Genomic DNA, 127,283 nt, shown 5'->3' on the forward strand with positions numbered 1-127,283 from the left:
CACCAAAGGAAGGACAAAAAGGAATCAGCTTAAACTGAAGTAAAGAAGATTTAGGCTGGGCAATAGAGAAAACTTCATAACGACAGGAGCCATGTGGCAGTGGGAGACATAACCAAGGGAGGGTTTTTTTCAACTTTTCAAAGAGAAGATTAAGCAAACACCTAGCACGGATGGTTCAGAAATGTTCAACCCTGTCTCAGTGCATGAGGCAGTGCAGGTTGGGAGGGTGTCCCTCCCAGCGGTGAATTCCTGTGACTCAATGTGCTAATCTAACACAGCGAGAGGCTTTGCTAGTAGCCTAGTGCTGCTGAGGGATTCATAGAAGAGTAAATAAGTCCTTCAGATATTTTGCCCTCTTAAGCATCCTAAATTTCCTCCTGTTGGACCTCTTTTGTAACAAGTACTTCCCTGCATGCATGCAATTATTTGTCCAGGATATTGTAGATCTGGGTGCCATATAACCTCTGGTGAGTGCCACCTAACCTCTGGTGGGGCAACAGAGGAAGCAGACTCAGGTGCCTGAACAGCGGGCTCCACTGCCCTTGGGATGTCCCAGGATACCTGAGCCATCCATATGGGGCTTTGTGTCACCTCTACCAGCCTTCTGGGGATGACTCAGATATTGTAGGGTGTTTCACGTGGGCCTGGGTGCCTCTGTTTAGACAACAGAATCATAGCCCTGAGAGATCCAGCTTGTCTTTACAGCTGGGAGTCTCGCCCTCACCTCTGCATAGCTCCTGTTTGAAAGCATGCTACAAATGCCTGAACTATCTCCTTCCCCAAATGGAAAACTGCTGAGCTGGAAATGATTTTTAAAAAGTGGGTTGGGTTGTTTTTCCAAATATTGTCATAGTTACTCAAACCTCTTGTAAATAATCTGCAGCAAAATAGCACAAATGTTGCACCCCAAAGGATTCTCTCAGCTGGGAGAAGAATCATGGCCAGAACAACTGTGCTCCAAATGAAATGATGCCACTTCCCCTTTCCAGGACCTTGAGTTGATCTGATCTGATCCGAAGGGCAGGGCTTTCTGTACCCAGCTCTTGCTGGCAGCTTGGCCCTGCAGACAACTTCTTGCTTTAAATTACCGGTGCCACCATAGAAATCTTCGCCTTGGCTGACCAAGTACTGAAAATGTGGAAAACTGCGGTCAGTGATAGCAGAGGACTGAACGTGACATGGTTTTTTTTGGTAATGGGCTGACACCAGGCTTTGCGTGACTTGTCACTTGATGTGCAGGCTGCAAAGTTGTGATTAATGTTATATAAAAACCACCTCCCCTCACCTTCATGTTCTCACTTAAGAGAGAAACTTGACAAAAATTGGAAAATGTGATTGTACAGCTATACAAATTAGCAGAGGGATCCCAGGATCTGTTAGTTCCTGAATTTATTTAGAATTATTTTTTTTAACTGCCTAATTTCAGCTTGATGGGCCCCGTTGAGAACTAAGCAGGTCATGTAGCTAAACTAGGCAAGAGCTTGTCTTCTTTATGAACTGCTTGTGAGTCATGTTTATACTCAAAGGGAATAGTGTCATGCATTAATTGAGTCTCACTGGTTTAATTTTCGATTGACAACTAAATAGGTCTGGTTCTTAAAAAATTATGCAACAGAAAAATCTCTCAGTAATACTCTGATGACAAATCTTCCCAGGTACATTTTTTGTTTTGTTTTGTTTTGTTTTCAGATCAGTACAAATTGCAAATGCAGTTGAGGTTACATCATTCTGTTTCAATAGATGTTATTATAGTTCATTGTATTAATCTGATTATACTGAATTTTGGCTCTTAGTTACAGTTAAATTATTTTTACTTATTTAATACAGCTGCATGTTTAACACTTAATAAATTGCTAATCGTTTTAGTGAATCTGATTTTGTCCCAAAGCAAAATCAGAACAGTTTCAGTTGGAAGGGACCTACAAAGATCACAGAGTTCAGAATCATGGAAATCTTCCAAACTGCTGGATCCAGAAAAAGGCAATAGGGACATAGCTTAAGGCTCAGTCCTTCCCAGCTGTTTACAGATGTAAAAGAGACTCTTTATCTATAACCAGGGAACAAGAAAGCAGGAGTGCTTGCTTTCCTGATTATAAAGATTAGCCTTTTTTTTTTTTGCCAGTTTTGAGATCATGCTAGGGTGAAGAAACCCTGGTGGGAAGACTGGAGGTAAAGGGAGATTGTGTTTGGGGTTGTCTGTGTATTGATGTCGACCCATCACCCAAACCGTGTGATGCCCATGATGCTTCTGCCTCAGATACTTGCTTCCGATTAGGAGACTTCCCAGCAGAGGAGAAATGTGTGAGATGGAAATAGCCTGAAAACAGAATTTTGTTAGAAGCCTGGGAGGAAGGGAACTTAAGGAACAAGGATATGTGCAGAGGGAAGGGCACCTCTGTTGGGGTGTTAGCTCTGGAGGTCTGCGTGCTGAGAGAGGAAGACTCCTTCCATCTCCACCGCCCCATCCCCTGCCCACCACAGCTGAGAGAAGACCAATGGACAGTGGTGGACATATCCGCAGCTGGAACACTGAAGGCTCTGCCCAAATAAACCCCTTGCTAGCAAGCATGGGGTCCTATCTGTGTGTATACCCACCTGGCTGTTACTTGATTTCTATATGACATGGCATCTAGGAAAAAGACTGCTTAATTAATTCTGAATTTATATGTGAGCATGGGAGTCTCACTGACTCTTATCAATTCCCTGTTTGAATAAAATGGGAAGTGGCAATGGTTACAGTGCACAGATCACTGCTTCTTGACATTTGCCTGTCCAGCTGGAGACAGCTGATGAAGAGGGAAGCTTTGGAGGGATTTAGCAGTCACCTTTGCACATCTACAGGGAGGTCACTGAGATGAGAGAGACAGGCTCTTCACAGGGGCGTACAGCAGGATGGCGAGAGCCAGCAGATATATGTTGGGACAAGAGAGGTTCAGGGCGGACATAAGGAGGAACTTCTTCCCCACAAGGACAAGCCAGGAGCAGAGCAGGTTGCACAGAAATTTTGGGCAGGCTCTGTTCATGGAGGTTTTCCAACTACTGACTGTAGCCATGAGCAACTTGGGTTGATCTCAGAGCTGATCCTGCACTGAGCACTGCGGAGCACTGCACTGACTCAGAGCACTGCACTGACTACAGACCTCCCTAGGCCCTTTCCACCTTGAGTTACCCTGTGGTCCTATGTTTATTTAAACACCCTCTGCTGGCAAAGGATCTCCCACAAGTGGGATCTCTGCCCCTGAGCCCCCCTCTCTGCTGCCTGTTCTCCACTGGCTAGGTCACTTCTAAGGGTCCCTGGTGTTGTGTCTCTGTGGGTTGCTGTTGCAAGGTTGCAAGAAAAAGATAGGGTTCTCAAACAAGATATGGGACAAGATATGAAAGGGGGAAAACCTAGGACAGGCTAAATCTGAGCCTTCAGAATTCAACACTGTAATTTCCCCCTTCAGTAAAACACACAAATCTGCTTCTTCTTGTGTGTTATGTGCCACATTATGGGGCACATTTTGCAGGTCATCTGTGGAGGTAATTCCCTCGTGTCAGTGGAGTCACACTACTGAATATATAGCAGAACTGCTTCTGCAGAAATAGGAGAACTGATTATTAGCAAAAATAGCCTTTGATTAGGATTAGTGTTTTATTTCAGAGTAGCAATGGGAGTCTTGATGCCGTTTAGGAGTACATAATATTTATCTCCAATTGACTGTGTTTTCACACCTCGTTTTTCTTGAACAGCAGATGATCAAAAAAAAAAGAATCCTTTCCTAGAAGGTACACATTTCTAAAATATTTTGTTTCACACAGAGCATGCATTTTTATCATTTTAATTTACTAAACTTTATGGATTGTTTTCTTGAAATTCTTCAAAACTGTCCAGTATCTGGGATGACCATAGTATGTGATGGGTACCAAGAACTCCAAATGTTTACATTTTTAAATTATGACTATGATGAGGCAGGCACAGAATATAATTAATATGTTCCTACTTTATTAAAGAAGTCAGTTTCAGCCATCTAAACATGTCCTAAATGAAAATGTCTTTGAAAGATGGCCTCTCTCCTCTTTTCTTCAAAACAAGCAGAAATAAAAGTAAGGTTGAGACAATCTTCTGCTACATCTCAAAGTCCGTTTCATGTTGTCTGTCCTGCTAGCATCAGTCAGAAATGGTCCTGTATTTTCCCGGTGCCCATGTAGTGATAGTACATTTACCCAGAGACTGCGTCCTTGGCCAGAAAAAAATACTCCACCTAGTCCAGAATCTATATTGCCTCTTGAATAAGAAGGGGCCCTCTAAATAATAGTCTGTATACCCATGGCTAAGGCCTGCTTTGCTGAGCAGAGGGAGTTGGATCACAACTACAGAGGAGGTCTTAATTCTGGCTTTCCATATCTTAATTCTGATATATATATATATTTAAATCCCTTATTCACATTAATATGCCAAGGAATTGTATAACATGATGAGTGGATTTGCGTCGCTTTTTTGTGACCTAGAAAAGAGGTAGGGGTAGCGAGATTTGAAGGTGACACGAAGTTATTTAGGTTAGGTAGAACCAGTGAAGAGAAAATGCCCAAGCACTCTCTCCTGCCCAAGTGTGTAGGCAGTGGGGTGATAAAGCTGTGCTGGTGCTCACAAAAGCAAATTATGTTCAGCAGATGAAAAAGCCTGAAGCACTCGGCACAGTGTTTGGTCCTGAACTGCCACCACCAAAGTCAAGGCAAGACTGTGATGTTCACTTGGAAGCTCAGTGTAAACCAAGTCACATCACCAACAAGATGCTGGGGTACATAAGGAATGGGATGGAAAATATACACAAAATTATGATATCACAGTGCCGTTGCAATGCAGTGATACACCTGGAATGTTGCATTTGTTTGGGGTCAGCGTAACACTGCAAAGATGTATTCAGAAAGGCTGGTTTAGTTTAAGGAGCTTACCCTTCCTAAGATCCCTCTGCAGAAATGAGCGGGCCTGGGGCTCTCCTCAGAGGCATTTCAAGCATCTAGCAAGTGGCTAGTGTTCTCCATACTTCAGAATAATCTCGTTTTCTCCATTAAATCTGAGGCCAACGTTAGCCCTTTCTCTATCAAGACACACAGAAATGCAAAGCGCAGTTAATGAAAATCATTAGGGAAGCTGAGAAAAAAAAATAAGTTTGAGGAAGTTGTTTGATTTACATAGGGATCAGAAGAGTACAAGTTAAGGAAGTCAAGAGCAGGTAGATCTGGCACTTCTGACTTTTTTATAACGTGACAGCAAAACCCATTGGTGACATTGAGAAAAAAGTTGAGGAAGTCTGCTCCACCCAGCGTGGGGATGAAACTTCATTCCCTGAGAGCTTTGCAGGATTAAAAAAAAATGTCACGCACCCTGCAAGGGATGAGAACACGAACAATTATGCTAGAAGGGGTTAAAATGCAAGCAGCCTCAGCACTTGTGTAGCTGTGCTTCAGATTACTACTTCATGAAAAGCTGGATTCTCATATTTGCACTTTGTCCAGCGATGAGGAGTTTGTTCACCGTTTGCCCGCTCATAATAGTTTTGCTTTTCTCCGTGAGGTGTCTGGCACAGCTGTCCTGGAGACGAAGCGTCCCACCAGCCGGATCAGCCTCGTGATCTCCCAAGCCATTTCCGAGTGAGCGCACCGTGGCAAGGAGCCAGGAGCCAGACTGCTGTGAGTGAAAGCCCACCCATTCCCTCACCTTTCCAGCGGGGCTCCTGCCGGGCAGATTGCAGATAAGCATCAGAATATCCTGAAAAACGGTGGTGAAATGAGACTGCTCAAATGCATTTACAACATCTCACCAACCCAGGGGTGGATAAGCTAGACCCAAGCCGTACCTAGCAGGAATCTGTCTAACATGTTGTTACAAGCTCTGGAATATGAGGACGCTCTGCTCAGCAGGGGTGTGCCATCCTTCTCCTTCACCATTCTTGCCACTAGAACATTTTTCTAATGTAACTGGATTGCTTCTTGCATTGTCTTATCCACTATGGCCATAAAACAAAACAAAACAAAAAACAAACATAGCTCCAGACAGGTACTATGAGCCTTGGGCTTTTTTATGTGTAGCCTTTTCCCCACATTTGGTGATCTCCTTCAGTCAATGCCTCAAGCGTCTGGGACGCACAAACACAGAGAGATGCTGTCAGCCCTGGGAAGGTTTGGCTTCTTCCAAAAGCAAGGTTTTCGGAGTCTTCTCCTTGGCCACATCTTTTCCTGCCATTCAGCTCAGAAGCCAGGGATGCTCAAAGCTACACAGCAAATGGCTGCACCAGCCAGCAAGTGCTCCCTGTGTCCTCCCATCCTTGCCACGCATCCTCTTCTTAAAATGCACCACAACTCCCCTCAGATGCAAAAGCACTGCAAGAGTGCACCCACCACTCACATCTCTCCTGTCTCCTTTCAGACCTGCTGCTCACTTTTTACAGCTCTTATGGACAATGCAATCTTGTGGCTAGGCGGCTGCATAAGCACCAGTAGCAGGAACCAGAGGGGATCTCACATTTTGCCTCCAAGTGCATTTGTGGTAGGTCTTTCCAGCCCCCCACTCACGCCTAGCACATACACACACCCCACTGCCCCGTGTATGGCCCATATTGTTTCTCTTACACCTGCAACACTGATTTCCTTGTCATAAAAGGAAATTTGGTGGATTTGCTAAATGGCAAATCACACCAAGCCGTATCTCGCTTTATGGAGTTATAAATCACCCGACTATTTGTTTTAGTTCTTTCTCAGGAATTAAGGAGATGGTGATTATTTCTAATTCCCTGCCTCCACAATTCCCTGCCCCTACTTTTAACAGTGTGTTTGTTCTAGTCTTCTTCAGAAAAGGCACCAGGCTCTCTGAGCTTCTCAGCATCATCTGCCAATTTCCCTATCCATGGGTTAATTCTTCCCTCAGTTTCCCTTTTCATTACTATCACAAATACTCTTAAAATGTCATATTAGTATAAAAATAGGCAAAGTATTTTATTTTGTGCCTTAGACTTCCTGATTTTGTCCCTGTATGCTTGTGCTGAGGTTTTTTTATTTTTTAACATTCATTTTCAGATATTTGACCTAGTTTCTGTGTTCTGCACACTCCCTTCTTGCACTTGAGATCATTGAAGAGCTTGTGACTTCACAGAAACTTCTTATTGCATTTTCTACCCTTTCTATATGCTGGGATATTTTGTAATTTTGCTCCTAGTGACTTTATTTTTTTATTTTTATTTTTTAACCAACCATCAACTCTTTCTGGAGCTCTTTTCTTCCACAGAATAGATTCCCAGAGAGTTTACCTGCTAGTATCCTCTGTTCATGAAAGCCTGCTGTCTTCAAGTCCTTCGCCTTCAGGTGTATGTTTTCCTTCCTTTACTCCCTGAGGCTTACAAACCCTGTAACTCTTTCCCCAGCGCTGTCCTCCACCTCCACACTCCCCAGCAGTTCATCTCTCTTGGCTGGAGCTGACAGTAGAAATGCCACTGGGAAGCTGCATTCTCTACTGCTACATGAGAAAATGCTGGTGCCACACTCGCCAAGCACGCTGTGCCCTGGTTATTCACTTTCTTCAAAACTGCTGGAGTAGCTAAAGACCCCCCAAACCAATCAGCCCTGTTTTTTAAAATCATTCTGCTAGCTGCTCACAAAAGAGCATCATCTGTCTGAGTTTCTTAGTTAGGGGAAAGGAGATGAGTGTAATGGATGTAATTTTTTACTGTATTATTTCCTGGTGCTATTTAGCGATCAGGTCTATCTTGTTCTACGTTCTGTGTCTGAAAGAAATGCATGTATCTGTTTTTCCCTTGCTAGTTCATATTTCTCCAGCTCATTTCTTCCCATTTCTTCCTCCTGTGCATAGTCTCGTGTAGGCAATGCAGAGCGTCCTAATGGGAGGGGAGGGAGAGAGGTGCTCTTCGCAGGCAAGACCTCTAAGGGAGACTCCTTCAGCCTTCCAAAAAGTCAAGATATATAAATTAGGCAGTAAGATTTTGCACAGCCCAGCAGCCATCATTTAACTACCAAGACTGCTTTATTCCTGATGTCTTTAATAGGCAGCTCTTCTTCTTAATCTAGACAACTTAAAATTTGGCACTGAGACCATATTGGATCACTACGTTTAGTCTGATGGTTTGATCTTGTCATCTTCGTCACGAACTGACTCAATAATCTGAAGCAGAAACATTATAGCTACATCAAATATCAATAAAATTACATGCAATACAAAGATTAACTCATTCCAACTTAACTTTTCACTGCATGATCCCGTTCTCCTCATCGAAATAAAAATTATTCAGCCGCAAAAGGCCCTTGAGCATAACATGACATTTACAGCATCTATGAGTATTTCTTGTTTATTTCTCATAAATTTCCTTTGGTAACAACTTAGTCACCCGGCAAGGCTCTACAGTATACACATATATTACATGATTATCTCATATTTTATACAACACATGTTAAAGTAATTAATTTTCCCAGGCAAATGTCATACCATTTAGTTCATCGTTACGAGCCAAATATTTGTGCAACCATTTGTTACAAATATATGCATAACCACAGAACACTTCAGCTCCATCATATTTAATAAGTGTAATTTAAGGGGACACTGTCAAGGCTGTTAGCCTCAACTTTCACATTAATTTTTGTTCCACTTGCAATTCCTTCAAGGATCCAACCTCAACCCATTTGTTTACTTGCAAGTATCCTTGTTAAAATATTTAACACTACAAAAATAACTACAGTCTTACTGTGGTGTGGAACATGCTAGTGACCAGAAAATTTCCTGCCTGAGGGTGACAGAAAGGTTTCATCTTTATTTGGACATTCTTCATCCTTTCTATCAACAAGATCTGGAGTTTGACCCAGCTTCAAGGTAGAACCATAGCAAAAAATGATAGGTTCCTTCTTCACAAAAAGAACTGAGTTGAATCAGAAATTCAACCGAACTTAAATTTATTTCTCTGCAAATACAGGTTACCTCCAATCAAACAAAAAGATGAAGCCCCTCCAGGACAGCAGCTTTAATTTCAACACATGGAAGACAAGTTAGCCATGCAGCATCAGCACCAGTTGCCTTGAAAAATGCATTTGAAGGCCATGAAACCACTTCTGACAGACAGTGAAGTCTGCTTCTCCCATGCCCTAAATTAGGCCTTCCCCATACTCCGCACACACTGATACAGAAGTCCAAACAGCAGCAATGGAGCTGGGCAGTAAGAAATTGTGCTCAGGGACTTGATAGGCTGAACCAGACAGCTCCATTCAAGCTAACAACACAATAAATCCTATTCCCTGCAGACCGCTTGTTCTTCAGCACATTTGATCAACAAGTGCGGAAAGGGGGCCCTGACACTTTTCTCACTTATTTTGGCCTTCGATGAGAAAAGCAGCTGTGAAGAAAAGAAGCAGAACCAAAAGCAGTAAAAGTGGAAATGAGAAGTTGTAGGAGGAAGTGCAAAACCAAGAAAACAGAAAGGGAGAAGGAAATACAGAGAAGATACAGAAGAGGTAAGAGTGAATAGAGCTGTACTGCACCTCGGTGAGACTTCTCTTATATCGCTGTGAATAGTCACCTTTATTCAAGACAGATGCACTCAGACTGGAACAGGCAGAGAGAAAAGCATACCAGGTTGTGCAGAAGAAAGATGAACTATCATGCAAACGGCGTGCCAAAAAGTCTGGTTTGCTAAACTTAGCAAAAAGCTGAAAGGAAATGTGATTGCAATCTATAATTACATAAGGATCAGGCATCAAATGGCAAAAAAAAGAGACACGGTATTTAAAGAACAATGTCAAAACAAGGATGAAAAGGATAAGTTTCCCAGGAATACATTTAAGCTGGAAGTTAGAATAGAGTCTTGATCAGTGAAGGAATTAAATTTGGGGCAAAGCTCAATTCCTAACTTATTCATAATTGACAAATTTCAGTCAGTTTTGAGAAGCTGGTATTGACCAAGACTTTTGATCCATACGGATGACCTCAGTATCATTAAGACAGAGCTTGATTAGTTTAAGAAACAATTTCTGGTATGATTCCAGTAATTGCCAATGTATTGGGCTCTGGGACCGAGGGGATTACTATCACCCCTGTTCCGCTGTTATTCTGGCAGACTTCACCAGTTTTGAGACCACTGCTTGGAAACCCAAAATGTACTTCTCCCTTTGGTATCTTGCGCTGCCTTAATATTTCTATGGACAATGTGCTATTATATTAGAAGCAGAACGGATGAGTCCTCAAAGCAGCTTTGATCTGTACTAGATCCTCAAAGCAGCCTGCAAGGATGGCTTGAAAGCTTTTTATTTAAAATAAGTGGCATTTTCTCCCTCTCTTTTTAATTGAAATACATGCTGAATGTAGGGCAAATTGTAACGTAAGCTAGATTGCAGAAAGCAAGTATACTTCTGAAACAACCTGGATCAATAGCAGTTTCTTGTAGTTGACTGTAAAATATCTATTTATTGCTATGAGAATTAAAAAAAAAAGAAAAGTTTTTTTTGTTTGTTTATTTTTTGTTTTATCCATCAGCTGAAAAGGTTAAGCTGGAAAATGGAGAACGGGAGGAGAGGGAGGAATTGATCAGTCATGCAGCCTCAACTGATGGCGTATCCCCAAGGCAACTTGCAAGACTTGGAGAAATGCCGACGCAATTTTCCTAGGCAGAAGGAAGCAGACTGGCAAGTCTTGCTGAACGGAGCCAGTGCTGCCGCTTGTGAGTGTCTTGCAGTGCCTCCTTGGCTAGATGTGAGAGCTTTTACAATAGATACCGATATTCAGGCCACAGGCAAGTTAGGCCACTGGTACAAGTACGAAATGTGTATTGACGCTCCTACTGAGCCAAACCCCTCGTTTTTGTCAGCAAGACAGTGTGAATGCAAAAAGAGGAAAGCCAGGAAACGTTTGTGCTGCAAACAGCTCCAGTCCCACTCACATCACAAGCAGGTCAGGAATTAAAGGAAGGAAACCCAAAGAAAGTCTGAAGGGAAATAGATGCATCTCTTCCTTATTGTGGCCGTGAGTGTGGCCCTCCATTCTGCAGTGTCTGATACCATCATTAGGTTTCTGGATGCCACATGTGAACATTTCCCTGACTCTTGCGGGACTGTCTAGGGATGTCTGCCACTTCAGGCTGCTCATGTTAGAGCCATGCTGCCACAGGGACTTTGCATTTCCAGGGGATTTGTCCTCGCTCTGAGATAGCTGTTATCTAGACGGAGGAACGTGTGCTTTGCTCTTTGTGCAGGTGACAACGTAACTTGGAGGCCTTGGCTGCATTTTGATGAGGGGCTGTGTTGCTGCTGAGTGCTGCATTCGTACTTTCCTCCCGCTGGTTTGGTCGGTCTCTCACATAACATCGCGCTTTCCTACGTGTCCCAGCGACGGCTGCGTGCCGCACTAAACGTGTGCCCGTGGTTTAATTGCCAAAATCTGCATTCCACTCCTGAATTTAATTAGAGGCTTTTCTGTCAGGTTTGTTTTACTAGCGTGGCTGCATCTCAAATCAGCCCACATAATGAGGGTGCAGAGGAACCGAAGAGCTGCTCTCCATGGCAGGTCTCACTGAATATATGCAGCAGGGGCAACTCAGACTTTTAATGCAAAGGCTCGGAGTGTTTCTTCTACTGCTGTTTTCAGAAGTGTGGGGTACTGAGAAAGGTCTCCCCGACTTCAATGAGACGGAAGTCAGGCCGATAGCAAACGTCCCAGAAAAGTTCACACCTTATGTAAAAGAGCTGGGTATCTGATGACTAGGAACTTCAAAATGCTTTTAACAGGCATGACAAAGAGAAACACGCCAGTCAAGCTTAATCTGTGAGGCGGTAAACTATTTCCATCAAGTTTTCAGAGGTGGAAGAATTTGCAAGATGATGTGATGGGGAGGAAAGCCAGCCGGATGCACAGCCTCTAGCAGGGGGCTAGACTGTGCGGGGAGTACCAAGGGAGTCCTGCAGTTCCCGCTCTTCTTCTCTGCCCTATGCTTTGCTTCCCCAAAGGGCATTGCAGATCTGAACAAAGTCACTCGTGCAAATGTGCCTTATTAGGGAATGCTGAATTGGAGCAATTAGCCACAGAAAGGTCATGCCAGATAATGAGACCTTCCAGTGAGACCACTGGATGTAACCTTTTCTGCTCTCCTATTCCCCACAGCATGGCCAGGAGAAAGAGGTTATGGGCCATGAGCTGTGGAAATTCATGCTTAATACCTTGTCTTGTTGGGGCTGTAGGCAGCTGCAGCAATACTGTGCTAAGTGACCAGGTGGTACATGGTCAGCACAGACCAGTGGCCACAGAAATGACAGATTTTTTCCTCTGTGGGTTGTCTGGAGCACTCCACAGCTGCAGCCAAAGATTATAATCAGAACATTGTTTTCCAGCCACTGAAGAGGTATTTTCAAGTGCTACATGTTCATTGACTGGTGAAAACAGAATGAACGAGGGCATAAAAGACATGAGAAAACATAAGGAATCAATATTTCTAAGGATCTGTCACTGATTGTGATAGTGCTGTTGAAGGAAGGATGGTATCAGTTGACCCATATTGCACTACAGTGCACAGCCACTTCAGAATTTGCCCTTTTTTTCCCCAAAGTTAACCAGCTACAGGTAAGGCTGCAGTTCTCTGTGAGTATGTGTGCTTAATTCCTCTGTTTGTATCCTCTATGTGATTTCTGTGGTGACTGTAACAGCGTTTTATATTTTTCTTAGACAGACCTAAAGAAGTAGGTACTAACAGGCAATAATTCTCCATGGTTAATTTCTGTGCATGTTAGAGTTTTAGTTATGTACAGGTCTTAGCGTGCTTGCATGATGATCCACATAGTGCCATAATTCACTTTAAACTAGGCAATCTGGGAACAATCTAATTTTGGACAACCCAATCCTAACATGGCCTGTAAAACCACTCCCAGAAACAGGATGAAGAAATATGTATGACTGAAGCACAGACTTGTCTTTACAGTGAAGTGGCATTAAGTTATGCCAATTTCAGTCACACTTTCCTGGTAAATTTTGAACCGACACAACTTCAACTAAGGCAAGGCTTCCCCCTCACACTGCCGAGTGATGTCTATCTGCTTCCTCTTGTGAGCACAGATGGCTTTTTGTTCTGATCTGAAGACAGAACAAACCAGGAGTCAGGTTCTGAACTATGATGTGATCCCAGCTGGAAAACAAAGTGCTCAATACATGACTGGAAGCAAAATTTCAGTTCTCCAAAGATTTTGCAAAAGAGAGAAAGAGAGAGGGATGAAGTGCATAGGTTGGACGTGGTCCTCCACTCAGACAAATGGACCCTGGAGCCAACGCCATTTGGTCAGACTCAAAGCAATATAAAAAAACCAAGGCCGTTTCTGGAAAGTTTGCTGAGATTACAGTTTGAATACCCTTACTGATTTCAAGTTTGCTAGTAAAACAATCCCAATAAAAAGAGATTAGCATCTATGTCTTTTTAACTCCAAAATATTTTCTGTGCTTTCCCCAGCTTTAGCTTCCCTCGTTTTCTTCCTCCTTTGAACTGTACAACTAATGCAGTCTTATGTACATCCACCACGATTATCTTTAGAGTACTGTCAGAATATAGTTAATTTACTACTGCCTACTGCTTGCCTTTGTTGTCATTAGCAATCTTCATTTAATAAAAAGCTTTTATCAAAAATGGTTTTCCTGTAGTACTTTTATTTTTCCCAGAAAAGGCATTAAAATTAATTTGTTTTCACTTGGTCTGTATTCCTGAGTGAATACAGCAAGGAACAAAAAAAGATAAACATGTGAGAGAAACCCCAAAGAAAAGGTAATGTAGAAAGAAAGAACTCTGTTCTAAGTAGAACATACTCTTTTTATATTTCCACATTTGAAAGAAAAAAAAAAAGTGATTTAAGACTGGCAGAACACATCATATTGCAACCATGCTTCTGGTGTACTGGGCAGATGCTTCCTTTTCTTCTCCACAGCTCCCTGCGGCTTCTTTATGGGATGAGGCAGAAGGTAATAATCCTAAGCAGAAAGACTTGACCCAAAGGTCAGGGAGGATTCATCGGATTTTCTGTTGGAAATGGATTGTAGTCTCCATCCACTTCACTAACCTTCCTAAGTAAGTGCTGTTGCTGTTTCCCTTGCACGTTTTTCACATGTAGCCTCTGCCTGTACTGCCTGAAACCTTGGAGCACCAGTTTATTATTGACACTGAGAGAGTACTAAAACATTCCAACTGCCCCGTTCTGCAATGAGCCACAAAAACCGAAGAGAAGATACCAGAGGAAAAATGCAGTGAAAAGAGACCCTAATTCTTCACTATTGTGCTTTCACAATGGCTGCTATTCCAAATAACAAGTTGTGCCACCAGTTGCATGGGGCTCACGGGAATTCGGTACAAAGCACCAGCAGCTACGCTGGCTCAGTAATTTTGGAAAGGCATATTGGCACGTAGAAATGCTTTGGATCCACTTTCTGAAGATCCTCACTAATGAAAGCTGTGAAAACCTAAAGGTACGTTTTACGATTACACTGCTGTCTCCTGTGCAATGTTTGTCACATACACAAATATAGAGGGAACAACAAGTGATGCTGAAGAGCTGAAGTACAGCAAAGTCTTGCATGCCTGGCAATAAACTTCCAGAATTTGCACAGCTTTCTTTCCCTCCTTCCCTTCCCCATTTCAAACTTCTGGAAACAATTAAAAATGAAGGATTTTTGTTGAAATTAAGAGTTTTTGAAACCAGAACGTTTTGACAAAATAAAACTGACAGCAAATGCCGCAAGAGCGTTCTACGGGAGCTGTGCGGGGAATGCCTCCTGGTCTCATTTAGACCGAAAACATCACCCATGCTGCTCCACGAGCCTGTTTCAGGGAGGAGAAACAATGTGCTGTGGGAATTTCATGGTCTGATGCATCACGGAGTATGAAATATGGCAGGGGAGATCCACTCCATCCACGAGAATAAGGACGTTAAGCAGCTGAAGTACAGCTCCTCTGAGACAGCACGAGAGCCGTGACAGAATTTAAATATTTGGGTTTCGGCTAACTACTTTATCCATTTATTTATTTTATTAGAAACAGTTCCAATTAAAAAAAAAAAAAAAAAACGCTCGTGAAGAGCTCTGTACAAAATGGAGGAGCACCACGTAGGATGCTGGGCTCCGGAGGCGACCTGGGAGGCATCCTGCCTTGTTAACCAGGAAGATGTTAGCTGCATTAATGAAAGGAACAACCCTTCCTAGTAAGCTCTCCGTGAGAAACTATCACTGCATTTGCTGTTTGAAATTTAAATCGTGGCGTTAACGCCACCCACTACATGAAATGAGTGCGAGTGAAATGAGGTCTCCTTTTATTTTCCAATTAAAATATCTTTGAAATGTTTACCACGCCGCAGCGAGGTGTGTAACCAAACACTAGGTCACTAGTTTCACGATCCCGCTGGGTTAGCATGAAAAAAAACACACAAAAAGATGTAAAACCTCCCCAAACACGCTTCCCCCAAGCCCACCTGGGCCCCCAAGTCAGACATGATGTGGAAGAAGTTGCCTCCCCCATTCCCTGAGGCCCTGCTGTACTCGGCTCTTTCCGTCATCGCTCGGCTCTTTCCGGAGCCGCTCGGCCCTTGGCAGCGCCGCTCGGCTCTTTCCGGAACTCCTGTCAGCGCCGCTCGGCTCTTTCCGGAGCCGCTCGGCCCTTCCCGGCGCCGCTCGGCCCCACGTGACGCCCCCGGCCGGTCTCCAGGCAACGGCGCCCGCCGCGGAGGGGCCCGGCGGGCCGGGCCATGGCGCCGCCGCCGCAGCCACTGCCGCCGGGGCTGTCCCTCGGCCGCACCGTGAGTGAGGGGGCCCCGCTGTAACTATTAAATTAAAAGCGGGGATGCCTCGCCAGCAGGCCGGGAGGAGGGACCTGGCAGCCGCCCTAGGGCGGGTTGGGTCTCTCGCAGGGCGAAATGGGGAGAGGCGAGTGCGCTCCGGGTGAACCGCAACGGTTTTACAGGGGGGAGAGGCAGGGCGAGGGCTGTTAAGTACTCGGGGAATATACAAAAAAAGCTTTTTTATCGTGAGCTACCGTAGCTAACAAAAGCCAAGCCTCTTCAAGCTCGTTCAGCAGTGATAATTTTCTGCATACGAACAAAATATCGTGTCGTGACATGGTGCGGGAGGTAAGGAAGGGTTTGGGAAACCCTTAGGAGGCAGGTAAAGCTGTGGGGACTTCATTAATAACCCTAAAGCGTCTGGAGGAGAATCCTGTATTCGTGCTGGGGACAAGTCGTGGCCGTCAGAGCCCTGGTTTCTGCAGCCTGACTGCTCCCGAGTCTGGTCCAGCCGGTGAGGTGATAACCTCAGGTGATAGCGTAGTTCGGGCAGGGTTTCCACATCATTTATCAAGCTGCCTGCACTGATGCCAGTGATACCACAAGCATCGGTACCCCTGCAAGGTGGGACTTCTCCCTGCTGTCTCCTGGGAGCACGCTCCGAGCAGTAAGTCAGCCTGCGTGAAGTGCAGTCTGGTGGAAAGCCTCTGGGAGCTCTCTCCAAAGAACAAGGGCTGGTGGAGGCAAGTGTAGCTGCCCAAGGTGGTTGTACAGGGAGGGTAAAATTGTGCAGAAATACCTGGACTCCCCAGCCTCGTTTGGTGTGTCGGCATTGTGTGGGCTCATGCCAACACAGGACCTCTTGCAGGAGGAGCCCGGTATACGGCACTGGAGATGTTTCAGGCAACTTCTTCCCTGTGAACAGCAGGCTGGGTGCTGATGTTTTAGAAGGGCAAAAAGAAAAGTGTGGTGCTGAATGCTCAGTCTGTCTTGCTAAATTCAAATTTGTCCTGTAAGGAGTTGGTTGTGTATATAACACTCCACGTAGCTGCTGAGCGAGCACATCAGCGGCATTGAAATAGGTGTGCGCCATTCCTGTCTGCGAGGTGGACATAGAATAACTCAGCTCTGGGTTATGCAGGACTTTATTGTTCTCCAGATTTCATTTAACTTAATTGATGGAGATTATTGTTTTTTGGAGTATGATGGAGCTGTCTCCAGAGCCCCACAGCAGCAGTGAAGAGGCTTTGTGATAGAGACATGATGTCTCCTGTCTCAGAGATAAGGCACAGTGCTTGGGTACACAAGTTTACACAAGCTGGAGAAGAGCTACATATAGACAGCATTGAACACCCCCTGCTGAAATACATACAGTGTGTAATTAGGTGTAATTTAATTTTCGTACAAATGAGGGGCTAAGAGGAATATTTTAAAGGGAAAAAAAAGGTTTGGCTATTGTACACGGAAAAGAAAGCAAGTATTTTCGTGCTAGCGCTCTGAGCATTGCCATCAGTGTATCTTATCTCACAGAAACAACAGCAGCAAAGCGTTTCCTAAAGAAGGATGAGCAGGGGATGGGGGGCTGCTGTTCCTGTCAGTCCTTCAGTTATAGTTACGGGTATTAATCCCACTCCTGCTTTTAGCACTGCTCAAGCTACTGCTGCCATCTTCTCTTCTTGACCCCTAGTGCTACCTGCTGCATACAGAGGCCATGGAAGGCAATGGCAAAGGTGTGCTTATCCATTTCATCTGGCTTGCATGTGTCTAACAAGGAGGCTGAGCTGACTGCAGCAAATCAGGGCTTTGAGGTGGTTAGGAACACGGAGCCAAACTCCCTGGATTGATTGCCCTTGGCAAGTGGGAATAAGACATCCTTTCACAGCGCTTAGAGCCTCCTATCTAAGAGTCAGTGGCCCTTGCATTACGCTCCGTTATGTTTATTATTACATATTGACAGCTCTACCAAGAGTGTTTGCTTCCTCTCCAGCCTACAAATGGAAAAGCTTCACCTCAAGCTGAGCGCATCTTCCCCTTGCTGCTGAAGACAACGAGCTATGAGGCCAGGCAGCTCGCAGCTGCCCCTGGTGCTGGTGCTGTGAAGGGCAGCAACCCCCGTCTGGTTTCCACTTGTTGTTTTTCCCTGTAAATGTGAGTGGTGCCTCTTTCCAATTCAGCAGCTTCCCCGAGACCGCTGCTGCTGCGGTTCTGTTTAAGTGTGACAAAGTCTAACTGCTCGGGCATCAGCTAATTGGAGTCGAGGGTAATACAGCAAGGTGACAGACACTTTCAAAATAGCTGGAGTGGTTCCTACGGTAACGTAACACGATGTTTCCTCTGTGCTAAACGAAGAGCAGGGATGAAAGTGACAGGCCTAGCACAGCAATGCCATGTTTGATGGTTGGTTTGATGGGGGGGAGAAGAGCGATTGCTAGCAGAAGGCATCAGAAGCATAAAATATTTACAGTCCACAAAAAGAGGAAAAGGAACTGTGCCCATTTTTTCAGGTCTCTTTGGAATCAAAGCCACTGTAGTTGGGGTACACGCATGGCCACCCATCAATTAACCACCTTCACCTCTTTAAATTCCTGTTTGTTGAAGAGAAGCCCACGGATAAGCTGCGGTGAGCATTTAAGAGCCGAAGGCAGACCTAGGGACTGTACCTTCCCTTCCACCTGCAGAGCCAAACTGATACTGAAGTGGTGCGATGGCGAGATTTCCAGCTTTGTCCGTAGAAGTCACATATATGTCGCCCGTTTGTCAGGGCAGAAAATCACGCATCTTGATACCTGATAAGAAAAGGAGCCAGTGCGTTCAGAGCCTGGGCTGTGGTAGGAACAGCACCACGATGCAATAGTGCTGCTGCTTCTTTTGTTAGTGTTAACGATGTGCCTGTGGTTGTGAAAGGCAGCTGTCCCTTCTGGTGTCAGGCTGCTCTTCGTGCCTTGTGTCAGCAGCTAACGGAGAGGGCTGTATATTCCTAGGGGTCGGGTTAACTGGGCTCTCGCAGCCCGGCGTGTTTTTGTGCCTGAGGTTGGAGATCCCCCTCGGAGAGAGGATTCTTTCCAACAGTTCTGCGTGATATTTCTTGGAGACTCAGACAATGAGTTTATAGATCTTGGGGGGAAAGTCCGTACTTGAGAGTATCAGTTTCTGCTGCAAACTCTAGTGGCGTGGCACAAATTCCCCCTCTCCTTTATTGCAGCAGCTTGGAATCACCCTCAGCTGTGCTACTGTTGCTGTCTCTGGGTTTCCTGCCTTAACTACTTCCTGCTGCTGCTCTGTAATCATCGGTGCCAAAACGGGGCATTAGTTTTTCTTGACAGACAGCTTTCCAATCTCTGTCTCTTCACAGCCCCCATCCCAAACCTTCCTGCAGCTTCCCATCAGGGTTGTGTTTTCGCCTCTCTCCTTTATATCCACCTGTCGTCTCCAGGCTGTACCAGCTCCGGCAGTAAGAGCAAGCTCCTCGTTCTGCTCCAGGCTGCTGATGTTGGTGCATCTTGTCCTGAGGTGTGTTAGAGGGGCACCGCAGCTGCTGGGGACAATGTCTTAAGGCAATCCCCCCTTATGATACTGCTTACCTCTAAGCATACTGAAACCTCTGCAGCCAGCTGGGGGTGAAACACGACTGGAAAATCAGTGACTGAATATGGCTTTCCTCTAGGAACTGAGTGCTAGCTTTGTGAGAGATGCTACTCGTAAATATTGTGGGAACTTCTGCTACCTGTCTCGGCTCTGTCTGCTGGCGACCTGTGCTTTCCACAGGGAAGGAGGCCGCATGAATTTCACCGGCACAGTTTGCAGCATTTGCACACATTTCCATAGTGTAGCTGAAGCAACCAGGACACTGTCAGCAGTCCTGGGTAGTTCAGAAGTGTCACGGTTCATCCCGACACAGGATTTGAGCTGGACCTCCACGGTGCAGCTGTTGTTCTCAAGGTGGTCACGAAGAATGGGTATGGGGAAGAGCAGCAGAGTGCTGGCAGTGGCTTCAGCCCTAACTCCCTGTGGGACTTGGTTAACAAGCCGTGGCCCCCGAGACAGTGGCTGTGGTGAGAAATTTCCAGTTGTGTTTGGTTCAGCTGAGACCTGCAGCTCCCTGATGAGATCGCTGTGACTCTGTACTGGAGCAAGATGCAGAGAGCACGGGGCAGTGCTCCCCAGGGACTGCAGTGGCTGAGCTCGCAAAGCCAAAAGCTGCAGTCAGAGAATCCTGACCTTTGCATTCGTCACTGTTTGGTGTATCCCCAAGATTTATTTCAGGCTCACCGCGCAGAAGATGGCCAGCTTTGTTCAGCAGGTCTACAGCCTGCGTTCGCACAGCAGACACTGTCACAGATTTCTTTTAGAAGTTGTTTAGTAGTGCTGTGGATGTAATGTGATGGTCTGTCACTGTTTAAGGCCAGATGAGGTCTGAGTTCATTAGCTGAAGTTTCCAAAATGTCATTTTTCTCTTTTGTGATCTTCAATTATAATTAAGTTTTTGCTTAAAAGAAATAACTCATTCAGATTTTTGGAAGAGATTGTTTTGCATATAGATTTAGGTGATGTTCCCAGAGAAGGGGTTTTTATAAGTAGTTCTGGGATTAATGATCGAAAATGATCTTTCTGTCAAACCCTAAAAAGTTAGAAGAACTCCACAAAAGATTCTTAATAGGATTGCAGCTCTTGGGCCACTTATTTTTCACATGAAATTGTGAACTGTGTTGTGATTTCATCGCTAAGTTCTGGAAAATTTCCAGCAGGAGCAAATCTGGATTTCTTTGACAAACGCTTTACCACGCTGTAACTCACCAAAACTCAGTAATAGATGAACAGAAAATGCCTCTAGAAGATGCTTTGAGGACATGAAGAGCTTTCCACAGGATAACTGTCACCCTCGCTCACTGTGCTTTGATAACTGTGCCTTTCTCCCTAACTCATGCTTTGGTAGTAGGGGGAAAATAATTAAATACTTGCTGTGCCAAAACGTGGATCTGCTGTATAGAGCCTTCAGTGTAAACCAGATGTTTCTGCCCACAAATTTCCCTTTTAAAACCCAGCCTGACTCTAGCTATTCCACATTTGGCCTAATACATGCAGAAAGCTCCCTCCCATTCTGACTTTTCCCCAGCTCTTTATCAAATTACTGAGGAACAAAATTAATAAAATAAAAAAATAAAAGGAACAGAATGAGAAAGAGCAGTGTAGGAGTGTCCAGAAGAGAAGGAGAAACCCATCCCAATTGCAAATGTTTCGCAGAGCCGGTGCCAGACCCAGCCAGTGCCTGTCTGGGCCAGTGGGTACCTGTGTTGGGGTCTTCAGGGATGGGTGGGACGATCACCTCCTAATGCCTGAAGGTCAGTGCTTACGCTGTGCATGGAAGCATGAAATTTTATATCACAGCTCGAAAAATGTGCTGACGGTACATATTTTGTTTTGGGCATTATTCCTGCAAATACGCAGCTCTTCTTTTAATCTTGTTAAATTCTTGGCTTGAGGGATGCTGCGTGGCAGGGGAGCCCACGAGCTGAATGTTTCTTACACAAACAAGTATTTCCTTGCATCGATTTTCTCTTTTATTCGGTTACCCTTATTCTTGAGTTATAAAAATGATGTGGTTCAAGAGTACTTGTTTTGAAGGGTGCTGGCTAGCCCAGCCTTTGTCAACCTAAGCAAGGTATGACCATTGATTATTATGGCATTAAAAATTAGCAGTTTTAAAATAATGTTATGTGTTCTTTTGCATGCCACTCTCCTTGCATTTTAAGCAGAAATTAAACTAAGGTAGGGGTTGAGCTGTTGGTGCAAAGGGCAGCTCTCCTTCCCGTGCCATTGGATTTAGAGCTCTGCAGGGTGGGCAAACAGCTGAGGTTTTAACCTGCAGTGTGCAGCAGTTTGTATATACGAGCAGTGAGTGTTATGAGCCATGAGGTTGGGTAGCTGCCTTTCAATTTCCTCACTCTTTTTCGTATCGGCAGAATAAAATAAATACTTCGGTCCCTTTCAGATTTTGCTGCTTCACTGCTTGCACCTTTCCCACAGGGTTGCTGTACTGAGTGTGTGTCATGTTATCTTGGAGGACTTCAATGTTGCCACAATGAAAAATGGTGATTTAACCCTTTGTTGTTTCTCTTGGCCAATTTTTGATTCACTTAGTATTTTCTAAGTGAATAGCATCGTTGAAGTTTTGATTCAACTTGGTGTTGTCTACATCTTTTTTGGGAGTACCAGTTTAAATGTGTGTGCTATAATTAGCATTGCTCTGTCTTCCAAATACAGCAGGAGAGGCAGTTGTGTCCCTCTGCAGCGTTACCAACACACCTGCTGCTCTGAAAATCCTGCTGTCCAGCCTTTCCACCTCCCCAGGGTCTGCTCCGTGCTCGCCCGTGGCATCAGTTCTAGTATTCACTAGCATTTATTTTGCACTCTGCTTTGTGAATGTAAGTAAGATATTTGATGTAGGTAATGAGAGCAGGCTGCTCTCGGGGCACTCCTGAACCTTTCAGTTTGTTCTCTGGAGGTCTGTAGAAGAGGCTTTTCCCCTCTGCCTTTTGCAGAAGATCTTGTGGGCGACTTGCTTCCTTCCACGACGTGCCTCAGTCCTTATTACTGGGAACAGGTAGGGTAAAACAGCCAATATCATCCTGTTTCTCAGCTTGGATGCATCACTGGAATCTTTCTGGTTTGATCTATAAGATGAGCCAGCAAATTGACCACTGAAATGTATCGCTTCGCTTGCAGCATTCAGTTGGTACAGGTTTTTAGACTCTATTAAAAAGTAATTGTAGAGAAACTTTTACGTGATTAATCCCCCTTTGTGTAGCTAGATAACTCTTTAACTCAAGGATTTAAAAACAAACCCCCATATGTTGTTTCCTCTCTTTTCTTCCAAACTTTTGACAGTTAGGGAAAGAAAAGTTCCACAAGTCACAGCACTGGGGTTTCTGCAATAATGTTGCTATGCTGGTCGGTGAAGATAAACCTGGAATAGGAGGAGAACCGTTACCGGGACAGAAGCTGAAACCTAAATACAGCGTGTTTCCTGCAGGGATGGGAAGTGATGCTCCTGCTTGGGTAGCATTTGACAAGCAGGTATGTATGTACAAATCTGTATCTGCATTTAGAAAAGTGAAATTCAGTCAATCTTGAGAAGGTTGCTTGAGAAGATTATTTGTGCGTCCAAAAAAGCTCCTAGTTAAAGAGTGGTAATTACTATTTTTCTGTAATAATGGTATATTGAGCAATTAATGTAGACATACATCATGCCTAATAGCAACAAACACAAAACATTTCTGTATTGGGGCACATCTCCTACAGGAGATAGTAAAAGTAAGGGGGTGGTTATTTTTTTTTTTTTTGTGCGTGTGTGTAAATGGTGACAGCAAGTAATTAATTGGCAACCTGTTAAGAACGAATATGCTCCTTTGCCAATTCTTTTCTTTGCTTTTCAAATGGCCAAACAAGGAAATGTGTAGCTACAAGAATGTAAGGTGGGCCCCAATCCAGGAGAAAATTTGCATGGGCACACGGGAACCACTAACCACAGTGCAGTGCTGTAGGCTCAGAACTCACTTATCCAGTCATGTTTGCTTGCTCAAAGTCCTGTTGACTTTTGTGTGAACTGTTCACATGTAGGGATATAGGTAGATTGTGTCTGTTATAGGCACAGGAATTTAAAATTAATATATATATGTTTTTATTTTGTAGGTGTGTAGTGACACCTTTGAACTTAGAGAGTTACCAAATAACTGTGATCTAGGATGATATGAATTTCATAGCATGCTGTCATTACTTTCCATTTTTAAATTTACATTAAATGCTACTTGGTGATGGTTTATTTCTAAAGCAAAAAGCCTACAATCAGAGAAGGAAAAAGATATAGAAAAAGAAATCATTCAGCAGGTTGCAGAAATGTTGTATGACAAAATGATTAAGGTATTTAAATATTGTGAAGAATGACTAATCATAATTTTTGTTTTAAAATGAAAGTTACGCAGGTAATTTCAGTACAGTTATGCATTTGCCTCCTTGGCAGACCAGAACTACTACAAGAAAATGTAAGACTTGATACAGATGCACATGATTTTGGTTAGCATTTTCTCTGAAGGGCCTAGTAGTGCTCACCAATTTTTCACCAATGTGCTGAAATATAAATTTGTGTAATGTGCCAAAGTGTTAAGGCCTCAGCCAGTCCTGCACATGCTTTATCTGCACCCTTCTTTCAATGGGGAGGTGCGCACTGGCTTCCTGGGGACATACGCAGTAAGGGTTTGCAGGGTTTGGACCCAAGTTTATGATGTGAAGGAGGGGACCTGCCTCTGAACATCAGGCACTGAACTTGGCCGGTGAGATGAGCTAGCTGGCCTTCCTACTCTCCTCGTCTAGTCGCTGTATTCCTTCCTCCACAGGGCAATCGATACAGGGCAGGAGTTCACAGGTTTGGAATTGGCTCGTGGAGGGCTCATGACTTTGTATTAATTGCAGACAGTTAAAGGGTACTACCCAACTAATTTAGCCTCCCCTGGTAAGAGCCTTGAATGCAGCTATGCCTGCCAGTGCTGCAGTTTGTGACTCAGCAAAGTGGACCCCATGAAACATAGTTTGAACAGATGTTTATATTTTTAAATATAGTCTGCTTTTTTACCCACTTTTCTTTGGTTTCGAGCTTTCAGCAATGCCAGTTTGTTGGAGGAAGGACAGGCGTAATGCTTCTTATTAAGTGGGTTACGAAATAGTTTTTGCAACTTCATATGCCTAATAGGAATCGGGTGTAAATTTAATTTCTTCTGTGATTAAGTACACACACAAGGCCTCCTGGGCTTGAAAAGATGTTTATAATTTGACTACCACAGGTGCTAGGGAAACCTTGTGCCAACTTTACAATATGCCACAGAGTTTATTCAATATTTGTTACTTTCTATTTTCATGCCCGACTTCAAGTTTTTTAAAAAGTGGGCACTTTGTACACAGCAATATACTACAGATGACACACGAGTTAGGAAGTGTTGAACTTTGACTATTTCTAAAATTAACTCTGCTTTAAAAAGAAAAATAAGTTGTCATCTTTTATGCTCCTTCCTTCACCCCTTCACCCTTCCTGAATTATCTGTTTCGATCTACAAAATCGCAGTTGGCTGCTGAATGTATTTCAGTTGTACACTAGCATGTTCATAATGAAGGGTATAAAGAGAATAAAGTTTAAGTGCAAAATAGTTTGTACAGACTCATCCAATGAAGTAAACCATGATACAAGTATACGGTCAGTGAAAGGAATAAATATTGTGTATTTAGGACCTGACTGTGTTGGGAGAGGTGTGCAAACAGACCCTTTCACCTGGCTGGTGTCATGAGACAGGAAAGACCAGTAGCAGAACTAAAAAGAATTAATAATCAAATAGTTGGACAATGTTTGTCAAACATTTGTACTGGGACTGTCAGAATGGGGAGAAGAGCGTACATGTGTCCTGTGGTTGCATGGCTTAGCAGCAGCTGGGCAAGGGGTGAAATTCAGCTTCACTGTTAGTTGAGCCCCAGGTTGCTCAGACTAGGATACAGTGGTTCCACCAGACATATTTCATAACTTCTAAGTCCCCTGGACTATTCAAGAGATTTACCCAGGCCTCCTGGTCCTTCTAGGGTATCAGCTGGGCACCAAGGTATCAGCTTGGTCACCACCGATGGCATTATACGCTTATGTTTAGACAAGCAGAAGGAAGAAGAGATGTTAAAGGATGATGGAGTTGTTTGCGTTGCCTTCATTGTATGTCAGTTTTTTGATTTGACATTCATTGATTTTTCCAAAATTTTCATCTTTGATACATGAAATGGTGAAATCCACAGTTAAAAATTACATGTGGCCAGAATGAATTTTATTTATTTTAAACCATTTTGTCTGTAGGTTGTTCAGAAACATGCATGTTTTACTACTTATACAAACAATAATCGGTAGTGTCTAGGTTCTTTTGTATGATCACAATCAATCAGATGTAAAAATTAAGGGTTATGTGATTTGATTTTAATTTACATTTTATTTCCCTAATGGTGGACAGGGAGAGTGCCCCGTTGAGAGGTCTGGCTGGAACACAGGGTGGCTGCTGTTCTTGTGTGCTCTTGAGCAAGTCACTAGCTCTGTCTCCCTAGAAAAAGAGGTTGTATTTCTCTATTTGGGCATTCTGAAATGTCTACCATCAGTATTTATGGAAGTACTTTGAGATTCTCAAAAACATGTGCTAAAGAAATACAGACTGATCTTTTCTGTGTCATGTAGGGATCTTGGATGGCTCACTAGGTTTCTAGTGTTTTCAAGCCCAGGTCTGCCAGATGCTCATTGAAACAGGGAGCAGCTAAGTTGTCTTTTTTTCAAATGCTTCGTTTTGTCTAATGAATCAAGAAAAAAGGTTGTTGAATTTATTAATCATTACAAAAATGAAGTATGAATTAGCACTGACTTGACCCTGATGTTCTGATGGGGGTGCTGCTGGTGGAAACCTAGTTTTTATTAATACCGTGTCGTGTATCCTTACCACAGCAAGCATCTTGGTAGATAATGCACAAATAAATATATACTTCTTACACCTTCCCTTAAGCTTGGTCTTGGTGATTGAAGGCCATAAATGATACCAAGAAGTACAAAACTTGTGTAATGGTTTGCGCAGTTTGATCTAGGCTCTGCAGATATTAAGGCCACTCGAATAAACCACTGAGCACCTCATCTATGGAGGTTTTTTTCTTTCATTATTGTCATTGCTAGAGACCATGAAGGCTGAATTGCAGAACCAGGTAAATTTTGAAATGCCAGTATTGCACAGCTTTAAGTGACTCCTGAAAAAATATCATTTCTTTCTCATAGTCTTCCACACCGTTTATTAGACAGCTTGCAGGATCTGCTTAAAAAGAACTCTCCTTTCCACTTACCTCAATGGTAAAGCCATTACTGTCAGATGTGCTTTTTTTTCCAGCAATTCATTGAATAGAAGTCTAAAATTTTCTTCATGACCTAGGTAGCTCATTGTACTATCGAAAGTGCTTTGTTCAGAAGATTTTCCAAGCAGCCTGCTGATAGTTTTATATTTGATTTATTTCTTTACTGTAGAGTTTTATCTCTGCTTAGATGTTATGATAATAAAAATGCCAAGCAAAGAATTTTATATTTATGTGATTTAATGTCGATTTCCATTCTTACATTTCTGAGAAATAAATCTACCTCCCGAAATCCATACATTTAGTTAGCTTATAATCTATACAAGTTTATTTTATTGATGCATTTTGCAAAAGCATTGAAAATTTTGCTGCTTTATATGTATTTATTGTTTTTAATAGGTATTGTCTTTTGATGCCTATGTAGAAGAAGAAGTGCCTGACAAAAATCAAGAGTTATATAGAATAAGACACTGTAAAATATACTTCTACCTTGAAGATGATACAATTCAAGTGATTGAACCCCAAGTGAAAAATAGTGGCATAATGCAAGGTATGTATTTTTAATATCACCCTTTTTTTTTTCCCCTTTATATCTTCAGCACAGTCTCGGTCCCTTTTAAGGATACATAACATGAGTTCTTATACTTAAAATGGGCAGTAACATGAATGGCTATAATTATCTTTTCTTGTTACGGATCACAATGTGAACTTTTTTTATTGCCTTAGATTTTGAAGAAGTTGGTTTTATAAGGCAGAATCCCCTCCTACACACGCATACATTTTTTTCTCTAATGCAGCAGTTAGAAGTCAAATGATAGTTGGTCTTTTGTTGATGTAGTGTCACTTCTGCAAAAGTGATTTTTGTTCTAGATTTCCATTCCTGAGCCTGGATCCTCCCATCCTGGCACTGATAGTAAGTTCTCTAGCTGTATCTTTGTAATTGTTCATTAGATGCTGCAGGTTTCTCGGCATTTACTGAAAGAGAGCACCTTTTGTGCCTGTGGCTGTTGGTTATGATTAAAATGCCCTTGGCTCAGTAATTTTTCCTTGACACCTCTAAGTTAAGACTCTGCCTTGCTTCAGAGTCGTATCACTGCACTTGAGCCAGCCTGAGGACTTTTGGAGAAAGGTTTAGTAAGCTGATTTACTGGAGTATTAATGAAGTTGGTTTACATTAAGAAAATGTGAGCTGGCGGTCAACATCCTGTTGCAGAAGAGGAGCACAGCTGCTGCTTCTTGGTGTTTATGGGTCACTGCCAGAATTAAAAAGTTTTGCAAGGGATGTAGTCCAGATAAGCAGGATGTCTTTGGGATGAGTATCTTGGGATGACTGCGCCTCCCAATCCCAAAAGATATTGTGTACATTCTGGTGGATCGTTGCAAAGCAATTAAAAAAAAAATTAACCTTTTAATTGCCATATTCTTTTCCAAGGTGATCAGGTATGATCAATAAATATACCTACCTACAGTATAGGACAATATTTGCAAGTGTTACGCTCATCATCACAGGTACATCTGGGATAAAATTGCCTGGGAATCTTATCTTCTTAAACTAGTACTTCAAACCTGGCTTTTCCTCTGTTGATTAGTTCTTCTTGCCAGAAATCTTGCTGGCTGTTCAGTAGGAACTGACTGTGAATTCAGAGGAACCTTGTCTCCTACTCTTACCCCTACCTGGGCGAGTGCTTTTTCACAACCCAAAGAAAAGCACATTGGATCTCTTCACCTGGGAATTTACAAGACACTTACCCCCCCGCTGCAGCCATCTGTGTGAGGCTGGAGGCATCCTCAGGTGTAGGTTTTCCTTGATTTGTGTCGTGGGAGTGTCTGTTTCTGGATTATGTGGCTTAGAACAAATGATCATCAGCAAAGGAAGCGCAGTTAACCTAAGAGGCAGAGGTGACGTCTTTGAGAGGGAAGGTGGAAGCCAGGTTCATTAAAGCAGGAAAGCAAATTCAAAGCTGATTGCTTTGAAACTGGCTACGGGAATGAGTCATTGTCATTGCAGTATGGGTTGTACAGGCTGCTTCTTCGGCTTGATGTTCCTGGCAGTCTAGTCATGTTCCTGTGGTGACAGGAAGGCTACAATTTCCCCCTATTTCCTTGGTTGTGTCTTGTGTTAATGGCTGTTGAAGTCATCTTTGGTACTGGATCTAAAAGGAACTGGATTGTATTAGAGAGAAACAGGAATTTTCTGTGTTCCATGCATGGATGTTTTGAAGGCCTCTACAGCTTTGTATGAGCACTTTTTGTGGGATAAATGAGTGTGGGGACAACTTGAATTGGATGGATTAAAAAGAAATATTCTGGGATCTTAAAAGAGCACTTAATTTATTTGTTGCTTGTAGCTGGGCTGTTAAGGAAGCTCAGTGTATTAAATGTATTTAGGAAGGAAGAGATACTGTTGATTGAAAGGCCCCAAAACTGTTCGGCATGTGTTTAAGCTTCACAGCCAATGAGAAGATCTTGGGTCTATGCTTTGTCATAAGCATCCACATAAATATTCTTCTTACGCTGGAGATAAATGCGATGTAGGTGAGAAAAAAAGATGTGATGCCTGTCAGCAAGTTCTTTAATCGTATGCACTTGGGTAGTGACTTTATGCTCCATAACTGAAGAACAGCCACAAAATTGTTATCTTAAGGGTGATAAATAATTGCTCTTGAATATATATAAAAGCAGACTTAAAGTGCATATTTGTATAAGCATATATATATAATGCTTAATGTATGAAGTGCTTTATATGTGTATATATATACATATAGAAAATGCTTAAACCCTTAACTGCTAGTTTAACTCAGTTTTTGATTAAAAATTGTCCCATTGCCTCTTCTCTCTCTTATATTATTCAAATTCCCTGCCCTGACTAGGAATATTTTAAGCCTGAAAGGAACAGAAGCCCAACTGTCTGCATTGTGAGGCTGTTAGGCTGAATCACAAAGGAATGAGTCTTGCCCATGATCATATAAAAAAAAAAAAAAAAGGTTGTAACAGGAAGAGGAACTGAACTGAACTGAAGTTCAGGGTCTTAACCATAGTGCTGTTCTCTGCACCTCTGCTGAAATCAAACATTTCAGTTAATTAAAATGCCCGAGTTTTGTAGAGGAGAGTTCAACTGTAGCAGAACTTGGCTTGCTGAAGAAAGTGCAAACTGTGCTGAACAAAAGAGCACAGATGTGGGGATGTGGATGATGAAAAACGTGTGGGAATTTCAAGAGCAGGACAGGCTCAGTCTGTGTGGACAGTTGGAGAGTTGCAATGGCAGGAAAGGGGTTACATAAAGGAGGAAAAGCGAAAAACAGTGATGGAAAAAGTGCTGAAGTTTTGGAATCAATCTGCAGAAGGTGGTGGGGACCCTGACTTGGACGTATACCCAGGTGGAAAAGCTGTAAAAGAGACAGCTGTTCTCAGGAGTCACCTTGAAGAGCAGATACAGCAGTGGTGGGGTAGATCAAAGGCAGATGGTGGGATAGATCAAAGGTAGGTCTTCACTTGGCTGCTTAATGCCTTGAGGCCATTGGTTTACCAGCTCTTGTGCTTTATCCCACACGTGAGAGCTTGATGGTCTGTATGGGTCTCCGTGGGCATGGTTGGATTAGGGAAATATAGTAGTTTCCTACTGTAATCTCCCCTGTGGGTAGTACTTGTTGCTTTGCAGGGAAAACTTGGAGAGGCTTACAGACTGCAGGAAGATTTGGTGAAGAAACTCCTGGCAAAGAAGTTAGAATTTCTAAATTCAATTAGGATTTTACAAAGCTGAAAAAAATTGGCTTTTAAAAAAAAAGCCAGAAAATGTACTTTTACCAGGGATCAAAATCTCAGAGTGACAAAGTAAATGATGTGTGGGAAACATATTTCAGTGACTTTAAAAAAGAAAAATGCTTTATGGAATTGGCTGCTGCACTTGGACACAGTTTCGGACAGTTAAGGTTGCTACTAAATAACCAAAATTTAAAGTAAACTTAGTTTTGGAAACTGCCTTGCTATAGTTTGACAAATATTGTGGAAACTATTAGAAGCATCAGAAGAAAACTATAGAAATTTCAAAATGCAAAACACAAAGGAATGCAGAGGCCAACCTGAACTTGAGAAACCAGAATCAAAGCAAAAAATACCAGGACAGTCACAGTGCATGAGAACTAAGTAAAGATAAGGGAGTACAGAGTGAGGGAAGGACAGTAAACTCGACCACATAACAAACTGCACAATGTTTTTCCAGAGCCAGGATGATGATAATTCTCCCAGTATAAAAAGAAATTCTCCCCATAGAGAGCCAGGCTAGATAGGGCGGTGCAAGCGGTTTGTAGCTCTAATTCCCAGTTAAAAGAACTGTAGCTGGCTGATACTGTCTTATCAAAAGGTCATTTTTGTCCCATGGGGTGAACTGAAGCTTCCAGTGCAACCCAGGCCTTGAGAGCTGGAGCACAGCGGAGCAGCTGGCTGGTTTCCCCAAGGTCAGCCAGCTGAAAAAGAGAGTGGGGCTGCCTGCTGGCGAGGCTCCCAAGGCTGGCTGGCTGAAGAGGAAAGCACAATCAGGAAAGCGAAGTTGCAGTCAGCTTCTCCAACATAACTGATTATCTAAGAGTTTGAGACCTCCCCTGAGACCTTGAAATAATTGTGATTTTGCCATATTTGAGGGTGGCCAAAGCTTGACCTTGCTACGTTCTGAGGCGGGTGAGTAAGTGAATTAAGAAGCCCCCTTGTTTCTTGGGGTGCACTCTTCGTGTTGCAGGAATGGTGGTGGCTGCTTCTCCTTTCTGTGCAAGCAGAGAGTGCGCAAAATCCAGGTGTTACCCATTCCTCTCCTCTCTGATGCACTCCTAAGTAGTGCAGAGGGAGTCAGTAAACTGTGCTGAGGAAATTCTTGATACTGCTTTATTTCTTCTGCAGAGCAGTGTAGCAGCAGAAGCCAAACCATTTGGTGCCCAGCTGCACGAGCTACCCCACAGTCAGAAGTCCTTCGTTTCTATTAAGGTCTCCTTAAGCTGCTACAGTAGTTGCCAAATAATCAGAAACCCTGAGAAAAGAGAAGATAACAATTGTGACGTGGAAACTTGATGGTACTGCCATTGTCAGAGAGAAGCAATATACTAACTCCCTTTACAAGAACACAGCATAGAAAAGCTTTGCCCTTACCAGATGCAAATATTTAAAATCCTGGTAAAATACTGGTGCAGTAGGATAGCCTGCTCAAGAAACTGACAGCAGACAAATGAAACATCAAGAATATCCATCCCTTCTCAGCAATAGGATTGTTGCAGGTGCACAGATCCTCCTCTGATGATTTCTAGCACAGTTCTATAAGTAGAAAAGTAATTATTTTCCAGAAGAAGGGGCAGCTTAAAAAATGCTGAGACCTAACCTGAGCTGATCACATTTTATTAAATTTCAAGTTCAACAATATAAAATACCTTATCCACGTGTATAGATCAGGCACAGTGATACCTAGTAAAAATGAAGGAGTGCTAGGCTTGATATTATCTGTACAAGACATTTTACATTAGGAAAGAAATTCTTATCCCCTCAGAACAAAATGGGCACAGGTATTGTACTTTTAAAAGTGACATGAAAAGCTAGCTGAAGGCTTATTTACCACTTCTGAGGTGGATATACCCTCAGAAAGCACCTCCTATCAGGAAGTTGTTAACTATTATATTGTAATTAAAAGGATGATTCAACAGTGTTTGTAATAATGTGGAGGGCTGTTCCAATTCACCACGTTATCTGTTGAGTTTTGTGGGAGCAACCCAAGGATTAGACAAAATTAGGTAACATTTTCAAAATACATGGTTTTGTTAATGGTAGTGTTATGTAGTGTTGCATCATGTTAAAATGTGCTAATTGCCATGTTTTCTAACTAATATTTCCGTGAAGATGCATCTTAAATGTATGTATGTTTAAGCAGATAGAAGCTCACATTTATTTTACAGTCAAAGGTCAGTAACAAGAATGTCAGATTTGGTACATGTGAAACATCAAGATATTGAACAGCTCTTAAATAAGTATTTTAACAAGGATATAAAGTAAATTTGCTTTGTTGCCCCCTCCTTTTCCCCACACTCACAAAAAAAAAAAGGGAGTTAGACTAATGATAAGAGTTATATTATAGGAGTCTACTCATTATAGGAGTTAGAATGTAACAAACACCTCTGATAATACTTCATACAGATTAGTCCCTAGGGAAATAAAGTGAACAATAAAGAATTTCCATGGGCTAACTCAGAAATGAGGCCACTCAAACACCAAACAAAAATACACAGCGATATATTTCTCCCTCCTCCTCTGCCTCTCTTCATCCCCCCTCCACTCCCACTTACCCCCAAAACAAAAAAAGCAGCGCTGGAGAATCATCAAAAGGGACTCAGTGGGAAACACTACCAGATGCACAGCTGAAGGGCACTGGAAAGAGATCCAGTTCTGTAATGAGAGCTAATGAGATAGACCTTTCAGATAATTGTGTCTAATAAACTATTATTGTCGTAGTAGGTTAGTACGGGAACTATTTTTAGTTTTGGAATTTTTGTGTGTTTACTGCAGTTGTTTTAAAGTTGCACCTTTTATAATTACTGTAATTTTAAAGTTGTTAGGAACCTATAGTGACAAGGGATTATTATAATAGTATGGGCTGGTGGTTTCTGCCAGGTTTTGGCTAGTGGGTATCTGCATTATAAAGCTGTTGTTACAGGGACATCTAAGTTCGTAAGCACAGCAAAGATGCTGAGTTTGAAGACTGGACCATCTCTTTATTCTCTGTGGGTTATTTTCACACAATTGTACTAATGTATTGATGTGGCAAAGCCTTCACTGTTGTCCTCTTCATTCTCTCATAGTGAAAATAACAGTAGCCCCAGCTTTGACAGTCTGCAGTTCTTTGTGAACTTTAACTTTGCGCAGAATAAATCATAGCTTGTCATATGTGCAGCTGCATATCTTTCCTTTAATGTGCATGTTACGTATTTGTTTGAGCTACTGAGGCTGTAGCTTACAGGTTATTTTTGAAATACTTGTGGTGTCTCAGAATCACAGAATGGTTGAGGTTGGAAGGGACCTCTTAAGATTATCTGGTCCAACCTCCCTGCTCAAAGCAGGGTCAGCTAGAGCAGGTTGTCCAGAGCCATGTCCAGTTGGTTTTCAATATGTCCAAGGATGGAGACTCCACAACCTCTTCGGGAAGCCTATTGCAGTATTTGTCCACCCTCACAATAAAAAAGTGTTTCTTTGTGCTTGGATGAAATGTCAGATCTTTTAATTTGTGCATACTGCTTCTTGTCCTGTCTCCAGGCACCACTGAGAAGAGCTTGGCACTGTCTTCTTCATTCCCCCCATCATGTATTTATAGGTGTTGCTGAGATTCCCCCTGAGCGTTCACTGCTCCAGGGTAAGCAGTCCCAGCTCTCTCAGCCTTTCCTCAGAGGAAAGATGCTCCAGTCCCTTCATTATCAGCAATGAGTACTTTTGAAGCATTAACCAATTCATCGATGTGAGTTTTCAGCTCATAGACACATAGCAGTTTCCTTCTCCTTTAATATGGTGAATATAAACAAATGCAATGTGCACAGAATAACAGTGCTTCCTTTCATTTAAATATTCTAAAGAAGAAAACTTAAATGTATGCTAACTTTAATGAAGTTAAAATCTCTCTCTCTCTTTTTTATTCTACTTTTTTTTTTTCTCCACTTTTTAAGGAAGCTTGGTTGAATGCCCCTGTCTCCAAGCTTGATAGTTCAGACCTTTTCTCTTAGTAGGGCAAGTTTTTTCTCTACCCTTAATTATGTATGACTCTTCTCACCCTGCAGGATGTACAGACAGATCTTGTCTGTCCCATATGCTCCTGCCACATTTGTTTTGCACAACCTTTTTTTTTTTTTTTTTTTTTTTCAAGAAAAATAATTGTACTAATGAGTACTGGAGACTGCTTTTCAGTAAAAGTGAAAAACATCTCTTTTTTAATGAAAGCAAAGGTTTTGATGTTCTTGTTGGAAAAAGTACTGACCTGTTACATTTGTTCCAACAAATATTTTTTTTCCTGTAGCTTTTATGTTTGTTTCAGAAGGTGGTAACTTCCTGTATTAACTTGAGTGCTAGAACTTGAGGTTCTAGAAAGCGATCAATGCAATGTAGTATAGTTATTAAGATAGGATCGTCCTACCTCGTAGTTCCTTTGCTGAATGAAGGATAATTTTGCTTGTCCCATATGGCTTCATCTGCTTTGGTCATACCAGCACAGGAAATTATCAAGTGTGTGAAACAATCATCAGAGCAAAGGGTGTTCACTCTGTGAATGTATTGTAATTGTTGTACAGGAACTATTGTTCGACGTCACCGGATTCCACTTCCACCTCCTAACGAAGATGAGTACTATACTATAGATCATTTCAATATCAACACAGAAGTAGTCTTTTATGCCCAAAGATATAAGATTACTGATTGTGACCAGTTCACAAAAAATTTCCTGAGGAAGATGGGAGTTAGATTGAATCCTCCAGCAAGTCGTCCAGATGACCCATATACCAAAGAGCGGCAAAAGGTCAGATGAGGCTATAATGGTAGTAATGGTGAATACGTGATTTTAATAAGAGTGCCGTTGCTATTAGTAATATAAAATTTTTCTCTAATGGCAAGTAGAAAGAATGTAGAGGTAGCTATTTCAACGTAATGAATCACAAGGAAATACTTGCTTTTTAAATTCCATTATATGGTTCATTGTACAAACATAGTGAAGACTCAAATATAACCGATTTTCACCTGATGTGTTCACACACCTTTTCACCTTTTGAAATAAGAAAAAAAAGGTAAAAATAAAATAATCTTTGCCTTGTGTGTGTCTGTACATCAGTTTGATAAAACTGATGTAGCTTCTTGTCTCTCATAGCAAAAGAAAACACACACACACAAAAAAAAAAAAAAAAAAAAAAACTAGGATTAAAATTGTCCTTAAGTTGTGTGGATAGTATAGCTGAACAATGTTAAATTTACCATCTCCATAAGATGAGTTATTTTCAGCCTTAAATGTATGAATTGGGTTAGTTATAATCAATGTTGATCTGTGTTTTCTCATGTAGCCTCAGACTTTAACCAGCAGTATTGACTAGACATAGCACTGTCCTGGATTTTTATGTATTACTTGATGTCTACTGTAGATAAATGACTTTCATCTGTAAACATTGGTTGGTGAATCAGTGAAAATAAATGCTACATAACAAAGAAAATGCATCAAATAAATGATCTTTGAGGTGGAATGGCAATCTTTATTCTCAGAGGATATCTGCTGAAAATAAAAATTGTATTGCTGCAGATTCTGTGCATACAATTATATCATTTCCTTAAGCATGTCAGACTCTGTGATCTCTTTTGGACAAAACTTCCCAAGAGTCAACACTCATAATTAAAAAAAATAAAATAGGCTGGAAGTGGCACTCTCTAGTCACTTGAAAACAGGGAGGTTTAAGGATATTCCTGAACAAGTTTGATTAGGATGCTAAACTAACTTAAATGAGCACTTGAGCTGCTCTCCTTTTTGGCTGAATTTTTCAGTGCCAGCTGCTGGGGATACAAACAGTATTAAACTCAAAAGAAAAAAATTAAACTCTTACATGTTCTATTTACAATTTTGCTTGAGCTGAATGAATGACAACAAACAAGTGTTTAAGGGAGATACGATTGGAATTGTGGTTCAAGCACATCTCTGGCTTCCTGCAGACTCGTTTACTTGGTCTTCGTATGTCATCTTGCATCTCTACCCCATGTCATCAACAGTTTTTTGCATATGTAAAGCGAATTCTTCTGCCACACAGAACCCAGTACTCTGCAGCTTTTATTTTATTTTATACATGCAAGCTTTTATTTGAATGTACTTCTCTCTTTTATGAGTATACATAATACAAAATGTATACCTCCTCCAAAAATCCCCATCATTCAGCTGCTAGATGCTATGTGGATTCATCTTTGCAGGGTTTGGGGTCTTTTCTCTGGGAATATTAGGGGGAGTATTATTTTATTTAGGGGATAATGATGGTGCCTTTTGCTTCTGTTTTTCTTGATTAATCTGAGGGCAGATGGCACTGAATTTTTCTCCTGACTTTTTAGGACTGTTGGTGAATGTATCCAGTTGGGGTAGATCTAGCCTAGTACACTGAAAGCAACAAATACTCTATACCAAAAATAATTTAACAATTCCCTGATCTAAGGGACCTTACTGCAAGAAAAATAAGGGTCAAAACCAATCCAAAATTGTTCTCATTTATTTTCTGAAGGCACAACAACCCTGTGAATAGTTCTTTGCTAATGGCATAAATAATTTCATATATTGTAATTGTGTGGTTTTATTTGAAAATCCAAAAAGGATGTTCTAAGATCAGATAGTACCATGCAGTTTGGTATCCTCTCTTTAAGATCAAGTCATTAAAAAGGTGTTTTTCTTGATTTCTCCTTCATCTGCAGATTCTTGATAGTATGAACCCTTTGCGCCCTTATGAGCGCATTGACACTTTGAAACAATTCCTGGAGCATGATGGACATGTTTTACGTTTTTTCTGTGTGTGGGATGACCCAGAATCCATGTTTCATGACCCGCGGGAACTGGTTCTGCACTATTACTTGTCTGATGATACAATTGATATAAAAGAAATTACACCAGTAAATTCAGGTCGGGATGCAGTTCCGCTTTTTCTCAGAAGAGATAAACTTCCAAAGGTAAGGAATGAAAAATTCATCTTATTTCAATTTTTTTTCCTAATAAAGAGATATTAAATGTCTTTTTCTTGAAAATCCTGCACTAGGATTGTAATTATATTTAGAAAGTATTATCAGAACATAAATCATAATTGCATGATTTAGTTTTTATGCAATATTCATACAACTTTAAGTAATGAAAAAAATTAAGTTTAGGCTTGTCATGCTTAAATTAAAAGGAGATAGAATTTAGGTAGAAAGATATCCTACAATTTCCTTTCTCCCATATTAGTGTCTTAATGTAAATGCACAAATAAAGCTATGCAGTAAAGTTCAGAAAATTAATTAATATTGGTAAATAAACTAAAATAAAACTGAGATGAATTCAGATATGATTCATAGGACTTATATTTGGAACTTTTGGAAAAGTCCAGTTTAAGTATTCAGTAATATTACTTCTTTGTAGCAAATCTAGAGTGATTTCTTAAATTTGAATTCCTAAATTTGGGACCTTATGGAAGGCTAGTTAAAGTCAATAAGAATTCAGGAGGCTTTGTCAGGCATTAATCAGGTGCTTATCAGCGAAGGCTCATCTCAGGGAAATCTTCAAGGGGTTTGAGTCCTGTGTAACTTATTATGATTATAAAATTAACGAGCTGGATACACTTCTGTGTCACTCGAGACAGGTTCTGATGACAGAGTAAAGTCAACCTACAGATGGAGTAAAACACTGAGGAATCTTTTCCCTCCTGTCCTAATATTTGTAATTTATCTATGAAGCCTTGGGTGTATGAGAGACTTTACAGTAAAAAACTAAAAAAACACGCAGTGTTCTTACTTAGTGCATCCTGCATTCTGAGATGCTGATTTAGCAATGACTCTGTGCTGACAGACCCCTTCTACTAGGGAAGTGCACGTTTCAATTTTAAGTGCTGGCTTCTTCCTCTGAATTCAGTGACAATTTTGAGAAGAACAGCAGCCAAAAGTTGGGGTGTCACAGAAGGTGCTATGACTAAATAATCCACTTTGGTTACCTTGCCTTAGCAGCTTTCTTATCATTTAAAAAGCATGTAGTTTACTTGTTTAATAAGTTTGATATTATTGGTAGAAATTGCTATTGTAATTTTGAAGCTTACAATAGAAACAAACAAAAAATAACTTTTCTCCCAATAGAATCATGCTGACTTGAATCCACTGTATTTTCACAGTGTTCAGCCCAGGAGGACTGGCCCTGAGTGTTTTCTTGGCATGCTTTTGTTATTATTACCAGTCAAAATAGTAGCCTTTAGAGCAGATGTTGACAAGGATGTGCTACTTTGGGTGTGCTAATTTTTGCTTTCTGTTTGCTTCCAAGAAAAAGGAGACTTTACTCTTGGATGTGCAGTGAGATCCTGAATGCTTCTTTTGACCTACACACTGGGTTTTAGGTTCAGTGGCATAAAGTTACCTCAGAATTTACTAAAAATTCTTCCAAGAAAACACTGTAATAACAGTCAGTCTGTAAAAACACTGTTATTCCAAAGTTACTGTGTTCTCTTTCTTCACTGTTAGCTGCATTTCTTAACAGCTGGTCTCCTTTCTTGCAGTATGCTCCAACCGGGTTGTATCAGCCAGGCACAATCACCGCTCGCACTGTTCTCAACGTGTTTGGAAATTTAGTGGGAAACAGAGGCCGTTACATTCTGGACAATCGTAAGGTCAGATATTATTGAATGCCTCAAGCAGCTGAATGTCCTTGTAGTAGTTTTTGTAACTTCTGTTGTTGTTATCCTCTACACCAAGGAGAGTTGTTTATAAAATAGTGTTGACACTGGAGAGTAGCTCGAATCAAAACTACTGAGGTTTAATGTGCCTTGCTTGTGAAGGTGACTTAGCATGGAGTGCAAATGAAGTATGAAGATTATATTTTAAATCACTAAATGACCTGGATTTTAAGAAAAGTTGTATGATTCTGGGTTTGTAGAGTTGCTATATAAATGTTCCCAATTTTATTAGACAGGAGCAGTGCATCAGGAATTTTACAGAGACAGTGACCTGAAAATAGGGGAAGTAATTAATGTTTGGGGAAGGAAGATATTACTCTGTGATTGTGATGAATTCACTAAAGATTTTTACAGAACAAAGTATGGAATCGGTAAGTAGTGACACTTATCCTTTCCTTACGAACATTTTTATACCTCTGAGTTTGACAGAACTGTCTTTGAATTTTATTACTGACAAAACTTGTTCATTAAAACCTTTAGCAATAACAATCTGTTGTAGGCTGTGAACAGCAAAGCGGTAATTTTACAGGTGATCCAGAAGGGCTTTCTTGTATGTTACTCTGCTGAAAAACAACACATAATGTACATGTTCTGTTCCTAACTGCCTCTATTTTAAAACTAGAATGAAAAAATAGTCATATGAATAGACTGCCATTTCTTCTCCTCTATTTCCCCCTCCCATTCCAATAGCCATGTTTGCAGTCAGAAGGTAATAAAGAGCATGCGGTGAGTGGGTGAGTAGGCTCAATTATTCCCCATTATACTATGCTATATATGCTATACATTATACTATATGGATGTCAGAATCGTCACATAATAAGATTTCCTGACACAACAGTAGTAGTCTATCACATTATTGTTTTTTAGTGTCATTTTATGTATTCTGAACCATTAGAGTATTTATTCTGTGAAGTTTCAGTGCTGAATTCTGGAAGCATTTAGCAACTATGTCCATAATGGAAAATCATTTTGGAAATGTATAACAATAGGGTCTTTCGCTTATCTATATCTGAATTCCCTCAGTCGGACTTGCTAATGGTTCTATTATAGACATCTTCCTGCAAAAATAACTTACTTAATTTCTGGCAGTTTATTCATTCAATAAATACAGCTAAGTGTCTGACTGTTCAGAGATGATTGAAGGAATCCTACTGTGGTCTTTCTCTGACATTGAGAAACAAAATACCTGGGTAGACTATTTCTTTTAGCTTGACTTATGATCTGATAGAATGCAGTGTTTAGATCAGAGCCTCTTTGCTGCATTGAGGGAATTAAATAATGTAGTGCTGCCATTGCAATGCTAAATTACATAATTGGCAAAACATGTTTCATAACTTTTTAAATAATAGCTTGGAATGTCTGTGCCAAAATAAATCTCTTCATACACTAGACAGTGTGTGAAGAAGCCACGTTCAATAACCATAGTATTATCTATAATAACAATGAGTCTAACTCTGGAGATGCAAAACAGGGGCTTCTTGCCTCGTATTTTTTTCAGCCAAGACCGCTGCCTCTGTTTGGCAGCAGTATCCTCTGTCTGAGTGAAATATCCTGGAACAGTGAATGGGAATTTCTTATTCACAGCAGAGTGATAAATGAAATGCAGCTGACCATTCTGTATCAACCAAGCAGTGCTACCAAGCGTTACACAAACCCAAAGGCCCTTCCTCTGCTATAATGCTGGCTCGTGAGTTTACCGGTTATGGCTCTGGATATTAAAGTTAGGTGCTTTGCAAGTTAGGAGAAGCCAGAAGTTGCTGATGTGAAGAGTTATAGAAAATAGGGACTGTAGGTGATCTAGCCCTTTCCCTTTGTTTTGAGGCAGGACAGTGTATATTAGACAGTCACTGACTGATATTTGTATAGCCTTTTATCGACATCCTCCAGTGGGGGAGATTTATCTGCCTCCTGAGGTATCTTGTCTTAAATTCATAGTTAGAAAAGTTGCTTAATAGCTACTCTGAAGTTAGTTTGTGTAAACCGAGAGAGTAACTTTTTTTGCCTTACCTTTGCTGGACATGGAGAACAACTGATCAATATCCTCTTTTATAAAAACCTTGTACATATTTTATCTATTCCAATACACCATCCCAGGCTGCTTGGGGAAACCCAGTTCTTTCAGTGTCTCCATAGTCCTTTGATCTTTTTCTGTGATCGTTTTTTTCTCAGTGCTCCCTCCAGATTTTCTGTCTCCTCAACATGTGACATTAAAAGACATGCACTAGCTGAGACTTTCACAAAACTGGGTAGTGTTTTGCACATAACTTTAAAGATATATGGTGGCAGAGAGTGTGGCTAACACACACAAAAAAATCAGTCTTGATGATGCCTGTCATGTTCACAGAAAATACACACTTTCTAAGAGCTAAGAGATTCTCATGATTTGCTGTGAAATTATTTCCTGTTTTCCCTATCAAAGTTAAAGAAAATGTTGGCATGATTTTTTAGTTAGTAGGATCTGGGAGTGGAATCGGGGTAGTTTTTTGTCTTAGAAGCAGTTAGGTTTCAAGGGAAGAGGGGATGGCCTTTTATTCTTAGTGTGTTACTGATTTTGTTTGCTTCTGGTGGACATACAAGGTACTCTCGGTGGGCTTGATCCCACAAAGTGCCCAGCATTCTGCCCCAATCCAATTAAACACTGAAACATACTTAATTGCAGTTTGAATCTGGAGAGACCATTTACTTGGGTAAGAGTAAGCAAGTGGATAAATGAGTTCTTGCATCAAGGCACAGTTCTCAGTACCTCACAGCATCAGTCCAGCTGTTTGTTATTGTGTTTTCACGTTACTCCCTTTCAATTTATACTCTTCTGCCAAAGCCATTAAAGAAGCCGACATTTATTTTTGACTCTGCAGTTTCAGCATCGGTTGCTTGCCAATGGAATTTGCCCTTTAGGAGAATTAAGGGCAGTTTGGATTTCCCTTGAAGTGCATGATTATGGTATCTGATATATTTCCAATGTTGTTTCTGCCTGTTTTACTCTTCATAGCGTTTGTGAAAAGCGAAGGAGAGCTTTTCCATGGGTAAACATGGCTAATGCCCTTCAGTAGGAAGCTAATGACATTACTGTCATGTAACAGTGCTGTGAATTCGAGAAAAAAATAGCTTAATGCATGATATTATCTGTCTAGATCTGTTACTGAAGCTGCAGAGAAGGAGAAAAATATTCTGTAGCCATGTGTTGTGGCCAACATATAGATGTTGTGGTCACTCAGCTGAAATGTGAAATACACTGATGTGCAATGGTGGGAAGCTGACACTCGTTATTCCAACTAAATACAGTATCTCAGCACTGAGTTGAGTATAAATTGTCCTTTCTTAAACAACAGATTGTTCCTTCAGGAACAAAACCAGTAAAATCTGGTTTCCTGCTGATTTTTATTCAATGTCCCGGCACCTCCCAGGCCTGTCTGTTACGCCTTTTCGCAGCACCCTGTGATCCCTCTCATGTCGCGGTTCTCCTCGCCCTCCCACCCCCTCATTTCTCAGGCTCCCTCTCTGACCTGCTGCCTGGGCAGAGTAGCGTGCAGCGTGAGCGGCTGGCCAGTACATGTGTGCTTTTGGCCAGGCAGCTGCTGCTGGATAACAGCTGACTTCTTGCTTTTCCCTCAGTGGGGGCATTAAAGCCTGCTGCCAATTTTCACTGAACTCGTTGGAGATCAGAATCTCTCTGGCGTCTAACCTCTCCATTAAGTGTGGTTGAGGCTGAGCTGTGGGATCTAAATATACACAGGGAGTGCTACAGGCATTTGCAGATGCCTTTTTTTCCCTCAGGTAACCGGAATAATCTTGAAGTAGGACTTTCTAAGAGGAGATTTTCTTTGAATCAAGACAAACACTCTCATGTTTTAGCTGCACACATGATTTTGTGAAGACTGGATTTGCTTTAATTGCTGCATGTAAAAGTCATGAAGATGTTGGTTCTGCTTTCTTATTTTACCTCTTACCTAAGTCGTGAAACACTCATGAAAACCAAGTGTTGGCTGTTTCTTATACCTCTTATATATAAGGAACATCATGTTAGCAATGTCAGCCCCCCAGGTTAACTCCACTTCCTCTGTTGTCCAAGGCTAGTGGGATTTCTCTCTCCTGTTCCTGGCTGTAACGCTTAGATATGACTGTTCTTTACCTCTGAAGGTAGAATTTCTTGCCTGCCTGTTATATATTGATATTCAATATGGTTATCACTCTGATCCAGAATATATACAACTTTACTCTTCCTTGAAATGTGTTTTTATCTAACATGTGAGGGTTTTCATACGGTTCATCAGCTGAGGGCAGAAGGTAATCTTACAGTGTATATTATGATCCCACAATGTCTATTGAAACTGAAAGCAGACAAAATCTCATTCAAGCTAGCTTAATGCTGCCTCTGTGGCAACAAATCATTTTTGAGGAAGTCAGTTTTTCTTACTGAGACGGCTGTGTCATCTTCAAATTGTATGCTAAAGAAGAGACTGGATTTGTTTTTGGTTCTTGGTGTTTCCAGTGCTTGTTCAACTCTCACTCAGGTTTTGATGCCATGAGAAAAAGTTACTAGTGTGTGATAAATGTTTGATATACTAGGTGAAATAAACACCACAGTGGCAGCACATCTCCTGCTGGGTATCAATTGATGCAGTAATAAGGGGTGAAACAGTCCATGGGGAAAATATCTCTACTATTCTTTCTGGAACTAGAAATTTGTAACCCAAGACTTTCAATTTATCTGCTACCCGCTGTAAATTCACATTGAAAATGTTACCGCCTAGAAGAAAAGAGCATTGATTTCTTTTCCAGAATGGACGTAAGTAATTTTCTTAAGAAACAGTGATAACCTTGAGAGGGGTGCATTTTCTGTGTAAGTGCAAGTTGTCTGTCTGATACTGCCCTCATGGTGCATGGCAGAGCAAAGATGAAAACAGTTTGGAACGTGTTCATAGCTCTTAGTCTAATGCACCTACCTGGCTGTTCAAAAGTTGCAGAAACAAGTTTTTAGCTAGTCTGCTAAACCCTGTTTCTCTATGTAAAATTCTTTCTGAATTTCCTCGTTCACAGGAGAGAATCTGCATACATAATCCTTTAAAATCATGGAAGCTGTAGGTGGCACAAGACTAGATGTTTGCATTATTCTCTCTAGTGAATCTGAATGAAGCAAGATCGTTTTATGCTGGGGAAAGGATGAGAAATAAAGCCCTGAATTTCTCTCCAGATTTAGTTCACCCCATGCTTGGGTTGTGATTGTTTAACATACTCTCTGGGACTAACGCAATATTCTTCTTAATTTGTAGTTTCCTTTCAGTTTATCCGTCTGATTTTCATCAGTATATGCTAAAATACATGTAAAGGGAAATGCTTTAGCATTTCTTAATGAATGCCTTATGCATGAGTGTTAATGTGCATGTACTGTGACCTGCATGTAAATGCATTCGCTTGTCTTTTGAGTTTACAATTTCAGCTGGACATCCTGCCTTTCCAAACGGTGTTGGCAGGAAGCGTGTTATTTAAAGCTGTACAAAGTGGAGTTTATGGTTCTGCTAAAAATACGGTGTTCCAAGCATCCAGCCGTCGAGGGGGAAATATTAATGCAGCTTAACATAGTGCGTAATAAAAAATGTTGTTTATATTTCTAAATAACACGAAGAGCCTAGGTTATGAAGCCGTTCAGGAGAGCTGGCTTACCAACGTCCTGCAACTGCCTGAAGAGACTTGGGAGGTGATAAAGGAGCCGGCTGCAGTCTGACACAGCTGAAAGCCATTGCATTTCTTTGCATCATGCCTTATTAGTACGGCTGTATTGCCTACGGATTACAGCTTTTACTGCTGCCTTCATGCCACCCGAGCAAGAGAAGCGAGTGACATGCGTGGCTCTCCCTGTCCCATCTGCCGCACACGCACTAGGTGGCAGTGTTGGAGTGCAGGAGAGATCTTAATCGAGGTTTCGGGTTTGTGTGTGTTCCACGTCGCAGAAGAAAAACCTATATTATGAAACCAATATATATATATATATATATTTCTGTTGGCAACTACAGGGGTAATTTTGGAGTAACTCAACATGCACCAACTCGGCATGCAGAATCAATACCAGTGGGTATTGTTTTTATTTTCTGTCTCAATATGTTGATTTACATACATAGCATTTATTGTACCAAGAACTGCATGTATAGGTTACATAACATGGCACACTGAAAATGCCTTGAGAAGCAGTTTTGTCACAACCAGTATTGAGAAAATCATATTTTGCTGCATGTTTACACATACATTTATTGTTTGCCTCTGAAGCTTAGAAAATTTCTGAGTGGAATTTTGCTTATGGGCTTGGCCTTTGTACTTCCGAGTTACAGAAAGGGCACACACAGTTTTTATGGAAAAAAAAATGTTGGCATGTTTTTGCAACCCCCCTGTCTCCTGATTCAGGGAAAGGTATTAGCATTTCCATTAGACCATATTGTAACAGATAAAGGCCAAAGAAAATCACATTGTGTTTCACGTTAAAGAAAAACTCTGGCATCTGAATTCTTTTTGTATTTTTCAGCTTCATACTGCTACTAGGCAAGTCAGAGTTTAAAAGAGTAGGTTGCTCTGATCTTCTGACATATTTCTGTTTAAAACATTTTAATAACAAACCACTTCAGAAAACATTTAAAGCAACACCAGTTTTATCATTCCCCTCAACTGTACTGAAAACCAAGCTACAAGTGTAAGTTATTCATCTCTCTTGAGTTCTCTGTAGCAAATTTAAGTTTTAGAGAAAAAACAACAACTTTATTTTGTGGGGTGAAGTTTAATACACTGGTCAGTTAACATCACTCTTTGCCTCCTGGGCTGCAGACTGTGATCCAGCTTCCTCTCCCTCCAGTTTACCCGACGTGTTTATCCTACACCTGGCAGCCCGGGTAGCTCTCGGTTCCTTGGAGCAGCACCTCTGGCCAGCCCAGGCATGGAGGTGGCACTGCTCCACCTGGGCAGTGCTGTGCTGGCTGGACCACAGCAAGCTCTCCAACCTTCTCATTGCACCCGTGCTGGGGCAGGAAAGGCCCTGCAGGCTGTGGTGGGCACCAGAGCTGTGGTGGCCAACTGCAGCCTGGGTAGCACGGAGAGCAGCTGTGTGAAAATCAAGGGAGGTGGCTGTCCCCCTCTGCTCTGTGCTCATCGCACCTCATCAAGATAATGTGTTCTCTTTTGTGTTGGTCAGTACAGGAAAGGCATGGACCAGCCAAGGTGAGTTTGGGGGAAGCCCTAGGATGGTCAGGGTGGAGGAGCAGCCAAGGGATCATGGTTTCTCAGCCTGGGGAACAGGCGGAGGGCACAAACAGCCACCTGTACCCAACCATGGAGACATTGCTGGCAGGAGGGCATGAGACAATGGGCATAAATGGAAACCAGAGACGGTCAGAATGGGTATTAAAAAAATTCCTTCCTAAGGTCAGCTGGGCCCAGGGCAGGCTGAACAGGCTCCATCCAGGGATGTTTCATGCCCCACCTGGACACAGCCCTGAGCAGCCTGGTCCAGCCTGGGGCTGACCCTGTCCTGAGTAGGAGACCACACTCCTGAGGTCTCATCCAGCCTGATTTGTACTAAGGTCCTTTGATTTATGGCTTAATTTGCTTCAAGTCTGCCCATCTATTTCCCCCATCTATAAGTTGCTTTTCTCTTTTCACCTTTTCCATTTTCCATTCACTGTATTTGACCAGAAAACTCTGTATTTACTCTGTTGAATTTTTATGCAGACCTCATTGGAAGCTGGAAGTTGTGTTGTGAAGCAGCTCAGGGAAGGAATAAGGGGCCAGATGGAGCAGCAAGGTTCTCACCAATACAGGATTAAGGAGAGACCTTAGTGCAGCAGGGCTTTTGGGGGCAACGCACATTGGAAGTGAATGCAGGCTATGTATCCGGGGTAGGTCAGGACCATTCATCACTGTGAAAAAAGTTTTCAGAGTGGGGAAAATGAGTGAAAATGAACCTTCCACAACTCTGGATGAAGTTGAGATGTGGACTGAAGCTATTGGCGTCAGTGTACCAAGATGTACATAAACTTTAAAAATTCTTCTCATATATGCATGATATGAACAATGAATAAAATTTTATTTATTTATGTATTTATTTTCCTCCTGGGATAAGCAGAGGGCAAAGAGTCTCAAAGGATAAAACTAAAAAAATAAATTTAGAATTGCTAATTTATTGTTCTATCCCATTTTGAAACTACATTTGTCATTTCTTTTGCCTGTGTATGTTAATGATTTTTGTAAAACATTTTAAGATTATAGGTAAAATTCTGCAACCCATGAAGAAACAATAATTTCGCTTTTGGCTTCTGTGGTCTTTTTCTGCTCTGTAGCAGTAGGAGGGATCCTGGTTTGACTTTGATTAGTGCTCTGTTACAGAAATAGGCAGAAATAAGTACAGAAATAAGTATTCATACTGGAAGTTTAAATCCTTAGTAGAATGACTTCATAAGAACAATAATAAATAGCTCTTGCTGTCTTTGTTGCAGAGGATTTCACCCCTGTTCAATATAAAACTCCACCACCACCAAAACCAGAAAAAACATTTCCACCATATACTGGATTTGGTTCTGAAGAGGATTCGTTATGCTCCTGTATGGGTCTTCTTCCCAAGCCTCCCCAAAAAGATTTCAAGAAATTCATGGAGAGAGACAGGTATTTTGATGAAAAATAATTCTAACCTTTTTTTGGTTATTATTTCTTTTTGTGAAGGCAATGGATGTTAAGTACAGATGTCATTTTTTGGCAAAATATGGAGTTCATCAGAGGTTTAAGGGACAGGTGCATGAGGACTAGTTTACTGACATGGAACCCCAATTTTCTCAGACCTCAGCAAAATTTCTTTTTGAGGAGGCAAATCTTCTGTCCCTCCCATCCCTCATTCTCTCCTGCTGTCTTCAGTGGCAGTTTCATGGAAGTAGTAGTCCAGGAATTAGTCAGGAATTTTGAATGATACAGCAGTCCAACAGTGATTTGTTCTTTATGTTTGACTTTCTAGCATTTACTCTTCTCTGCCAATTTTCATGCACTCTGCCACAACAATGTTTTAAAGCATTAACCCTTTACTTTCCATAATGCCTCAACAGGCAATGGTTGTTAAGGCCAAAGTGGAAATGTGGCTATGTGGTACAGCACTGGGAAGGATGGCAGGAAGTCATTCTGTAACTCAGAGAGGTAGGGGAGCCTTGGCTAAGTGGATTCCTGTGGGGGAGATTAGCATATTTCTGTGAAGACCACAAAGCAGCAAATTGACATGCTAGAGAAACAGTAACCACATGTAAATCCTCCATAAAAGAAGAAAGCTATTAGGAAAAGACTTGGTAGTGCATATGGTGGTACTGTACATTATGTAAAACATAACAAATACCCAACTAGTAAGATCATCTGATAGGCCTGATTTCATGGAGGTAGATCCTTGTATGTATTGCCATTCAGAATTTGATTTGAAAATATACACATTAAATACATTTTTCCTCTATAAATGCTCTGGAAAGAAACTTGAAGCCTCATTTGCAACTGAATTTGAATACAAATTCATTTCAGAGCTTTGGCAGAGAAGCAATTTTCCCTGAAAATAATTCCTTTCTATCTGGCTGAGTCTTGTTGGTTCAGTTAATTTAAGCTGAAAATGATTTTTTAGAAAAATAGGGAACCTTATGCCATTCCCCTCCTTGGTCCAGGAATAACACAATTAATATATTTTTAAAATCTCAGGGGAATGCATCTCTAAGTGATGAAAACTTTTCTCACACTCTGTTTTTAATTTCTTACATCTTTTTTAGAAGTGGTCTGGAAAGTAACATACTGCGCTTTCTTGCAAAATTTGTTACTGATAGTCCCATCGACAAGGATCGCAAATTCATTATTTGCTACTTCCTGAGTGATGACACCATTTCAGTTTATGAACATGCACAGCGAAACTCAGGTAAGACGTAGTAATGTCTTGCAATCAGTCTCAGTTGCCCTGCTCATTTGATTACAGTTTACAGTAAACGTTGTGGCTGGAGTCAGCACTAGCAGAAGCAGGGATGCGGCTTTTTAAATGCAGTGGGAATTACATAAGCAGCTCTTCTGCATTATCTTACATAGCTGGATGTCATAATAATTTATAATCTTCATCGCTCAGAATAATGCTGTTCATTGTATGACAGCACTTCACAATGTCCTTTGGGAACTGGAAGTTTAATGTATTAGAACTTTTATTACATTTTAATTTGCAAATTTGGCCTTTAAGCAGTTGCTTTTGTTGTAGATAACATACAGGAATTGTATTGTAATTGGTGTGAAAAAGGAACAGGAAATTTAAGACATTAAGAATGAAAGAGTAAATCATTTGTTTTGCAAGACAGTGTTATGGTGTTATGACACCTACATAACGTCCTTCGTATAGAATCAGCTCACGAAGGCAAAACAGCTGTGACAACTTTTAATATACGTTATCATTAATCATGCAGTGTTGAGCATCTAAAGAGTGAATGTTGCCCTGTGGTACAAGACTGCATGTGTGTTTGTGTGTATGTATTTGGCACAACACTGGGAAGGATGGCAGGAAGTCATGCTGTAACTCAGAGAGGTGGGGGAGCCTTGGCTAAGTGGATTTCTGTTGGAGAGATTAGCCTGTTTCTGTGAAGACCACAAAACATCTGTAGCAACAGTTTCACATTAGTTAACATCCAGAAGTGCTCTGGCCCCTCTAAAGATGTGCAGCTGAAGGACTGATTGCTGTCAGCCTCTGATAAAATCCTTGGGAGAAAAAAATCAGGAAATCATATTCTCTCAAAGACAAGAGAAAAACATGAATGGAAGGTTTCCTTAGTTACATTATAAGGCTTCTGTGGAACCTCCTTGACTAGCTCTTTTGATACTGTTTGAATTGTTCTCTACCACCTTCTTGGCACAGAGAGCCTTAGTTTGTTATTTCAGGTATGCCCTGCAATGGTGACCAGCTCACTGTGCTTAGTACTGACCTGCTCGGTACCCTGAGAGCAGGTACAGCTCACTGTCTACAGCAAAGACTGTCTCAGGAAGGATTGTTCATTCTCCTTAGCTTTAGGCTCTGGTGGCAGCAGTTGACTTGCTGAGGTTCAGTTATTCAGCTTATAGTTAAGGGCTGAGTGTCCTTGTATCCTTACTTCTAAGCCTTTACTGAAAATGGTTTTTTTGTATTAGTCCATGTCAGACCTGTGATGAACATCGCATTAGTGAAAAGTGAAGGTGTGGTGAATATGTAGATCCTTCTGTATTCCTAGACAACTTTTTCTATGCCAGTGGTGCTACTAAGTCATTTAGAGTGCCCTCTCTCAGGGAAGACCTGAGCCTTTTCAATGCAAGGAACTTCTAATGGCATCTGTCCTTGTATCAAACTATATTATGAATGCATAAACAGAGACCCCACCCACCATCTGAATACAAGCAGTTCTCTGAGGAATGTTTTGAAAATGTGCAGAGCCCTTGAATAGGCTTCACTGACCATTCCTGGGTAGCCCTGCTCAAGTGTAGCTTAAAGATCTAACACTGCTTTATGGCAGCAGTGTCCTGTCATTATTATTTTAATAGTTTTCTTCCATCCAGTAGCTTTTAATTTATACAACTTCTTTTATACAGCTAAAGATATACACACATGTATGTGTATTTGTTAAGTGATGCCGCCGAGAGGCTCAAGAGCAGCTCAGTTCTGCACTAGAGCATGACGTGTTTGACTGGCTTGCTTTATGTCTGGAGACACAAAGGATGCTAAGGGTACAGCTGCACTGTTAAATTGAAGTCCAGGGAAGAGTTTGAATCTTGGATCCCTATCATCTGTGTTGCCTGTCAGTGACTCCTGGTTCACTCCTTTGCACCATTCCAACTAGACAACAGGGCCCCACAGAGCCCAGGGCCCCTCCTGGAGGATGCTTAGCTCCAGAAAACCCGCCTGCAAGGCAGTGAGGACAAGGCTGCATCAGGTTTGGCTTGCTCCACCCTTATCAGTTATCTAACACTATCCCAGGAGGTTTTGCACACTCAAAAACCCTTCCCAGGCTCTTCTGCCACACCCAGGTGCTGCAATACATGCCCTTGGTTTTCTGCTGTAAAACACTGCTCATTTAGACCACAGCACAGCCCTCGCATACCTCCAAGCAGTTTGAACACACAAAAGTGCTATCTGTGTCTTAAGACCCCAAGTTTATCGCATAGCACCCGGAGCAGACCCACGCACTGTGCAGTGCAGATGTGGTGAGTCACTCGGGTTGGCAGCAGCATGGTTGCAAGGTCAGAGATTATTCCCTGGCTTCCTTTTATTTTGGAGTAAGAATATATGCTAGGTTTGCAGCTGGGGCCCCATTAATTATTGCTAGTAAACAAAACATGAAACTGTAAATGAGCAAGTTTGCATACCAACAATAAGAAATGCTTTCAGACACGTACAAAAGGCAAGTATCAGCAAATTGGTTTTCAACTTTCCTGGGTTGTTAAAGGTGATGGAGAAGCTGACTGTTTCAGAGAGGGCAAAAAGATGAACTACGTGGAAGGATATGACTAAGAACTGCCCTCTGGGGCATTTAGTGATAGCAGCCTTGAAGGGGCAGGATAAGAAGTAGAGATGAAGGGATAGAGCAGAAGTCAGAAAGAGGTCTGGGACTGCAGAAGTTTCTTTGTTCCCATTTCCTTCCTTTATTCCTTCTGCTTTCCTCTTCCCTCATTTTAGTCACATCTGAAGGAGGAGAGACCAAGTTTCTTTGAGGTTAAGAGAAGGCTTTGCAGAGGTCAGGTATGAGAGGCTAGGAAAAAGGGTAAGGCGTGCAAAATGGGAACGAGAGGAACATTCTTGCGAGGAGCAGAAGTGTTGTTGAAGTGAACAGGGTGTGAGAAGAGTAAGGCTGGACACTTCTTAGTGAATGAGTTAAAATAGTAAATGGCTCCCAGAATAACAATTTTACCCCCTCTCTGGTGCACAGGTTCAAAGGGCTGTCTTTTCCTGTTTTATTTGCATGAATTGATACACATTGACAAATAAAATGTTTCAGACCTCAGTTGCTCTTACTTTTCTAAGTCCAGGGACCTGAAAGTTGCTGAGAAGTACTTCATGCTATTAGTAATAGTGTGAATCTGTAATTGAAATACACAGGGTTGGACATCTTGAAGCACTTGTTGAGATGGGGGTCAAAGCAAGAGAACTTTGGCTCCCCATGCAGGAGATCACAACCCCTTTTTTTTACCCTAGACCAAACTAGCAGCTGTACAAACACCTGCAAAGTCTGATCTGATCTTAATGGAAGAGGGTCTTTGGTTGTGGTGTTTATTTTGTGCTTTGAGCCCGACTCTTGTAGATTTCCATCAAAATTTCTCATCAGGTTTCAGTGTAAAATCTCTAACCTAATGAGTTTTTTTTTGGTTGTTTTTCTTTATACCACTCGAAATGTACTCACCCATAATATTTAAAAACCAATTATCAGACAGAGGTATTAAGGTAAGTTTACAATCCAAATGCGCGGTTGAAGGGAAAAACAGAGACAGGAGTGAAATTTCAGTCTTACAGTGATCGATTTTGTTTAAATATTGCAAACACTTGCCAGGATTCTATAATGTAAAATTTCATATTTGTTTTAATAGCTAGGTAAAAAGGAATGTGTTAAGATTAGAGTTACATTAGTGATTGGAATCGTTTTTTGATTTAAGCTAGACCTGACCATTGCCCTAGTGTATTTTTTTGTCTTTTGCTTTTATGGTACAAGTAAAGCAATTAAGTAAGACATCTGATCCAAACTCTGGTTTAATAAGTAGTTTGGGTTTCACATTCATTTATAATTTTGACTATAAATGGCATTTTATTACACTGTTCATCAGCCTTTTATTGGACTCGCATCACTACCTAATATGTAAAACATCATTAAATGTTACTGAAGTATGCTTTTTGGCTTTCGGCTTGGAAGCTCAAATATAAACAGGAAACAAACCCCAGGCACTCCAGAGTTGTTGTAGGACACATACCCTGATGAAACTAAACATGTGACAGACTGTTTTCTAGAAAGCTTGGTAAATGTGATGTAATCTTGTGGTACACCAGAAGATATTAATGGAAAGAAAAATGTTCCTTTTAGTATCTTACATACCCTTGAGCACAACGTACAGTTTCCAGTGGCATGAATAAAATCATTATAATGTGAGAAGAAATAATGTGACATACTGTGCTCAGAAAGGAAATAACAGATCACAGGTAAGTCGCATTGGCAGAAGAGTATGTAGAAGATAGTGTCATGTCACTCTTGCCTTTTTCATATTCAAAAGCCCTTAAAAGCAAGTTAGAATGACAGTGCACCAGAATTCGTGATCTTAGTAGGACTGTATTATACTAAGTTGTGGATTTTCTTTTTCTTTTTTCTTTCTTTTTTTTTTTTTTTACTTTAACAGTTCAAGGATAATTGCCTGGATCTTGCATTTAGCATCTTACATTTCTCACGGGTCAGTCCCAAGGCTGGCAGCAGGGTTATGGGAACCATTTGAAGAGGCAAATTTCTCTCACATTTTAGAGAAAAGAAAAAAGGGAAGGTGTTTGGCAGGCATTCAGATGAGACATGTCACAGAATATGCACAGTGTAACTGTTGCTGTGGACACTGGTAGAGGCTGTTCTTTTAGCAATGAGAAGGAGGGGGGGACACATTTTGAGACAAGAAACTCAAGGATGAAAACTAATATATACATATAGACCGGTTTGGAGTAGTTTTTTTGGTTTCCTTTACTTTATTTTATTATTATTTTTTTCCTGAGCAAAGCCACTATTAATTGTTTACAATTCTATTCCCATAGGGATACTCGGTGGGAAGTTTTTGGAAAGAGGTCGCATTAAGAAGCCTGGGCAGGAGCTCTTTAAGAGTGAGCCATCTGAATACTTCAAGGCTCAGGATCTGTTTGTTGGAGCCAGAGTTTGTTTCCATGGCCACAACTTTCTTTTGGTGGATGCTGATGAGTACACTATCAACTATATGGAGAAGCATGCAAATGAGGTGAAGCAGGCTCTTGTTATTTTCTGTTGGTTTTAAGAACTATATCTTATCTATGTTATATTTTTCAGAATTGGTTATACCTAATTTCTTCACCCAAAGTTCATGGCCCAGTGCTCTGTCTCTAGCAGTGGATGTAGGAGATGCTAGCTGGGGAGAGCTTTAGAATCTTACCGATGAGAATTCCCTGATTTGATTTACTTGTGTTCATACATATTTATTTTACTGAACATTTCCATTTTAATATTAGAAATTCAAATCACAGTCAGGAATTCGGGCTTACAGTTTGTACCGAGTTTCACTGTCTTTTAGAGTTGCCTGCAGAGGGGAGAGCAGTAATAAAGAAAGAGCTGGACTGCTTCTGTTTATGTGTACATTTTGCTACCAGTCATTACACAGATGTCTGGTAAAAAGCCCTCATTCACAAAAACCTGAAATATATCCAATAGGAAGAAATGGATTGTCCTCCAGCAATTGCCACAAAGGTCAAAAAAAGAACGGATACAGGGATGGAAAATCAAAAGAAAGAAGAGTCCCAGAGCGTTTTGTGGGATTTTATGTTCATTTGGTAAAAAATGTAGATTTTTTTAAAATGATGAACTTCGTGCTGAAATATTTGAAAAAAATTACCCTAGTGTACTTGGGAATTCCTATTGTGTGCAGTCCCGAACCAGTCGGTTTGAGATGCATCTTAACAATGCAGCAGCTCAGGAGCCAAGGCATTTCAGCATCCCAGTCCCTCTTCTGATAGTTGTTTCAGCACCGTGTGATCTTGAACATCGCCCTTCGGACTAGACAGTGTTTTGAAGCCTTTGGAGCACTGCATATGCTTCATAGCTCGTGGTGGTGTCACAGCCTGAATTGTGCCTTCAGCAGACCTTCTGCAGAGCTGCCCATTACTCAGGCTTGTTAGAATATCCAGGAGGGTTTATTGAGCTATGAGATAATGCTCTCTGCCTTTTAATCCAGACCCTTTGTGAGTGGGGAAGGGAGAAGGTTTAGTGCAGGTTTTAGTTGTTCCCTGTCCACCGACTCACCACAGTGAGTGAACCTGCAGGATTCCCCACATGCCAGTAGGCCTGGCGTAGTCTTGGGGACTGAGAGTGTCATCTTGCCATCACTGTGCTGCTGAGGTAGAGGTAAATGCAGTCTGACTCTGTATTATTGCCTTTTGGCCACGCGTGCTGTGCTTACTCTGCTGAAAATAGCAGAACACAGCGCGGTTTCTTTGCAACGTGGAGTTAGCACCACCCCGCCTTCCCTGAAGTAATGAGGAAGGTCTGCAAATGCTTGTTGATGTAAAATGTTACGACTGCTAAATGCTTTAAGCAGTAAAATACAAAGCTATATACATTATGTTTTCTTACTGCTGGACTGTTTTTACTCTTAGTAGAATAAAAATCAAAGCTATTCTCCAAAATGCAGTCTGCATCATTAGGTTGTAAATGGTCTTTGGAACTGCTGTTTGCATTGATTGTCTTGAAGAAAATAAATGCAATCGTAGTTTTCCAGACTGAATGATTGTATATTACCAAAATAAAATCTGCAAAATGGGAAGAAACAACACTAAAAACATTTATCTGAAGTGAATTTTGAAATGTTCTTTGCACAGGGAAGAGTTCAAAACAGCTGGTAGAAAAAAACATTTTATTCTCCCAAGGACAGATGCTTTATTCAGATCCTTTGGCAACAGTTCCAGAAGTAAGGGTACACCTTGTTTACCTCAGTTCATCGGGGCTGCATACTCAAACCACAAGAACTTCAGCAATTATCAGAGAAGAGCAGAGACAGAAGACGGTTAGAAGAAGGGAAAAAAACTAATATATTTCAGTTATTTCTAAAATTAGAAATCTTTTTCCTTCTGAATCGACAGAGGTTTCCTTTTGGCACAACACATCAGTACCTTTTCTGAACACTGGTGAAAGAAATCTAGATGGAATATTTTGCTTTTGGAAAATGAGATAAATTTTCTGTTTCAAAGATGTATTTATTGTATTGCACTTAAATTAAGGGGCGAAAAGAAATCAATGAATCTTTTTGTTTTGATCACAGCCTGTAATGAAAGTAACTTGAAGAATCTAATTTTCAAAACATTTCAACACTTAGTTTCTTTTCCAATTTGATGAAAAAAGATGTATTTGGAAACCGTGAATTTGCTTCTGAACAGAACATTTGCATTGTGCACAGCTCTAATGGTATTATCAAGGTTTGAAGAGGATTCTTTCAAACAAGGCATTGCTCTGCCTCCTTGGAAATGGATTCATCAACTCTGAAGCAGTTTCAATTGCTTAAACTTTGTAGTCTTCTGCAGCACAGGCACGAAGGTTGATTTTACTTGCATTGAATCCAACATAATAAAGTCTGACTCAGGCATAAGCAAGACAACCAAACAAAACTAGATTGTGACTACTGGAATGTCGACAGCTACAAGAGAAGTGGGGAAAGTGAGTGAGGAGTTATCACCAGGCTGCTCGGATACTAGATGTTTACATAGGTGTTTGCAATATATAGTTTGGAAAAAAGGTGTAAAAGCAACTGCTTTGACAATGTAAAGGGCAGTTTTTTAAGTAGATGACACTTTGCCCATTTTAAATACTCTGCAGATTGATTCCTTCTGCCCAGCCTTTTCTCAATCTCTGTTCCTTTCTTTTTCAGTAAAATGCTGTGTGCTTGTGGCCCAGACAATAAAGTCTTGGCAAGAGGACTGAAAAAGTTGCTGTCTCTAAGTCTTTTTGATTGCTGGTCAAGCTGCTCCACACCACTGGCTTGCGTGGCATTGCATGCCAGTGTTGTACTTGGAGCAGTTTTTGCATATGCAGTGGCAGTCTTCTCTAAATTTGAGCATGTTACCTACGACCACTGATTTATTAATTAAATGTGGATCAATTTATAATGCTCTGGCAGTGTCATAAGGACTTCCAATACTTCCAGGACTTTTCTAGGTCTCTTTGAACAGATACAATTCTGTGGACAGACTTCAGCATGATGGGGAGTGAGGCCTCATCTCTTCTGTGATGAAGTCCTCAATACCAGTCATACCAAATTTTAAGTGCTTGTTTGTTAAAAGAACATTTCTTACTGCAAGAAATGAGAGAAAACTATTTTCAGACCATTCATTGTGCTTTATAAAGGAGGTGGAGCATGATAGATGTAAGGGCATATCTGATATTAATATCTGGACTCAGCTCCAGTTTAATGACTAAATACATAGACGTTTATGGTAAAGATGAACATAGCAAATAAATCTTTGGTAGAGCTCTTACACAAGAATCTGAATATAGGGTGAAAGCCTAAGTGCTCCAGTTCTATTTATCTGAATTCAATTTTATTTTAATGGTCTATTTAGGAAGAAATAAGCATTCTTGTTACATGACAGGGAAAATTGTTTCCTAACTGATTTCCAATCTGCTAATTCTGAGTATGTTTTACATAATATGAATGAGTGTATCTGTTGGAACAGTTGATCCGAGCCAATGGTGAAAAGATTAGTTTTAACCTGGTAGAATTTATTAATTGAGAATTCAGTGACATGCACCAACACAAAAGGAGGACAAAGTTATTAGATCTATCCTTCAAATGTTACTGCTTCAGTTTTAACAATACAATGCTTGAAGCAAAAGTGAATGTCCTTTCATGTGTCTGCAATAAGCTCTCTGAGAATGCATGATTTTTGTTTTGTTATTTAATTCTCAGTAGAAAGCAAGTTTTTTTTCAGTAGCAAGCTTCCCTCCAGACTTAACATGTTGCAAATTTATGCATTTGAAATGAAACAATGAAGAAACTAACCGTTCAGCTTTGCCCTGCATCCTGATAACTCTTGCTGTTACATAAGTTGCATAGTGCTTTTCTCTCTTATCTCTGTGTCTTGTTTTCCTCTGTTAAGTTCTCTGTCGCTGATACTGGTTTCATCCTCAAGAAACTGAAAGACATAGCTGAACCTCGTTCACAAGAAATCAGACAGGTGTTTGCAGCCACAGACCCGGAGCATACCAAGGTGATTGAGTATGAACCTTTCAGGTAAGACAGTGGGTTTTGGTTTTTAATATTTAATGGAGGCACATTCCCCCAGAAAGTATAGGGCATGAATTACTATTGACACCTTTGGCACGTGTTAGCTGACAAATGGTGTATGTTTCTTTACATTTACTTGGAGACTTTGTGGGAAAAGAAGGTGAACCCGTGTCCTGGAAAAACAGAAATGAGAGAGAGCTTTTCAAGTAATCTAGAAAGCACAACTAAAATCTGTCTACTTTTTATGGAGCTGGCACAGGGTATTATGAAGAAGGGCAAGTAAGTAGTAATATATTCACTGAAGGATAAAGAAAAGCCCATCCTCAGAGAGTGAAACAAATTAATTGTAGTTTTGAAATTCGAGAAAGAAGGTTTGAGTTGCGTTCTGAAAATGGTGTTATTTGGGTTTTGAATCATTGATAAATGAATGATTGGTAAATGAATGAATCATTGATAAATGAACCAAGGTGTACTGAAATTACAGGATACAGTGATAAGCATCTTTAAAACATACTGGAAAGCAGTAGTGAGAGCAATGCTTATTAATGATGTGGAACAGAGGAGGAGATTTTACCTAGAAACATTTTGTTCTTCACAGTGGTAATAAACTATATATTTAGGAACTGTCATAATAACTAAAGCATATAAGTAGATGTATATTGCATGGAATGTCATCCCTATAGAAATGTTAACCAATGCAGAAAAATCCTTGTGAAATATCTCAGAGAAAATATAGATCTGAAGAAGGTTTTTCCAGTGATTCAAAGTGAAAGTAGTGACAGATGAAAACAAGCTGGTATTCAGAAATCAAAAAAGAGTGTTTAAAAAGTAGAATTCAAACTAAGAGAAGCCAGAGCTTGTGGAAGTTTTTGGTCAAAATATTCCTAGACTCCTTGATGTTTTACTCAACAAAAGCAAGATTTTGAATTGTTAACTGCATTAAGAGGGAAAATGTTATTTCTAGAGTAAGAAGAGTAGAAGATTGAAAGTTCATGTGTATGTGAAGAAACTTTATGGCACTTGTAAAAGGGTTTTAATTTACATGTCCAGTAACTGTTTAAAATTGAACAATTATGGTTTTAATTAAAATTATGAAATAATTATTTGCAAAACTGTCTTCTTACATGTACTAAGAGCAGATCAAGGCTTCAGAACATTTGCATGACAAAATTGGTGGAGCACACTTTTAGAAGGGTTGATTGTGCTTTCCCTGTTTACAGCAGGGATTTTTTAAAATTTATTTTATCAAGCAGAGGTTCAGTTGCACGTAAATTTAATTACAGCCCAGCTGTTTAATTTAGGTTGGTGCTGTTCCTATGGCATGTATGGAGGCACTTGGTTTAAGCAATAAAAATACTGTAGCCCTCTCCGTGAGCAAGAAAGAAAACGGGAGTTCACATAATGATGTTTTTTAGCCTCAGTGCTCACATAGGCCAGTCTGAGCAACTACTAATGGTTCATATCCTTCCTCTGGTGGGACCTAAGGGGTTTTAACAGGAATCATTCACACACTGCCACAGGAAGGATTTGCCTCTAAGGCACATTTGACTTCCGTGCTTTATAGTGAATAGTAGATTTTGTTTCTGTTCGTATTTAACGGGTTTCTTTTTTTTTTTTTCTTTTTTTCTTTTCTTGTTTTAAAATCCACATGTTTTAGGAAAGAAATATTTTCAATGACAAAGGCAAGAGAGCCCTTCTTTGCATCTATGAGAAATCACAGATATTTTTCTACAAAAAGAATATGTATTTCTCCTTCAATTTTATATTTTCTTGTTTACATCACTGCTTATTTTAAATCTGTCATGGCATTTCATGACTAAAACTAACTACAAATGATTATTTTTAATACAGGCAATTATCTGTGTGACAGCTTCAACCAGCGGAATAATCCTCTTATCTTAAATACAGCTAAAGCTTTGCTGTGCTCTAAATTTTGCAGTTCAGGCTTCTTCCTTTCTACCTGTATAATTTTATACAAGTTAAATTTAAAAATACACCTATAAGTATGACGTAGTGAAGCAGAATTATAATTATACAATTTACTTGAAGTATTCTCAAAACCCACATCAACGGGACATCATCCAGGAAATAAATATATGGTGCGTACAGAAGCAATCCCCAATGCTATTGTTAGAACTATTGAAAGCTTTGTTAAAGAGAGAGGAAGAGAAAATAACTATAACTTAGAAGTCTGTATATCACATGGTCCTATCCAGACTGCTCTTTCTCAGAAGCTACTGGCAAGACCATTTGCTGTTAGAAACAAAGAACCATGTGAGTTTAGCAAAGATGCCTATCTTTAATTTAGCTTGAGAAATAGCTCTCTTAAGCAGTTAATTATTATTTGTTCTTTCTCTACCAAATTCAGATTGCAATCTGTATTATTCTTCTAGAACAGCAACAACAAAAAAGATAACTAACTTGTGGGAACAATTGTTGCAGCTTGTTTCTTTTTGTCAGGAAGAGTTTAGATGTATTCAGTGTGTGAATCTTGGGTCTCTCTTGTTAGTCCCTAGGAATCACAAAAAAAAATCCTTAATTCCCAAATGAGACAATAATTTTCTCTAGGGTTTTGGTGACTCAGTTGTCACCAACTGGCTTGAGAAAAGATAAGACTTAAAAAATCCTGACAATGGAAAAGTCTGTGCTGTGTGTGGAAATCCAGCCTGTGGATTTCATGTTCTCATGGGTAGAGCTACCTACGTGCTTTCAGCTTTGCCAACCCAAGCATTTAGTGCCAGTCTGACGAGGCAATGTTGTCCTCTACTTCATGTATGCAGTAATACCAAAAAAAGAGGCTCCGGTTTTGACTGCATCTCTGAATGCTGCTACAACATGAATAATAATATTCAGTGTGTGTGTTAAGATAATAATATTACTAAATGGACCATGTTTTGGTCATTGAGCTTGCATAAACTCAAAATAAGGTTTGGTACTGTCATCAGCTTGTCTTTTCCTTATATTTATCTCCTGTCTTTGCAAATAAGAGATTTTACTGATTTTTTTATTAAAATAGAAAAACAGCAGTTGAGTCATTGTAGACATTATGTGGTGTTTAATATCCTTTTTTGAATAGCTGTGTGAGTGCAATCCTGTTCTCTGTAGTGGTATCTTCATTTGAACAGGACCACACAAGCCTCTGAGGCAAAGTGAGTGAAAAATTACATTTGTTAATAAAATTTTCTAATTTGAAGGGGTACTAAACTTCTGTGCTTTCAGTTCAGATGTGGATGTTAAAAGATCCACTATCAGAATTGTTCAGGAATTTAACTGCTCTTCAGCCAGCCATTTGAGTCTCGTGTCCGGTCTTTGTCTATCACTAACAATTTTTTCCATTTGTTTTCAAGGATTGGTGATCCTTGAAATTGCATCACAGTGATGCAGTACCCTCAAGTGTACCATAAGGTACAGCTCTAGCTGCAGAAGCCATTATGGTGTTGTTTATTCCTAGTGCAATTTATCCAGTTGCATCATAAATAGGTAATCTAATTTAGACTGAGACGCACAGGCCGATGTTGATGCTTGCTGTTAAAAAATCCTACTGATTATGTATTTATCTGAGACAGATTTGGAATCATAATGCCAAGGTATAGTTACACTAACCCAGGTTTGTTTGACAAGAGGTCTTGTAGCTATTGAGGTAAACTACAGTTCAGTTTTCTCAGGAAAGCTGGAAGCCTCCTACGTTTCCTTGCTACTGGCGTTTTTCTTCTTTCCTGTGGTGTCAACACGCAGGTCACAGGAGGAACTCCGTAGTCACTGAAGGTGGCACAATCCCTACTGCAAAGCTTGTACCATCTTCTAATGCAGTCTTTCTCCTCCCTCTCCCAACAATATAAACCAAAGTTTTATGTATAACAAGACTATAATTTAGTCTCAGTGCTTGTTTCCATTTGCTGATATACAATAAGTGTCTTCAGGAGCTTACCCTAATATTACTCCAGTACTATTATCAGCAACAAATCCTTGATATTAACAGGAATGATTAGTCATTCAATGCCAGTATTGGCCCATCAGATGGATCTTAGGAACATTTCTTCTTCCTTGGGTTGGGCTGGTTCTTCTGAGCAGCACAAGCAACCTTGGGAGAGCGCATCTCAGGCTTTTCCCTGTGGGATCTGATTCCCCACTGACAGTACCCAAGCATCAGCTGGTCTTGCTGCTGTCCTTTATTTCTTTCTTGTCAGGAGGGCTTGCAATTACAAGTTGGGTGTAATTTTCTGCCCTTTCTGTGTGGCTGATTTGTGTTTCCCTTCCCCCAGCTTTCCCATGAAAGCTGCCCAACAGGGCCAGTTTTCACAGTGATTTGTGGAGTGTGGCTTGACACTTGATTAATACCACCATTCTCTGTTGGTATCTTCTGCCCCACTTCTCTTCCAATGATGTTTTATGCAACTGTTGTATGTGCTTTGTGTTTATAGATAATTAATCATACATTGCAGAATGCAAAATACAATTAGGAACAAAACAGGATAATAGCCTGTATAATTCACTGTATTGTTGGACAAAGCTAATCTCTACTAATGTTCCATGCTAGTACAGCATTTCCAGGTAAAAGGTTTCTATAAGGATTATGTGTTTTGTTATGTGTAGTCAACTACAGAGGAAACATGGACATCTTCCAAAAGTTAAGAGTTCAGGTACTTCCCGTTAAACCTCCTTGAACAGACCTGGATTTCAAATTTAATTGAATACTTTCTTTAAAGATTTTAAATAAATACAGCATTTTAATAGTTGTTTTCACAGAAATTTAGCAATTATTAACTTTTTAACTATTTTACTTAAACTAATATAGTATGTTGTTTTTGTAAACAGAAATTTGATAGTCAGTATCACGGATGGAGCATTTTCAGAACATGAAATTATGACTCTTGGGCGCTATTACGGTGTGAAAGAAGAATATGAAACAGACCTCCACCTCCTCCTTGCAGTGGCTCAAGAACAACTGAAGAAAAAAAGCTTTGAGAATTTTGGGCAACTGTCTGCAGTACTTGTATACAATGATCGTGAAAAGTAAGTTTCCTCTGTTTATCCTAGGCTGCTTTCTGGTAAACTCTACTTGCAAACCTACCTAGTTTCTGTTTGTTGCTGAGCAAATGATATATTGCAGTCAAAGAATACTTTTTCAAATCTTAAGCCTCTCTCAGCACTTGACAGTGGACAAGAAAAGGATAGTCTTTTTGTGTCCTTTTCATTTTGTTCATGTACTTTTTGTTAATAGCTGCCATACTGAGTATTCACTGACATAATCAGATGTCCGTTCACAGGCAAAACAGTATATTAAATGAAAGACTGAATAGTTATTTAACAGAAAAAGGATTTGTTGTTGATCCTTTATGTTGATCATTTGCCCTTTTTGTTCTGTGATGTCACAGAATAACAGAATCACTAAGGATCTCAGAATGGTGGAGACAGGCTACTAAGTGCACTTCAAGTTTCTAAGCTGTATAACAGTGAAATTCCATAAAATATATTTTCATTGCCTCTGACACATTTTCCTGTACACATTAACATTAACTTGAAATAAACCTGGCTAATACCTAATGTACACTTCTCCCTCTCTCTTTCTGTTTGTGTAGATGTGGGGTGCTGCCCTATCAGATGTGCAGGACTATTTGCAAGTCTTTTAAGTTGCCACTGGCTGATGACCTTCTGGAAGCTGTACTGACCATGTAAGTTAAAGGCAGATAGTATGACCTGCATGAATGGCCAAAAATCAGTGTTAAATATTTACTGCAGACACATTTCTAAAGAATTTGTCATCTTTGTAATTTCAGTCATTACATTGTGTTGATTTTGTCCATGTACAGGTGCAGATTTTCTTATTTATAGAATATTTATAATCAACCGTGGTGCATCCATCTTAGCAATGTATCTTCTTTTTTGTCTGGCACGATAGATCATCTGGGGTTTGCCAGAATTCTGTGGATTTAGACTCATGGTAATCAGCTAATGATACCTACCATTATCAATGAGATTCACTTTATTTGCATTAGTTGTTCCAGTTTATATAAGTTATATAAGGTAAAAACACTAATCTCATAGAAGCATATGATGAATACAATACCAAGATGAATACAATGAAGTATCTTTGAATCAAGTTGACAGCATTAGTACTCTTCTACAAAAAGTGGTTTCCTACTCTTATTAACCTCATCTGCAACATTTATTCTATTGTAATTATTAAAAAGAAAAAGGAGTATTGCATGATTTTGGTATTTTCCCATAGCACATTTAACTTTTTTGAGACAAATTGTTTGGCTAGTCGTATTCAAGGAAACAGGAGTGAAAAGAACTAGTATTCAATGCACTTGTATAAAAGGCTAAAGTTCAGAGTAACCCAAGGTGTTTTGAGTGCTCGTGTCATCATGAGTTTGGTTTTCATGGCCAGCTTCCCTGGTAACAGGTAAAGTACATGCTCTTTGGTCTTTTCTTTCTCGTGAGGGAAATCATTAAATATTTTGTCTGTGCCTTCACACAGTGTAAAATGCAGAAGCAGGTCTTGTCATGCTTAGGTGTTTTCATGTAGATATGCTTCTTGATTTCAGCAGGAAATTCAAACTAAACATTTGGATTTATCAAATAATGAAAAGACTCTTGTCAAGCAGAAAGGTGGAATCCATTTTATTAAAACATTTATATACAGCAAGCAAGGCTTCCTACTTCAACCAGTATCAACAAGACTGCTTTTAGAAGCCTAAAGGGCTATTTTCTACAAAGTCCTGTTCCCCCCCCAAACCAAAATCTTTCAGAATAGTTCCCTGTAGTAGCCAGATAGATGTCTTTGGTAATTGGTTGGCCATTAACCACTTCTGACAATTGGGTTACAAGTGTTAGTCATCAGAAACATGTCTGAATTTTAGCATTAATCGAAAACTCATTTTTAGAACTCCCACTAAGCTGCCCAACACAAAAAGTGTCGGAGGACAGTTGGCATCCTGGACTAAACAAGGAGTGCTCATAGTTTCCATTTCATGAAGGCTGAAATTGAATAGATGCACAGACAACGGACTGAACGTTTTCCTTTATGTACTAACTCAATGCTGATGAAAAACAGACAGGCCTGACAAATCGTAGGCTCCAGAGACATGTTTATTGTTTGTGAATTTATCCTAGGGAAAGCTTTTGTGAGATGAACGTCTTCTCTTAAAGGGTCTTAGTGTGGGCAGTTAAAAAGAAAAAGCCCAGTACACTACAATAAAGAATTAGATATGAGCTTAGAAGACAAAGAAGAAGCTAAGGCCTGGATTTCACCCAGCAGATACCCATGACAGCCAATTCAGGATTCAGCCACTGTAGGTTCTTTCTGCAGGCGATGGAGAAGGAGAGGCAGTCGTCTCAACCCGTGAAAGAGCTGGATTTCAGAATTACCATCCATTTTCCTGTAAAAGGGTTCGTGGCCAACTTGTATTCCAGATTTCTGTATGAGAAAGTTAAATGGCGTGAAGCTGTGCCTCAGAAATCAGTGGGAGAAGTACTGTGTATGACAGAACATTATGCATAATGCTGGTTCGAAGTTACAATAGCAGCTGCTTTGAAAGATGGTGTTTTTTGTGGTGATTCACTGTGCTGCAGATAAGAAAGAACGTTACTTTCTTAATGATGTGTGCAGTTGGCACTGCCTTGGAAGAGTATTGTTGCACGAGGGTGCAGAGTCAAGGATTTTGTGAAGTGTATTTTATAAGTGTCAATTTACAGTAATCTGGAAATGGAAAAATAGATTTGGCTGAGTGAGATTTAGACTTTTCCTTTCATCCTGCTTTTCTGGTTCTCGTTGAGACTGAAGAATCAAGAAGCAGGCAGGTTTATTGTTAATGCAGAATAGTCTGGCTCCTGGGGATTATGCAAGTCAGTGTGGGCAAAGTTCGAAAACAGTATTCTTCTGCTGCTTTTTTTTTTTTTTTTTTTGATGACAGAGTTTGTAATTCTGTGCCCTTTGTGTCCATTGATGCTTTCCGAAGGAAGCAGTGGTAGCATTCCTAATGTATGTATCCAAATTTATAATGGAAGAAAGCAGTACAATAAAAGTTGTTGGACTGATTCCCACAGAATCAGTATATATAGCTAATGCACTAGCTGGACCCTATTCAGCTATAAAATGATCGTAGACGATGTGGATCAGATAATGGTTGAAGACTGGACCTATATGTTTATTCAGCTTTGCTATCTGAGATTACGTAGCAAAGACTTTTTTGTAGGAGTTAATGGTTCTATTTTTCCATTTTAAAAGGTAATGCCCTTAAAATGTTTACTATTTACATTTGCAAATTACACCACAATGATCTGTCACTTATTAAAAGCACAGGATGGAACTAGTAGTTACTGTCTAATTTTGTGGTCACCTCCAGATGATCCAGGACTTTGTTTACTGCACTGGAAGAGCATTCAGTTTCCACAAAGAGCAGGGAGAATTAGCACAAAGACTGTGAGATTTTGCAAGACCCTTTTGAATTGTCTGTCTAGAGTAAATTTATATTTTCAATTGTGGGATGGTGAAATAGTAGGATTTGGGTACCTAACAAGGTGTCCACTATTGCAATTCATCGAGCTGTCTTATTAAAAGATATTTCCTCTCTCCATCAGCATTATTTCACTTAGTTTTTCAATTACAGGACAATACAGATTTTTAATCACAATATATTAAGCAATACCTATGGTATACACTTTCTTCTGCCAGTAAACCGGGGTAGCTTATTATAAGCATTTCTTTAAATTTATGCAAGCATAATGAACAATTATGGTTTGTTTAATAAATAAATGTTGTAAAAATGCTGAAGTAATGAATTTAGATCCCCCCCCCCCAATATTTTTATTTACTACAATGCTAAATGTATGCTAACAAGAACTTAAAAAGATACAGTCTTTCCCCAGAGGGTATATAAACAGCTGGCAGATAACAAAAGAAAAAATGGTGTGAAGAAGGGATGGATGAGAAGTTTACAAGTATTACATGTTGATGATCCTGCATTAGTTTAGTTGTTAAGCATGTCCCTATTTTTAAAAAAGTCTTTTAATTTCTATTGAAACTGGCTCTGTAGTTCTCCTCTTGACAGGAGCAGGGTCAGTCTATTAGACCGTGGAGTCTTGGAGTCTGGCATTTATGGTTTTTAAGCCGTAGAAGCACAGCCAGTGGGGAAGAAGTATTATTTATTTATTTATTTAATTTTTTTAAAAAGGTAATTCCTAGTGCCTCAGGTAGCCTCTTCTGCCTGCCCAGCTTTTCCCTGATTCGTGGCACTGTAATATATATATTTTTTTACCTACTTGCCAACCTGTAACATTTTTTTTAGGGTTGACCTGTTTCTTTCAGGAAGGTAACCCTCTTTTCCTACTCCGGCAAGTGCCCTTGTAGCAGCAGCAATTGGAAATGGTCATGAGATCGTTCTTCTACACTCTCTATTCTGCTTGTTGCCTTTGATGCCTGAGACTCACTTTGCCATTTATGATTAAAAGACTCCAGCATGAATATACGGATCTCTTAAAAGAAATTATTTCTGTTATTCAGTATCTCAAGGAAGTGATGGTTCAATTTATAGTTGTTCAAGACAAGAATAAATGTATGCACAAGATGGTAGCCATTACTTAACTGATAGTGATCAGCCGCATAAACTGGTCTGTTTGCTATTTTAAATCTTTTCATAAGAACAGTTTATGAAAATTTAGGTGTATACCAGTGTTACACAGGGACTGTCAAACAGCTGAAGAATCCCAGCATTTTCTCTAAGCTTAAAGCAGCATAGTGCCTCTCCTCTACTGTTATCAGATTAACTACTTAGCAAATGCTATTAAAAACTAAGGAATTCAAAATCTGCATATGTACATTATATTTTACATGAATGTTTGGGTTGCAGAGTTCTTGATGGGAAAGAAAATATATTTATACGTAGCCTTTACTCGGCGAAGCATCCTCAGGAACAATCTTAATGTGAATTAAATAGATTTTTCATGTATCTGGAGTAAATACTCCATTATGAATACATTTTTACAAGCAAAACCGTGTGATTATTTCTGTAATATCAAAAAGGAAAAGAAGCTCTGCAAACAATGGTAAGAATGAGGGAGTGATTTCCACAGTCTAAAATCACATGCAATGGTGAAGTCATAGGGCAAAACTGGAGAGAAACGTAGTTTCAAGAGATCTTTGTTGCATCTTCTTGATAAGGCAAATCTAATTTCCTTTGCTGAAGAGCACTGTCAGTTCCAGTCATATTAATTCCAGCCTCTGAAATGTATGACATCTCTGTCCTAATAACGCAGAACTTGATAACATCTCTTCATTCCATCTGGATACTCTGTACCGAATTATAAATATGTGCATTTAGTAGATTAGCACAATAAGACACAGTAGGGAAAAGATCTAAAGAGTGGATTTTTCTCCTCTGGATTATATTGGTGTAATACATTAAGCTGCTTTCTGTAGCTATTGAAATATGGGATTTAGGAGTCCCATTTCCTATGCCCACCTTAAAATCTTTGGTTGTAGTTAACTTCATGTCCATGTTGTTGCCTCGGTTTGCTAGTGCTGTCAGTTCAAAGGACTTTTCTCCTTGTTAATGCTTGTCAAATGCAGAAGCAATGTTTTTCCCCAACTTCATTGCCTCAACATAAAATTGATGCTAAAGTAATTACACGCCTTCACTTGTTCTTTATTTAAAACTCCTACTTATGCAGCTCTGCATCTTGACAGTAGACCTTATCTTTTGACTTTTCGCAACCAGCAAAAGCTAAATACATATACACTAGTGCATATAATAATAATAATAAATTATCATGATTGTACTGAAATTCAAAATCTGTGCTCCAGTTGTTTTTTTAAGAGCTTTTTTTTGTCTTCTTACTTCCAATGCAAAACTCCTGTTTCCCCAAATGCCACCTGAAAAAAAAAAAAAAAAGAAAAAAAAAAGAACAAGAACGCCCTAGAAGTGGGAATGAAAATTTTCTTGTATGTTGGATATATTCCACAAAAGTGAGGCTTTATGAAAATGTTAACTTGCACGTGAGGTATTAAAAAGAAGAAAGCCAAAATAGGTTTTCTCATGGCAACGTTTCAGGCTCCTCTTTAATTCTAGTAACAGTAGCATTCTTCTCTGACTGTGCTTTCATCTTCAGCATAACTCACTGTACTTAACATTTCAGTTTATCGTTAGCATCTCTGTTTATGGCTTTCAGTATATTTTATTATTATCTCTCCTGCTGACTGTTAAATGAAAGGTGTGGGGGGAGGAGAGGGAGAGGATGAGCTGCAGTTTATTGCAGTTTATTTTTGTCACTAGATTTATTTCTCCTCTTCCCCAGTGTTGTTTTCCCAGTTTGTGTTATAAAGTCTTCCTTCAAGTACCTTCATGCTTAATTTTCACCAGAACCCTCTCCAGTAATTTGGAGAACTGAAGTTGTTTGAGGCCTGTGTTTTGTGCAGTTCTATTTCTCCAAGAACAGAATAAAATGATTTTCTAAAAAACATGTTTCTCCAGAGATGACAGTGTGTAATTGATCTGGCGCCTACATGTGCAATAGTATTTGTCTCACCGGGTTACGTGGTAGAATTATTTAACCTGATGTTTGCCACCAAAAAATACTTACTAAATCTAGCTAGTCATATATGTCTCTCCATGGACAGCAGTGAAGCACAGATGCTTCCAGTGTGTGCTTAGATGCCTAAACCAGATCCTTTTTCCATGTGGGTAGTGCTAAGTGAGACAGATGTCATTCACAGAAGCTGCTAATGCAGTATGTATGTATAGCAGAGCAGTTAAGATGTTCATTTCAAGAACAATCTGCGTGGTAGTGTCAATTCTGCAAGGTGTGTCAGCTTGCAGAATTGAAGTATCTTTCAAGCATTTGACAAGACCCACTCAAATAACAGCAGATTTCTGTATGCCTTAATCAAGTAAGTGTTTTGCTGAACCGAGGACTTTTTTCTGAAGCTCCTTCATTCAAAAAAATAGCAGAAGGATGGCGTGGCTTACAGAGCTGCTCCCAGTGGGTTTATTAGCGCCGGGTTATGATTTTAGAAATCTGAGGGAGGAAGGTAGTATGTTCCATGTGTAATAGTAGCTGTAGAACCTAGCTGGCAGGATATATCTCTTCATTCAGTTAGGGAACCTTTATAACAGACACAAATATATATATTTATTCCATGGAAATGAAGAATAATACCATAAAACAACTACCAAATGACAAGGATTGAGATTGTTGAATCTGGCTATTAAATTATAGGTTAGAGAGCTGCATGTTTGTCAATTGTAAGTTGATCCCAAGGTGTGTACAAACAGCATATTTGAGAGATTGCTTATTTTCAGGAAATGACTGTAGAAACTGTATAAAGCAGGTCAATTGTGTTAAAGCACATCTTTCTTGTATTGTACTACCAGTTTCTTTTCTACACAAAGGAATTATACACCAACCATCCCAGCTCTATGGTTGTCACCAACTGTGGGATCCTAGTTCTGGAAAAGGCTGGGCAATGGTTAAAAATTAAACCTTAAAGAAATTGAATACTAGTGTGAGAGACGATACTGAGCAGTAAGTATATGGAATGTAATGTACAATATCAAGGCCTGGCAGTTTGTCAGTGTTTCTCCATACTCTTACCAGGCTTTGGTTCTAAAGGAATGAAAAATGATTATCCAAAAAGTAATGTATTAGTATGTTGTAGATAACATGATATAACTGTGTTAAAATTTTCATTTAACCACGAGTCATCTTGTGGATGTTCTGCTTAGGTTTGAAGATGACAATAAGCAAGTGGAGTATAAAAAATTTCTGGATGGACTGAACTGGAGAGAGAATCAAATACCTGCATTCCAGACAATAAAGCTTCCTCTCAAGGTAAAACCACTATATTTGAGCAAAGGAACAGCACAGCCAAGCACATGAGATAATCATGTGTTTTGGCCAAGTGTAACATGAGTGCTTCATCCAACAAAGCCAATAACAGTTTTCATCTTTGTGCATTTGTGACTATTTTCTTCGTGTAATTATCTTTTTCTGGGAGGTTAAGAATGAATCAGAGAAGTCACACAGGGAATAGGAGGCCTGCTACCCACCTGTGCCTAGTAGGTGTCACATCTCTGTGACATTTTTCTGAAAGAAAAAAAAAAAAAAGAGGGGAGAACAGGTGTATTTGTCCTTGAACAATAGGTGTGAATACTGCGCCACCCACAAATATTTCTGCCACATGTCAAATGATCTGTTTGGTTGCTGGGATAGCCAGGAAATTCTTAAAACTCCACTGGCACCACAGAAAATAGCTACATATATTTTATAACTTTGTGGAAACTTGTATATAATACAGCACATCACTGGTAGGTGTAAATCAGGAGCAGTACTGAAGGATCAACATTGTATATCTCCACCAGCCTGCTACTTAGGGTAAATAAAAATGTGGTGTCAACAAACTGCAGAGATTAATCTGATCTCGCCATCTTGTGCTGAATGGAACATTTTAAAATAGATGGTACATAAGGCAATTACGCTGATTTTTAAAAATCTTGTAACAGATAAATACGAAGCCCTTCTGCCAATGTGTAGTTTCGCTATTCTGGCCTAGTCCATGTGTTGCTATGCTTGTACAGAATGTGTTTGATTGTGTTCAGACCACTTAGAAACATAGCATTCCCTTGAATTCGAGTTCAACAGTGACATATTTTAAATCAATATTCCTCAAGTGCTGTGCTATTAACCTGACTGCTCTCTCTTATTGGCTTACGAGCTCTTTCTTCTGTAGCATCTCAAACTGTCTGGGGTGTCTAACCAGGGCCCTGTGCTGCTGCTTTGCTCTGCTTTCTCTGGTGGTTTCTTTTTCACTTTGTGATTGAGAAGAATTTTTCTTCCTTGCACAAATCAAATCAAATCAAAGCCCTTTCATGTGTTTTATACAGCAGTCCTATGGTTCTTGTGGAGTAGGCTGTGTTCAGTGGGTATTCTTTGTTTTTACAGAGTAATTCCATCTTTAAGCTATAACTTGGTATTTTACCAGTGCCTTCTCTCAGGAGAGTCTGCCAGGATAAGGACCCTCATGGGCCTCAGCACCATGCAAGCAAAAGAAGGTCAGAGCCTGTGCAGTGAGGATTTTTGCCTTGAAGATGGTGCTAAGCTCCGTACCAAAAAATCAAGGCTGAAAGAAGCAGATATCTGCACAGATACGCTTGCTGTTTAATCTGTTTGACCGTTTTTCTCCTCACAGCTGCATGGCTTATCTAGCCATTGAGCATGACCTGCTTTCTGGCAGGTGAGGGAAGGAGATGGCTTCTGCGCAGTGAAGGTGGGGTGCAAGTGATGGTGGCACAAAAAGTGGTCTTCACGAGTTGAAGGCACAAAGGAAAAGGTGCTTGTGAAACAAGCTGGAGGTTGAGTGGACATCTGTGGTAAAATGTATGTTCTGATCAGTGTAAGAGACATGGTTTTCTTTGGGTATGAAGGAGATGTTATCTTTCCTTGGAAGATAGTCAGTGGATGGGCTTTCAGGGAGTGGCTGATGCTTAAGAGCCCCAGTTGAGAGCAGTACATGGGAGTTAGGGGAGGAAGGTTACAGATGAGGCCAAAAAGGAAAAAGGTGCGTCAAGAGGAATTATAATAATTCATCAGCATGCTGGGATAATCAGTTCCTCGTTGGCTCCAGAGCCTTGCTCTGACTGTCAGAGTGATACATAGTGCTGTTTTTAATGAACTGCATCCAAATTGGTTTCGGTATTGTTTATTCATTTTTATCGACTTTATTATTCTGTTAGTTAGCTGCAGTACCTAGACTATCTTTGGTACAATACACAAGTATTCTAATGAAGAAATACTAAGACATGGAAAAGATCAGTGAAAGGAAAGGATTTAAATCTTGTTGAATCTTTCAGCTTTAGAACCCAATTGTCATTCTGTTCCTAACTTACTTTGAATTAATGGTGATATTTTGAGGCTATAGTATCTGTATTTCATCAATAGATTTCAGTAGCAGAGTTGTGCTTGCTTAGCTGACTTTTCTCCTTTCTCTTTATCATTATTTTGTATGGTTTTGGTATTGAGGCATAGCTGACTTGTAAGGTTTTCAAGTATAAATGTCTTAATGAAGAAAATACAGTGTTCTTTAATTTGAAAATATCTGCAAAAGTGCTCAATATGTTCAATAAAATATTCTGCAAGATTGATAAAAATGTGCATGTAGTAATGTTTTAGGAGGATGCACTATATAAAGGTCCACATGTTCACAGAATGATTGTAATTGCAAGTTAAGCAGCACATTCACTCTTATGTTGACCAGCTTTTATATGTTGTTGTTTTCAATGTTATATTTTAAGATATTCTCTGTGTTACTAATTTCAGAATGAAGATGATTGGAATGGACAGCCACCATCCCTTCCTTTTAAAAAAATCAAATACTTGCCTCTTCTGGATGATCTGTTTGGCAAGGAAGAATGACCTGATCTGCACAAGTTACAGCTTTTGGATTACTGTTTCAGCTCCAAAACTTATTAGATGCTGAAGATATTTCTTGTAAAACAAAAATAGATTGGCTGTAGGTTTTATTACATTTTGTTTCTTATTCTAACATATATGTATCTTTGTGTATTTTTTAACTCCTAAATCAACAGTACTCTTTTGTACTTATAGAAGTGTGGTTAAAACTATCCTATAAACTTTGTGCCTGGTCTTATGGAGAACATGCAAATACCAAGGAATATATGAGTCAAACACAGCAAAATATGACTGACCCTATTTTGTTCTGCAAACAAAACAGGTTGTTGGCTGACCTCAGATATTATTAGGCCAATTAGCCTAAAATTAGCACAATTATATAATTCTGTTCAAATTTCCTCTCTTGCTTTTTAGCTTATACCAGTCTATTTTCCTATATCTCTACGGTGATGTTTAAGTGCTGTTTGTGTCAAAGTTTATTATTTTATGGTGGACATAGTTTTGTAGTTTTAGCACAGTATAAAGTTGCTCTGTTATCAGAGATAATTATAAGCTACCAATGTAGTAGTAAATATCTTGCAGGCAAGAAGCTATCAGCTCTTGCTTTTTGTCTTAAATGTGACTCAGATTAGCAACCATCCAATTTTACTCAGGTGAAGTGTGTGAAAAGAGGGTAATGTGGTATTATTTTAGTGAGCGTCTTTCCTCTGGTAGCACTGAACTTGCCCTTTGAATATCAATAGCTTTCTCTTTGCTCAAAAATGTGATGACTAAATGGAGCTCCTGTTAGCATTTTTGTATCTTTTTTAAGCTTGTGCCAGCTCAAAGCTGTGGTTAGATCTCAATTTACTGCATGTGCTTGCAAGAGAAGTAATTACCTCAGTTTAAAGAATGCAAGAGCTGTGGTGAAGGGGGCAGCTTATTCATCCGTGGTGATTCCATAGGTGAAGGGGAAGAGACATGAGCTAGCATACCTCTGCCTGCTGCTGGGAAGCTCACATCCTCTCTAGACTGAGAACCCTGTGCTGTCTGTAATCTGAAATTGCAATTTGGTGAGAAAGTGATTTAAGAAGATGAGAATTGAGCGTATTTAAATCCCCAAACCAAGGGCAAGACACTAGTTCAAATAATAATTTAATTCAGTAAGTCTGTATGTTTTTTTGAAACTTGAGATCCTTTTTAGATTTATGATTCCATTTTAGAAACATCTTGCTGCACTTTTGTATGGCAGTGTAAATGAAGTTTCTAATTGTATGTCTTCTCTCTAGCCCTTCAGTTCCTGAGAAGAAATTCTTTTCACGCCATATGGCAACATATGAAGCTTTTGGCAGCTTCTTACCTTTTTTGTTAGCAAAAAAGGACTTGAGACAAGGCCTAATTATGTGTGTTGCTGCTACTTAGGAAGGTGTTTGCAATGAAATGAATAAGTGATGGTCTGTGTCCAGAGGGTCAAAAAGAAAACTGTGAAAGTTGTTAACGTGTTCCAAGCTGTAGACAAGCTTTTGTAGACAACCATGTACTGCTTTTGATCCAAAAGAGGAAAATAGTTGCTTACATGACAAGAAAATTGTCTGACCATGGAGATAGTATCAGGAGCCAAAATAAAAACAACTTGTGTTCGAAGCCAGTTTGATGAAAGCTGAAGATTTTTTAAACATGCCACCACAGCTGAGCTTGACACTTTAAATGAATGCTGTTGCCCTTGTAAATTTTTAATGTTCACCAGACTTCAGAAGGATATCTTTCAGTTGTAGAAAACTTGTTCAGCTGATGGTTTCCAAGGAAGAATGACCCTGAACATTTAGAACTTCCCAAGTTGCTTTTAGAAACAGTAAATTCACTTTACTTTGTTTTCCTTAATGTGCATAGGATGAAGAGGACCCCTTTTGGATTTAAAAAAAAATAGCATAAGAAATATAATTTCATATCATTTTGTTTGGAACCCTATGTACAGGTTTTGTCAATCATGGTCTCGTCTGATCTGGTCACGGACAAGAAAGGCAACTGCAAACTGGAACCAGTGCAGAGAAGAACTAGACAGATGACCAATAAAATGGAAATAAGAAAGAAGGCTAAAGGAGTATGGATTATTTAGGGAAATGAAATGAAGGCTCAAAAAGAATATGGCTGTTCTTTGTGTATTCGTTATGGGTACGTATGCCAGGCAAGGAAAATAATCTTTCAGTTACGAACTTGGATTGCCTAAGAAAAACTAGTTATGGTTTGCCACAAATAATTTTAAACTGGACAACAAAAGAAGGTTTCTACCTTCTAAAATAATGAGAGTCTCAAACAATCTTCCAGGAGCAAAGTACCCAGTTAGTTTTAACATTGAGATGGATAATCTGATAAGACTAATTATAGGGTGTGTTGCCTGTAAGAGTGAGGACTGTATCTGGTATCGAAAAATTCCTCCTGGTCTCAGCCCATGTAATGAGGCAAAGGATTTTTATTTTTTTTAAAGAACAGAGAATTATCTGATTCTGTTTTTTCAGTATTTCCTATTGATACTTGGTGTGTTTTATTCATACCCTTCTGAATTCTTCTTCCTACTTCTCTTCTCCTCTTTTCCCATGTATCTCTCATAACCCTGATGAGCACAAAAGGATCTCAGGCGGAGCAGACAGGACCTGAAAAATGTTTTCAGTGCTTGTCACTGTGCTCACAATGTGTCATATGCTGTGGTCTGATGTGTTATAAACACATTTCACCAGGGTTTCTTTTTTACAAGCAGCAGTGCTTCCAGAAGGAAACGCCCCAGCCAATGAGCAGTCCAATAATACTCTTTGTATAATGTGACTTGCAGCATATGCTGCCCAGAATATTTCAACCTCTCTTCTAATCCTGCCACCAGCTTCTTCTCTCTTTTCGCATTGCTGATGAGGGGCCTGAATGAAGACAATACCACAAGATTATGTTTCAAGATGGCAGGAGGCCACAGCTTTAAAGCATGCATCGCATAAAGGGGAAGGCAGCCCTTGCAGTTGCCATTAATCTCAGCTCTCGATCTCTGTAGGGGAGCCAAAGATATCTTCTTTCCACAAGTATCTATGCTGTCCATGGCAGGAGCGAAGAGATTCACGTTACGGTACTGGCTCCCCATCTAACTACTGGGGTGTGTTTGATGTTAATTTTTATTTCCTCAACTTGGCATTTGAGAATAAAAAGCTTAAACTTCTCTGGAATAGCTGCAGCAACAAGCAGATGACTGGCTGTGAACAGCAAAGAGGACCTGTCCTTGTGTGCAGGTGGTGCAATTAGCTCGCAGCCTTGCATCAGCTTCTGCTCGTGTCCAGTTAAGAGAGCCTGCTCTGCTCACCAGCAGGTGGGTCCCCTCAGACATGGTAGATCCAAGCAGCCAACAGACAATCTAACCTACTGCAGTCAGAAATAAAGTTCCTCACCAAGCAATATTTTTCTGTGTCCTGTCCCTAGTATATTCTTGACAGAGTCGTTCGTACCGGCATCAGACAGATCAGGTCTTTTTCATTTACATGAATGAAAAGATGCTGAAAGCCTACTTCTGCATTTGTACCTCATGTGTTGATGAGATTTGATCCGCCTTCACAGCAGGAAAGCTCTTCCCCCCCCCCCCCCAAAAAAAAAATTAGGCTCTGTTGAATACTAGGTCTGCTCTCTCTGTCTTAGCCCAGGAAATGCTTCTGCTGCCTCCCAAAAGGCTAATTTTCCATGTGCAAACTGCAGGGATCCTAATTCCACAATAACCAAAATAATGGGAGTTTTCAATCACTTGGCAGCATTCAGAGAACAGCAGTCCATATACCACGTATAAAAATTCACTAGCCTCCTGATTTCTGGAGCCTTCTGTATGTTCCCATGGTTTGAGACAAGAAAAAATTACTGGTGCTTGAATATCTCATAGTCCAGTATAAGTTATTCAGTGGTGTGGAGAGACATATTAGTTCTTTAAGTAGTAATGTCCTGTTCCCTCAGCAATGTATCTATCCACTGCATGCTTACGGGATGTTTCTACCTCTTGAGGTGTCTTAGCCCTCCTCTTCTGGCTCAGCCAAGAGTACAGCAAGCCCAAGTACAATGAGAAAGACAAAATGGTAGCATGTTTGGGAAGAAAAAAGTGACAATATCAGAAGGAAGAAAACGCTATGATCTGAGCTCAAACTGATTTTAAAATCATTTTTGTTAGATTTCAGAGGTCAGAATAGATAACATTTGAGAAAGAATATCTTGAAAAAAACTTTTTGAAATTACTATTTTCTCTTCATTAGCTTCTCGATGTTTTTTAATTTGATTGGTGACTAAGACCCAGACAGAAGCGGTGCTCTGGTTTTAGGCAATGGCCAAACAAGCCAGCCAAGGATGTGGGTGCAAGTCTATGTCCCTGCCCATTTCCAATGTAAAGTTTAAAACCAATGAGGGAGTATAACCAAGAAGATGAAGTTAATACAGATATGTTATAGATTGATTATATAAACTTTTTCTCTGCACAGTTGGGCATTTCTGAATCATCTGGAGTTTTTTTTTTCTGGTATGTATCACACGCAAATAAACAAGCTATCCTCATCTGCCCTTCAACCTAGCCATCTATCCTCTTTGCTCTTCTCTTCCATCAGACTAGATTCATATTAAGAGAAGTGAAGGAGCTGATTCATGAACTTCTGTGAAACCTGATGCAGATCTCAGACAAGGAACATGGTAGGATGATCTGTAACAGCATAAATTAATTGTATTGCTTAACCCTGCTTCAGAAAGCTCCCACTTTCAAAGACAAATCTGCCGGAAGAATGTCATTTCCTTGAAAGACACAAGGAAGACCCTTTGCAGAGCTGCTACAACAGGTGGGATGAAGCCTCTTCTGTATTAGTATGAGGTTTAAGTGGGCTGAGGGGGCTTACCTACCTTCTCTTCTGATGTCTTCAGTGCAGATGTCTGCACCTCCTCTAGCTCTCAGCATCCCCTACTTGCACATAGAAGGGCAACAGGCACGTGTGGGAGTGATTAGCCTACATGAATGTCTACAGGAAGCCTTTTCCCCATATAGTCTTCCTCCCTGTGTGCTGACTGTGCTAAATGCAGCTGTCTGTGCTGCTGCTGCTGGGTGAGGTGATCCCCATCCTTGGGGTACATCAGCATTGCTCAAGGAGTGCTGCCATCAGGCGTGGTGACCGCTTGGCTGCTCCCTGCCCTCGCTGCGGGCTGTGGCCATGCTGCAACGAGAGTGGTACGTGTAGGGAGAGCTGAGCTCAGGCAGCTGAGGATAGTCCAGGTTGAGTTGGCAGACCATGCTGAAGAGATGTCTTCAACACCATATGCTGAAAATGCGTGTGATCCCCCTCTCGGGGTGTTCTGGATAAGCAGAGACTCGTGGCCGTGCTTCGCAGGCTGACCCCGCTGTCCTCGGTGAGCTTGGCTCTGGCCAGTGGGCCTCGGTCAGATTTCACTCCAGTTAGGTAAACAGGAAAACTTGGGTTGATTTCAATGAAAATGGGATTTCTCTTGTTAGAGCTCTCTGAGAATCTAATTTAGTGAGATATTTCAGTGTATGCATAAGTCTGCCCCTTTTGTGTAAAGCCAGTCAAGGATGTGCAGGAGGCTTGCCGAAATCAGTCAAACAAAGCACGGGTGGGAATGCTTCCTGACAAAGAGGGATTCCGAATTTGAGGCAGTTAGGAATTAAATCACGGTAATAAACCTCCCCACACCATATGAGAACGTAGCAGGGAAAGGAGGTAATATGGAATTGTCTGGACATGTTTACGCAGGCTATATATTGTGTGTTGTTACTGTAGTTCTTTTGCAATATAAGCTAGCAATTAGCAATTAAATTCCCATTATGGGATCATGTTGGTAATTGAGATAAACTGTAAGTATGTAACTGTTTTAAACCTTTCTTTTAACTAACCAAAATACTGTAGCACTTATATAATTTAGAGATAATATCCCCATTAGTAGAGTTTATGACTCAATAAACAGCTCCCACAAGTTAATAAAAGCCAAAACCGTAAACACCGAGACTATTAATGCAATGCGATTTCTGTGCCTCCCTCATTTCTTGGTGGTCTAGATAGAGCAAAGGAAAAGCTATCTCAGGAAAAAAAAAAAAAAAGAAAAAAAAAAAACATTTATTCTGGCTGTATAAATATAACTGAATTGTCTTAAAACCCATCTGGAAATTTCCTATCCTCCCCATGTCCCAGGTGGTCTGGCAACAGTGATGCATTCTGCTTTTGTCTGCAGGCAAGAGAAAGAGCTCCCATTTGAAATAATTTACATGAAAGGATTGCATATAAAAGTGCTGTTGGGATCCTCACCCCGCCTGTCCCTTCTGGAGCAATCTTCTCTAGAGTTAGGTTTCAGTCTAGTTTTCTATTAGTGTTATTATTTTATTTTTATTTTAAGGAAAAAAAAAAACATCAAAGTGCCTGGACTTTACAATTTTTGAACCTCTCTGCTGCTGGCATTATTTTTCCCCATCTTGACAGCTAAATGAATTCTGGGAAAGGATGTCTGTGTGCCTGGAGGTTAATGCAAGCAGAGCTTTTGTAGCTCAAGTCTCTTTCCTTCTGGAGCTGAGGAAAATGATTAATTAAGCTGTTTGCAACAAAAATCGACCCTTTCCTTTGTCTAAAAGCTTTGTTTTGCAGTGTGGTAGGGCGCCGTTCTGTTCAGCAGATAGTTGCACAATAAACCACCTCTGTCTGCTCACTGATTTTTCTGCTGAAGGATGTTTCTTCCTGTGTTGCTAAAATCATATTTTTTGAGTGCACCACAATGCTTGAAGCTTTTGTCCTTGCTAGCCAGCTGTGTTCCCGTGGACATGAAGAGCCAGAGGTGTGCAGCAGGGCAGCTGCTCTCACCCTCCCTCTCGCATTCAGTAATGCATCCTGAGGATGAAGCACATTGTGTGCGTTTGTTTCACCATCGCATCACATCTTCTGTTCTGCCACTTCTGTGTGAGAGCTTGTTTCCAGAGGAAGCACCTCAAGTGCCTGTTGAGATCCATGTCTTTCACCTCTCTGCTGTCGGATCCGTGACCTTTACGCCCACAAGGGGGCTTGGCCTTCAGGAAGCAAGACGAGTAGTGAGCAAATATGGTCTCTGCTGGGCTTCAGGCCATTTGCATTTCACTAGCCTTCCTGGTTCATCCCGAAGTTTGAAGCTTCAATAACAACAGCACCACACAGGAGGCATCCTTCTGGGAACGTGCCTGTATATTCACTGCCTCCCGGCATGTAATGTTTCGTGGTCTCCCAGCAGGTTCCCTTTTGCTTCCCTTTTGGCAACTACGTTATGAAGACAACCCAATACAAGGAGCAAATGAAATATTCAAGTTAGAAAGACTCGGCACTTTAACGAAGCGAAACTTTTAAGAGGCAAGAATCATGAAGTGCCTGAACTGGCACTGCTGCAGTCACGGCAGTTTTACCACTGATTTCTGTGGGAGCAGGGTTTGGTTTTATTTTAGGGGAAAGAGAAATTGCTCTACTGCTTTCCTACTCCTGCACACAAAATCCTCAGCTCTCCTCAGGGTAAGTCCGTGTGTTTCAGCAGCCAGGCCCTGAGACTGGACCAGCTCCTCATATCGCAGCACTGCGGGTACGTGTGTGGAGGCCTCGCACCACCTCTGGGGCCGCAGTGCTAGCGGCTTCTGGCCCCCAGCCCCTGCTGGGACGGAGCGCCAGGAGCAGCCGTGCCCTGGCTCCCAGCAAGGAAAGAGGCTGGATCAAGGCCACGTGCAGGCAGGAAGGACAGATCCCAGCTCTAGTGCTGGCTCCAGGGAGGTTTTGCAAATGCTGCTAGCAAGACAGCTGAGGGAGCTGAACAATTCCTGGGTGTGAGGTAATGTTCCTAATGGCTTATACGGTAATGAGCAGGACAGGGGCTGAGATCCTGCATCAAGGAGAAGTATCTGTAATATTGCCTGCCTGATCTATTACATCTATATCATCCTGGATGTGTGAGGGGACTGATGGAGTAGCAGAGAAACCTTTGTATGAGATACAAGAACAGAATCTGTGACTGCTCATGATCCTAAAGTATGCCTTAATCCAAGTATGCTGGTGGGCTGTTACTTGAATTATAGAGGAGCCAACAGGACTTCCCAGGCTTTGACCCCAATTGTATACAGTAAGGAAAGGCTCCAAAGCCTCCTGAGAGATTGCTGGGGATTTAGAAGGAGCAGTTTCAGGCCCTTCTCTCAGGATAGAAATGTTATTTGAAGTCTGCGGGTGACTGCAAGCCTTGTGGGCTGCCCAACTCCCCAGGTGTAGTTTGGGAGACAATGGGGAGGCTGGTTTCCCTAAGCAGGCCCAGCGACTGCAGGATTGCTTCCTCGCTGAGGAGAGGTTTCAGCTTTTGGAGAGTTGTTTTCCTTGCTGGATTGCTCAGCTCAGTCGCACAAACCTTCAGCTGTCCCTCGGTAAGAAGCAGTGTTCCCTTTCTCCTGGCTCAGGTCAGCTACAGCCTTCCTCCTACTTGGCCAGCAGAGGCTCTCAGGTATCCCAAGGTTGCTCAGCCCTGCTCTGCAAAGCCCCTTTCCAAGCTTTCCTTACGGGTGGCAAGTGCAGGGTTATCGAAAGAATGAATGGCGTGAGTATTAGCACCCAACCAGCAGGAGGAAGAGCTGCACCACCAACACGTGCCTGCTGCTGAATGCTTCCCTCCTCTCACGTTCTTTGTAAAAAAATGTCCTGTTGGTGGCATTTGAGGTATCTCTGCCTCGGTGTGCCAAAGGCCTCTCATATTGTGGGAGGTAAACCGTAAATCACAGTGCGAGATACAATTATTGGGATTTAATACAGCTAATTTAATCAACGTTAGTGACGCTAAGCACACATCAGCTAAGGAAAGCAGTTGGTTGGCCATCAGTGGGGAACGGCTTCAGAGTATTTTCAGGCTCAAAAGGTGGAACCTGCTTTTATAGAGCAGGAAGTTTCCAGCACAGGTGAGTGGAAATCATTCTTGGAGTGATGTGGTATAGTGCTGCATTTAGTGGTGCAACTCATAGATAATATACCATTACAAACAGATTTTACACTGTGATGCTGTAGCAGCCTTTCGTCTGTGTGCCACAATATTCAGGCCACAATAGCTTATTTACTTGTTTATTTATTTCTGTGGAATATGATGGAGAGGAAGGCTGCCTCGAAGTCCTGTGGGGAGAAAAAGGGCAGGTTGCACCAGGGCGCGTCGCTTCTGAGAGTCCAGCCACTTTAGGAAGGATGAGCAAGAAGGACTGGGAAAGACTTTCCAGACAAAGATCATTGCAGTTAGGTGCATAAACCTCTCTTTGCCCACTGGGAGCTCCTGGCTTTTGCTTCAAGACAGCCAATGTGTGTCAGATGGCTGAAGGCGACACATTAAACAGCATATGCTAAAATTGTACTAGAGATGTAGTCAGAAGGGTCAGGAAGGTGGGGACAAAAGGGCGGTCAACACCCATTTTCTTTTAACAATAGTGCAATTAAGCTTCTTTATATTTCAGGGCCGTCTCTTGAGGCTGATATTCTCCCTGAGCCTCTGCTCCTGGCCATTGCTGTTCCTCACCTCGAGTGGCCGCGGTGGTTTTCCCCTCAAGGTGAGTGGTCTCATTGTTAGCTAGGCACAGGTTGCTGTGTCTCTGCCAGGCAGCGCTCCCCGTTCAGGTGGTAAGGATTTCATTGCATATTTCTTTTGATTCAAAGCATGATGCTGTATTGTTGGGCTGATGGGAGCACTGTTCTGTTGCATATAGTTGCTAGGGAAACATCTTCAGGTTCATTTTCCTTTGAGTTTTGTCATTCAACTCGCGGCACGGCTGCAATTGTTCTTTTAAAAGTGGGACACGTGAGCCATGAAGGGGTGCCAGTCACTGATGTAAGAGCTGGCATTGACCAAGCGCTCTGGCTTGAATCTTACCAAGGCTTTTAAGGCCAGCAGAGAGTTTTCTGCATGTGCTGGTGCTGCAAAATCAAAACAGCATCAATACGAATTTGAATAATGTTCCAAGAAACCTCTTTGGTTATGCCTCCAGCAATGATTCAATATCCTTTTCTGCTGGCAATAATGTCCCTTGTTTTGTTAGTGAGTCTGCTAGCAGTATATTGGTAGGCTCTGTAATGAAAGAAAATAGGAGTATTGACAAAATACTAAAAAACTGACAAAAAAAAATCTCCTCTAAAAAGGAAATGAATTTACAAGTATTTCAGTATCCTTCAACCTTGAACATCATTAAAATAATCTCTTATCAGTGTGCTACAGAGGCAAGGATGGGAGTGGTAAACTCCAACCTTTGTGGAAGAGGCATCTCAGAATAGGTGTATTTCCCGGCATTTGTATGCCCAAATGCTCCCCTGAAGAAACAATCAGGCACAAAATCACTCACCCTATCTGGGGACTGAGCTGAGGACTGATTTTCTAATGGACAATTCCAAGAATTACTCTGTGAGCAGAGGCAAAACAGATATTTTGGAAAAACAGTTGTAGTTATGTCGTTATCTCTCTGTATTGCCTGCATTTCAGCAAGGCTGATGCCCCGTTGTCTCATTGCAGAAACACAGCAGGAGTCAGGTTGTGACCCAGAGATACCTCCCTTGATGTGGATAAGACAAAAATTGGGAAGGGGTCCCAAGAAGTGAAGCCAAGTGACACATCCAAAATTAGCACAGCAGACTCGAGTCAAAATCCTGCCCTCCGAATCCCCAGATGGGTTGGGGTTCTTCTCTCCGTCAGGCTCAATCTTTTTCTCTTTTCCTTTTAATTTTTAAGTCTACAGCCCATGTAACTTCTTCAGAGTGGCTGCTCTTGCCCAGAACTTGTGAGCTCAACTGGGGATGGTGTCTTCTGTGGGCTTTGCCTTTGCTGGGGGCCCAACATGCTGCGCTGGGTGATGGTTTGGGTCGTGCGAGGAAGGCTCCCGTGGACCCCAGGGCTGCACAGGGGGGTGACCAGCTCTGGGCTGTAGGATGCCCCAGCCATGCTTCACCAATTCTTCTGCTTGTGTCCTTGGTCTCCTTCAAAGGCAGAGCTTGCCAAGCATAGGGAGGCCTTTTTTTGAATGAGGTGGGATGCTGGGTACTGGGAGAAAAGAAGAATGATCCCACACTGGCTCCCTTGATAGCCCCCCACCCCTGACAGAAAGCTGGGTTAGTGTTGTTTTTGTTTCTGCTTCTTTCCCCCCTTGCCAAAGAAATCACTGTGACTAACTCCTCGTCATATGTGTTTGACAGTGTTTCTGGGATCAGGGCCTTCTCATGAAAACAAAAATAATCCCTGTTGCCTCCCCTCCCAGCTATCCCTTAACATACGTAAGTGTTCAAGGAAGCCAGGAATGTATTTTAATTCAGATCATTATTAATAAGTTCAGGAGCTATGAGTTTTCCCCTCTTCATTCAAAATGAATTATGTTTTGGAGAGAAATATATCCATCTTACAAAGTTTTAGGTCCGAAGGGACACCTCTTAATTAAATTAACCAGTGGAAAGGAAATACTTGTAATAAGGGTGCAAGATAAATATTTGTACCGTGCACATTATAATTTATCACAGCCTTAAAAGAGTCCATAAGGTTTGTTTTTCTTCACTGAAATGTGACGCACTCAGATATCATTCTCATTTGTAAATTAGTGTGTGCCACGAGGGATACCCCCCTGTGTGTTAAGGATATTGGCCTGCGAGTGATATACTGCAGCTGAGAGGGCTGCGAAGTGAAGAAGAGTAGTCCTGAAATGCAGGCCCAAAATTAACATTACCCAGAGGCAAACACAGCCCTGATCTGACTCGGGGGTGGAGGCAGGGCTGCACAGCCCCACTGTATTACCTTGTGGGACTGCATGGGGCAGTGGTGCTGCTGATTTTGAGGGAGAGCACCCCTGCTCCCTCCATGAATCTGCATTTGTGTGCCTAGGTGGTACCACGATGATACCCGTTGAAACTCTAGGTGGGCAAAAGATTTAGGTGAGCCTATTTCTAAAGCACCTGACAGGTTGCATTGATTTCACAGATGGTGCTTTCATGCTTGTAATTATGTTCAAGATTAAATACTTGATGGCTTGCTTTCACTGCTGTAGGTAACTTCTACCTCTTTGGTTCTTGTTTTGTTTGTTTGTTTGTTTTTGAAATAAGGCACAATTCCCATACACGTGCCTTTGTTGATGCATTTACCTTCGCTATTGTACTATGTCCGACTCACATGAGACTATACGAGCAAAATTGTGGACGCAAAAAAAATGGAGTTTCTGAGGGAAGAACCTGCCATTGCATTTTGTAGTGCAAAAACTATATCAACACTTTATTCAAGGAAAGGAGCAACTTGGAAAATCCCCTGTTGTGGGCATACTTTGGACCAGTTTGTGGGAGAAAATAATGCTTTTAGAAGGAAAAACAATAGGGATAATTGAATGTACCTATAGGGGATATTTGTTGTCTTTCTAATTATTAATTAAACCTCATGTTTGAACCTTTTATTCCAGATATATTAACTGTAGGTAGAAATAATTCAAGAATGAACCCTAGAACTATGAACTAATATGCTGGCCTTCCATACCAGGCAAAGTATTGAAAATTGTCTCACAGGGTAGAACTGATAGATATGGATGGATCCCATAAGCATGGGGTAGTAGAAGAGGAGAAATGTTGCTTCTGTAAGGGAAAGCCATGGTTTGCAAATTTGTTGGCAGCCTTTGCAGAAGTCATTAGGTATGTGACTAACCAAGGCGTCACCAATAAAGTGGATCCAGATTCCCAAAGTGGTTTTCACACCCAGCTCATTGGAAAGCCAAGCTGCAGAGAGAAAAAGGCCCAAGACCTTTCTCAGAGCTCCTCGAGTCTAGAAAACAGTGTAGATGTAAGTGGTATAATGCAATGCACTCATCAAAAATCTGGCAAGGGGGGATAAACAGTGGGTTAATCGAGTTTGCAGATGATACAGAATTATTCAGAAGAGCCAATATGAAACAGTCACAGGAACATCTCACACAACTGAGTGACTGGGAGAAAACAAAACAAAACAAAACAAAAAAACAGGAGAAATTCAGCGCTGGTAATGAAGCAAGGTAATCAAACAAAGAGAAAGTAACAGAGCTACCAGTGTTTACCCAACAGTTGGCTCTTGGTAAGCTATTGCCTTTTAGAAAGAGATTTGGAATAATGATGGAAAATTCTCTTAAAACATTGTCCTGGTACTCAGGAATGGAGGAAAAAATAAATAAAAAAGGTAGATGAAGTACTAGATCCTACCTGGAAAGGAAGTCATCATAAATACCAAGACCAAGACATGCCATGCTCTAACCCTCCTAAAATGGATCCAGGAGAGGCAGAGGTACAGACAAGAAAAATAAGAACGATGAGGGCTATGAGCAAGCTTGTACAAAAGGAGTGATGAAATAGCCTATGTGAAAAGGCAGGAACACCAACAGTGATCTGGGACAAGTCTATTCAGTGTTTCTCATAACACAAGAACTATGAGCCTTCCAAGGACATTACCAGGTTTAAAATGAGGGCAAGGAAGTATTGATTTCATGCACAGCATAGCTGCCTCGTGGAAGTCTTTACCACAGGGGGCTGTGAAGGCCAAAGGGATAGAGGGGCTGAAAAAGGGATTAGACGAATTCAGAGAGGATAGGGCTATTGGTGACCGTCAAACGCCTTGTTCCAGCTGCAGCTCCCAGCTCAGGAAGTCCTCGAACCACGGATCTTGGGGACCACAGGAGGCACAGCAGGGAGGGCTCCTGGCACTGGTCCTGTTCCTTCTGCTCCTTGCTCTGAGCATCTGCTACTGGCCACTGCTGGAGGCAGGATACAGGATTGGATGAACCTTTGGTCTGACCTGGTAGAGCTGCTCTGATGTTCCTCTGTCTCACTGAGAACTACAGATGTGCCGTGCTGACATCTAAATAACATAAAATAATCTAACTCTAAATAAACCAAATGTTCTCCTTGAACTAAAGAAAAAAAGAAAAAAAAAAGAAAACAACAGAAGAGAAACAAAAATAAAACCAAGATAATATTTATGCTGGGAAACGTGCATTTTTTTCCTCCTGGCTAATTCAAAAACAGCTGTAGAGGTTTTATTCAGACTCCCACTCCTCCAAAGTTCACTTTTAGGTTGAGACAAATGTTATCAGTGCCAAAGAAGACATTTGAAGATGGCTGTAAATGAGAGAAAACAGGGTTAAGATGCAAATTATGTTTTGCTGCAACCTTACCCAGTAATCCCATGATTTACAGTAATTTTGCTAGCATTTGCTTATCTTTAAGGAGAGAATGGCTCTGGTTTAGTGGAAGTTGTGTTCCACCAGAAGGATAAACAACAGTCTTACTGACTAATCAGGGTTTCCCATAGTGGTCTTCTGAAGATTTTAGGATAAAATCTGCTCTTGAGATATTTGCAAGAGGGCATTAGACCTGACCGCACTTAGCAGCCCCTCACACAGGCTCTCTGCATGTCACAGGACCTGGGGAAATCTGGAACTAATCTTGGTGGCAGCACAGTGGGGAATTTTGCCTTCAGCGAAGATGGGATTGCCCAACACTTCCCATTATAAGCTGTTGCTTATGCTTTCTCATAACATTGGCAAACATTAGCTGTTTGGGCTAGAATTATGCACATAGGATATCTTTCCCTAGCTTACAAATTTGGGAAAATGTCAAAACAAATGGAAACTTATGAACAGGAGAAGAGAGTGGAGACAGAAATAGGGACTTGAACCCACCTGCCAACTCGCTCTGTTGAAGGTTGCTAAATCCCCTTGGAGGTGTGGCAAAGCTCTGCAGCCTGGCAGAGGAACGGGTGTCAGGAAAGTGCATTTTATTGCTGTCACCACGGGCTGTCAGTTAGCTAAGATATATGATGCTCTGAAGTCCCATTTTTACATGCTCGGAGATTAGCAGAGAGGCTGCTAATGTGTCAGCAGTGCTGGAAATCCTGCTGTCCTGTGATGTATTTCCTGCACAGGGGGCACAGACATAGAGGAGGAATTACCCTGAAGAGTGTTTGGGGAGGTGGGAAGAACGATGCAATTTAGGTGTTTTCTTCCCCTTGCAGGTGATGAGAAACTGATTTTAGAAGAGCACCAGTAGTGCGACTTCAGGCACGGGTGAATTAGGAAGTGTTGGAACTGAGTGCACGACTGTGGCATGGCTGGACTTCAAGGACAAGGCCCCAGAAGTTCAAGCAGAAGTTCCAGAAGCTTCCTGTCCTCCAGGTGGTGTCAGCCTGGTGCTCCAGCAGTAACATCAGAGGTAAAATTGTGTCTGAGCAGCAGTGGTTCGGAGGCTCTGACATGGAGATGAGAAACAACTAAGGGTGGTAAGTACCAAAAAGCTGTTGACATGCATTCAGGACGCTGGGAAGGAACATAGGAAATTTGAGTTTCCTGTTCTGCCAGAGGCACATTTGATGAAACTACCACAATATACATCAGCAGAAGATTTGAATGAAGGGTCATTATATGTTCAATTAACTGTATTGCAAGACCATTAAAGAAAACAAGAACAGGAGAAACCCTTCAATCCATGAGAGGATTTGTACCATGCCTCAGAAAAATAGATCTTTGTGTTAGCAGGAGGCCTATCATTCTTGCGCAGTCATTGGAAGAGGCCCAAGGCCTTTTGCACTCTGTGCATGTGCAGTGTAAAACAGCTTTGCATTTGCTTGATCTTTTTCATTATATTATACAACCTTGAAGAAAGAAAAGCAAGCATCACATCTGTGATTTATGGCTTGATATTTACTTGCCATATCCGGGTGCGAGACCTAGTCCAAGAAACAAAAAGAGACTGTGAGCCCAGAACAAAAGCTACACGCTTAAGGACTAAATCTATTTTTCTTGGAGCACTGTCACCACTAGCTCTACTTGGAAAGCCGACCGCCTGCTCACCCTGCAAGGGTTTCCAGGCTCGTGTGCTTCCACGCTGAAGTCTTTCTCTCTCTCTCTCTCGGTGCTCTTCACGGTTGGCTCAGGGCAAAACCCCGATCCTTGTTGCTCCTTGCGGAGGAGATTCCTGCACCCCACGGCTGTGCCGAGAAAACCCCTCTTTAATAAATTAACGCGGTACGATGGGACCCAGGAGCATCTGGCAGTCCCAGTTCTGATTTATTTCTGCAGCAACGCACGAAACATCGGATGATAAATCATTCAGAATCAATGGATCCTTGGAGAATAAGGCTGTGATGAATAGTGAGCAGTTGGCATCCCACATAACAGTGTGTCTCGGAGGGCTACCTAGGGAGACGGTAAGGGGAAAGAAAAGGCCGAAGCTTTTGAAGGATACGGCTGTTTGGAATGTCTTCCTTTCAACAAAAGAGTACACTGATTTTAACGCCTTATTTCAGCAGTGGGAAATGGGATTAGTAGTCGGCTGGGAATAAATAGTAACCACTAAACTGACTTTCACCTGTAGCCCGATCTGACACAGGATGACAGGGAGGCAGAAAATTGATTTCCCTTAAATGATTTTTTTTTTCACTAATGACGCCAGCAGCTCCCTTAAAAGATGTTGCTAATACCAGAGCTGTATTTCCCAACTTCCAAGGCAGGAAAATTCATGATCTGTGCCTTACCAGTAAAGAAGCTACAGTGTGCCTGTCTGGTATGGAAACAGGAATGATTTTGAGACAGTGTTTACAGATACTGGAACAAAGGCTGGGTAATGCAAACACCTCTTGATTGCCCTGATGGTGTAGGATTTTTGCTGTACATAGAGCAGTGGAGAAAGCACTGAGAAATACCCTTTTGTAATGATCCCGGAGCCTGTGGCCAGAGTGGAAATTCTCCAAGCGTGGGGATGTGGTGAGCAGGGTCACGGCAGCGGGCTCCTGGCTGGGGCAACTCAGCTGGAGCAGAACATCATGAAAGACCAGTTGGCAGGAAAAAATTCTGCTGCAGGTTGGATATTTACAACACCTTTTTCCAAGCATGGTGATCTTCACTACATCCTCTGAAGCAAAACATACCCGTATCCTCCATACATGAGTGTGAGAGTTAAAATGTCCCCAAAGGTGAAAAACTGGAGCCAGAATGAGAGCAAGTGAGGACAGTGCCCTGGGTCTTGCTTGCCCCTGCCTGCCTCCAGCTCTTCCCGTTGTATTTCCTTGCAGGAGGGCTGAGCCACTGATGCAGGTACCTATGCATGGACATCTAGAACATCCTTGTACAAGCGCTTTTGAAATCTTGAACTAGTGCTTCAGTCTGCTGTGCTTTCTGAATGATTTTTTTGACTATTTATCTGTATCACCGCTGGCAGCCAGAATATAACCCACAGTCTTATTTGGGAGCACAGTCATTTGCATAGATTGTATCTGACAGCTAGTAATAACTTCAGTTTGGCTCCAAATTTTCATTTCAGTTGCCACAGAAGCCGTCTTCCTGGCTGCTTCTGTTGCAGTCAGCTATGCTTTCAGATACATGAGTTCGAGGGAGGTATTCACATGGGTATTTACCTCAATGAGAAAAAAATCAGCACAAATCTTCACGTTTGCTTTCTTGTGTTTTCATCTGCCTCCATTTTCTGCTCTAACAGGTATTTGCATTTATTTGTTATAATTCAGTAACTGGGGAATTCCTTACTGGTGGTGTTTTTTTCTTCTGTTTTGCTCTTGGCTGAACTACATGTTTTGGAAGTCCCTAAAAATTGCTGGGTAGATGATTCTCTTAAACCACTATGAGCTAGTCTAAACAGAAAGGCAGAAACACCAGTGTAATTTATAATTGCTCGTTGGAAACCTTCGCAACCTTCGTTTTTTTTTTTTTTTTCTTGTTGCAACCGTGAATTGCTCAATGGGCCATTTGAGCTGTTTGTTTAACAGCGTGGAGGGTTTGCAAAACTGCAGGTGTGGAAGGGGCCTGGTGCCTGCAGGGATGGGGCGGCCACATTCACCCGCCTGGTGCAGGCTTGAAACCACTGAGCCCTTTCTGTGGCCATGTGAGGATGGGAGGAAGGCAGCTTTGAGCTTGGAAACATTGGAGCCAGTGGATATGGCGTGGGGTTGGGAGTGCACAGGTTTCTGATACCTCTCTGGAGGGCTTCACAGCCCAGGCTGAGCTGTGGGTGGACAGAGGCACGTCCAGGCTGCCTCTGGTGTTTCGGTCTTTATCCACTTCTGCTATTTCATTGCAGCTATCACGAGGCAATGGCAATTCAGTTGCGCATATGAAGGCCTTTAAACACAGCCCTTGGGGATATTTTGGTGCCCATTGAAAACATTCCTCCTTTCCTCTTACCCAACCCTCTCAATTTCCAGCCTCTATTTCTTCTGTGGTGACGTTGGCACTGACTGTCCATACAAGTTGTCCTCACCTCCTTTCCCCTCCATCCTTGCTGCCAGCCTGTGTTTAAACTTCGAGCAAAGAGATCAAGGTCTAAAGGAGCATTAGAGACCAAATTACTTTCAATAACCTGTTCTCTTCTCCAGCTCTCCAAATCCAACCAGCAGAGCTGCAGATACCACTGGGGTGTCACTGGTACCTACTCTGCTCACACAGGACTTTGGTTCCCCTGTTGCTAAACCACTGGTTTTCATTACTGAAAGAAAAGTATATAGCACATATATGTCATTTAAAATACCTTAATTAGAATAAATCTGCCACTGATGGTATAAGTGACAGCTTAATTATATCTTGAGAAAAAAAAAAAAAAGCATTTACTCTTTTTAATGGAGTTTTTTCCCCACCGCTTCTCATGTGAACAAGGACTTATTATCATCATTTCCACTCCTATGTTCCGTATGTGACTCCAAATCAAATCCAGAGTTATTTCATCTCTTGCCTGGCAGGGTCAGTGTAACGTATCAAAATCATCTTGACTTACATCTGCTTCGCAGATCATCACTGGCTTCCTTCAAAAATTGTGATACGTCTATGATGACACCTTCTTCCCCTCCCCCAGTGCCCCAGTAATGTCAAGATTTATTGGATCTGAAGGTCCAGTTGTGACCTTGGCTCTCACTCACTAAATCCGAATCTCTGGGGTCTATAAATCTTTGTGCGCTGCTCAGTTTATAGGAGCGAACATCTGCTTATCATACAATATTTAAGTTGCAGGTGTATTCTACTAGAAAAATAAACACATGAGTTCACAGTTGCCTGCACTATAGGACGTTAGACAGATGCTGAAGAGATCGCGATGATTTCATCTGTTGGGAGAGCCCTCACCACGAGCACACACCGCTGACCGGGCTGCCCGATGGCAGGGTGGCTCTCGGGGCTCTGTGTCACCAAGAAGTGAAGGTGACACTGGATATACCCCAAAACCTCAGCCTAATCACCTTGCCATGCTGAGAGTGGTGTATGGCTGAGATGCACACAAATGATGTAAGGAAAAAATCTCATCTTCCTGCCTCTGCTGTCTGGTTGGGAAGGTACCAGCATGTGTAAGGGTCGTTAGCTTTCTGCACAGCCTGGGGAATGAGAGACAGTGATGACTCTGCGTCTTTACTGACATGATAAAAACCATGGTGCACAAGAAAACTCCATCTCAGAGCATGCACGGAGAGGGAGAGACCTATGAACACCTGAATACGATGAAAAAAGGATGAAGAGTCCTGCTTCACAGTGCAATGAAAGCATTACTGGCCAAAAATCATGGGAAAGAGAAAACAAACAAGTACCCAGTGTGAGTGCAAAGGAGGAAGGAAGAGGTGACCAAGCAAACATAATCAGAGCCAGTGATGACTAATCTGGGAAATGGAAGGGCAGCACAAGACCCAGATAACTTAGTATGACCCAGAGGAGATGATCAGGACAGAGGAATTTTGAGAACATCAATTGAGAGAGCCAAGGGAGACAGCAGTTTCATAACAAAGGGAGGAGGAGATAACACGAATGACTAAAATTACTGAAAATCTCTACTACTTTGGAAGGAAAACGTTGAGCTTTAGATACTGCTTGTATTTAAAGCCTATGCCTGTCTCAAACTAAAGCTCCTGGGACCAACTGAACATCTCTGCTAGGCCCTAACTCCCTGTTGGTAACTTACTCTCCTCCCTGTCTCCTTGCCCACTGGGAAGGAAACGTGGCCATGGGGGCCAGCAGGGAGCCGTGGTGAGCCCGGGACGTGAAGCAGACCTTGGGCGTGCAGCCTGATGCCCTGCAGAGGTGAAGGAGGCTGATAAAGCCATACAGGACAGTGGGATCGCTTCATGCTGGCTCCTCTGCTGTCTGCAGGGCTTGGGGCCAGTCACACCATGCACAGAAGTACGCAAAGCCATACCTAGAGTAACCGAGCTCAGAGCTGTAGTGAGCGCCCAGACAGGCTGGGGCAGCGTTTCTGGTTGCCCTCAATCCCCACATCTAGCAGAAGTCAAGCCTTTCTCTCTGCTTTGCCCAGGAGATTCCTAGTAAATTCCTAGCCTTTGGTCCAGCACTATCTAAAGTGTCAATTGCAAGCAGAAGTGCCTTTGACATCATGCATTTTAACAAGTACCTATACTCCCTGTTGGGGATAAAGAGCCTCTCTGCAAGAAGCCCAGCTCTTTCACCTTCCAGCAGGTGGCTGGCTGGAGAGGGAACCAGCTGCGATGGATGCAGCTACACAGCATGGCATGGTGCTGGGCTGAGAAACCAGCTGGGGTCTCGCAAGCCATGTAGCCATGTCAGCAATGGGCTGGCCGCAGGCTAGGCAGCCTTGCTTTGCAGGAGGAGAAAGGAGGACCAGCACTGAAGTATTTCCAAGGAAGAAGCCTGGACCCTATTCTGCCATGGCACATGGCTGGCCACTGTACTTCTCTGTAGTCACTGCTCCCTCGATGCTCCAGGGCATGCTATGGCCCCGGTGCTGCCCATGACACCACTAGAGCTCCTTTGCACAGTACTACACTGAACAAGTGAATTCACTAAGTGGAAGGGTTGGACATAACATGAGGGGTTTCAGTGGCACAAGTTGCATTTTACTTTCCTTTTATTCCCACATTTCTATGTGGAAGACAGAGCCCTGCAGCTAGACATGGCCTCATCAACCTGTTGCATGCATTTTGGAGGATGACTGGCTCAGTTCAGTAAGTGGCCCATGAAGGAGAGCACCTAGATAGTGTATCAAAGCACCTGGAGAAAAAAGATCATGAAATATTTTAGCTCTACTCCTATCAAAACATCTAGTAATATATTTTGAGACCTTCCATACTTGTTTTCTCCTCCCTCCAGGCAAATCTAAGCCCAGCTATAATTTAGCATGAGGCATGAATATCTTCACTTATTTTAACCATAAAAGAAGAAAATTGGGAATTTGTTCAGACTGCCAGGAATCTGGAATTTGTTGATGAATGGACATTTGGCTGAACATAGTGAATTCCCAGCTAATTGAAAGCAGATAACAAAAGTAATGCATTTACCTTGAAAAACATAATTTTCTTAATAAATAATTGAAATGGCAATCCTCTGACAGATGAAATAAGAAAAAAATCTAAATAAATTCAGGATTAATTCCTGTCCTATATATTATAACATACTTAACAGTCATACTTCATGAGGAGATTAAAAACTATAAATCTTTTTTTCAGCATAGTCCCAGAGAGTGCTTTGGTCTAGAAAGTGCAAGGGCCATCGTGTTCAAGGGAGTGTGGTTTCAGTCATTATCAGCCCATGTTTCTGTCTCCAGATATCGTACCTATGGAAAAGAACGCAGAAACCAGGGGAAGAAACCAACCTCTGGAAGACATAGAGGGTAGTTAATGTGATTACAAACAATTGAGTTAGCGTCTTTGTAGGTGTTCACCCTTCTCATCTCCTTCCTCATGAAGGTGGGCCAGCAAACGTGTTGCACTGTACATTGATGGGGAGCTATGGTTACTTGTTGCACTTCAGTCAAGGGGCGATGATTTTCAGTTAAAGGGAGGTGATGTTTGAAAACATGCTAGCTTGAAATAGTTGCAGATGATCTGAGCACACCCTCCATTTTAAGCAAAAAATAGTGATCAATCCAAACAAAAGCATATGGGTCCAACTATCCCAATCTGGGTAGGGCTATGACTTGGAAACTGTTCTGGATCTAGAAGCAGGTTCCTCCCATCTTTATACAACAAGACAAAATTAAACTGCAGATCTGAACTCCAACAAAATATAGAGTTTTCAAAATGCAAAGGTAGATTTTTTTTAATGGCTTTAACTTGGCAGTAATAATTTGTTGTGGGATCATGATTTGAGTGGAACAAAATGTTCACAAAAAGACATGAAACTTGACAATTTTTAATCTGTTGAACTTAAAAACTTGGCCATATTAATTGGAAGTGTTATTAATCTGGGTTAAGTTTGGAATTGCTTTTGAATGAATTTGCAGCAGGTTGTGGTTTTTGGCAAAAGACATGGAAAACTTGGTAGTTTCACAAATTTTTAATGGGAAAAGGGGGAAAACCACGGTGATTTTGCTCAAGTTTTAAATTAAAACTTTGGAAGTGGTCAAACTGATGGGCTGCTGGACTAAAGGAACAAGTCCTGCAAATGAAAACTTTCCCACCGAATATACCAAGACTGCAGAGAGATGTACTTCCCATTGTATCAGCTCTTCAGCTGAGAAACAGCAAGAGATGTATTCAGCTTCTTTGTAAAATCAGTCTGCAAGAAGTTCTACAGTGCCACAAAAGGAATGGAGGAGTATGAAGAAAAGAGATAAATGGTTTTGAATCTCTAGTTTTCTTGCTATTAAATGTTCAGTAATTTGCAGATCTGAAAGTCCTTTTAGAATGGAGAAATTGCTACACTCTCAAGATTTTGTTAAAAGAACTACTGCGGGAAAGCTTGACAGTGACTAAAATTGGTGAATGTCTTTTTTTGTATATCTGTAAGAACATCTAGTTGGTAAAAATAAACAGTAACTCTGGGAATGTTTGAATGCTCTATTGTGTAAAGGGAGGTCTTCCTGGGTGGCTCAGTGCTAAGATGCTCACCAAACGTATATGATATCACTGACAATTTCTTTTCTCATATTTGTAAGCTTAGAATAGACCTGAGGGTCTTCTAAACAGTTCTTCATGGTTACACAGCCCATGGGACTACCTGGGTTTCTCCTGCTTGAAATTTCCAGCTTTCAATGTTTTATAGAACTAAATTTTTCTTTCTTCCTTCCTTCCTTCCTTCCTTTCTTTCTTTCTTTCTTTCTTTCTTTCTTTCTTTCTTTCTTTCTTCCTTTCTTTTTCTTTCTTCCTTTCTTCCTTTCTTTTTCTTTCTTTCTTTCTTTCTTTCTTTCTTTCTTTCTTTCTTTCTTTCTTTCTTTCTTTCTTTCTTTCTTTCTTTCTTCCTTTCTTCCTTTCTTTCTTTCTTTCTTTCTTTCTTTCTTTCTTTCTTTCTTTCTTTCTTTCTTTCTTTCTTTCTTTCTTTTTCTTTCTTTCTTTCTCTTTCTCTCTCTCTCTTTCTCTTTCTCTCTTTCTCTCTTCTCTCTCTTTCTTCTCTTTCTTCTCTTTCTTTCTTCTCTCTCTCTCTCTCTTTCATTCTCTCTTTCCTTCTTTCTTTCTCTCTTTCTCTCTTTCTGGAAACCTCCAATCTTTATGAGAAACTGATCAATAGCAAGGAGCCTTTTGGTTAGTAACTCTGGCAGCTAAGCATTCTCCCCTGCTCTCTGGCTGTAATGCATTAGTATCAAATCATCCTCAAATCCTCCTTTGGACATGCCACATAAATTGAACTTCTGAGTCTCTCAGAACAAGGCATGCTTTCCTGTCCTTTAATCAAGTTCATGTATTTTTTCGTGAATCCGTTCCAATTTTTTTTTAAGATCCTTCGTCTGAACACCAAAACAATTGTAGGAGCCACCACACCATTGTGAAACACAGAGGGTACCTCACCCTTTATTGGACCCTACTTTGCAGAGCCAAAGACCCATGGTCTCTTTAGCCATTGAGATGCATGAGGAGCTCATGTTTGGCTGACTTTCTACCAGGACTTGGAAGTCTCTTCAAAATCACTGATCTCCTCAGTTGGTACATCTTGCCTCCTTTGCTGTCCCTTACTTGTGTTGTGTCACAGTTATGGAGCAAATGAGAATGGTCTCCCAGATTAGCTGTTATGTCTTCACCATTCACCAGACCTCCCTGAGTATTTGTGTTATCTACCAATTCCATCTGCAGGGAATGGTTGATATAGAGTGAAGGGCCAAGAACACAACTCATGAGACTGGCTGACACCCCAAAGACAGTCTTATTTAAGGACATTTTTGTTGGTAAAATAGACCATTTTAAGTCTGAATAATTTATTTATTTTTTTAATGGATTTGGGATGACTCAAAGTCATGGACTTTAGATCAACAGTAGTGTTTAGACCAGCGCTATTACCTTTACCAACTGCACTTGTACATGCTCCAACATTATAAATTTTTTTTTGATAGGATCTATTTTTAAAAAGTTCACGATAATTTCATTTTTTTTTCACTAGTTCTTAACAGAGTCCCCAAATAACAATTCTATTATTTTGTTCAGATTGATGTCAGACTGACAGGCCTATATTTATTCATGTCATCCTAGTTACTCTCTTTAAGTGCTGGCACAACATTATCTTTCCTTCACGTCTCTAACTTCTCTAGTGTTCCAAGACTTATTCAAAATCAGCAGCAGGGGTCCACTGAACATCTTTGCCTCTTGGATACAAGTTATCCAGGAACCGCCAATTAAAAATTTCTAACTTTAGAAATTATTGTTACAAAAGAAATGGTTGTTTTTCTTCCATAAGTTGCAATACATTATCTGGCTTTTTTTCCTAAACATAGGTGGGAAACATTTACTTGACATTTTTACTTCCTTTGGGTTTATTATTGGCAGGCTTATCATGTCCATTTAGTAGCAATGTGGTACCTTTGTGATGATCTTATTTGTAGCTAACATATCTTTAACACTCCTGCTGACCATAGATTTCTACTTGTGTCCTTCCCTTACCATACGGCTACAATTTACAGCTTGTAATTCTTATTCATTACTATCAATTTACCCTTTTTCAATTAGTGACTTCTCTGGATGAAAGTCTTTAGTACGGATTTGCTACTTACTAGACATCAGAGGACCCATTCCAGAAAGAGCCCACATGAGTAGCTGGCAATGAGCAAAGTTCTGGCTAAACTCAAACCTTATTTGACACAAAGAGTCACTTGGTGGTGGAGAAGAGTCCTCACAAACAAGGGTTCATTAATCCTACTGATTACTGATCTTCTGCCATTAAGCTGTGTTCAATCCTTCACATTTCTGTTTTTAAATTCTTCATTCTGACATATTCAGCTCTCTGAAACTAGGCTCTTCAAAACACCTGGTCCTGGCTGGGGTATATGGTGATGGTCCCAATAAATGTTATCCAGCCATGATGGCTATTATTTACACAGTCACTACTTTAAAATGTCTGACCAGCTGGTAACCTGTAAAGAAAAAAACTAGTAGATATTATATTACACACCAGATTTTACACACTGCATGTTATACATGACATTTATTGAAGCTATGTTGTGTCTTTTGTGTGTCTGGATATTCCATAGATGGATTGGTAGGTGCAATGGGAGGTCTCTCACTTGTCCTGCAGAGGCTGCAGCATCCATGAAATGCAATTTTTTGTCCCTACACATCATAATTCAGTGAATGAAATTCAGTCTTCCTGTTGGTTTTAGAGTTGATGTTGCTTGTACCCATCTCAGACCCTATTTCTAACAATACAAGAACATTCGTTCTGGAGTTACTAATAACTTGGAAGAAGGACAAAGCCTTTTTCACAAACAGTGCAAGTCCTCCTTAGTTTTTGCACAGCTGATTCTCCTGAAATACACAATTTATTGATGATGATTAATTTAAACATTCCAGATATGGGAATCTTTCCACCAGATTTCAGTGATCAAGGTCAAGCTTATATTTCTAAAGGTGAAAAAATGTTTCCAATTCACTATACAGGCAATTACAGAATTTCTTCTCTTGGTCTATAGACATGTTTTTCCTGAACTTTCTGATTTTGTGCTAAAGAAATGGCCAGATATTCTCTTGCGTGTCACCCCTTTGCTCCAGCATGTCAGGAAGGTTGATTCCTTCCTGAGATGGAAGCTCTCCAGCCTGCACCAGAGAGCAGAGCCAGCTGAACCACAATCTAATGATAGCTGCTCTTGGCATTTCAAATGGCCAGTGGTAATTTTGCTTATGAAATAAAGTTTCTAGCTGTTTCTCATGTAGCAAAGGAGACAGCCTGTCTCAGCGCAGATTGAATTATTATAATGAAGCAATCATCCTTTTACTGCCAATCTACCCATACTCTGATGAGCTTGCACCAAGTGATAAACACAGACAATAGCAAATGAAGCTAAGATATTGGCTGACTCCCTCCAGAAAGTCCCCTCAGGTCTTTATGGAGGCATGGAAATAGAGTTGGGCAAATGTTCCCTGATTATTAGGATGAGGATAAAGAAGTGAAACATGAGGTCATTCTTCTTTGAATGCCTAATTCATTCATTACATTTATTAGGACAGTCTGGCTGGTTTTCATATTGATTTAATGGAAATGTGTCACTTCTTAAGCTTTCCATCTTCATTTTCTTTGATATTTGGTTTTGGGTGAAAAATCACGGAAAGAATAAGTTAGCTAGAAAGAAACTGGTCAACTGCTAACAGAGTCTGATGTGGCCTTTTGTATGAGTGTGTTGGATAATTGTGAGGCTGAGGCCAGCCATCTTAAACACCATTCTCCAAAACAAAAACAAGTTGTCCTTGGGGCTGATGGCTTTCTCTGACCCCAGAGGTAGAGTCTGTATCAAGTGGTCACTCAAGGCTCTCATAAACCTAGAACAGTATTCATCTCACCTGGCTTTAGGTAGCTAGAAGGCACCCACGTGCAAGCTGGTGATGTATGCAGGCTGCTTTTGTCATCAGTGGAGAAGAGCAGGTTTGTCAGACCTCAGTCTTCTCTTCTGTAATTAGGTGTCCAAATAATTCAGATGGGCTGTGCTTTGCCAGCATCATCTTCCTTTTCTTAACTATAAAGGATGTTGAGATGACCAGCTCAGACAGGGACGTCACACAGAGGCTGGATGAAATGAATGCCAGTCTGTGTTTTCCTCTCCAGTACCAGGGTAGTAGAACAGGCTGTGTCCATTCAGTTTATCCACGATGTGACAATCCATGATTGTCTTGCTGATGGCCAGGATGCTACTCTAACTCCTTAAAAGTGTATCCACCATTATCATTATTATTATTATTTTTATATAGTACCTGAATTCTCATTTGGAATAACACTTTGCACATAATCCCCATATCCGTGAAGAAATCTTTAGCCACTATCAGCTTAATGAAGGGCTCATGTAAACAAGAGGATATTGGTAAGCAGATCAACAGAAGGCCAGGAGAATAAAACAGGCTCCAGAAAGGTTTTGGGGCGGTGGCTGGTGTGGAAACCCCAGTCCCCATTGGAGAAAAGGCTCTCTGGAGGAGGCACTGGGTGGACAGTTCTGCACTGGAGCTCCAGCAACTCCATAGAATTTGTCCTGACCTGCACCTGTGAGATCAGAGCCTGGAATGGCAACTGGGGCCGGGAGATATTTTTCTCACAGTCTTAATACTGCCACCAGAAGAAGACTGACAACAAATTCTGGAAGATGCTGCCTGGTAGCCAATTGAAGGAAACACTGCATAAACCCCACTGAGCTCCTTTGGTTCTTTACAATCTTCAGTTTTCATTAACAGCATTTACTCATTCTCATCAACATCAAACTCTGTGGGCAGCACTGGTTACCTCAGCCCGACTGCCCCAGGAGCGATGTCCTACCCACGCTGAGCGAGGCTGGCAGAATGCAGGCTCGTCGTTTTGCACTGAATGTGCAGTAATTTGATCCATTTATTTAGATTTCAGAGTTTGAGAGAGAACAATGCAATTCTCGCAGCTCTTCCCTTCTGACTGTTCTGCCAGACTGGAATGCTCTTCGGCCATTTGGGAAGATATTATACTTGCAAATCCATTTATTACTTTGACTTTGGCATTCTCATTAGAGCCCTGGCTGCAAATCTGAACTATTACCCCAGCTCAGTTTACCTTCTTGTAAACTTTGCTGATATGTGAAGTGTTGGATGGGTCCTGTGTAAAGCATATTGTCCTATTAAAACACATTTAAAGAGTCTTGTAAACCCTAGAGATTAACCCCAATGTTTATGGAGAGTTATAGATGCTAATTCTTGCATACTTGCCATTCCAGAGCATGGCCTGGTGGCAAACATTCTTTCTACCCCACAGCATTTACGTCAATGGGATTTGTCCATGCTCTGATTCCTTAGGACGGAGAAATGAAACGGTGGGAAAGTGAGGAACATGGGCATTTACCATCCTGGACTATATTTGCTGGTCATAAAACCCTGTAGCTATCTCATAACAAGAGATCTCAGACTGGGAAATTGAAGAACTTTCCCCAGAAGACAGTTTTGTTTAAAAGATTATTGGTGGGTGGTTATCTTGTTCAGTTGGAAGAATAATTTTCTCTTTCAGATGATGTTCCTGTGATGGGTCACATCTATGTATGATCTCGCACCCTCTCTGTTCTGCCAAACAGACTGAGTGGCAGCAGCATCCTCACAAACCTTCATCTTCTTTGTCGACTATAGGCATCTGCTCAGCATCCATCTTTTTTTTTTCTTGTTTGGGTTTAACAGATTTCAACATACTTCTAACTGGTGGTAATATAATAAAGAAGAAAGTGATAACTCATCTGTTTGGTGTATATGGGTGTATCTGTGGGAAAACACGATATATGTATTCATTTAAGTATGCATATATATTGGTTCTGTGCATTTGTGGGTGTGGGTGTGCATGTGTGTATACACACACAGTTTAGTCCACATTCATATGGGTAAAATAAATCTAAGCAAATTCAGTTTGCCTGACCTGACATCTAACTACACCACTGTCTTTGTTGATATCTTAGATAAGTGACTTTGTAGCTCTCCATAAAGCCAATCCTGCCAACTTTTTGGTGAAATAGCAAGAAATGTTTTGTATGGTATCAATTCTTTAGGATACAATGGATATATCAGTTACAACACACAGTGGAACCACAGCTAGCTAGAATGTGATTTTTTTGGCTTTTCTGGGAGAACTGAAGTTTATGAGAGAGGCTACCAGGAGACCGTCTTGGAAGGAGGTCATGAGAATGGAAAGGTAGTGCAGCTCTTACCAAGAGCTTTAGGAACAGCTGTTGGCCAGAAAGGTTGTGAGGGGTACCTACAAGGAGCTCCTTTCCTGATGTTTACTATTCCTGACTCCAAAAGAACAGGTCTTTACATGTTGTTTTTTTTTTGTTTGTTTGTTTGTTTGTTTGTTTCCTTTTTTCCCCTTAATTTGATAAATAAACAGGATACCATCAATGAGTTGTCTGGGATTATTATCTTCTTAATTTAACACAGTCTTCTGGAGCTCAAATTCTGGCTGACCACTGTGATCAAGAAAGGTGAGTTAGATGGAAATTAGCCATCCTCACACTAGCCAATTCACACCCCTTTTTTTTTTTTTGATGGAAAAGGCATTTTGGAAGTTTGCATGAAGAGAAAAGGTTCTCTGTATAGTTGGGAAACAAAGAGACAATAACTGGACAATTAAAGGAAAGCAGATGATACAATCCTTTTTGGTTAGACTGCTACTTGACAAAGCTGGGCTAATAACCCGTCAGCAAAAATCAATCTGATTAATTTCATCTCTATTCTTCTTTTTTAATGTGTTTCCAAGAGAGCTCATTGTTTTGAATGTGTTCATTAATCAACAATACTTTCTGGATAACTTTTGAAAAATATTCCTTAATCTCTTGGCCTGGAGCAGGTCATAGTGAGTAACAGATATTTATGATGCTTTGGTTAGCATGCTTCTGCTGTCTGTGCCTAGGGAAGTGCAACCTAAAGAATGAGGTTTCTAGTAACTATATCTATTTCCCAGCTATATCTATGATGTGGCATAGAGGAAATTACATTCACCTGTATAAGAAAATTTTATGTGCAACATATATGGTGAAAAACATGCCCCGTTTGGCTTTGGGAGCATGATGGTGTTTTCCATTACTAGTAAAAGATAAATCTTGGAAAACATTTTCCCTTGGTCTCCTTGCTGTGTCCATTGTCTATAAGCAGATATAGTTAAGGGAGGTGTGTGTAATAACTCTTGCCTCCACGATGACTTGTCTGCATATCCCTAACATTTGATTGTGCTCAAAATAAATAATAAAGGAATTATTTAAAATTTAAAAATTATTTAAATTTAAAAATAAAAATAAAAATAAAGGAATCCCTTGTAATGAGCCACTGGTTTCCAGCTCCAAGCAGTGCAGAGCATAGCCATTTTACACAGGTGTAGCTTTCAGCTAGTGATTTTCCCCCTAACATTTAATGCAGTCAGAAGTACCCACCTACTCTATCTTATGATTAATCATTTATTCTGGAGGCAAGTTTTGCCCTGCAAAATTTAAATTTGGAAATTTAAAATAAATAAATAAATCTGAAGAGGTGAACAATATGCCACCAAGAGTTCAATTTTTAGTATTTACAAGTGCTTTGAAAACACATTAACCTGCAGAGTGACTCTTGGGGCACTCTTGGGAAGACTGTCTCCTGGCTGTGTTACTAACCTTCAGGTGCACCCTCAGGTTTGAATCTTGTGTAATTCCTTGGAGGAAACATGGGTACACATGGTTATTTCAGGCCCATGGTGTTTATAGTGAAGCCAGTGAGCAACAATGCAAAACCTGGCACTCTTTTCATCAGGCTTTTTTGGTTATCCTTTATAAAAATTACATCCTTCTGTGAACAGTTGTGTGAGCACTGCATAGAAATGATGCTGATAATGGTCGAATTTCACCTCTTCCACTTCTAAAACATCTCAGAGCTGGTTACTTCTCACTGCTCCAGGTCATTTCATACTAGATGGATCCTCATTTAGAAAAAACTTGACTAATAAAAAGCAGCTTCTGTGTCTTGCTGATTCACATGCTTGCACCCAGAGCAGAGAATGCAGTGAAAATGAAGCCATAACACCAGCAAAGAGCTAAAGATAGTTTTGCCTTTGGGTGACTAAGAAATTTGAGTTTGTTTTATCAAATAGCTAAAACAGAGAGCCAAAATTACTTTTTCTTGGAGCAGTGCAGAGTTGGATGAAAACAGCTCCTCCACAGAGGGAGAAGAGGAAAAGCTTCCCTTCCCAATCATTTATTAATCTTGTGTCTGACATGGAGTGGCTGATAGCTTTAAATAGCAAATTAATTTGCTTCATTTGCTGGCGGGAGCTGATTGAAGAACTCGTCACAGAGCAGGGGCTGAGGTGCTGTGTGCATTTCCCGTGGCCTCTGAGCACCAGGAGAGGGGCAGAGCTTGGTCCTTGGGACTACCAAAACGGCAGAGAGGCATATGGGCTGAGTACAGTGCAACCTGTGTAAATAGAGTCTCTCAAAAATATGAAAATGTTATGCAACCGGAAAAGAGTTTGGTGACAGAAGGCTGGCAAGTGCTGTTCATATTCTGGGAGCTGTAGTTGCCCCTTGGGAGAGGTCTCACCACTGTTTTTCTCTCAGTGGAGTGGGTGCAAACTACTGCTTCAGTTTTTTCTAGTCACAAACAAACACACCTTGACTGGATCTGGTTTATGTTTTCCTCAGTGAAGATAAGAGAAGACATAGTTGATATGGTCTATTAAGAAGACAGACCAGGAGGAAACCATCAGAGCTGAGCAGCTTGCAATCTAAAGCAACAGAGAGCTATTGAGCCTGGTCTGGTGGAATGATTGCCTGATTGCACAGTTACTGGAAAACATGTGGTTTGAGTGGCTTCACTGGCAGTGCAAGCACTTTGTCGTAAAGCCTTGGGAGATGCTGGCTTTCTGCTAGCTGCAGGCTCACTCATGCCCACAGATGAGTGGAGAGCCTGTGGAGAGGCCTGTGGGAGAGCAGGGGACCTAGGGATGGAAAGTTTGGCCAACCCCATCTGCGTGGGGGTGGCATGCAAATCTTGCCAGGAGAGCAGGCGGCTACGTGGTGAAGGGTGGTGGGTGACGAGGACACCAAGGGTGCCAGCCACCCCATGGAAGCCAAGCCTGCAACATGGCCAAGTGAACACAAAGTGGCAACCTCAAATGAAAACCATTTGGTGAGCAGAATGAAATTGTACAAGATTTATGTTCCTCAGAAACGTGCCACTTGGCGCTTCTGCTTGTGCAGACGTTGAGGTTATGGCCCGTGATGACTGCCACCAGGACAGCCACCAGTCACTCATTGTATGTGAGGGAGGTCCCATGTTACTGTTCGCTGTAGTTAGTCTGTGGTTCATTGATTGGTTAAAAAAAAAATCTGTTGCCTGTTTCTAAAAAAAGGCCCTTTTTCTCACACTTAAGCTTGTGGCACAGGGCCCTGGAGCATGGGAGATGGAGGCTGCTAGTGGGTTTGCCTTCATGCTGGCTCCAGCCTGTGTGGGCCTGGGAGGGTGCTGGAGGGGCCATGACTCGGCCTGGGCCGCCTGTGTTGGCCTTGCTACCTCATGTGGGGACGCCCTGGGCTGAGCGGGGCGGGATGGCCCCGTAGGTCAGCTTGTCTGGTCCCACTTCCAGTGGTGTTTTTCTGTTTGGATGAGCACAGCAGCAGAAAGAAGGTGCAGATCATGGGAAAAGCTAGCGAGAGCCTCCCTAGAGGAGCCAATTACTCAGACTTTCCCCCTCTGATGTCAGGTGCCTCTTTTAAAAACCTTAACTCACACTGCTAGGAGTTTAATTTTAGGCTCATGCCTCCCACATATGGCTTTTATACTGTGGGAAGCCTTCAGACATATCACACTTAATCTGTTTATCCTTACTCATTTTCTTGCCATGCTTGATATTTGTTTTTAATCAAGAACAACTTTTCTGCCTTGTGTGTTCGTCCGGCTGGAGGGTAATGTGCAGCTCTGCTCCCAGCAGTCGCCCCGTGCTGGTTATGTCGGTTCAGAGCCATGCCTGCTGAGCTGGGTGACCATGCGGCTGTTTCTTCAGCCACCTCCCAGCAGCCAGCACAACTGGGAGGCAGTGAAATGAGTTATAGCTGAGTTTGTGCCTCATCAAAAGAAATGGCAAATAAGCTCCCTGTCTTTGGCCGGCTGTGTAGCACTCTGAGGGCACTCAGAGGACTTTTCCTAGGGGGGGAGTTAGCGAGGGCAGAAAGGTTTGAGCGATGCTGCCAATCTGCTCATCAGAAAAACCACAGCGAAGGAAAGCTTGGCCCCTCAGAAGACAGCAAGAGCTTTCCTGCTGACTTTTGTGAAACCAGGATTAAACTCACAAAACTTAAACACAAATTAAGCAATTTTTTTCACCCAATAGGTCCCATACATTTTCCATTGACTTCAGTAGTAGTTGAAATGGGTTCTTGGATCTGAGAAACAATAAATTCAGAGCCACAACCGCGTTTCACTGGAGAGCCTATGCTCTTATGCAGCAGCTGATGTTGCCAAGGCAGAAGTACTTGGAAGACAGATACAGGAGATTTAGTTCGGTAAACCTCAGAGTCAAACTGGAGGAAGAACTGGATTAAAAGAAAATACATTTTTGCTTCCCTTATAATCGTTGAAGCCGTGATGGAGAGAAAGGAAGATGTTAATCCACAGCACGAATACGCAGAGCATTAGTCTGCAGGGAATTAGTGCAAATAAATTCTATGAAAGTATCTTTGTAAAAAGATAAGGAAAAAAGATGTTTATATATATATATATATGCATACATGCATAAAACATATATACACCTATATGTATATATACACATTAAAATGTGATGGCTGAACAAAACATACATATATGTGGTTTTTAATCACATTTTAATCTACTCCTTTTCTTCAGCTGGCGATTTCAGGGAATGTGAGGTGTGTTTGAGAACAACTGATAGACACACCAGATATTTTCCATGTCAGGATAACCATTTAGGACATATCACTACGTTTTTCAGCACTCTTTTTTTATCTGTTAGTGAAAGAGATGAGTGAATTAATCTATGCTCCCAGCAGAGCTGCCTGGGTGGGATGCATGTCCCATACAGACAACGTCCTCGCAGATGCTGCAGGGCACCGGTGCCTTAAAACTTTATTTTCTACCTTCTATTTTTGGGTCCTTCTTTCACTGCATACAAAATATCCTGCAGAAAGTCCATGGCCTGGATGGGTCAAGAGTTAGGTGAGACATAGCCATACCTAATTTCTCTTTTAACATTCCCTATTTACAGAAGCCATCCTCCAAGGCTCTTCTTTTAACATCATCCCTGATTTGGTTTATACATTGTGTTTTTCTCTGTGGCCAAGTTCTACAGTGCCCTGCACCAACATTCATCTGTTTCTTCTCTGCTCTTTGGAGCATCAGCTCAAATGTAGGAGATCAAGAAGAGCTGCAGCACAGAGCTGTGGTTTGACAGCACCAGGGTTGAAGAAGAAAAAAATTTGCTTATGTCCTACTTCCTGGAAGATGTTTCAGTTTGGGGATAGCTGGGAAAGTGGTGGTATTACAAAAGGCAGGGAGTGACTAAGGGACATGTGGGAAGGAAGGATATGCTTAGCCAGATGGTTTGTGCTTCTCTGGGCCACAATTTCTCACCAGATGGAGAGGTATCCCAGTATTAACTAAAAGTGTATTCCATTAAGATGACAGAATTTTGGTTTTGGTTTCCATCATCTCCCCTATATCTCAATGACTACTTAAAGTTACAAAAAAGTAACTACCAAGGACTCAAACCATCTGACCCTACAAAGGAAGGTGTAAGAAATGACAAATAAAAAAAGTCCATGACATCAGTAACACTTCTAGTACAACAAGAAGAGGTTGTTTTTTTTTTTATTTTTTTATTTTTATTTGGTTGGTTTTTGTATTTTAAATGGAAACAGAAAAGGCATCTTTAAACATTGATCTTATATGCCATTAGCTAAAGAGACAATAATCCTAGGTTAAAATAAAATATCCTTCTTAATTCCTCTTTAAGTTAGTCTTCAGGTAATGAAGAAGCAAAACTAAGTTTTTCAGTGTCATAAATCATAAAGCTTTTCCCATCATACTAAGACTTCATGCCAGAATTAATTTTATAGATAGACATACACGTATGCTCTGCCTGAAGCACCCACAATAGCTAGAAAACACAGAGAGGCTTTGAAGGATTAAAACAGGGCATGGGACCTGCAAATAGAGCTTGTCTAGTAAGGGTTTTTTTCAGTTCATTGGCAGTACTGAAAGAACCACAACACATTTTGTTTCAGGTTGTCCCCAAATGAGAATATTCGAAGTGTTTTGGATGAACAGGAGAGTGAAAAAAAATCATTTGTAGCTGAATAAAATGGCTTATTGTGTCTGAAAACAAGTGTTTTGAATATTTAAATGAATGCTGGAACCTTGCTTTCATTCAAAAAATCATGGCATTTTATCTTAAAAATATGAACATTTAAATGCTGTTGGTTTTTTTTTTTGTTTGTTTGTTTGATTGTTTGATTGTTTTTTTCTCTCTTCTCACTTTGTCAGGGATTTTAAGGTCTTTTTTGTTTTTCTGACCAGTCCAACCAGGCAATGTAGAAAATAATTTAGCACTTATTTTTGTCAATACTCATTTTCTGGGAAAAGGACTATAGCCATATATGACATTTTTCTGCCGGGCCAGAAAGCATGATGTGCTACCCGCTTCTAATTTGTGTGATAAATGAGATTCACCAATGACATGCAACTGTTATGAAATTACCAAGAACTCTCAGTCTTGCAGCAAACTTCGTTTTTCATTCTTTCAGGGTAATCTTGTACTAAATTAAGAAAGATGCTGGGCTCTGCTATCTCCTTGGGGGGATTCCAGGCACAGAAAGGTTTTTCTCTGAAGTGTCAACTTCATCTCCCATGCACCTATATGAATTGTGGGACTTACTACAGCTTCACAACACCAAAAAGCCTGTAAAGCTCAAGTGAACAAGTTATTGAATGCTGTAATCAGCTAGTGTTTTTAATGGTTGGAAAACTTCCATCTCTGAATGAGCTCTTATCTGAAATATGTCATTCAACAGACTTTCACTATCCAATCCTGAAGTTATGCAGAAAGATTTTGAAAATGCATAAAATATTATTTTACATAATAATGTTTTAAGTGCAGCATATATTCTAAGGTATTTGCTCTGCAAAGACATATGCGAAAATGTAAGTCGACCTTAGTAACATTCCCTTTTTTTTTATTATTTTAATTTGCAGTGTATATGATTGTTGAAGAGACAGTGCTTTCCTATCTATGACAGTCTGGCATTTGAGAGCCAGTACAGGAACTGAAGACTCATATAATGGGGAATGAATGTATCTGTCAGCTTCACATTTCTTTCTGGCATATTAATACAGTTCACAGGGTGAGATCCTCAATTGCCACCTCGCTGAAGATTGGGCCCTGTGTGTTTCCTCTGCATGGCATACTGTGAAGTCCAATAGTTGTAATGCAACAACAAAGCAAACCCACTAAGCCTGGAGCAATGACAATGTTTCATAACTCAGAATACGAACACGGTGGTGGTGCCAGGGCTGTCAAAAGAGCTGTGCAGGATCCCCTCCCTCTCCCCCTGCCCCGAGTTTGAGGTTGCACCTCAATCAATGGAGATAAGGTCTTTGTGAATGTCAGCATTTGTGCTAATTAGAATAACTGAGATGCTTGTCTGCCTTTTCTTTTCATCTCTATCATCCATGGATACGTGCGTTCATGCTAAGAGTATTCCTTTGACTAGGAGGCCCATAGTGCTTTTTGTTTCTCCGTATTGTCCCGCAGGACCAGCTCCCTGGACACAGTGGAGGAGGATTTTCAGAGGGTTGCTCAAAGTCTTTTCTTGGCTTGGCTTGTGTACAGCCCCAGGAAACAAATACAGAGGAGGGCATGGAAAAGCAGCAGACATTGAAAGTACTATCACATGCTCCTTTTCCATTCTCAGAAACCCTGGTCGCATGCACTGCCTGTTCTCTGCAAGGAAGCGGTCATGGGGGAGAGGGCACTCAGGAAATTATTTCTCCTTTCTTCTCCATGTAGGAATGGGAACACTCTAAGGAGATCTGAAGGGACGCATAGTTCCAGAGGGATGTGTTGTTGGTAAAATATGCTGCCTCGCACAACTGAAGACACGCAGCAGGCACATGCATTAAATCATGACCATTGACAGACAGGACATTTCTGCCCTGGGTAAGATAATCTCTTAGGTTTTGTAGATTTACTGCTTGGTCCAGGGGGGCTCGTGGAAAGGCCTGAGTATTCTGGTATGAGTGGCTTTATGGAGGTGGGGAAGGTATACACCTGCCTTGGACTGGACTGGTGTCAGAGGGCAGTGTGGCAATGTGGTTGGCACATTAGTGGTAGAACTAGTGGCTGTGACCAGGCCAGCAGTCGAGCAGAGGATACAGAAAGCAGATGCAGAGAGGCAGTTTCTGTTAGGGTAAGCTTTTGCAGTTTTTACAGTAAAATACCATGGTATAAAATTGCTCAAGGTTCAGCTTTGGCATGTTGTCTTCACCCTGGCTGAGGGAGACCATGCCTGACAGCATGTTGTGCAAAGATTGTTTTTTGATTTCATGGGTACCATTGTGCAGAATGAAGCCCTGTGCCCATAAGCAGGACCTGTGGCCCTGTAATGTGTATGCTGGATATCTCTGGGGACTATGGCCTCTCACCTCTCAGTGTGTCTGAAGTCTTGAAGTGCTTTAGCAAAATACTTCTTCCATAAGGATAAGGGGAAGAAGTGTATGGGTGAGGGAAGTATGAAGGACAGTATGAAACCAGCCAAGGTGCAGTGTGCAAGTAAGAAATCACTGGATATTTCAGCCTGTACAGCACAGCACCCAGCCATGCTACTACACCACGCACTTTTTATTAGCAGCAACAAAATAAACGGAATTCACTTTGCTATTTGGAAAAAAAAAAAAAAAAAAGAAAGAAAAAAAAAGAAGACCCAGGCAGAGAGGCACACCATGTGAAGCACAGGGAAAGTAAGTGGGATTTTGGTTTTCCAAAGACAAGCAAGCATGATTTTGGCAACTGCTATGGCACCTCCTCCTCCTAACCCCTGAAACAAGTGGGACTCAGCAGAGGCAACCCCAGCCACTATGGAAAGCAGCCAGTGCTGGGGTGGGGGAAGTTAATAACCCCCCTCTCCCCCTGCTGCCAACTGGTTTCCATCTGTATGTAGAAAGCTCTGAACACCAGCAGCAACCACCCCCACTCCTGTCCCCAACCCTTCTCAGCTGAGTGGATTCACTCTTTTTGTAGTGCTAACCCATCCGCAGACTTCCCCACAGCCAGAGGTGATTTTCTGTTGTCTTTGTTGCTGTTGTTGTTTTGCTCGTTTGGGTTTTGTTTTTGTTTTATGGTACAGTATGTCTGCTCCACGCTTGCTTGGCCCCCCAGAGTACTGGACAGCAGACGGACAGACAGCTGGGTCCTCTCCTTCCCACCCTGCATGACCAAAGCGCACTCCGACAGCACCCTTAGTGCTGCCAGCAAGTGTCACGCATGGAAGGAAGCACAATGCATGGTTCCTTTTGCTCCTTCCACTGGTGACATGAGCTCAGAGCAGCGGTTTGGTGGAAGCTGGTGGCTCTGATGTGTTTGGATCTCAGTCAAGGAGAGGGTGGGACTGCAGGGCCTTAAACACTGGGGGCAGCCCAGAAGGCCATCAGGGTTATTCCAGGCTCTGAAGTAAGCCCGAGTGTATCTGGATCACCCCTGGCAGGCGTGTTGGACCAGCTCCTCATTTCAGTGCTCAAAACCTCTCAGAGCTCCCCAGCATAGCCGCCCTGTGCCAGCAAGCTTGTGAATTTCAGCATTTAATATTGTTCTGCCGAGCATTTATGGCGGAACTCTTTTTCTAGCCTAAACAAATTATTCCTTCAGCTTTTCCTCATAAATCATGTGCGTCAGTCCCTCGCGGTTCCTCTCGCCCCTCCTCGGTGCGCGCTCCCCTGCGAGGCGTGGTGCCAAGCCCTGGGCGCAGCGCGGCTGCTTCGGCCCTGTCGATGCTGAGCAGAGCGGAGCGATTGTTTACAGGGCCGGCTGATATGTCCCAGAATGACATTTGCCTTTTTTACAACAGTATCACATTGTTGATTCATACTCGCTCCCTGGTTTGCTCCAAGCCCCGGATCGCTTTGCACAGCAGCGCTGTCTGTCTTGCCGGCTTGTCCGTCTGACGTGCATCAGCGTTCTCCTTCCCAAACGTTGTCCTCAATGTGCCTCTCACTGAGTCTTATCCTCTTGATTTCAGGTCAGTTTTTTATTTAATCAATTTTATTTGAACTCCAGCGCACAGTAAGCATGGTGTCACGGGAAGAAAGGCTGCTGCAAATAAACCAAAATCTGCTGTTTAATTACGGGAGCTGAATTTGTCCACCAGCAGGAGGATCTCCGGACACTGATTCAGAAGGGAACGACGCCTGTCCTGGCCAGAAGGACTGCTGTCTCTTGCCATATTTGTGAGATGTGTCACAGGGAGCTAGCTCCTCCAAAATATAAAAACCACACCATGCAGCCTCCTCCTCTTCACCTCTCCTAAATGTCTTCTGGTGGAATTCTCCCAAGCCCCCTTGAGATTCACTGCTGAGTTTTCAGAATTTGGGAATGACGTAATTTCCTTGATCTTTGCCTGGTCCCCCAGACACCTAATCCAGTGCTACTTGCACCTACCCACCTGACTTAAAACCCTGTGAGATACCTTTTACAGCCGCCTTCTTTAAAGATAAACATATGTTATAATAATAGTAAAATAGCACATTACTCTTGCAGGCCTTCACACTCGTTAACACTCATCTGGATCTATGCAACCTCGTTTTTATGTCTATGGTTTTATTTCCATAAATTTTAAATCCATACCTAGGCTTTGGGGTTTACTCACAGGTAACTAATGCCTTTCTTTATGAATCTTACTGTTGGTGTACTTAACTGTAGAGCATAGTACAAAGCACAAGAGAAAATCTCTTTTCTGGGGACCATATGTTAAAGGAATAAAGTCCTGACTTAATGTCTTCGCCTTGCTGAGTAGCATAGTCAACACAGTGCTATTACATTATGGGATAAATACCCACAAGTTCCAGAGCATTGTTTAAGCCAGTTGCTATAGTAATTTGAAAATTTGTTCTATCAGTGACATAAAAAAAGGGATGAAACAACATGTTGTTACTTACTTCTTCTCAAATTTGCTGTGTTAGCAACACTCAAAACAGAATCATCTACTTTTCAAAGAGAAGTGCAGCATGGGCACCTCTGGGCCAAGTTGCTCTGCATATGCTTCCACCCTGGGCATTACTTTTTCATACTGATAGAGAAGAGCAGGCTGCTTGCTGCTCGCTCAGATGATGCTTTAAGCTTCACAGCTCGAAGCTAGATCATGCTGCGAATTTTTGGAGCCACATAACTTTATAATTTCATTTGAAGGATAAGTGCTTTAATGGGTAGTCACAGGAGGGCACAGGGTCATGTATTGAGCTTTCCTGAGCAGTGAACGCTGAGGCTCTTAGGCACAGCGCAGGAAGGAATATATCATCCATAATGGATGGACTACCCCTGAGCAGACTTTTTGCAGTGTGGAAAGATGGTGTGAGTACATCAGGGACCAGCAGAGATGAAGGTCAGGAACCTAGGCAAGCCTGAGGGGGCTAGATAAATTGTAGGATGTGACAAGGGATCAGGCATCAACTCTTATCCATGTTACTTCTTAATAGCTGCAGAGACTGCGTGAGGCTCATGCTCCTTATCAGGACCCAACCATCTGACCATTGAGAATGTTCCTTTGTTTCTTGTGCACTTCTTTCCATACTCTTAATAAACTACAGTACAATCTTCTGAGACTGCACTAGTCCCCTCCTGCTTGTATAAAGTTGCTACAAAACATGCACAATTTGAGAAAATGTTTCTTTTGCATTTTCTCTGAAGTAAGCAACATTTTCTGCCCCTCTGTTTTCCACCGTTTCCTTTATGTTTTCATCATTGCACCAGTTAGAGGTATCCTCCTAGGTAGTTTCTTAGTATTTGACAGTTAATCTTTCTTAACATAAAGTATTAGTTTAACGCCTGGCATTTTGTAAAGGTAAGGCTCTGGAAAGGAAAGGAGAGGGTTTTTCAGGCCACGGTACACACATTGTGGTGGTCTGTAAGGCAGCAGACGGGTGGTCTGTGAATGGATTAAAGAAATAAGCAGATCAAAGCACGCCTATACACATCCCAGAAACAAACAAACTAGCAGGGGAAAACAGACTTAAAAATTAACGTCTAAAGTTCAGCACCACTTGCATTTGGTTGCGGAGGAAAAACAAACTGGCACCACTACACAGGCTGGCTCTTGAATTGTTTTCAACACGATGCATTGCTTTTGGCATAAGTAATGTTGGACAGTGTTGACCATACTGTTGTGTAAGAATTATGGAGGCCGCAATGCTGCCATATGAGCTTTGGTAGGTGCCTTTGCCTAAATGCCTGGGAATAGTGTAGTTTCTCTCGTGTCTTTCATTTGGCACCACTCTGCAAATTATTAAATCGGTGCCTGCCTGCTATGAAGTTACTGCATAAAGACTTGGGTTGGCATAGGCTCATAAAAGTGAGCTTCATCAACTCCTGCATGCCAGGCTTTGTCAGCTGGGTGAGCTTTGCTCTTTCCCTGGGTGCACTCTGTGTCCCCGCAGCTCCCTGCAGGAGTAACCCTGGAAGGGTTAAACCTCATCCCTGTCCACCCTGGATTCACTCTCCAGGCCCAGCCTTTCCCCAGGGAGCAGCCTTTACCCATCTCAGCATCCAGGAACCAGGGGGCTGGCGCCCTGCCCACGGCTCCTCTCTCACAAACTGGGATCCTTTCTTTTCCGAGCTGGTCGGCTGCAGAGCAACAAGTGTGCCTGGCCTGGCAATGCCCAGCCTGGCTGGGACTGCTCAGAAAAGGTTTCTCACAGCTCTGTGACTCACTGCTTGTACAGTGACAGCTTGCAAGATCCACTTTTTTTCTGTTTCTTTCCTTTTTTTTTCCTTTTTTTTTTTTTTTTTCCTCACAGTCCTAGCAGGTACAAATCTTCTACTTACGGCTCATTAAGCAAACTTTTTCCTGAGAAAGAGTTTCATCCCCTCCTCCGTGCTGATCTTGACATGCAGCATCCAGAAATTAAGATGGTCTGGTTGACGGGGCGGAAGGGAACAGGAGCAAACTCTCTGCTCCTGTGCTGAGGGCTGCTCATCCTCTACGACTGCCACCGCTGTCTCCCAGGGCTGCCCCATATCTGAATTTCACGCAAGGCAGATAATGAGAAATTCAAACTTTCTTATTTGCACCTGCAACTCCTTTTGAAAATGCCCAGCTGCAGGTGCTACTGAAAAGTTCAGGACCAGTTTTTTTAATAATTTACCCTGAAGCACCGTTTCTTGGGCTGCTGTCAAAATTGCTAGGTCGGTAATGGGGCCGACAAATGCTTTTGCACACTTGTTAAGCTGCATATTTGCAGGGCTCCACACTTAGCTCTCATCTGGATCATGACACGCGGAGTTTATAAATATTCAGAAGGTGACAGTCTCGTTATTTTTGCATGAGTAAGTTGTCTGGGCAGTAGTGAACTGTAGCTGCTGCTCCGGCCTGGAAACTGAGGCACTTTGTGTCCCCTCGCCTGCCTTTTCCACAGGAAACAATGGCAGACAATTTCATTCAGCATTGCCCACAATGACCTGCCCCGAGCACTGTCAAACACCTCCTGTGCAAAAAGCATTGGGGGAGTTTTCTCAGAGCTCCATGCTGTGATGTGCAAATCAGTCTGCTTGCCTGCAGGGTGCAGCTGTTCTGTAGCTTTCAGAGGTTGCAGGAGAGTTGGGTCTTAGTCCTTCTCAGAAATGTCCAAGAAAAGCAACCTATCCACAGCTAGTTTTAAGAACTTCCCATGCTTTTTACAATAACCTGCACTTTCTGGGTTAAACCCTCTGTTGGCATAAACCAAAAGAGTGTCAAGGACCCAGTTAACCAAAACTAGTTGTATGTGTGGAGGGACTTACAATACTGAGGATTGTTATGAGCTTGCTTTTGCCCAGAAGTTGGACAGAGTTTCTTCTACTTTAATCTACTGGATGCAGCTGTCCCCTTCAGGCTTATAGCTTGTCTTTGCTGTCAGGAGAAATCTGTTAGGTTCAGAATTACAGTATACATTACAGTATACATTATACAATAATACAATAAAACTTGTTCAGTATTTTCTGTTGACAAGACCAAAGAGGACGATCCCCACTGTGGATCCATGAGCCCATCATCCTCCCCTTGCATGGGCTGGCAAGAAAACCGCTTTGCACATCCCTACTTCTGTGATTCTGTGATTCTGTGATACTTCCCCAAGTGTGAGAACTGGACTCTTCCCTTAGGGCCAACAAGAGTTTTTGCAGATGTGGAAGCCCAGGAAATGGGCAGAGTTTTGGGCGCAGCAAGAGGTCCATTAAAAATCAACACCATTGGATTCAATAAAAACCATGGGCTGAACTCCAGAGCAGCACCATTCTGCAGATGCCACCGGCAGCAGCCATGAGAATTAGTGGAAATCTTGGCTCAATTTGTGAGGCAGTAGCTTGGAAATTTAGCAAAAATGACGTGCAAAAGCAATGCTAATTTGCGCTATTATGGCTGAGAACAGTCAGCTCAAAGGAAGTATGAATGAAAGCTCTGAGAGAATAGTTCACCTAAATCCCACAGAAAAAAATGCTGGGCATCCTTAGTTCACTAGGGCACCCAAGGAAGTCTTGCAGGAGTTTTTAATGCAGGTATTATGATACATATTATTTTTTTAAATGAGACCTTCTATGTTTGAATTACTTCTTTATGATGCAAGGATGGTTTCTGAAGTACTTTTGTAGGGAACTGTAACTCTATATATGGTATTTGTGAATTTAGGGAGGGAATGTGAACAGGCAGATGTAAGCATCCTCTACAGAAAAGGCTCTTGAAAAGTGGAGGGTGACCCTGTAAAGCTAAGACGCTCTCTAATAACTAGGAGCAGTTGGCAGGACTGAGCATTGGACAGAGCTAGAGGCAGGTATGCATATGCAAACACAAAAACAGATATAATAACAGATAACATTTACTTTACTTAATCTTTGGTAGAGGCACATTCCTGAAAGTAACTAGAGCACCACGTCTCACGTGCATTTCAGGAAAGCTGCTACTGCAGCCAAGACCATCCCTAAGGGCAGCAAGCATGCCCTCAGCTATGCAGGATTACCATCTTCCTGGCACAAGCTTGGGGCTGGTGCTGGTGCACTTAGACTGCAGCATAGAGCAATAGAGCATAGAAACATCAAAATGGGGTCAGGCATGGTGTGGTGAAAAGCTGCTGTTCTGCTTCCAATCTCACTGAATGCAGCGAGAAATGGAAGATTCCCTGTGAGTCCAGGGCACTAGGAGCACCTTAACTCTCTTCCTCATGGCCCAGTGCAGTGCACATGTGGCACATTCTTCCCATAGCATGCAGAACGCCAGAGCAATCCATGCCATGACAGGTCATTGTGTGAAGGGCTCAGATCCACACCATGACAGGTCATGGTGTGAAGGGCTCAAGGCACTTGCAAGGTTTGTGAGATACCATGATTCAGCGAAACAGAAGGAAGATCAAAATATACTTTAAAAAGAGTGTCTCTTTTAAGTCCATAACTTTATTATTACTATTATTATTATTATTATTATTTCTACAGAAGAGTCGTTCAACCATGTAGTTTCCATAAGTTCAGAGTGCAGGGGACGCAGTGTGTCACATTTCATGGTGACCACATGAAGGCTCCCCGGATGGCAGCAGGGCTGCTTGGAGGGCGGTTGTGGCAGTGGCTTTGGAGGTGGGCTCACAGGTTTTTTCTGTTTGTTGCTTTCTGTCAGGGGTAGGCTCAGGTTGTTTCACTTCTGACTGTGAGTTCTTTGAGGCTGGGAGTTATTTAAAAGTTAGGGAGTCAGATGCTGGGAAAGGTTTCTTTCAAAACATACGGTCTTTGAATGCTGGTTGTGGTTGCTCGCTTATTTTCCATGTGGATGTCATTAGAGCTTAGTATGTGAAAACTGAAGGGTAGAGTCAGTTGATTGCTTTTTGTTTTGTTTTGTTTTGTTTTATTTTGTTTTTGCATTAAGGTAAGCTGCTGGTTGCTCACTCAACATAAGGGAAGATTAGTTTCCCTGATAAGCAAAGCCCAGTTTCATGTTAATGAACCAAGAGTCATGAGCACTCTCCTCCAAGCGACCAGAATGATCTGAGAGCCCACTGCAAGGCCCAGCAACCAGTAAGGTTTTGGGTGGTTGCCAGCTCGGCAGAGATAACAAGGGCTGATCTGCAGGCATGTTTGTATATGGGAGACTCAGCATGTCACTGCCGGGATGATACTGCCCGTGAAGCTGCTAGGGGTGTGAGAATATTTCAAAGACAGCTTGATGGCATTGCTGATTACTGGATTTGTGATGGGAATTGGTAACAGAGTACAGGCTTCCACTCCAGATGGTGAACACGTGATTTCCCAATGTTGGTTGAAGCATAGGCTTGGCGACGTAGTTATATGAAGAGAAAAATCTCCTGTGAAGTTGGTTATGAAGCAGTTGGTGTAGTTTAGGGTGAGCTAGGTTCCTATGGCCTGAATTTATTAAAAAAATAAATAAATAAAAAAATTATAGTGATCAGGAATGAAATGGGTGACTTTGGTGGTATATTCGGGTTGGGAATCCACAGTTTATATTGTAGGTTTTTAAGACAGGCTGCAATGCTCTTGCTGGGGGTGTTGCTGTGCATGCGGTGCCTGACTGTAGTAGCACAAATGGTGCCAATTTGGGATATTTTATGTCACACAGCCCGTGGAAAAATCCCTTGGCTTTCTGTGTGAGGAAGGGCTAAGAATAATTTCTCTGCCTTGTGATAGTTCTCCAGGCAAGTTGGAAGCAGCAGATCTGCCAAAGTTTGGGGTTGGTTTTTATTTGGTTGGCTCTGGAGAGCGAAGGCACTGAAGGCACTGTTGTGTCAGTGCAGGCTTTATGAGCCACAGGGCTCCCCAACCTCCACAACGGGGCAGCTGACCAGCCTCTTGCAGGAGCCAGGCTCTGGGCTGTGGGTGCTACGTATGCAAAGAGCAGCGTCCTCAGTGTCTGCCCAGCCTCCTGCATGTCCCCCTCTTTTTGCTCCAGCTGTCCTGGGGGGGGAGAAGCAGTTGTTGCAGGGCTGAGGAGCTGCACAGACAGGGAGCTAGGGGAAAGTGTGGAGATTTTTCAGGCACAGTCTCCTGACTCAGGAAGCTGTTTGTCCTCCTTCAGTATTCCAGGCAGCAAGTCTGAAAAGAAGGCCTTATCCTGTAATACAGGCCAGTCGTGCTCACAAAGGTCTCTTTGTTACGCCCGTGTCTGCTGCATCGTTCCTCTCTGACAAAACTCCTCTGCCAAAGCCCCAGTGTGCTTGGCTCTGAAAGTGCCAGGCTGGCAGGAGAGGGGGTGAATTCCTGCCCGCTCCTCCTGCCCCTCAGCTTCCCTGGGTCCTCCTGCCCCACCACTTCTCTGTTTCTCTGCTACGATGGGTGGGATGAATGCAGGCGAGATGTTGCAGTGCATGCTCCTTGCAGCTCATATTTTTCACCAGCCTCAGCTATCCACACAATGCATTATTGGGCAGGCAAAAGACTTGCCCTCCAGACAGGTTTGGGTAAGTTTGTCTGGTGTCAGATCTAGCATCTGGTCTCTTACGTGCAGCAAATGGGCTTTCAAAAGCAGGGCTAGCTGCTCAGCCTGTGGGGAGCCAAAGCACTAAGCTCTTTGTGATACTGGAGGGTTTTTAGCACGTGCTGGATCCATTGGGAGGCTTCTCACTGAGGCCTTAGGGGCAACTTGGAGAAAAAGACCATACAGAGTGTGAAGCAAGAGGAGAGCAGCTAGAGAAGGAAGCACCGGGGCGCCACCTGGACTTGCCATGTGGAGGGCTCCTTGGTTTGTGTATGAATCGTATTGCCAGGCCCCAGGGAGTGTTTGGCAGCTTTTGGCCCAATTCTGGCCCTTGGAGCAGGAGAAGCAGTCAGGACAGCTGACTGCAATCCCAGGGCAGCCACAGGCTGTGCTTTGAACTCCTGTTGCTGGCAGCTTTACCTGAATTACCATACAATAATGTCCATGCTCTTTTTTTTTTTTTTCCTTTTTTTTTCTTTTCCTTTTTTTTCTCCTTGTTGACTTGCCCTGTCTGGGTGTATTCACTAGTGCACTTTTCAGTACCTAAGAGGAAAATCAGGAGAGCTTTCCATCCAGTATTTCTGTTCAACTTGACTGGCATTTCATAAGAGGAGGCTTAATGGGGAGGTAACAGCAGTAGGGAACAGACCCTCTCCCTTTCCTCCTCTTTGGCTCTGCATCTCAGCTCTGAGAGGTCCCTCTAAGGCGTCCATCTGCTACTGGCAAGCACCACTCCAACACCTGTGAGCCAGATGTAAACAGCTGCATGGTAGGTGTCATTTGTGATCCAGCCTTAATGCAAACCATGCTTAGGAATGATTACAAATGGCTCCATAAAAAAAGACAAAATGCATAGCACAGGTAAGTAGCACCTCTTTTTTTTATTATTTCATCTTTCCTTTTATCTTATTTGCTTTCATATCTACGGTATGGAGCACACTTTTGTGCTGCAGGATGAATAGCAGTTGAATTTCATTAATCTGGTCTCAGTGTATTAAATCGTTTAAGCGAATGCTGAAGCTGTGTGCTCAATCTAAATATTTGTTTAACTGCTTTCCTGAATAGGGATACCTTAGTGCTGTTTGCTATCTTCACTAACACTAATGGCTAGCTTAGCAGGCTGGCTAGATCTCTCTTTGACATTTAACTTTGTACATATGACATTACCTAATCTGATAGCAGTTTCTGATAGCAAATTCCTTTAAATACTGCAATCTCTAGGTACCACAGATTTTGCATTGGCATGGTGTCACAGGAAAGTACCTCTTGAAGAACCCTCTGTTTAAGGGTAAGTTGTCTGCCTTTGAGGCATCATTGTAAGAGGCTACAGTTGCCTTTGTTCACCCCTCCAGAGCTGGCTTTTCATTACTTGCTTCCCATTACATTTTCCATTTTTGGAATACTTTGGATTGACATCAGAAGACTTTTTTTTTTTTAATGTTTATTTTTATTTTAAACTTGCAACTTCTTTCCTTGTCCAAAGGCTGCTGTTAGCAACTGTATGGAATGCACTGAGCATTTTCCAATAGTGCGTATGGCTTTGCTGACAACTTCAACAAATATATTGAATTTTAATTTGGATCTTGATATTTTATAATCTTGCATTTTATAATCTCACATTCCAGGCAGTTACAGTTTGATTCTCCTGTCATTGTGAGCTATTTGTGTTTTCAGCAGGCTGCTGAACAGTTTATGCTGTGTCAGATCACGCTGGTTTCTCTGTAGTAGTCTCATTATAAGCCCCCAAGGAAACATATTCTGAAAAACAGGTTTGGCTCAGACTGGATGTTAAATCAAGGTTATAAAAAACCCTTCATTTTCCTTCATGCCATTCCTCCCCTTTCTTCCTTTTCCTTCCTTTTCCTTCCCTTTCTTCCTCTTTCTTTCTTTCTTTCCTTCCTTCCTTCCTTCCTTCCTTCCTTCCTTCCTTCCTTCCTTCCTTCCTTCCTTCCTTCTTTCTCTCTTTTTCTTTCTTTCTTTCTTTCTTTCTTTCTTTCTTTCTTTCTTTTTTTCTTTTTTCTTTTTCTTTCTTTCTTTCTTTCTTTCTTTCTTTCTTTTTCTTTCTCCCTCTCTTTCTTTCTCTTTTCTTTTTCTTTCTTTCTTTCTTTCTTTCTTTCTTTCTTTCTTTCTTTCTTTCTTTCTTTCTTTTTCTTTCTCCCTCTCTTTCTTTCTCTTTCTTTCTTTCTTTCTCTTTCTTTCTTTCTTTCTTTCTTTCTTTCTTTCTTTCTTTCTTTCTTTCTTTCTTTCTTTCTTTTTCTTTTTCTTTCTTTCTTTTTCTTTCTCCCTCTTTCTCTCTCTTTCTCCCTTTCTCTTCCTTCCTTCCTTCCTTCCTTCCTTCCTCCCTCCCTCCCTCCCTCCCTCCCTCCCATTCCTCCTTCCTTTGAAGCCTATCATGTGTCTGTTTCCATTTGCCATCTAGGGTGGGTATTTCCAGTGAAGAGAAAGCTTTGAGGTTGATCTTACCTACCAACAAGTCATGTTGCTTAAATGAACTTATAGCCACAAGACACGGGATCAAAAGGTAAATGATAAATAAAGGCAATGTCGATATGTTACTTTTGCAAGTCAATTTTGGATACATTTCAGAAACCTTTGGAAAGTGAAGTACCTTTAAGTAGATTTTTAGTGGTTTTCGAATCAAACCCCAGTAAAGCACTACGAACTTGAAACTCACCGTCAATTGTTTCATGTTTACTTTATAAAACAAAGAGCAGCCATTTAGTGATATCCTTACCTGTGTCCTTACCAAAATTTTAAGGGAGAAACAAAACACAAATCTAGAGATAAAATGCAAATGTCTATCTGCAACCACTCGGTATAGAAGAGAAGCAGGACTGGAGATGATTTCAATATCGCCTTAAATCAGGTGATTAGTTAATAACTGGTCTCTGGTATGGGTGCATGTTCCCCGCCATTTCTGCGATGCAGTTTCCATGGTATCACTTCGGCAACAAGTCCCAAAGAGGTGGGGAGAGACCAGAGTTGACTGCCTGCTGGTACTATTGCATATAAGTATGATTCCCTTAATCTTTGAATGTCAAAAGAAAATGTAGAACTGTCAGGCCAGGCTGGCAACACCAGTTGTAGGTTGGACACTTGAAAGTTAGAGATTCAGTAAATACATTTTTTTCCCTTGTTTGCTCTTCCTATCTCCCCCCACCTCTTTTCCTACCAAACACTTCTCTCCTCCACCCAGCAGTGAGCTGAATCATTTTTGTTCCTATTCCAGGAAGTTCTAAAAACAATTTTCAAAATTTAATATAAAGTAAGAAATGGGGCAAAAGAAATAAAACATGTTGGGATTACTTAAGACTAAATTTGCAGAACACCATCTTGATAACTTAATTTATAAGGACATAGCAGACAAACAGAAGATGACATTTAATCACGTTTCATGTCAGAACAAACTCTTAACACAAAAAAATTACTTTGCTTCTCTTTGAAAACCAAGGAAACTTTGCATTCCTTTGAGAGCCTTGCATGAAGGTTGTGTTTCACTATGGAGGGAAGAAAAAAATGAGAAAAGAACAGTAGACAGGTTGGTTTTCCCCATCAAGAAAAGGTCTGAAACACAGCCTTCATCTGGAAAGCAAACAAGAAAAAAAAAGAAGAATTTGCTGAGTAACACTTGTTAACAGTTACTGGCACCGTACTTGAATCTAAACGAGAACTGTACATTGCCTTGATCTGGGTGTACAGCCTCTGCAGTTATGTGGCAGAGGAGGAAAAAAAAAAACTACTTACACCATCCTTGTGTTTAATCCAAAGCACACATGAACCAAGACTTAAAAAGTCACGCAGTGATTCACCAAAGCTTCCAACCCTACATTGACCTTTGCAGACTTCTACACATGACTCAGTGTTTCAAAACCGCAAGACCCCATAGACTGACTGAAGACATTTGCCTTCTGGTTCCCAGCATTTGGTGCTGGGCAGGTGTCTGGATGGTGTGGGCATCGCACAGATGTGTTAGGAGGAGGCTCCTTCCTCACCTCCTTTCTGCAGCTGCAGGATGGGTGACCTCCTGAGAGGGTCCATCACTGCCTGCCTCAAGTTGAAGCTTCTCTGCCCAACTCCTTGCATTTTTTCCTTCTCACATGTGATTTCAGTTCCCAGATGCCAAAATTGCCCCATTGTGTTGTGGGTGGTGGTGCCCTACTGCATGTCTCTGGGGAGGCACAAGGGCTGAAGCTGGGAGGTTTGGTTTTTGGGGGCCTTGCTCCCAGATGACCTGCCGGGCTCCCAGATGACCTGCCGGACCCCCACTTCTTCATATAGGTGGAGCATGGTGCTGGCTTCAGCCAGAGTTTCCTGCAAAGGGCTGAAAGGATTGTTTATCCCCCCCGACCTTTGCATGAGTTAAAGACAGGAACATAAACTTTCAAATTAGATTTACAAGCTCGGGTCTTACCTTTGGGTGTTGCAGAATGCATGATGCCAAGTAAGGATTTGTTGCTTACCTGGGACCTTTGCCCCCTAAGCTTGTATATAAAGCCAAACAATTTGAGGGACATAGCACAGGTGACAGGGAATACCCCAAGTCATTTCAATTAAATTTTTTTTTCCCCTAAAAAGCACTGCCCTATAGATGTACTGTGTTTATAAAGGAGTAGAAGTGTAGGATCCTGATGCTCTGGATGCTGTGAGCAGTTGCACCTGGGCCAACAACTGGGGACCAGTGCTGGTTCTGCCCTGTCTCCACTGCAACCCCCAAACCTGAGCTCATTTCATGGCTTCCTCTGACACCAATCACTTTTTTTTTTTTTTTTCTCTGTCCGTTTTTTACAACGGCCCCTGCCCATTGTAAAAACTTCTGAGAATGGCAGGATTTTTGCTTTTCGCTTGGGATCCGCCACCACTTAGATGGCAACTCAGGGGCATCAGGAGGCCTCTGACATGGTGATGTGAGCACCAGAGCTCATCTTCCCTGAGGATGTTCCTGCCTGTTCCAGTGTGTCTGGGGGGCACTGCTGCTGATGGAGTTCTACCAGCTGCAGGTCTGCAAATGAATTAGCTGTTGACTGGTGGGTTTCTCTCTTATTTGTCGGTTTCCGGTCTGGTGTACACATCAGAATTACCAGATGGGTTTTATCAGATCTTCTGGACTTTTTTTTTTTTTATTTCTGATTTGGTAGCATTAGTGTGTTAACTGCAGACAATCCTTCCATTTAAGGCCATAGAAATTAAGTCATTGCACAGCTCCTGGGAGGAGTTGTCTATTCGGAAGAAAAACTACATTATTAGCTGTCTGTCATAAATGAGATGTAGTTATGCCTGCTGTGAAACAGTTACAAAGCTTTTTGCTTCTTGTTTTTTTTTTTTTTTTTTTTTTTCCTGTGTTGTTCCTGTGCCAGAGAAGATGGTAATCTACATAAATTAAAAATTATATAGTCTTCCAAACTTCAAAGCGGGTGGTGTTTCATCTATGCCATGGATGGAATACTTTGGGATCAGAGCATGTCTCCCTGCACAGGAGGATGCCAACAAACTCTCTCCTTCAAGATGTGTAATAAATGATTTTAGCATTTTAGCGAGGTGTCTGCCTTCACCTGGAAAATCAGAACTGGCAATGGTACTTACAGAAAATGCTTATATAGAGATATCAGTGCTTGAGTGTTATAAGCAGTCTGAGACTGCTGTGCTGAACAAAGATGTTCTTCACTTCCTTACAAACTAGACAGATAGAGCTAGCCTCTCAAGCTTGGTAGACTAGGCCATTGAAGTAAATTCATTTGATTTACCACTACAGAGAATCTGCATTGTAATTTTACTGTTATAAAATTCCAGAAGACATCATTTCTGTTGTCTATCAGTGTCATTTTCTCCAGGAAATTACAGAATAAATGTAAATGGAATGTTCTGTGAAAATGTAACCATCTCAGAAAAAAAACAACAACAAACCACAACCCAAATACCCAGACAAACAACATCAACAACCCATGATATTGCTTTTATTAATCAGAGATTTGATTTTAATAATTTTGAAAAGTTTTCTTTTGGAAAAGCAAAACCATTTGGATTTCCTAATTTGATTCATGTAATTCAGTAAACTGTTGTGCCATGCCGTGTCATGCTGTATCATATCATGCTATATCAATCATAAAACCCTAAGAATGGCAGCACTGCACCAGGCAGAGATCCACATCAGCCAGCATCCTGTCTCCAACAGCAGCAGCAATGGATCACTTTTCATTCCTGTGGGAGATATGGAAAATAATTCACATCTGGTGTTAACAGTGGAGGGATTTGGATGTGGAAAGGACGGGTATTTCTCCTGCTGTGTTACCTAACTATGCTGTAAGCATCTTTAGAAGACATAGTGCCAAAAAGCCAATGTTTTGTCTACAGTACAGGTCCTCCAGACAGTTGGATGGGCTTGACCTACTTCCAGGGGGGCCCTGGAGCAGTAATTCATGTCTTAGATATACCAGAATGGTGAGCTTGCATGACTATTTACAGATTATGAATCCAGGGACAGGCAGTTCAGGCATGTATGGTGAGTGCAGAGATAACAGAGGCTGCAGTGCCACAGTGCCTTCATGGCACACGTCAGTATGTTCTACTGCTACTACATCGATATCATATTGTGTTGTGTACAGTTCAGTGTCACTAAAACAATTGGTCTCGCTGGCTATGACTATCTCTCTTTTCAATATTTAATTTTGAGGGCCTCCTGTTTTGAGCCAAAACAATAAAAACAAAACAAAACAAAACAAAATAACAAAACGGTAATTCCTGCAGACTGGCCATCCCTTTTCCACATTCAACAACATGACAATAAACTATAAATACTGCATCCATGAACTCCAGAGGTTTTTAGAAAGCCTAGAGCACAGCTATGATCCCCTCCCAAATTTACCATGAGAAATTAGAATCCTACAGTGTTATGTTTTAAGTATTGAAACAATAAAAATGCTCCATCCCATTCATTGGATTTATTAGATCAATATGTACTGAAAATAACAAATAAGATACTATCGTAGTACAGCCAGAAGGGTAAATTTACAGCAGCTGCAAAATTAGGAAATCCTCACTGATTGCATAAGTGCAAGCAGGTTTAACTGTGAAACTGGCCTCCACTTTCTGCAAGCTGGAGTTACAGTCTTGCCACCTTACTTTCCAGAGTGGTCCTTTGAAATTGCAGGGGTGAGCTAGCAGGATGAAGCACTCGGGTTACAAAGCATCTCCTACAGTCATTGGAATTTACAGGCTGGAAGTAGATTGCAACATGAATTTGATCTTACATAGGTTGAAG

General features: G+C 41.4%; 1 protein-coding gene and 1 long non-coding RNA gene across 6 annotated transcripts; one reads left to right on the top strand and one right to left on the bottom strand.

The window, feature by feature from the left end:
* The first annotated feature begins 15,660 nt into the window (after positions 1-15,660).
* On the top strand, positions 15,661-73,771 carry EFHC2 (EF-hand domain containing 2). 5 transcript variants are annotated; one of them, XM_040545484.1, is made up of 15 exons: positions 15,661-15,789; positions 22,657-22,845; positions 27,073-27,223; positions 34,977-35,200; positions 37,114-37,365; positions 38,931-39,041; positions 39,340-39,478; positions 47,582-47,747; positions 48,875-49,017; positions 53,881-54,077; positions 57,958-58,091; positions 62,901-63,098; positions 63,665-63,757; positions 70,808-70,913; positions 73,398-73,771. In XM_040545484.1, exons 1-15 carry the CDS (start codon positions 15,739-15,741, stop codon positions 73,491-73,493), a joined length of 2,250 nt encoding a protein of 749 aa, XP_040401418.1. In that variant the 5' UTR covers positions 15,661-15,738; the 3' UTR covers positions 73,494-73,771. The 5 variants fall into 5 exon arrangements, with proteins under 5 accessions (XP_040401418.1, XP_040401420.1, XP_040401422.1 ...); XM_040545485.1 differs by lacking the exon at positions 15,661-15,789 and adding an exon at positions 15,879-16,119; XM_040545487.1 differs by lacking the exon at positions 15,661-15,789 and adding an exon at positions 21,092-21,110.
* Positions 31,549-34,964, bottom strand: LOC121064179. Its single transcript, XR_005816388.1, has 4 exons — positions 34,823-34,964; positions 32,991-33,102; positions 31,810-31,971; positions 31,549-31,690 (listed from the first exon to the last, which is right to left on the bottom strand). It is a non-coding gene; the product is annotated as an uncharacterized LOC121064179 (long non-coding RNA).
* Positions 73,772-127,283: the final 53,512 nt, after the last annotated feature.

The sequence above is a fragment of the Cygnus olor genome, chromosome 1 (genome assembly GCF_009769625.2).
Source record: "Cygnus olor isolate bCygOlo1 chromosome 1, bCygOlo1.pri.v2, whole genome shotgun sequence".
In the NCBI taxonomy this organism is placed as follows: domain Eukaryota; kingdom Metazoa; phylum Chordata; class Aves; order Anseriformes; family Anatidae; genus Cygnus; species Cygnus olor.

Bases quoted from the DNA above. Each gene is read 5' to 3' on its own strand.
- EFHC2 (XM_040545484.1), top strand. From the start codon at position 15,739: ATGGCGCCGCCGCCGCAGCCACTGCCGCCGGGGCTGTCCCTCGGCCGC. The intron at 37,366-38,930 runs GTAAGGAATGAA...CCTTTCTTGCAG, and splicing joins GAAGAGATAAACTTCCAAAG to TATGCTCCAACCGGGTTGTA. The intron at 70,914-73,397 runs GTAAAACCACTA...TACTAATTTCAG, and splicing joins CAATAAAGCTTCCTCTCAAG to AATGAAGATGATTGGAATGG.